This window comes from Bombina bombina, chromosome 4 (genome assembly GCF_027579735.1).
Source record: "Bombina bombina isolate aBomBom1 chromosome 4, aBomBom1.pri, whole genome shotgun sequence".
NCBI lineage: Eukaryota > Metazoa > Chordata > Amphibia > Anura > Bombinatoridae > Bombina > Bombina bombina.
The window spans coordinates 1137118816-1137262994 of NC_069502.1; positions in this window are offsets into that span (position 1 = coordinate 1137118816).

Sequence of the window (144179 nt, forward strand, 5' to 3'; positions counted from 1 at the left end):
CTGTCTCTGTCGGTGTTTCCTTGGGTGTATGTGCAAGTTTGAGTTTGTGTGTGTGTGTGTGTCCATTGTCTGTTCCTTTTTAGGACATTTTGCCCTTACTATTGATTATTCATATCTTTCTGCAGACTTTGAGACTAATGAGACCTTTCCGGAAGTCACCAATCCATCATTTAACCTATAAATTATTGTTTAGGCAGTTCGGGGCCCTTCCTTTCACCCACTGTATGCTGTTTTCATCATTTAGTTGGCATCTTCCTTTACAAAAATATAATCAGATCTCCATATTTTGTTTTCTAAACCTCCTTTTTTTTTTTTTTACAAAACTTTAGTCTACCTCATTACTTGTCAGGTCAATGTAAACAAGTGCTGAGTGTCTGTTTGGGTGTCTGTGTCTGAGTGTGTTTCTTTGCGTGTCTGCTAGAGTGTCTATATGTGAATCCTTATGTGTGAGTGTGTGTGTGTTTCAGTGTATGAGTGTGTCTGTGTTTGTATGTTACTACCTTTACAACATTTCCAAGTTTAAATAGACACTTAAGAATAAAGTGCATATACGTTTTAGTCACTTGGTCAAAAATTGCACATGTCAATGGGGGGGCCTGATCAATGGTTAAGTCAGGGGCCCCAAAACTCCTAGTGGTGGCCCTGAAAACCAAATCACACATATGCATGAAAGCACCATAGAGCAGAAGTCATGCAGGACATTGCACAGAACTGGTTTGCAAATCAAAGAAAACAATGAAAAAACAATGAAAAAACCCCAGGGATAGAATAATAGTACTTGATAAGCTGTAAATACCTTAAGTTGATTGCTGCCGGCAGGTGGTTGTCATAGCAACCATATCAACAATACTACGGCCCCCAAACAGGGGCGAGGTATATGCAAGCCAATCAAATGTTCAAGGACATGGACGAGCAACCAACCCCCCAAAAAAAAGATATAGTGGCCAGCACTGGAAGTGAACATAAACATAAAAATCATAAGCATAAAAATAAATATAAATGTAAAGCATAAAAATAATATGTATACAGCATATGTTTATGTTTATATTTGTATGCTTATTATTATTATATTTATATTTACATTTATATTAGTTTTATATTTATTTTTCTGCTTTATATTTTATACATATTATTTTTATCTGGCCTTACCGCAAAACGACTTACGTAAACTTCGTAAAGTCTTTTTTCTATGGGACTTCCATAGCGCCGGTATTACGAGTCTGCCCTGGCAGGCCAAAAAGTGAGCGGTACACCCTACCCTGTCAAGAGTCCTAACGCATTTAAAAATCAGTAGTTAACAGTTTTATGGTACAACGCTGTAACATAAAACTTATAACTAAAGTGCTAAAAAGTACACTAACACCCATAAACTACCTATTAACCCCTAAACCAAGGTCCTCCCACATAGCAAACACTATAATAAAAATTTTAACCCCTAATCTGCCGCTCTGGACACCGCCGTCACCTACATTATATGTATTAACCCCTAATCTGCTGCCCCCAACATCGCCGACACCTACATACTATTTATTAACCCCTAATCTGCCGCCCCCAATGTCGCCACAACCTACCTACACTTATTAACCCCTAACCTGCCGCCCCCAACGTCACCTCCACTATAATAAACATATTAACCCCTAAACCGCCGCACTCCCGCCTCGCAAACATTAGTTAAATATTATTAACCCCTAATCTGCCATCCTTAACATCGCCGCCCCCTACCTACATTTATTAACCCCTAATCTGCTGCCCCCAATGTCGCCGCCACTATATTAAAGTTATTAACCCCTAAACCTAACACCCACTAACTTAAATATAATTAAAATAAATCTAAATAAATATTACTATCATTAACTAAATTATTCCTATTTAAAACTAAATACTTACCTATAAAATAAACCCTAAGCTAGCTACAATATAACTAATAGTTACATTGTAGCTAGCTTAGGGTTTATTTTTATTTTACAGTCTGTATTTATTTTAACTAGGTAGAATAGTTATTAAATAGTTATTAACTATTTAATAACTACCTAGCTAAAATAAATACAAAAGTATCTGTAAAATAAAATGTAACCTAAGTTACACTAACACCTAATACTACACTATAATTAAATACAGTGGGGCAAAAAAGTCAGCCACCAATTGTGCAAGTTCTCCCACTTAAGAAGATGAGAGAGGCCTGTAATTTTCATCATAGGTATACCTCAACTATGAGAGACAAAATGTGGAAACAAATCCAGACAATCACATTGTGTGATTTGGAAAGAATTTATTTGCATATTATGGTGGAAATAAGTATTTGGTCACCTACAAACAAGCAAGATTTCTGGCTCTCACAGACCTGTATCTTCTTCTTTAAGAGCAGTCACACTCCAAACTCCACAATGGTGAAGACCAAAGAGCTGTCGAAGGACACCAGAAACAAAATTGTAGACTTGCGCCAGGCTTGGAAGACTGAATCTGCAATAGGCAAGCAGCTTGATGTGAAGAAATCAACTGTGTGGGAGCAATAATTAGAAAATGGAAGACATACAAGACCACTGATAATCTCCCTCGATCTGGGGCTCCACGCAAGATCTCACCCGTGGGGTCAAAATGATCACAAGAACGGTGAGCAAACATCCCAGAACCACACGAGGGGACCTATTGAATGACCTGCAGAGAGCTGGGACCAACGTAACAAAGGCTACCATCAGTAACACACTACGCCGCCAGTGACTCAGATCCTGCAGTGCCAGACGTGTCCCCCTGCTTAAACCAGTACATGTCCGGGCCCATCTGAAGTATGCTAGAGAGCATTTGGATGATCCAGAAGCAGATTGGGAGAATGTCATATTGTCAGATGAAACCAAAGTAGAACTGTTTGGTAGAAATACAACTCGTCGTGTTTGGAGGAGAGAGAATGCTGAGTTGCAACCAAAGAACACCATACCTACTGAAAGGTAAAGGGATGACAACATCATGCTTTGGGGCTGTTTCTCTGCAAAGGGAACATGATGACTGATCCGTGTACATGAAAGAATGAATGGGGCCATGTATTGTGAGATTTTGAGTGCAAACCTCCTTCCATCAGCAAGGGCATTGAAGATGAAATGTGGCTGGGTCTTTCAGCATGATAATCATCCCAAATACACCACCCGGGCAACGAAGGAGTGGCTTCGTAAGAAGCATTTCAAGGTCCTGGAGTGGCCTAACCAGTCTCCAGATCTCAACCCCATAGAAAATCCTTTGGAGGGAGTTGAAAGTCTGTGTTGCCCAGCGACAGCAACAAAACATCACTGCTCTAGAGGAGATCTGCATGCAGGAATGGGCCAACATACCAGCAACAGTGTGTGACAACCTTGTGAAGACTTACAGAAAACGTTTGACCTCTGTCATTGCCAACAAAGGATATATAACAAAGTATTGAGATAATTTGCAAATACATTCTTTCCAAATCAGACAATGTGATTGTCTGGATTTGTTTCCCCATTTTGTCTCTCATAATTGAGGTATACCTATGATGAAAATTACAGGCCTCTCTCATCTTCTTAAGTGGGAGAACTTGCACAATTGGTGGCTGACTAAATACTTTTTTGCCCCACTGTAATTTAACTAAATTAAATACAATTAAATAAATTAAATGAAATTAGTTAAAGTACAAAAAATGACAAACACTAAATTACAGTAAATAATAAACAAATTACAGAAATTTTAACTAATTACACCTAATCTAATAGCCCTATTAAAATAAAAAAGCCCCCCAAAATAGAAAAAACCTTAGTCTAAACTAAACTACCAATAGCCTTAAAAGGGCCTTTTGCGGGGCATTGCCCCAAAGTAATCAGCTCTTTTACCTGTAAAAAAAAAAAAATACAAACCCCCCCAACAGTAAAACCACCCACCTACACAACCAACCCGGGAGACGTCTTCATCCAAGCTGGGTTAAGTGGTCCTCCAGACGAGCAGAAGTCTTCATCCAAGCCGGACAGAAGTGGTCCTCCAGACGGGCAGAAGTCTTCATCCAGACGGCATCTTCTATCTTCATCCATCCGGCGCGGAGCGGCTCCATCTTCAAGACATCCGACGCGGAGCATCCTTTTCTTCCAACAACTAAAACATAATGAAGGTACCTTTAAGTGACGTCATCCAAGATGGCGTCCCTGATATTCCGATTCTATCAGCCAATCGGAATTAAGGTAGAAAAAATCCTATTGGCTGATGCAATCAGCCAATAAGATTGAAGTTCAATCCTATTAGCTGATCCAATCAGTCAATAGGATTGAGCTCACATTCTATTGGCTGATTGGAACAATCCTCGTCAGAAGAAGAGGATGCTCTGCGTCGGATGTCTTGAAGATGGAGCAGCTCCGTGCTGACATTGGGTGCGGTAGATTAGGGGTTAATAAGTGAAGGTAGGTGGCAGCGACATTGGGGGTGGCAGATTAGGGGTTATTAAATATATTTAATTATTTCAGCTATTGGTTCCCTGGGGGAGAGGTTGGGAGAATGGGTTGATGCACAGCTTCAGCCTATTGTTCAGTCCTTACCTGGTTTTCTTAGGAATACCAAACATTTACTTAGACTTGTGCAAAATTTTCAGTGGAAAGAAGGTTATAGTTTTGCTACTATTGATGCAGTATCACTGTACTCGTGTATCCCGCATGAGTTAGGGATCAGTTCTGTCAAAAGAATGTTGGAGAGATATCCAGGATATGATACTAAACTTGTGGAATTTATTTTACAGGCCATCACATTTTTGTTAAATCATAATTATTTTATTTTCAATGGAGAATTTTTCATGCAGCTCAGAGGGACAGCGATGGGGCAAAATTTGTCCCCTCGTACGCTAATTTATTTCTTGCTGATTTTGAAATTTCGAAAATCTTTGGAGATGAGAATAGCTTTAAGAATGACATCAAACTATATACTAGATATATAGATGATATTCTCATTGTGTGGGGGGGGGCACTGATAGTGAACTGATCACTTTTGTCAATTATTTAAATGACAATGCCGTTAACCTTAGTTTCACTTTTAGTGCCTCTACAAACAATATACCTTATTTGGATGTTCTATTAAATCATACTGACCAGGCAATAGTCACTGAAGTATTTAGAAAAGAAATTTCTGGCAATACCATATTAAGAGCCGACTCTTTACACCCAAATCATCTCAAGAAAGGTATAACTAAGGGCCAGTATATCAGGTTGAGACATAATCGTACCAATGTGAATGATTATTGGAAACATGCTAATGATTTAACTTTACGTCTCATAGACAGAAGCTATGACCAGCGTGAATTAAATCGTTTTTCCACCCTAGTGTCAGGCTTTGATAGGGACACACTACTTAAAGATAAGGCTCATAATACTTATAGAAAGAATGTAGAACACAAAGGTCTAAATTTTATTACTAGATATAGTAGGCAGTATATATATACAGGTGCTAGGGGTGGAGATAGATATCAAGCTCTCAGCAAGAGAGACATTTATTGGATCTACACTCTCAAAACTGGCTCTCCTCTAGGGATGAACAAGATTAGTGATATCAAATTATATATTGACAGTGGTTAGCTGTTAATATTTAGTGCATTATGTTTATTTGATATTTTTGTCTTGTTTGCCCCAGAGTTATATGAGATTCGGTATAGTGTGTTTTTCCGATCTATGAACAGTGACACTATACTGGTCCATAACCGTCCTGTGTTTATATATAAGAAGTAGTGACTTTTTACTACATTACAAGTTATTTCAATGGTATATAGTACTCTGCTTTATCTGAGATTTGTAAAGCTTTGAATTGTTTTTTGCAAGAGCTTATTTTGTCTATTAATTGCATTTAACTTTTATACTAAAATAGCTACATTTTGCAATAAGCGTTTTCAACTCAGATAATTACATTGTTGCAATTTTTTTCTGTGGTTTCCCTTATAATTTAATTTCTATTTCAATTTCATTTGAACTTTTAATGTTTGTGTCTTTTTTAATTGAGTGGCTTTCTTGAATTTTGTTACATTAATAAGATAAGAAACTGTATATGTTGGTCTTGGGGTTAAGCAACCTAATGGTTAATTTACCTGAGTGTTATTTTTACTGTGATAGGTCAATGTGATTGCTTACCCCTGATTTAACAGCTGTTAGAAACACTGAATCCTTAGCTCTAATGAACTGCCCGTGAGGAAGGAAACGCGTCAGCCGTGGTGTCTGTCCTCTGTTACATGCTACATGCTACTTGGAATATATTATATTGAGTTATGACCTGGTGATTTCCGCTATTGTGAGATTCCTGTTTGGAGTTGCTTTCACCAGGGAAACATTTATATTCATTTTTATATGATATTTACACTGATATAAACCTCTGAAAAATTATTGGATACAATTTACTGTTATTAAATATAATGTAGGTGGCGCCAATGTTGGGGGCAGCAGATTAGGGGTTAATACATATAATGTAGGTGGCGGCGGTGTCCGGAGCGGCAGATTAGGGGTTAATAATATAATACAGGTGTCGGCGATGTTGGGGGCGCCATATTAGGGGTTAATAAGTGTAAGATTAGGGGTGTTTAGACTCTGGGTTCATGTTAGGGTGTTAGGTGTAAACATAACTTTTATTTCCTCATAGGAATCAATGGGGCGCGTTAATGAGTTTTACGCTGTTTTTTTGCAGGTGTTAGACTTTTTTTCAGCCGGTTTCCCCGTTGATTCCTATGGGGAAATCGTGCACAAGCACGTACGATCAGCTCACCGCTGACTTAAGCAGCGCTGGTATTGGAATGCGGTAATGAGCAAAATGTTGCTCAACGCTCACTTCTTGTCTTTTAACGACGGGTTTCTGAAAATTCGAAATACCAGCGCTGCAGGTACAGTAAGTGAGCAGTGAGGGAAAACTGCTCATTAGCACCGCACAGCCTCTAACGCAAAACTTGTAATCTAGATGATAGTTACAAAAAAAAAAAAGAACTAAGTTAGACAAAATAAAAAACATTAACGGCTAGATTTAAAGTTCTGCGGCCAAAGGGGTGCGTTAGCTACGCGTGCTTTTTTCCCCCCACACCTTTTAAACAACGCTGGTATTTAGAGTTGTCTGAAGGGCTGCGTTAGGCTCCAAAAAGGGAGCGTAAAGGCATATTTACCGCCACTGCAACTCTAAATACCAGCAGTGCTTACGGACACGGCCAGCTTCCAAAACGTGCTCGTGCACGATTCCCCCATAGGAAACAATGGGGCAGTTTGAGCTGAAAAAAAACCTAACACCTGCAAAAAAGCAGCGTTCAGCTCCTAATGCAGCCCCATTGTTTCCTATAGGGAAACACTTCCTATGTCTGCACCTAACACCCTAACATGCACCCCGAGTCTAAACACCCCTAACCTTACACTTATTAACCCCTAATCTGCCGCCCCCGCTATCGCTGACCCCTGCATATTATTTTTAACCCCTAATCTGCCGATCCGTACACCGCCGCAACCTACGTTATCCCTATGTACCCCTAATCTGCTGCCCCTAACACCGCCGACCCCTATATTAGATTTATTAACCCCTAATCTGCCGCCCCCAACGTCGTTGCCACCTACCTACAATTATTAACCCCTAATCTGCCGACCGGACCTCACCGCTACTATAATAAATGTATTAACCCCTAAAGCTAAGTCTAACCCTAACACTAACACCCCCCTAAGTTAAATATAATTTTATTCTAACAAAATAAAATAATTCTTATTAAATAAATTATTCCTATTTAAAGCTAAATACCGACGCGGATCCATCCTCTTCTAACGACGTCCTAAGTCCGAATGAAGGTTTCTTTAAGGGACGTCATCCAAGATGGCGTCCCTCGAATTCCGATTGGCTGATAGGATTCTATCAGCCAATCGGAATTAAGGTAGGAAAAATCTGATTGGCGGATTGAACTTGAATCTGATTGGCTGATTCAATTAGATTTTTCCTACCTTAATTCCGATTGGCTGATATAATCCTATCAGCCAATCGGAATTCGAGGGACGCCATCTTGGATGACGTCCCTTAAAGGAACCTTCATTCGGACTTAGGACGTCGTTAGAAGAGGGTGGATCCGCGTCGGCTGCTTCAAGATGGTCCCGCTCCACGCCGGATGGAAGAAGATAGAAGATGCCGCTTGGATGAAGATGTTAGCCGGTCCGGATGTCCTCTTCTTGCTGGATAGGAGGAAGACTTTGGACCCTCTTCTGGACCTCTTCTTGCCGGATAGGAGGAAGACTTCAGAGCCTCTTCTGGATGGATCAGTGATACCCGGCGTGGTGAAGTCAAGGTAGGAAGATCTTCAGGGGCTTAGTGTAAGGTTTTTTAAGGGGTGTTTGGGTTAGATTAGGGGTATGTGGGTGGTGGGTTGTAATTTTGGGGGGGTATTGTATGTTTATTTAAATGCAAAAGAGCTGTTTTCTTTGGGGCATGCCCCGCAAAAGGCCCTTTTAAGGGCTGGTAAGGTAAAAGAGCTTTACAATTTTTATTTTAGAATAGGGTAGGGCATTTTTTTATTTTGGGGGGCTTTGTTATTTTTTTAGGGGGCTAGAGTACGTGTAATTAGTTTAAAATTCTTGTAATCTTTTTTATTTTTTGTAATTTAGTGTTTGTTTGTTTTTGTAATTTAGTGTTTGTTTGTTTTTTGTAATTTAGTTTAGTTGATTTAATTGTAGATAATTGTAGGTAGTTTATTTAATTTATTTATTGATAGTGTAGTTAATTGTAACTTAGGTTAGGATTTATTTTACAGGTAATTCTGTAATTATTTTAACTAGGTAACTATTAAATAGTTATTAACTATTTAATAGCTATTGTACCTGGTTAAAATAAATACAAAGTTGCCTGTAAAATAAATATAAATCCTAAAATAGCTACAATATAATTATTATTTATATTGTAGCTATATTAGGGTTTATTTTACAGGTAAGTATTTAGCTTTAAATAGGAATAATTTATTTAATAAGAATTATTTTATTTTGTTAGAATAAAATTATATTTAACTTAGGGGGGTGTTAGTGTTAGGGTTAGACTTAGCTTTAGGGGTTAATACATTTATTATAGTAGCGGTGAGGTCCGGTCGACAGATTAGGGGTTAATAATTGTAGGTAGGTAGCGGCGACGTTGGGGGGGCAGATTAGGGGTTAATAAATATTATGTAGGGGTCGGCAATGTTAGGGGCAGCAGATTAGGGGTACATAGGGATAATGTAGGTTGCAGTGGTGTACGGTCGGCAGATTAGGGGTTAAAAAAATTTAATAGAGTGGCGGCGATGTGGGGGGCCTTGGTTTAGGGGTGCATAGGTAGTTTATGGGTGTTAGTGTACTTTAGAACACAGTAGTTAAGAGCTTTATGAACCGGCGTTAGCCCAGAAAGCTCTTAACTCCTGGCTTTTTCCTCCGGCTGGAGTCTTGTCGTTAGATTTCTAACGCTCACTTCAGCCAAGACTCTAAATACCGGCGTTAGAAAGATCCCATTGAAAAGATAGGATACGCAATTGGCGTAGGGGGATCTGCGGTATGGAAAAGTCGCGGCTGGAAAGTGAGCGTTAGACCCTTTCCTGACTGACTCTAAATACCAGCGGGCGGTAAAAACCAGCGTTAGGACCCCCTAACCCTGCTTTTGACGGCTAACGCAGAACTCTAAATCTAGGCGTAAGTTACTCAAAATAAAAAACACTAAGTTACACAAAATAAAAAATAAATGATCAAATATTTAAACTAATTACACCTAATCTAATAGCCCTATCAAAATAAAAAAGCCCCCCAAAATAAAAATCTAAAAAACCTAAGCTCCCCATTGCCCTGAAAATGGCATTTGTATGGGTATTGCCCTTAAAGGGCATTTAGATCTATTTCAGCCCAAAGTCCCTAACCTAAAATTAAAACCCACCCAATAAACCCTTAAAAAAACCTAACACTAACCACTGAAGATCCACTTTACAGTTTTCGAAGACCGGACATCCATCCTCATCCAAGCATCAGAAGTCCTCAGCGAAGTCAGCCGAAGTCTTCATCCAAGTGGGTAGAAGTCTTCATCCAGACGGCATCTTCTATCTTCATCCATCCAGTGCGGAGCGGCTCCATCTTCGAGACATCCGGCACGGAGCATCCTATTCTTACAACGTCTCTTGAAGAATGAAGTTTCCTTTAAATGACGTCATCCAAGATGGCGTCTCTTACATTCCGATTGGCTGATAGGATTGAAATTGCATTCTATTGGCTATTCCAATCAGCCAATAGAATGCAAGCTCAATCCTATTGGCTGATTGGATCAGCCAATAGGATGAAAGCTCAATCCTATTGGCTGATTGCAACAGCCAATACAATTGTTTCCCCTTTAATTCCGATTGGCTGATAGAATTCTATCAGCCAATTGGAATGCAAGAGATGCCATCTTTTAAAGGAAACTTCATTCTTCAAGAGATGTCGTAAGAAGAGGATGCTCCATGCCGGATGTCTTGAAGATGGAGATGCTCCGCACTGGATGGATGAGGATAGAAGACGCCGTCTGGATGAAGACTTCTGCCCGCTTGGATGAAGACTTTGGCCCGCTTGGATGAAGACTTCTGCCGGCTTCGATGAGGACTTCTGCCGCTTGGATGAGGATGGATGTCCAGTCTTCGAAAACTGTAAGTGGATCTTCGGGGGTTAGTGTTAGTTTTTTTTAAGGGTTTATTGGGTGGTTTTTAATTTTAGGTTAGGAACTTTGGACATTAAAAGAGCTGAATGCCCATTTAAGGACAATGCCCATACAAATGCCCTTTACAGGGCAATGGGGAGCTTAGTTTTTTTTAGATTTTTGGGGGGTTGGTTGTGTGGGTGGTGGGTTTTACTGTTGGGGGGTATTTGTATTTTTTTTAACAGGTAAAAGAGCTGATATCTTTGGGGCAATGCCCCGCAAAAGGCTCTTTTAAGGGGCATTGGTAGTTTAGTGTAGGCTAGGGTTTTTTATTTTGGGGGGCTTTTTTATTTTGATAGGGCTATTAGATTAGGTGTAATTAGTTTAAATATTTGATAATTCATTTTTTATTTTGTGCAACAGTGTTTTTTATTTTGTGTAACTTAGTGTTTTTTATTTTGTTTAACTTAGTTGTTATTTTTTTGTAACTTAGTAATTTTTAATAGTATATTTAAATAACTTGAGTAGGGTTAGGTTTTTAAATATGTAATATAGTTAATTTAATTGTTAGTTTAATGTAATTTTAGTATAATAGTTATGGTAGGTTAATTAATAGTCTAATATAGTTTATTTTAATTCTAAAGGTAAGTTTAAATTTATTAATTATTATAAGATAGGGATGAGTTAATATTTAATGTAAAGTTAGTGGTTTGTTAGGTTTAGGGGTTAATAGCTTAATTTAGTTTATGGCCATGTGGGGGGCTGACGGTTTAGGGGTTAATAGTTTTAGTAAGTGGTAGTGATGTGGGAAGTCAGGGGTTTAGGGGTTAATACATTTATTTAGTTGTGACGGGGTCCGGGAGTGGCAGGAGAGGGGTTAATACATTTTATTAGTTGTGGCGGTCTCAGGAGCGGCAGGATAGGGGTTAATAACATTATGTAGGTGGCAGTGATGTCGGGGTGTTTAGACTCGGGGCTTATGTTAGGGTGTTAGGTGTAAACGTAATTTGTTTTCTACCATAGAAATCAATGGGATATCTGGCAGCATCGAACATAAGCTTTTGCTGCTTTCAGACTCCCATTGATTCCTTAGGCATCCGCGGCCTCCAGGGTGGCGGATTGAAAACCAGGTACGCTGGACTGGAATAGTGGCGAGCGTACCTGTTAGAAATTTGATAACTTGCAAAAGTTGTCAGATAGTGCCGAATTTGTATTCGGAACATCTGTAATGACGTAAGCATCGATCTGTGTCAGATTGAGACCAGCGGATCGTATGTTACGTCACAAATTTCAACTTTTGCCGGTCTGTAGGCTTTGATAAATGGGTCGAATTAGGCTCGCCACAATTACGCTGCGGAATTCCAGCGTATTTGTGGTTGACGGCTTGATAAATATCCCTCATACTTTCAACCTAAATATATGAGAGAAGAACGTATTAAGCACAAAAAGGTTAAATACAAATATAAATAACAGAGAATATGCAGAATTGCAGAATAAAAAAGAAAAAAGAACTAGAGAAATCAGAAATCAGAATTCCTAACATACTGAGTAACAAGAATAATTAGAATCTCGGTCATCTGAGGTAAACAATTTGGTAGTCTAAAAAACATGTTGAGGGCTTCTAAGGGGACAAGAAATTTAATACTGGGAAAAAAAGTGAAAACAAAGAACAGGACAAAGTACAGAAATGGAAACTAATGTCCAAAAAAAGATAAATTAAAGTAAGCTATTTTTAGAAGTAACTAAAAGAAGACATCCTGGGAAAAAGATATGAAAATATAAATGAATCATGGGAAAACAATATAACAAAAGCAGCCAGCCATCTTGTTAACACAATCTCAAAGCAAACTGAATAATAGCACAGATTATACTTAGCTCACAAAACATAATAGCTGTTCTATAAATCCAAAAGAGTATGAAGGAATGAATGAGCAAATGAATGAATGATAGATTGATAAAAGATCTGCCAAATGTGACGTCTCTGTTGTGATATATATATATATTTATAAAGATAAGGTAATACAATAAAGTCCTGCGCTATGAAGAACCTAAGAGCTCACAAAAACCTACTATAAGAAGGAAATGAAGTAAAATAAAATAAAATGCAATGCATATTGGTAAGGCAATAAAAAACAACACAATATCTAAGTAAAACAAACAAGAAAATATAAGTAATAAGTTGTTAATAATGTATCGAATCCAGAAATACTCAAAAGTCCATATAAACTTATTAAAAGTCCATTTCATATATTGAATGTGACAAATTTGATAAAAGTATTCCCCCACAATATTTCGTATGCCCAAAATACTCACAAGAAAGACCCTCAATCGTATGAGGTAAGGCTGTAACGTCAGAGGTAGAGGAAATCCTTTCCACAAACAGCAGAGAACTCCACTCCACAGATCGCTCGACCAACAGGAACTTAAAGGCTCAGTAATTTCTTAACCCACCGTACACGGGATCAATATCCACAGGTTATAGAGAAAAGAAGAGAAACACCAACATAGTGCTTACTGTTTTATTGGTAAGTATAAAATATGTGTATAACAAATTACATCACACTCACATGTGATAACCTCAATTGATATGAGGTATCAATTAGATATATCAAATTCACAATAAAATCCCAAAAAATTGAGTAAAGTCTTCATAAACATAAAAATGTATATATGTGCTCAACCGCATACAAACAAAAGAGCAAATATATTTATAAAAAGATGCTGGTATAAAAGCTCATCAACCGCCAGGTAACTCCACTCTAACCTTACGCGTTTCAAAGTTACAAACTTCTTCGTCAGAGCTCTTAGGTTCTTCAGAGCGCAGGACTTTATTGTATCCCCTTGTCTTTTCATTTTATATTAAAGGAATTCAAGAGGTTGTCTTCCTTTATTTTTTACTTATTAGTCCAGCTGCTTGCTAAACTGTGGGTATAGCGCTACTCGGGGGGGGGGGGGCATTTGAAACCAGTTTTTACTGGCGTATTATTGCCCTCTTTACATTTCTTGTTTATATATATATATATATATATATATATATATATATATATATATATATATATATATATATTAGCCTCAGATAATTGCTTTTGCCAGCGAGGATTCTCATTTGCCCTCCTGTTATATAAAATCGCTGACCAGAAATCAAGTTTGGCCTTACAGAAAATCTGCCCTTTAAAACCAAATATTGCAGTATTTTGTTTTATTTTATATATTTAGTTATCAGATGAGAGATAACAATTAGAAAAAGGTGCCAAATAAAATGCATGGCTTCAGGAATATAATATAATTTAATAATTGAGGGTGAATGCCCTTTACTACCAGCTAGCTTGATTAGGTTCCAATAAAACCACCATTATTCTCCATTCTTTTGAAAAATGAAGACTTAGTTGGAAGAAAACCCTCATTCTCTAGGGCAGAGCTTCCGAAACTTCTCATGTTGGTGACACACTTTTTAGACCTACATCGCTTCGCGACACAGTAATTCAGTTGTACTGGCAAACAGGAGGTTAAACTAACTTGTTTTAAGAGATATGGACACATACATCAATTATATAATAACAATATATATATATATATATATATATTTTTTATTTTTTTTTATATATATTTGTACCAGTGGTCATTCAGTGTCAGATCTCCATTATATTATCATTGTTGTAGTATATAAGTGTGTGGTACTAATCAAGTTGTTCTACTATCATGGGTTTCTAACCTTAATCTTTGAAATAAGGTGATGATCATAGTTCTATTAATCTAATATGTATATATAATTAGTTGTAAGAGGGCTATAGTGTAGGATTTGGAATAATGTTTATTTGACTGACAGCTCTAACTATGTGCTTAACTTTAGTATAAATGTCGATTTTATTGACAACTTTAAGGTATGGGTATAGAATATAGCACATGATGTTTATATATTTAGCAAATCTATGAAGAAAACGTCTGCAATACATTTTAGATATCAAGATGAAGTTTATTTAATCGTTATATAAATTTATACTGATGAACTAAGTAGGGTGTTGGATGGCAGACAGTGGTGTTTAGTTGCTCTGTGTGTAAGCTTAACTAGTAAGGGTGTGATTCATGTTAGCACTGCCTATAGCTCAAAGTTACTGCATATATATTGATTGCTGTATCGTTTTATGTATATTTGGTCACTATTTTTCACTTTGCTTTTTTAGTTTGTCCCCGTTGGCTCTCCCTATTTCCGGGTGCGCAGAGCGCAGTTCCGCAACACGGACGCTGGGAGACTGATGGTGGCATCTCACGGTGGGGGTAAGTAGGTGTATAAATTGTTGCACTACTAGTTTGATGTAAGTGGTCTGAGGATGGGGGAGACCCCGAAAACGTTTACCAATAAACGGAATTACAAACGGAGAGTGCCTTCCTTGCTACTTTGGATATATGATTGTTTAGAAGCGCACCCCGGCAGCTGAAATTCTATAGTGTGCTGGTTCCCTGCTTGTTTAATTTTATATATATATATATATATATATATATATATATATATAAAAGTAACATTATGTATGTGCAAGAATTTTAAAAAAAAAGCTTAACACTAATAGCTACTTACAATTTTAATGGGGTGTATGAGGTTGATGGGATGAACACAGTTTATGAATATTTGGTGGAATATAAGATAAAGACACTCGCATTTTATCATCAAGCATTTTTAAGCTTCCACTTCCTATCCATATATCAAGAGCAGCAATGCACTACTAGGAGCTAGCTGCAAAAAAAAAATACACACTTTGACTTCTGACTTCAGCTCAGCGTTTAAGCTGCTGCCCTCGGTGCTCTGTGAGTCCGACTGACTACTGCCCACGCTGCAAACACACTGCTGTCCCACTCACTGACTACATATGCAGTCACGAATCGATTGAGGAGACTACACGTGCAGTCAGGAGCCAATGTGCCACCAAAGCCACCAATGGGAATAGTTTCAGTTCTCACTGAGTTGCACCAATAGGTTAAGATGATCTGTGACCCACTAAGTATCAATCACGTGTCAACCATATGATATGCGTAGCAGTCGGAAACCAAAAAAAATTTAAATTATAAGAATTTAGTGCTGAAGCAGGGACACACCTACACACTGCCGCCGACACACTAATGTGTCACAACACACAGTTTGGAAAGCACTGCTCTAGGGTCACAATCTATTAGAGAGACATTACATTCTCTAGGTTCCTCTAGAACTGCACAAAGATATGGGAACATTTAATTATCATATACATTACTATGGGCTAGATTACAAGTTGTGCGCTAACTGTTGAGCACAAACTAAAAGTGGGTTATCACGTTGGAAGTAGCATGCGTATTACAGGTTGAAATTAAACTTGTTTGCTTGAGCGCAATTTAATTTAAAGCGCGTTGGGATAGCGCAACTTCAGAGCTCTGGTTAACTGTTCTGCGAGTGAAAACAGTTGCACAAAGCAAATCAAAAATACATTGCACAGTACAGTTATCCCCAAAATAACACTGTCTAATAGAATTATAACAAACAATTATTGCATTAAAAAGTTATAAGTCTCAGGTGTTTTGCAAGGGGCTTTTATACAGAGATACATGTGTCTAAATATGTATATTTATGTATATGTATATATGTGTATACATATTGTAATGCTTGTGGGATATTCTGCTATCAGACCAAACTTGGCCAGTAGTCTTCTTATCCCGGCGTCAAGTGGAATGATAGGAAATATCCCAGAGCAGAGAGATTGTGAAATGAGGTAAGCAGTACTTACAGCAGGCAGGTCAGTCCTCAGCAGCAACAGGAAGACAATCCGGCAGTATAGCAGTTTAGGGATAAACCAATAGAAGAACCAGGAACAGGCAGGAGTCAGCAACAAAAGGATATCCAGTAGTATAACAGTTCAGAGGTAACCCAATAGAATGGTCAGACAAGCAGCGTTCAGCAACAGCATGGCAATCCAGTAGTTCAGGGGTTAAGCAGGCAGAGTAGACAGACAAGCAGAGTTCAGCAACAGTATAGCAATCCAGTAGTTCAGGGGTTAAGCAGGCAGAGTGGTCAGACAAGCAGAGTTCAGCAACAGAATAGCAATCCAGTAGTTCGGGGTTAAGCAGGCAGAGTGGTCAGACAAGCAGAGTTCAGCAACAAAATAGCAATCCAGTAGTTCAGGGGTTAAGCAGGCAGAGTGGTCAGACAAGCAGAGCTCAGCAACAAAATAGCAATCCAGTAGTTCAGGGGTTAAGCAGGTAGAGTGGTGAGACAAGCAGAGTTCAGCAACAGTATAGCAATCCAGAATACAGAAATACAACAACCAGGAGAACACTAAGAAACACATATACTTGGGCAGAGAATGTAAGGGAAGCAAGTACTTACATAGCTGCCGATTCGCGCCAAGAGCTAAAGGACCTGTCATCGCCGCACACTCAGAGGAACCGCCAGAGTGTCCTAGACAACAAGCAGAGAGGAAGCATTGCGTCCCTGGCAACAGCCGGGGCGGCATGACACATATGAATTTATATGTGTATATATGTATGACCTTAACAGCAATATTATTAGAATTGGCAGTTTAGGGTTTAAAAGAGTAGTGGGGTATTTTACGATGTGGGGGTGTGGTGGTTTAAGGGTTAATAGATTAGAGGGGACTTTGCAGTGAGCTATGCAGCAGGTTATGGACTAATAAAGTAGAGGGGACTGTGTGGTGGGCTATAAGGCGGGTTAGGGCTTAATAGAGTAGAGGGGACTTTGCGATGGGCTATGCAGCAGATTAGAGGTTTATAGTGAAGTGGGGAATTTGCATTGGGCTATGCTGTGGGTTAGGGGCTAATAATGTAGTGGGGACTTTGCAATGGGCTATGTTGCGGTTTAGTGGTTATTAGAGTAGGGGGGTTATGGCGATTCAAGTTAGTGCGCAAGTATTAATGTTAGTTTTTTTCCAACTTATCTCTCTCCATTGAAGTCTATGGGAAAGTACATTAACACGGTCGTGATATTCTAACTTCTGCTCTTTGCGCATCAGATTAGGCCGCAAGCGAAAAATAATTACTTTCAACTTGTAATACACACAATACCCGATGCTCGTAGAGTGCAGAAGTCGAGCAGAGTTAGTTTGTGAGCAGGAGCAGTAAATACATTTTGGGCTAGATTATAAGTGGAGCGCTAATTTGCCCATTTGCAGGTGCACAATAAATAACCAGCCATTACAAATGCACTTAACAGTTTTTTTTTGTTTTTGTTTTTTTTAAATATATTTTTTTATTGAGGTAAAGAATAACAGTAATACAACATAAAATATGCCCCAGAAACGGAGCAAAAGTGATAAGAGTAGTTATACAATTCGCATACATCCAATAAGCTTGAAATAGAACCCTAAGGTATCAATTTGTCATTCATAATCATTGTCGAACTAGCAACAGTGTCATATGCATATAAACGTTGGTTGTAATTATTCAACATAGAAGGCTCAATAGTAAGAGAATAGTCGCTGATATGGGTTATGTCATTATTTCTAGAGTTGTGATTGGAAGATATAAACTAGTTTGCGGTAATTATAAGTAACTAGGGCATATAACAGTGAAACCTCTTTTTTTATATATATATCACGTATCTAATGGTCCCTATATTAACAAAAATCTAGTGATGGTGACTGATAGGGAGTTAGCTTTTGACTGGCCACACGTGGGCCAAATTATGTAGGGGGGGAGTTCAGCGGACAAGAGCCGCTTAATATGGGAAGAGAGGGGAGGAGGGAAAGGAGGGGGGCGTGTCCTGTTAGATCAGATACAAGTATCCTTCTCGGCAGAAACTGGTAAGTGTTGGTCTAAAGCATATAAGTATTCTGGGTGTTGGTCTAGTTAACGTATATGTACCAGCTTGTGTTGAAATCATGATAGAATATTATATGGCTTATTAGTAGGTATGCATAAGATAAATATGAGGATGAGTCAACAATTTATCAATGGGAATATGCTAATTACGGGGTATGGGCATAGAGATATGAGCATAGACACATATGGAGGAGGTAGTATTCTTGCCTGTTTAATGTATGGTAAGTAGATGACATTTAAATGTCAATACTTAAAGCTCTATATAGTATATACATCTGCGTCATGGAGGCCTAAACATAAGAATAAACATAGATCAGTGTAACCTATGAGTAATACAAGTTATGAGGAACCTAACTACCTGTCCAAATTGTTACTTTACATGTACAAGCTATAAACCATGAGATGTAAGTATAAGATACTGTTCTAGAGTCTAGATAGGTAAACTACTTATCTGTCTAGCTAGTAGTTAGCTAGCACTTAATATGATAGCTTGAGTGTTTTCCGCAACGCTATTATTTATATTCCACAAATTTTGCTTTGAGAATGACTTAATGGCTTAACACATATTGACATGGGATTATAGTTAAGTAGTCAGCAGACAGACAGCGCTTTTGATAATGTAGCACCAATAAACAGCAATGATAGTGGTTATAACACTGAGCAAAAATCTAAAGTATGACACTAATGATAATAGTAGAATATATAATAGTTGTAATGCCTTATGCTGTGATGCTATTAAAACTGCATGTGTAACATGCCAACTATATACTGAACCAAAGAAGGAGCAATGGAACTGTGAGGAGGATTTAGAAATAAATTCGGCCGATGACTGTGTGCCTCTAATCTCTCAGGAGGTCTCGGTGGTGTTAGACAGTTGGCTCAAACAAATTATGCACTAAGTTTGTAGAGCTAAGTGTTCCTGAACAGAAGACTTATTGGGGAAACCCAGAGGGTATATTTTGCTTTTAGAAACTCTAGTGAATTATACAGATTATAGATCTTTTGTGAGTTAAATCAGGAGGGGTTACTTAATAAGTCAGGCATCCTTTAGCTATTATTCAGTGCTGTAAAAATTAACAATATGGTTTCTGATTGGGCTAGGGAATATGTTAAGATATGGCGGGGGTATTAAGAATAGTTATCTAGGGAGGGGCAGTACAGGGCTATTAAAATATTGACATGTAATCATGGAGGGGTGGATGGAAAAGGAGGGATATCTATAGTGCATATTTCCAAAAGAGGATGGGGGGGGACAGAGAAAGATCTGGTAGGTATGTTGTTTGAAACACATATGCATTTAGTGTTGCGCACAATTGGCTATGAATATAGTACAAGTTTAAACATAGACATAAGACAGGGTGTCTCTTATGCAATATCAACAATAGCTAGGCAGTGAGATCCCCCAAAAGGTGAGGGGAACATGCACAAAATCAACTCTACCTTGTAACCCATCCCTACTGTATAACAACATATGTCCCCACAATGAACTAAACAGGAGAGAGCTAGTGAAATCTGTATGAGGAATTATGAAAAGTGTAACTGGAGAGCGTCCGCGTGTGTAATAAACTAGCTGCAGCCGGCTTGGTAGTGCAGTGTCACGTAGATATATATAAATAAGGCCACAAAGGCAGATGAGGTCTAAAAACATATAGGCATAAATCAGTAGGGATAATAGAGGAAAGGCAAGGGGCAGAAATGGGTCTTAAAATAGAACAGGAATATCCACAACTATGTTTAGGGAAGGAAGTCTATATCTTTGATTACCCCATGCCTCTCTTAGGTAGTCTGTCTGTGTCGTGCCAGCAACTGATAAGAGGGTCAGACCTTGCGCAAAATGGCCATGGTTTCAGCAACCCCTCAATGTTGGATCGTCGCTTGTTACTCAGCTGCATATAAAAATGATCCCTGGGGTTGTGGAGCTGCCCCATGAATCAGGCAGATCTTTCCAGGCATCGGTGAGGGAGAGGACAATGGTCTGTGCCGACCGGATAGCTTGGGTGCAGGGGGCCGCTCTGGTATAAAAGATGGCCTCAATGACGTTCGTATGTCGGGTGCTCTCCGGTTTCCTCCTGCCGCTATTGCACTGTGGGGCCCTGTTACTTCGGGTAAGAGAGGATGGACTGGCTTTGTTCCGGTATTCTGAGCACTCCCGTGTAGGAATGTCCACCCACTGGGCTGCTTGCTCCCTTGTTACCAAGCTAGGTTTGGGGTCGCATATGGGTTCTGATGATATGCGCTGCCTTCTTAGGTGAGGTGTCTCCTGGTGGGTAGCGTCATCCGTCGCTTTAGATTTTGCAGCTGGCTCGTGAGTTGCCTTCCCCATGGCTGCATATAAGGTGCTGTGTAGGTCCTCAAAGTTGCGGAGCATCTGTAATTCCAGCTCCCTAAGGGCCGCCTGTATCTGTAAATTTACACCCCTCTCCATATCAGGATGTTGTGTTGTTGTGAATGATTGCAAACTTCACTAGCATGGAACTTCTTTACCCGGCTGCTAGCAAACCGGGGGGGGGGGGTGGAAGTAGTTGAATGCAAAAAAAAGTATAAGGCCCCGGTCGTCGCTCTCTGGAGACTCAAGTTGTACCTTTCAGCCGATGTGAACAGGGCTATATTCGGTATTAAAGTGATCCTCGTCTGCTGCTCTTGTAATTTCAAAGTTTTATGCATAAGAATAGCTAGTTGGAGCGGAGATGACCAGAGTTTTCTAAAATTATAGAGAGAGCTTCTCCATTTTGCGACTCCTCATGGCTGTGGCTAGGACACGCCCCGCACTTAACAGTTTTTGAGGGCTAATGTTGTCAGGTGTGGGGTGTTAGAAATAAAACAGCACTGAAAGGTGCCTTTATATTGCGGTTTATGAGGACTGTGTGTTCCCTGTAAATATATATGTATATGCTTATAAAGATATATATTTATGTGTTAATATGTGTATATTCACATATTAACATATAAATATATATGTATATAATCATATACATACAGTATACATTTACTGCCCATCACTGCATGACTTATCCCCTTTGCTGTGCTTGTTCTCACGGCATGAGAATGAGGCTCCCATTGGAGCCTATAAAAGCGCTCTCTTGTGAGCCAAACCTTCCATGCAATGCCAATGCTTGTATTACTAAGTTCAGCACAAATATTGTTTTCAAAGAGGCGATATTTTGCACTCAACTTGTAATCTGGCCCTTTATAAGTATAGTATTAAGGTTATTCCCCCCACATCCATCTAGGCATGATTACCGCCATGTTGAAATCTATTTTTCACTACATTCCAGTGCTGAGCTGTTTGCAGATGTTCAGCAACTCTCCTTCAGATACTTACAGTATAACCTAGGTTTCATAATGGCAGCACCCATGATTAAAGGGAGGTGCATGAAATGTATTTAGTGTTTATTGTCCCTTTAAATTTACAGTGAAACTAGTACAGTATTGTCAGTTGTGTATGTCCTCATAATGCTCATTGGGTGATAAGTACTTCCTGCTAATTCTCATTGGCTGATATATACTTCTTGCTCTTGGTCATCAGCTGATAGATACTTCCTGGCAATCTCCATGTTTAAATGTAACCATTTCATATCAATGGTATATTTGTTTTTAATTACAGTGTTCCTTTCATATTTAAAGGTGATGAATTACTTTGGAAACTTGCAAGATAACTCTCTTCATTTTACTAGTAAGCATTTCTCTTGTCTCTTGCAGTTCTCAAGATGAGTACATTAAATTGTCAACAAAATGACAGAAAATGCTAACATGACAATAAAATGTGTATTTCATCAACATGTTGAAACAATAAAGCGAATAAAGAATGGTGATAATGTGGCACATTTGTTTCTCAAAATCCAAATAATGCATCTTCCAGCAAAAAACTATTCATTAAATCTTAGAAGACCTAAAATAGGATTTTTTTTTAAAGGATTAGCAAATGCTAATTTAATATGAAGTTTTCTTTTTAATGAGGCAATAAGATTTTCTGACAATAAATGCATGCCAGTTACATTTTTGAATACTGTACACACGCAAATAAATTCCATTTACAACACACTAGAACATATGCTAAGTGCATATACTATTTCTTTACTAGTGAACTATTGTCAGCTTTAAAATACAGAAATGTTTTCTTTGCTTTAGAAACTAATTTGCAGCTTTAGATTGTTACTAGCATATTAATAAGATTTGTATTCTTATTATTAAAAGGGACACTAAATTGAAAATGAAAATGTCATGATTCAGACAAAGTTTGACATTTTAAAAGAACTTTCAAATTTACATTAACAAAAAAAAGTGCATAGACTGAATATGTGCAGGAGTTCATAGTATATATGCATATGTGTTTGAGATTGGCTGATGGCTGTCATATGATACAGTTGCAGGGGGAAATGACATTTCCAGAAATTTGCCAGAACAAAAAAAAAAAATCTACTACTGATTTGAGATTCAAAATAAGAGCATGTAATGGTCCTTTCATCTTATTATTAACAACATTAATCATGTATAATTTAACAAAATTAAATAATTATATAAATCAATCAATAACAATAAATAGTGAAACAATAAAAAGTGACTAGAACCTTAACACAATATATATATATATAATCAAACACTACAATTTTCAGGTGAATTCAAGTCCTTTTTAATTTAGAGTGGATGGATAACAACAATTTTGACAGAAATCTTCAGGTTGGTTCCTCAAAACGAGAAAAGGAAAACCATAGCGTGACCTATAAAATGTAATGATATACAGCTAAGCAATCCTACTCCCATGTTACAGAGCTTCGATAGCTCTAAGAATGGCGCTTTATAAAGGAAACCCTTAAGGGAAACTACAGTGTATCCTGCATTAACATAGGTTTACCTGTATTGCTGTATATCATTGAATTTTACAGTTCAAGCTATGGTTTTACTTTTCTCTTTCTGTCAAAGTTGCTGTTATCCATCCACTCTAAATTAAAAAGGACTTACATTCATCTGAACATTGTAGTGAATTGATGTGGTTTGTATATATTTATTGAGGTAAGGTTTTTGCGTGTGTCGAGTAGCACTCGTATTACAAGTTAAAAGTAAACATTTTCGATTGCACGCTAATCCGATGCACGCAAAATGTGTATGGGATCACATTAACGTATTCCCCCATAGAAGTCAAGGAAGCAAAAAAAGTGGAAAAAATCCTATCAACCTACTCTCACAGAATCCTGATTGCATATTCTCAAGTGCTCTAACCTGACATCGAAATATTAATATTTTACATTCCAATGTTCTTCACATAGCAGAAAATGTTCTATTTATTCATTAATACATATTTCTACAGATATCTGGTGGTATTTTGGTACAATCTCTCTCTCTCTCTCTCTCTCTCTCTCTCTCTCTCTCTCTCTCTCTCTCTATATATATATATATATATATATATATATATATATATAGGTTTCTTCAATCAAGGACTGCACTCACTGGATTTAGATATATATCTAAAGCCAGTGAGTGCAGTCCTTGATTGAAGAAACCTATATATATATATATATATATATATATATATATATATATAGAAGAAACCTATGGATATTTTGACTTAAGGGACCTGAAACCCCAAAATTTTCTTTCATGATTCAGATAGAGAATTCAATTTTTCAACAACTCTCTAATTTACTTCTATTATCTGATTTGTTTCATTCTCGTTGTATCATTTGTTGAAGGAACAGCAATCCACTACTGGTTTCTAACTGAACACATGGGTGAGCCAATGGCAATCAGTATCTATATGCAGCCACCAATCAGCAGCTAGAACCTAGATTATTTGCTGCTCCTGAGCTTGCCTAGATAATTCTTTCAGCAAAGGTTAACAAGAGAAAGATGCAAATTAAATAATAGAAGTAAATTGGGAAGTTGTTTAAAATTGCATCATGAAAGACAATTTTTGCATTTCATGTCCCTTTAAAGGGACATAATACTCATATGCTAAATCACTTGAAACTGATGCAGTATAACTGTAAAAAGCTGACAGGAAAATATCACCTGAGCATCTCTATGTAAAAAAGGAAGATATTTTACCTCACAACTTCCTCAGCTCAGCATAGTAAGTTCTGTGTAAAAAGTTATACTCAGCTGCTGCTCAGCTGCAGGTTAAAAAAAAAAAAAATTAAGAAATAAACAGCAGCCAATCAGCATCAGCAGTGCTGAGGTCATGAACTCTTTTACTGTAATCTCATGAGATTTGACTTAACTCTCATGAGATTTCATAGTAAACTTCCTTTAAACTGAATTGGTAAATAACATGAGAGTGCACGAGCCTCAACCCCTTAGTTGTCCCGGGACAGACATACTGATTTGCTGCCTAGAAGTCCTTTACAATGGGATGTGGCTACTGAGGAACTTTTGAGGTAAAATATCTTTCTTTTTTACATAGAGATGTTCAGGTGATATTTTCTAGTCAGCTTTTACTGCTATGCTGCATCACTTTCAAGTGTTTCAACATTTGGGTATTATGGCCCTTTAAGTAAAATGACATATTCTGCAGAATATTTTCAGTAAGAGTGAGAGGTTTTTAACATTGTGATGCTTGGGACTTAAAGGGACACAGAATCCCATTTTTTTCTTTTGTGATTCATATAGAGCATGCAATTTTAAACAACTTTGTAATTTACTCGTATTATCAAATTTTCTTCGTTCTCTTGCTATCTTTATTTGAAAAAGAAGGCATCTAAGCTAAGGAGCCAGCCAATTTGTGGTTCAGAACCATGGACAGCACTTGTTTATTGGTGCTGTCCAATCATCAAGGACAAACCAGGTTGTTCACCAAAAATGGGCCGGCATCTAACCTTACATTCTTGCTTTTCAAATAAAAATACCAAGAGAATGAAGAAAATGTGATAATAGGAGTAAATTAGAAAGTTGCTTAAAATGGCATGCTCTATCTGAATCACAAAAGAAAGACTTGATTGAATTGTGAGTGCAGATACACATGAGAGATTTATATATATATATATATATATATATACAGAGAGAAGTGCACTCACAGGAACGAACAACTGGCTCAATACCATTGTTAGCCTGTTCTATGGCGATTTACCACCTGGGTGCAGCTTTTTAGCCCAGTAATGCTTTTCACAGAGAAGAAATTTCCTGTAGTATATCAGTCTGATCCCGCCTATTACGGTCAGTCCAGCGCCGAAATACCAGGCAATTCCTCTCTGAACAAGGAACACAGCAACCCCAGACGATCGTTTCGGCCTTCATTGGGCCTCGTCAGTGAGGTGTAGCTATATTCCTCTAAGCACACTGAGCAAGGAGTCCACGTCTGGTTGCCCCTTTTTCCCATAGGGAGACTAAATACATACAGAGAGAAGTGCACTCACAGGAACGAACAACTGGCTCAATACCATTGTTAGCCTGTTCTATGGCGATTTACCACCTGGGTGCAGCTTTTTAGCCCAGTAATGCTTTTCACAGAGAAGAAATTTCCTGTAGTATATCAGTCTGATCCCGCCTATTACGGTCAGTCCAGCGCCGAAATACCAGGCAATTCCTCTCTGAACAAGGAACACAGCAACCCCAGACAATCGTTTCGGCCTTCATTGGGCCTCGTCAGTGAGGTGTAGCTATATTCCTCTAAGCACACTGAGCAAGGAGTCCACGTCTGGTTGCCCCTTTTTCCCATAGGGAGACTAAATACATACAGAGAGAAGTGCACTCACAGGAACGAACAACTGGCTCAATACCATTGTTAGCCTGTTCTATGGCGATTTACCACCTGGGTGCAGCTTTTTAGCCCAGTAATGCTTTTCACAGAGAAGAAATTTCCTGTAGTATATCAGTCTGATCCCGCCTATTACGGTCAGTCCAGCGCCGAAATACCAGGCAATTCCTCTCTGAACAAGGAACACAGCAACCCCAGACGATCGTTTCGGCCTTCATTGGGCCTCGTCAGTGAGGTGTAGCTATATTCCTCTAAGCACACTGAGCAAGGAGTCCACGTCTGGTTGCCCCTTTTTCCCATAGGGAGACTAAATACATACAGAGAGAAGTGCACTCACAGGAACGAACAACTGGCTCAATACCATTGTTAGCCTGTTCTATGGCGATTTACCACCTGGGTGCAGCTTTTTAGCCCAGTAATGCTTTTCACAGAGAAGAAATTTCCTGTAGTATATCAGTCTGATCCCGCCTATTACGGTCAGTCCAGCGCCGAAATACCAGGCAATTCCTCTCTGAACAAGGAACACAGCAACCCCAGACGATCGTTTCGGCCTTCATTGGGCCTCGTCAGTGAGGTGTAGCTATATTCCTCTAAGCACACTGAGCAAGGAGTCCACGTCTGGTTGCCCCTTTTTCCCATAGGGAGACTAAATACATACAGAGAGAAGTGCACTCACAGGAACGAACAACTGGCTCAATACCATTGTTAGCCTGTTCTATGGCGATTTACCACCTGGGTGCAGCTTTTTAGCCCAGTAATGCTTTTCACAGAGAAGAAATTTCCTGTAGTATATCAGTCTGATCCCGCCTATTACGGTCAGTCCAGCGCCGAAATACCAGGCAATTCCTCTCTGAACAAGGAACACAGCAACCCCAGACGATCGTTTCGGCCTTCATTGGGCCTCGTCAGTGAGGTGTAGCTATATTCCTCTAAGCACACTGAGCAAGGAGTCCACGTCTGGTTGCCCCTTTTTCCCATAGGGAGACTAAATACATACAGAGAGAAGTGCACTCACAGGAACGAACAACTGGCTCAATACCATTGTTAGCCTGTTCTATGGCGATTTACCACCTGGGTGCAGCTTTTTAGCCCAGTAATGCTTTTCACAGAGAAGAAATTTCCTGTAGTATATCAGTCTGATCCCGCCTATTACGGTCAGTCCAGCGCCGAAATACCAGGCAATTCCTCTCTGAACAAGGAACACAGCAACCCCAGACGATCGTTTCGGCCTTCATTGGGCCTCGTCAGTGAGGTGTAGCTATATTCCTCTAAGCACACTGAGCAAGGAGTCCACGTCTGGTTGCCCCTTTTTCCCATAGGGAGACTAAATACATACAGAGAGAAGTGCACTCACAGGAACGAACAACTGGCTCAATACCATTGTTAGCCTGTTCTATGGCGATTTACCACCTGGGTGCAGCTTTTCGTTCGTTCCTGTGAGTGCATTTCTCTCTGTGTGTATTTAGTCTCCCTATGGGAAAAAGGGGAAACCAGACGTGGACTCCTTGCTCAGTGTGCTTAGAGGAATACTGCTACACCTCACTGACGAGGCCCAATGAAGGCCGAAACGATCGTCTGGGGTTGCTTTGTTCCTTGTTCAGAGAGGAATTGCCTGGTATTTCGGCGCTGGACTGACCGTAATAGGCGGGATCAGACTGATATACTACAGGAAAGTTCTACTCTGTGAAAAGCATTGCTGGGCTAAAAGAAGTTGCACCCAGGTGGTAAATCGCCATAGAACAGGCTAACAATGGTATTGAGCTGGTTGTTCGTTCCTGTGAGTGCATTTCTCTCTGTGTGTATTTAGTCTCCCTATGGGAAAAAGGGGAAACCAGACGTGACTCCTTGCTCAGTGTGCTTAGAGGAATACTGCTACACCTCACTGACGAGGCCCAATGAAGGCCGAAACGATCGTCTGGGGTTGCTTTGTTCCTTGTTCAGAGAGGAATTGCCTGGTATTTCGGCGCTGGACTGACCGTAATAGGCGGGATCAGACTGATATACTACAGGAAAGTTCTACTCTGTGAAAAGCATTGCTGGGCTAAAAGAAGTTGCACCCAGGTGGTAAATCGCCATAGAACAGGCTAACAATGGTATTGAGCTGGTTGTTCGTTCCTGTGAGTGCATTTCTCTCTGTGTGTATTTAGTCTCCCTATGGGAAAAAGGGGAAACCAGACGTGGACTCCTTGCTCAGTGTGCTTAGAGGAATACTGCTACACCTCACTGACGAGGCCCAATGAAGGCCGAAACGATCGTCTGGGGTTGCTTTGTTCCTTGTTCAGAGAGGAATTGCCTGGTATTTCGGCGCTGGGACTGACCGTAATAGGCGGGATCAGACTGATATACTACAGGAAAGTTCTACTCTGTGAAAAGCATTGCTGGGCTAAAAGAAGTTGCACCCAGGTGGTAAATCGCCATAGAACAGGCTAACAATGGTATTGAGCTGGTTGTTCGTTCCTGTGAGTGCATTTCTCTCTGTGTGTATTTAGTCTCCCTATGGGAAAAAGGGGGAAACCAGACGTGGACTCCTTGCTCAGTGTGCTTAGAGGAATACTGCTACACCTCACTGACGAGGCCCAATGAAGGCCGAAACGATCGTCTGGGGTTGCTTTGTTCCTTGTTCAGAGAGGAATTGCCTGGTATTTCGGCGCTGGACTGACCGTAATAGGCGGGATCAGACTGATATACTACAGGAAAGTTCTACTCTGTGAAAAGCATTGCTGGGCTAAAAGAAGTTGCACCCAGGTGGTAAATCGCCATAGAACAGGCTAACAATGGTATTGAGCTGGTTGTTCGTTCCTGTGAGTGCATTTCTCTCTGTGTGTATTTAGTCTCCCTATGGGAAAAAGGGGAAACCAGACGTGGACTCCTTGCTCAGTGTGCTTAGAGGAATACTGCTACACCTCACTGACGAGGCCCAATGAAGGCCGAAACGATCGTCTGGGGTTGCTTTGTTCCTTGTTCAGAGAGGAATTGCCTGGTATTTCGGCGCTGGACTGACCGTAATAGGCGGGATCAGACTGATATACTACAGGAAAGTTCTACTCTGTGAAAAGCATTGCTGGGCTAAAAGAAGTTGCACCCAGGTGGTAAATCGCCATAGAACAGGCTAACAATGGTATTGAGCTGGTTGTTCGTTCCTGTGAGTGCATTTCTCTCTGTGTGTATTTAGTCTCCCTATGGGAAAAGGGGAAACCAGACGTGGACTCCTTGCTCAGTGTGCTTAGAGGAATACTGCTACACCTCACTGACGAGGCCCAATGAAGGCCGAAACGATCGTCTGGGGTTGCTTTGTTCCTTGTTCAGAGAGGAATTGCCTGGTATTTCGGCGCTGGACTGACCGTAATAGGCGGGGATCAGACTGATATACTACAGGAAAGTTCTACTCTGTGAAAAGCATTGCTGGGCTAAAAGAAGTTGCACCCAGGTGGTAAATCGCCATAGAACAGGCTAACAATGGTATTGAGCTGGTTGTTCGTTCCTGTGAGTGCATTTCTCTCTGTGTGTATATATATATATATATATATATATATATATATATATATATATATATATATATATAATAATATGTACAGTAGTTATAGATATATACAAATATATATAGGAATATCTATTTAAAAATACATAGAACATATTCCCCTATTTGAAGAACACTAGAATATAGAATATTTAAAGTAAATACATAAACACTTTATTAAATATGAATATTACATAAATATGATTTTACATGTTTTCATCTATTTGACTGCAAAGGGCTCCAATGTAAATTGTGTAATTTATATTTACATTTTTTTATTACAATGGGCTCGATTACAAGTGCCGCGGTATATCAAAATATTTCACTAGTGAAAACACTGCTAGAATTATGATTTTTGCGCTTCTCGGGATCCGCTTGTATTACAAGTTGAAAAAAATAATTATTTTGTGCTAGCGATAGTCTGAGAAGCACAAAAATTGCTAGCGGAGTTTTCGAGTGTGTGTGTGTGTGTGCATGTGTTCCTCCATAGAAATCAATGGAGAAAAAAAAAAGTAGAGAAAAAACCCTCCCTATTCGCGAAAATGACAAAAACAAAATTAAAAATCTAACACCCTACCATAAGCCCCTAGCCTAACAAACCCTAATCCGCCATCCCTCCACATTGCCAACCCTAAATATAATCTAAATAAACTATTAAACCATAAACCGCCATCCCCCCACATCGCCAAACACTAAAATGTTTCTTGTGTACATTTCATAGTATCTTCCACATGTGCAGCATAATATAATGTTTCCAAATAGTCTTGGAAAAGGCCATTTCAGTCTTTATCAAGTGCCTTGAGTTGTTCAATTTGAAAAGGCAAAACTGGTCTCTTGAAAATAAATTGTGATTTTGCGAATGAATTGTAAATTGCCAAGAACTTTTCATCTTCATATTAAAAAAAAAAAATGTTTTCTGTTAGCTGAAAACGCGTTATCATGGGTGTGGAAAATAGCCAAAAACACACTATGGTGACCGTATCAGGTCAGCTGATAGATTCTGATCGACTCCAATAACAGAAAATAAAGGAAACTGAATTAGGTAATATTGCAGAGGTTTTTTTTTAGTTTTACAGTATAATGTCCCGCTCTTCTCTTCCCCAGTTGGCAGCTTATTTGCCAGTAGCAAAAATTAAAGTAATTGTCATCCAAACAGAATAAAATATGTTTGCATTTGATTCTCCTAGACTTTTTATTCTTACCTGAAAAAAATATAACTACACCATTTGTCTGTCTTCACCAAATAATATTCTTTTTCTTCACAAGGTTCCATGATGCATTCCTTTTCCATGTGTCTATGTCTGCAACAATCAGAGTCACATACAGCATTTAATATCATGTCATCACTCCGATCATAGAAGCCACTATGTCTGACTACACAGCAGCCCTAATTGAGTGAATAAAGTGGGTCGTACTACTGGAAGACAAAGAACAAAAGGTCATAAAATATCAAAACCAAAATAAATGGTATTTGAAAAATGATTTGGCTCATACTGCTTGTATGCTCCATATAACACCTTTTTATATAGACATCAAACAAAGAATCTATGATGCATATGAGAGTTTATTTAAACATTTAGGGCCAGATTACAAGTGGAGCGCTAAATATCACTTTCGTGAAATAACGCTTTTCATTGTGTAATACCAGTGCACGTTTATGTGTTGTCAGCAATGTGAACCTGAGCTTGTGTTCGCATTGCTGGGAAGCATTGTGCTCATGAGACGGCACCAGAACCTAAGCGCAGCGAAGGGGGTAAGTAGCGCTGCGATGGCAGCAAATATAAATATATATGAATATACACATATATTTACTGGGAACACACAGTTCCCATAGACCACAATGTAAAGGCACCCACTCCTGCAAACTTTACCCCCAAAATACTGCCTAGGGCAGTTATTTAAAAAAAAAAATAAAGATAATGCTATCTTTATTTTTTAATAAAATACACTTCACTTTATTTTTGGGGAGTTTAGGGCACATTTATAAATTAACCAGAGATCTGATCTCTAGTTAATTTTATAAGTGCTAATTGCTACCACGAGCTTGTGGTAGCAATAACCAACCACTTAATGGCTGGATATCGCAAATTCACCGTTTGCGGGCGCTAGATAAATTAGCACACCACTTGTAATTTATCCCTTATTTAATTGCATACAAAAATAATATTAACACTGTTCACTTTGATTTTGAAACAGAGAACATATGTTAGTGCAACACTCATCAGTAGGAGAGAAGTCCATTGGCTGATAAGGAAAACTCCTACAGCTATTTTGATGGATAGTGACACAACCCATAGTCATAAAAACAAAAAGGGCCAGATTACAATTGGAGCGCATATGTTTGTGCGCAAGCGATAAGGGATTTATCGCAGAGGCTTGCACTAGTTGGGCTTAATGCTCATATTACAAGTTGAAAATAAATGCAATTGCTTGAGCACAATCGCTTGATTACCGTGACTTCAGAGCTCTGGTTAACTGTTTCGCAAAACTTAAAAGTGTCATAAAATACATTAGAAAGTATAGTTGCACTCATAATAACACTATGTAATAAGAATATTTAAAGGGACAGTCTAGTCAAAATTAAACTTTTATGTTTTAGATAGGGCATGCAATTTTAAACAAATTTCCTATTTACTTTTATCATCATTTCTTTATTGAAAGCTAAACCTAGGTAGGCTCATATGCTAATTTCTAAGCCCCTGAAGGCCTCCTCTTATCCCAGTGCAATTTGACAGTTTTCCACAGCTAGACAGTGCTAGTTCATGTGTGTCATTTAGATAACATTGTGCTCACTCCATTGGATTTATCTAGGAATCAGTACTGATTGGCTAAAATGCAAGTCTGTCAAAAGAACTGAAATAAGGGAACAGTCTGCAGTTGCTTAGATACAAGCTAATCACAGAGGTAAAAACTTGTATTAATATAACCATGTTCTCTGTGCAAAACTGGGAAATGGGTAATAAAGGGATTAGCTTTCTTTTTAAACAGTAACATTCTGGAGTAAATGTCCTTTTTAAAAAAAATGCAAAAAGTTATAAGGGTTTAAAGATATGAGATCTAAGGAGTTAGAAAAAAAATGACAAAGGACTTTAACATAGACATGCATACATATACATGTGTAAAGATGTATTTATATGTATTTGTGTATTTTATATGTGTATGTATGTATTTACAGACTTATATACACATATAAAAACATAAATACATATGTACACATATATAAACATATACAGTATACTAGGCGATAAGCCTGCCAGAAGGCAGTCAATGTTTAAAACCTTACAAACCCCCAAAGGTTGATATTACAAAAATAAAAAAATGTACAATTACAGAAAAAAAACAAAGCTATCCAAAATAAAAAAGTTTAAACCTAAACTAATACCCCTATAAAAATAAAAACTTCCCCCTAATCTACTCAATAAACTACCAATAGCCCTTTAAAAGGGCCTTTTGTAGGGCATTGCCCTAAAAAACCCCAGGTCTTTTACATGAAAAAAATCACAAAGTACCACCTAACAGTAAAAACCCCCCACTCAACCAACCCCCCAAAATAAAAAAACTAAGTCTAAAAAAACCTAAGCTACCCATTGACCCTATAGCAGCATTTGTATGGGCATTGCCTTTAAATGGGTCAATCAGCTCTTTTACAGCCCTAAAAACCCTAATCTGAAAAAAACACCCCATAAAATAAAAAAAGCCTAAGACTAAGCCACAAATAGGTACTCATCATTCCTGAAGTCCGGCAGTAAAGGTTTTCTTCCAAGCTGCTCCATCATCTTCTATCTTTATCAGGAGCGAAGGCGGCAAGGAGCTGTCTTCCCTGATGAGCGGATCCTCAGTGGAGGTTCTCAGCGATGAGCTTCAGCAACTGCAATCCTCAGCGGCGTGGAGGCTCCCTCTTCATCCAATCTCCGGCATACACTGAAAATTGAATGCAAGGTAACGCATTCAATTTGGGGTACCTTACATTCCTATTGGCCGAAATGTTTAAATCAGCCATAAGATTTAAGTAGCTCTCATCCTATTGGCTGATTTAAAAATCCAGCCAATAGGAATACAAGGTATCCCAATAACTATGGAGTACATTGCATTTAATCTTCAGTGTGCGGCGGACGATCGCATGAAGAGGAGCCTCCACACCGTTTTGGACCACCGCCTCTGAGGACCGCTGATGAGAACTGCCGCTGAGGATCCTTTGCATCGGGGAAGCCAAGCTCCGTACCTTGCTCAGCGCTGCCTTCCCTCCGGATGAAGACAGAAGATGATGGAGCCGACTGAAGAAGACCTTCTCCACCGGACTTCAGGAAACAGTGAGTACCTTTTTGGGGGTTAGACATAGGATTTTTTTTTATTTTTAGAGGTTTTTTATTTTTAAGATTAGGGATTTAATGGTCTTGTAAACGAGCTCAATGCCCTTTTAAGGAAGTAAAAAGGCTGGAATGTCCTTTTAAGGGCAAAGCCCATACAAATGCCCCTTTAGGGGCAATGGGTAGTTTAGGTTTTTTTAGTGTTAGGTTTTTTTTATTTTGGGGGGTTTGTTGGTTGGGTGGGGTTTACTGTTAGGGGGACTTAGTATTTTTTAAACGTAAAAGAGCTGTTTAACTTAGGGCAATGCCCTACAAAAGGCCCCTTTTAAGGGCTATTGGTAGTTTAGTTTAGATTAGGGGGTGATTTTATTTTGGAGGGGCTTTTTTATTTTCATAGGGATTATGTTTAATTTTTTTATTTTTGATAATTTTTGTTTATTTTTTTCTGTAATGTTAGACTTTTTTTATTTTTTGTAATGTGAGATGAATTTTTTGTAATTTAATGTTAGGAGGTTTTTATTTTAATTGTAATTTTAGTAGTAATTGGGGTTAATTTAGGGGGGTGTTAGGTTAGGGGGCTTAGTAATTAAATTAGTTATTTGCATTGTTGGGCGTTGGAGCGTTTAGGAGTTAATAGGTTAATTAGGTTTATTGCGATGTGGCGGTTTGGCGGTTTAAGGGGTTAATAGGTTAAATTAGGTTTATTGCGATGTGGGGGTTTGTCAGTTTTTGGGTTAATACTAGTATAATTAGTTAGTTGGCGTTGTAGGTTTTGGTGGTTTAAGGGTTAATATTATAATTGTATTTATTTGGCATTGTGGGGGTTTTGGGGTTTAAAGGGACATGAAACCCAAAACATTTCTTTCATAGGTTTAGAAAGAGCATGTAATTTTAAAACAACTTCTAATTTACCTTCTATTATCTAATTTGCTTAGTTGAAAGCATATCTAGAAAGGCTCAGTTGCTGCTGAATTGGTGGCTCTGCCCATAATTGCCTCGTGTGATTGGCTCACACCATGTTCATTGCTATTTTTTCAACAAACAAAATCTAAAGAACAAAGCAAATTAGATAATAGAAGTAAATTGGAAAGTTGTTTTTAAAATTGTATTAATCTATCTGAGTCATGAAAGAAATATTTTGGGTTTAGTGTCCCTTAAGGGTTACGTAGTTTGTATTGTGGAGGGTTGGCGGTTTAAGGGTTAGGTTTTTTTTTTGGTAATACTTTGTGCGGGTGGTTAGGTTTATTTTTTCTTAATACTTTGTGGCGGGCGGTTCGTTGTTTTTTTTATTATTTCTTGAGGGCGGTTACGTGTTTTTTCGTTATTTGTGCAGGCGGTTGCCCTACGCTACATCCAGGAGGATTCCGAAAATGGCAGGGTGGTGAAAGGTGGATTCTTTCACCACCCTGCCATTTTCGGAATCCACCTGGATGCAGCTTTTCATTCTTTTGGCTGCCTCGTGCAGCCAACATTCCTTTGAGGATGCGTGCGCAAATGGCGACACCGACGGACACTTGCAAACGCGAATATAGTATAGAAAAGTGCATTGGAGCCCTTTGCAGTTTTGTAGATGAAAACATGTAGAAGCATATTTATGCAATATTCATTTTAAAATGAAGGTTTTAACAATGTATTTACTGTAAATATTTTACATGACAATGTTCTGCAGATAGCAGAATATGTTCTAAGTATTTATAAATAGATATTCCTATATATCTATATATGCCTATACCAATATGTAATCATGTACTGTATATTTCTAGGTATTGATATACAGTATATTGTACAAAAAACTCTATCAGAAATACATAGAAATATGTGTTTATAAATAAATAAGCAAAAATAAAGAGGATGAGTCCCAAGAGCACTATGTTTAAATAAAACGTAGATTTATTGAATGCATTAAAAAAGATCGTAGCAGGGCTCTGAGTCAGCGTACAACCAGAATAAAAAGTAAGGTAAATGAGCATAGCACCAATGGCTTACATGTTTCGGCTGAATAAATAGAAACATATTCTGATTTGTTAATAACATTGGAATGTGAAATATTCATATTTTATTTCATGTCTAGTTAGCGCACAAGAGATATACGATCAGTTTTGTGTGTGAGTAGGGGTGCTAGGTTTTTTTCCAGTTTTTTTTTTTTTTCTCCATGAATTCTACGGGTGGAATACATGAACGTGTACGCAATATTAAAATTTGGCTTTTTGCATTTATTGTGTTAGTGCACAACCGAAAACATTTTACTTTCAACTCATAATTCGAGCTCAAAAAGCTTACTTGTAGCAGAGTTCATGCTCTGGCGGGAGCTTTAAATAGCGCTCCACTTGTAATCTGGCTGAACGTGTTTTATTATTATTATTATTACTATTATTATTATTTTCTCAATACAAGCCATTTTGTTAGAAAACAACAACAAAAATATAATATACTTCAAAACATAATTACTTGCCCGTTAAGTAAAAAGTCTAATGTAGCTATTTTGTTGCAGTGGGTACACGTTAGACATGTGCGATTCGTTTCGGCCTGAATCGAAATTCAGACGAATTTGTTTGAATTCTGAGATTCGGATCGATTCGAATTTCCGAATTGCGGTAGTTCCGAATCTACCGAATAAATCCGAATCGATTCGAAATTTATTCGGTAGATTCGGATGGATTCGGATGGCTGTGTATTACACTAGTATACTAGGGTAATACACAGCACATCCCACTTTACAGTGACCGAATTTCCGAAAATCCGAATGGATTCAAACCGAATCGAACCGAACCGAAACGAATGTGAACCGAATTTCTTCGAATCCGAAAGAATCCAAAACAAATTAATTTGATTTCTTCCGAATTCGAATCGATCTGAACCGAAATTCGAATCGGTCCGAATCAATCCGAACCGAATTTTTCGCGGCTGCACATGTCTAGTACACGTGTATTCAAAATATCCCTTAATCAGTAACTAAAAGCATATTTTTTTTATAACAGATTTTGTTTTATTTAGTAGTTAAAACAAACAACTTCTAATACATAATGAACATATCTTATGAAGTGAGCAATAAATGCCCTGACGTGAGTAACATAAAAGAACAAATAAGAACAAATAAAAAAATAAAAAAGAACAAAGACATTTTGGCAAAAAACAAGACTTGCCATTCATGAAGTTCAATTTAAGTATTGGAATTTACACTGGCAAATGAAAGCCATAAAAAAAAGACAAAATGAACTGGAACGTAATCAGAAAAAGCCATAACTTTCTCATTTTCTTACAATAATAAAGTAACAATGAAATTATGTTTACGTTAAATTTTATCATTACTGTATAGTTCAAAGTGTGTGTTTGTTTTTTCACGTATGTTGAACAATGAACACAGGACAAATTACAAAACTATTTGTGCTAATCTAGCAAACAATCTGAGCACACAAGTTTAAGAGTTATGCAGTAAATTATGTGAGCCCATAGCAATGATTCTTTTTGCCAAGGAATTTTAGAAGAAATGTTACATAAAACAGACATAAATAATTCAATATGATATTTTCAGCTACCCACTTCTCTATAAACTGTATTTATTTGATATTTGGCTGCCTGCAATAATTTGTATCATTAATTGTTTTAAAAAGGTTAGTGTATGCTTTATTGCCTAATCTTATATGATAATGCAAAATTTTTAGTGCTATAGTTTGGTCAAGGCATGTAAACTAACCTCTGGTGGTGTATACAGTGAAACGCAACCAGATCAGGGCAATTATTAGAGCACTAGGCTATTTATAATTATCCTAACTACATTTTGTTTAAAATACAAATTTAAGTGAAATTGTTTCTAGTTTAACCCAATATTCAGGAATGGAAAAATATGACAATAGTTTATTAGTCAGAGTGTTAAAAGTTACTTTTTCACTCAATGTTAAAGATAAGAAATATTATTTTTTATAATTTGTGCTCTGCAATTTGTTATTCACCCGGAAAGCAGTGGACTAGTAGAAAGTCCTGCCAATAAGGAATTCTAGGAATAAAAAAAAAAAAATGTGAATGGATTCCTGAGGGGCAGGGGATAAATTAATAAGTAAAGTTATTTGGTAATTTTCCTATTAGAAGCATAATGTAATTTTATCCCCTAAAATTTAAACTACATAGGGCTCCATGTACGAAGCAGCGTAAGCTGTTCTGGAGCCCTTGTGGGGCCGTTTGCAACATGCAAGCCTGCTTCTCACAATGTAAGAAGCAGTGGGCTCGCTCTCAGTGATTGATAGTCCTTCTCTCGCGTGATTGGTTACACACTCAGCAGAGTGTGTAATGATGCATACGGGCCAGCGGATGAAAAGATCCGCTGCCTGTATGCAGCAAAGGCGAGTGGACAGCTTCTCAATTTGAGAAACTGTCTGCACGTCATTTAATACATTTAATACATAGGGGTAGATTAACCAAGCAGCAGATGCTGCAATCTATCCCCGAATGTTTCCGGATCGACGGGAACAAGAGTTAAGAAGCATCAGTCATAAGACCGCTGCTTCTTAACTCGTCCGCCAACCTCTGAGGTGGCGGACCGCAATCATCCCGATCAGATACGATCAGGATGATTGACACCCCCTGCTAGCGGCCGATTGGCCGCGAATGTGCAGGGGGGTAGCTTACACAAGCATTTTACCAGAAATGCTTGTGCAATGTTAAATGCCGACAGCGTATGCTGTCGGCATTTAGCGATGGATGGGCAGAAATGATTTGCTGCAACAAATTATGTCCGTCCAGCATTTGATAAATCGGCCCCATAATCTATATCTATATCAGTTTGCTTTCAGGATTTTTATTAAACAAATGTTAAATTGTATGACTCATATTATACAAAAATTAATGTTTTAAAAAACAGATTAAATTATGTTTATTTCCACTGAAACAGGCATGCTTTTATAATGAATCTCAGAATAATTAATACTGTTTACATATTTTTATGCACCCAATGGATCTCTGGCACAAAACAAGTAGACATGTGCAATTCGATTCGAGTCCGAATCGAAATTCGTACGAATTTGTCGAATTTGGAGATTCGGATCGATTCGAATTTCCAAATTGCCGGTAGTGCCGAATCTACCAAATAAATCTGAATCGATTCGAATTTATTCGGTAGATTCAGATGGATTCGGATGGCCGTGTATTACACTAGTAATTGTACAGTATACTAGTGTAATACACAAGCACATCCCACTTAACACTGGACCGAAATTCCGAATTGATTCGAACCGAATCAAACTGAATTTCCCACGAATCCGAAAGAATCCGAATGAATCCGAAACGAATTCATTCGATTTCTTACGGAATTCGAATTGGTCCGAACCGAAATTCGAATCGGTCCGAATCGATCCGAACCGAACCAAATTTTTTGCAGCTGCACAAGTCTAAAAACAAGTAATACATCTGCAAAAAAGGAGTAGATACAAATGAAGGACAGAGGTAGAGGAATACAATATTATAGTGCTGATAACAATATCAGCTTGTTAACAACAGTAAATAAGCCTTTTTCTGACGTTGACATGATCATTTTAAGAAATTTTCATTGTTTATCAGCTCGATGAAAATGACCCTATTCTTAACATTTGCCAGTTGTGTTTAGCTGATCAGAATACACATTCTCAATACTCAACACGTTTACAGGGCCATTTTTCACTTTTCTACAGGTACAAGGATAAACCCCTGGAAAAAAAAATACCAAATACAAATGCTACCCACATAGTCAATCAAAGATAAAAAGTTAGTCATAACGACTTTTACTGTGGGTAAAAACTAGCAAAATTGACACCACCCTCCTACTATACCACTAATGCCCTATACAATCCTCTCTAAATGAGACATACACACATATCAGTATGATTTTTGGAGCACAACAGCTAGATTTAGAGTTTGGCATTTGCCGTCAAAACCAGTGTTAGAGGCTCCTAATGCTGGTTTTGGGCTACCGCTGGTATTTAGAGTCTGGTAGGTAAGGGTCTAACCGCTCACCTTTGCAGCCGCGACTTTTCCATACCCGCAGATCCCCCTACGCCATTTGCGTATCCTATCTTTTCAATGGGATCTTTCTAACGCCGGTATTTAGAGTCTTGGCTGAAGTGAGCGTTAGAAATCTAACGACAAAACTCCAGCCGCAGAAAAAAGTCAGTAGTTAAGAGCTTTCTGTGCTAACGCCGGTTCATAAAGCTCTTAACTACTGTGCTCTAAAGTACACTAACACCCATAAACTACCTATGTACCCGTAAACCGAGGCCCCCCCACATCGCCGTCACTCTATTAAACATTTTTAACCCCTAATCTGCCGACCGCACACCGTCGCCAGCTACGTTATCCCTATGTACCCCTAATCTGCTGCCCCTAACACCGCCGACCCCTATATTATATTATTAACCCCTAATCTGCCGCCCCCAACGTCGCCTCCACCTACCTACAATTATTAACCCCTAATCGGCTGACCGGACCTCACCGCCACTATAATAAATGTATTAACCCCTAATCCGCCTCACTCCTGCCTCAATAACCCTATAATAAATAGAATTAACCCCTAATCTGCCCTCCCTAACATCGCCGACACCTAACTTCAAGTATTAACCCCCTAATCTGCCGACCGGACCTCACCGCTACTCTAATAAATTTTTTAACCCCTAAAGCTAATTCTAACCCTAACACCCCCCCCTAAATTAAATATAATTTAAATCTAACGAAATAAATTAACTCTTATTAAATAAATTATTCTTATATAATTATATTGTAGCTATTTTAGGATTAATATTTATTTTACAGGCAACTTTGTAATTATTTTAACCAGGTACAATAGCTATTAAATAGTTAATAACTATTTAATAGCTACCTAGTTAAAATAATTACAAAATTACCTGTAAAATAAATCCTAACCTAAGTTACAATTAACACTACACTATCAATAAATTAATTAAACTACCTACAATTATCTACAATTAAACCTAACACTACACTATCAATAAATTAATTAAATACAATACCTACAAATAAATACAATTAAATAAACTAACTAAAGTACAAAAAATAAAAAAGAACTAAGTTACAAAAAATAAAAAAATATTTACAAACATTAGAAAAATATTACAACAATTTTAAACTAATTACACCTACTCTAAGCCCCCTAATAAAATAACAAAGCCCCCCAATGCCCCAAAGAATTCAGCTCTTTTGCCTGTAAAAAAAAAACATACAATACCCCCCCCCCAACATTACAACCCACCACCCACATACCCCTAATCTAACCCAAACCCCCCTTAAATAAACCTAACACTAAGCCCCTGAAGATCTCCCTACCTTGTCTTCACCACACCGGGTCCCGATCGGTTCCAGAAGAGCCTCCGAAGTCTTCATCCAAGCCCAAGCGGGGGCTGAAGAGTGACGTCCATCCTCCGGCTGAAGTCTTGATCCAAGCGGCGGCTAAAGAATTCCATCTTCGAATTCCATCCGATCAGCCAATCAGATTGAGCTTGCATTCTATTGGCTGATCGGAACAGCCAATAGAATGCAAGCTCAATCTGATTGGCTGATCGGATCAGCCAATTGGATTGAACTTGAATCTGATTGGCTGTTTCCATCAGCCAATCAGAATTTTCCTACCTTAATTCCGATTGGCTGATAGAATCCTATCAGCCAATCGGAATTCGAGGGACGCCATCTTGGATGACGTCCCTTAAAGGAACCTTCATTTGTCGTCTAGTCGTCGGAAGAAGAGGATGGATCCACGCCGGAGGTCTTCAAGATGGAGCCGCTCGTCATCGGATGGAAGAACATAGAAGATGCGGCTTGGATGAAGATGTTTGCCGGTCCGGATCTACTCTTCTGCCCGGATAGGATGAAGACTTCTGCCCAAAGATGGAATTCTTTAGCGGCCACTTGGATCAAGACTTCAGCCGGAGGATGGAGGTCACTCTTCAGCCCCCGCTTGGGCTTGGATGAAGACTTCGGAGGCTCTTCTGGACCGATCGGGACCCGGTGTGGTGAAGACAAGGTAGGGAGATCTTCAGGGGCTTAGTGTTAGGTTTATTTAAGGGGGGTTTGGGTTAGATTAGGGGTATATGGGTGGTGGGTTGTAATGTTGGGGGGGTATTGTATGTTTTTTTTTTTTACAGGCAAAAGAGCTGAATTCTTTGGGGCATGCCCCGCAAAGGGCCCTTTTAAGGGCTGGTAAGGTAAAAGAGGTTTTCTATTTTAATTTTAGAATAGGGTAGGGCATTTTTTTATTTTGGGGGGCTTTGTTATTTTATTAGGGGGCTTAGAGTAGGTGTAATTAGTTTAAAATTGTTGTAATATTTTTCTAATGTTTGTAAATATTTTTTTATTTTTTGTAACTTAGTTCTTTTTTATTTTTTTGTACTTTAGTTAGTTTATTTAATTGTATTTATTTGTAGGTATTTGTATGTAATTAATTTATTGATAGTGTAGTGTTAGGTTTAATTGTAGATAATTGTAGGTAGTTTAATTAATTTATTGATAGTGTAGTGTTAGGTTTAATTGTAACTTAGGTTAGGATTTATTTTACAGGTAATTTTGTAATTATTTTAACTAGGTAGCCATTAAATAGTTATTAACTATTTTTTTATTTTAAAATTTTTTATTAAGACAATAGTAGAGCAAAACATAAACATGAACATACGTAACGTTATACATTACATTATTATCTGCACTTACAGACATTTAAAGAGTTTGAGGAAAATTTAGTACAGTGCGAGTTAATTAAGACAATTATGTTATAGTATCTGAGTCTACATTCTCTTTCATCTACATCGATTACGCATGTTTCGGTGATGAAAATGATGTCTTATTTTTCTATGACGAGAGATAGAGAGGATGTATTTTTAATAATATCTACACCATCAAGACCAGGGAGTCCAAGAGTAGTATTTAGAAAAAGGCGACTGAAGTGTCTAAAATCCAGGGGGGTAATTCCTGGTCACGTCTGTAATGCCGGCCCAAGGGTGGAGGGTCAGAAAGGAGGAGTGGGATTGGGGTTAAGGTAGAGAGGGTGGTTTTGGTGAGAGGGGGTAAGCAAGGAGTAAAATAGCTACCCCTCTGGAATTTGATTCAAAAGAGGCCTCAATTACCACGGGAAACCTTTTAGATGTACGGGATAGGGGAGAGTCTTGTATCCAATGAGTCTCCTATATGCAAGCTATATCTATTTTGTGTTTTTGTAAGTGATTGGATAGTAGGCTGCGTTTAGTTGGAGAATTAAGCCCCTGTACATTCAGAGATAGGCATCTAAGACCTTCCATTCCTAAGTTTCAGTTGTGGGGGAGAATAGATACCAGAAATGTAGGCTATATGAACGAAAGGGTAAGGGAAGAGGTGGGTCAGGGGGCTAGTTATTCACACCCTTGGGCTCGGCGGTGAAGGACTATTCACAAAAAATTCTGGAGCTGGTCAGGTTATAGACATTAGCCTGGTGGTGTAATTGTGATTTGTAGAAAGAAGAGGGGGCAAAGAATTACAGCGGACAAGAGCCGCTTAGGTTTGAAAAAGAGGAAAAGATAAGAGAGGGGATTAAAGAATTAAGGCAGAGGGCCTTAAAAGAGAGGTGAAAGAGTTAATAAGGGATATGGGGGGAAGAGAGAGGGGCGGAGCCAGAGAAAGAAGCAGAGATTAGTTTATGGTATCAATAAGCAAGCAAAGTACGGAGTTTTGTTGGGGGTATGAGTAAGGTGGTCCGGTCAAGTACTGTTAAGGTTAAGTGAGGGTGAGCTCGGTTGGTGAGGTTAGAGTACCCCTCTAGATAGGGTGATGATTTGGTAGTGGTGGAAGTGAAGAGTATGTGGAGTGTGAGTTATATGTAGTAAGGCAAGATACAAAACATACAACAAAGTGAACATGTCTAATAACCTTATGGCAAAACATAAACATAATCAAACTTGATCTTACTCAATAGCCAGTTTAAACACATAGGTTTAGATAGACATGTAAAACATCATAAACCCCACCATTAGAAAAGCTTGTATATAGAAAATATTATCATGGAATGTATAACCATGTCTAAGTTGTAAGCTCAGATTAATACATTATTCAGGTGTAAGACATGGGAGCATAAAATCTTAGAGAAATTCCCTATTGCAAGTATCATGTTACATAAATACAATAATTAGGGATCTCTTCCTAATACGTAAAAAATAATCTGCATTTTAACAGCCTATGTAATACTTAACGGCCCTTATCGCACCTAGGTACATAGGACAGAGGCTAAATATATATCATAAGGTATATTAAAGATATTCTATTATCTTTTTTTTTTTTTTTTTTTTTTTTTTTTTTAGGTTATATAGTTACATTGATCAATCCAACGTACTCCATAAGATGATATAGTAAACATAGAAATGACCCTTAACATATGAGCTAATGCAGAGCAACAAGACAAAAAAAATAACTTTTAACCTAAGCTGAGACTGACTATATCTGGCGTAGGAAGGTGGTGTTATAGCGCTCCCTTCTGCCATCTCTAATGCTAAGCGTATATCATAGGGGTTAAATATCCAGATTCAAACACTCTAATTCACATTAATCAAACAAATCTTAACAAGAAAAGGTATTTGCATAACATATCTTGTACACTTAAGTTCTATTTAGACAGTGAAACCTGTAAAGTTCCATAAGCCCTGAGTGTCCCTCAATTTCTAAAATAACATTAAGTGTGTAGCCAGTGTTGATAGCTTGTGCGAACATTCAGTCTTGTCGGCTGCGTCTCAGTGAGTGCAATTAACTATGCACTTAGAACCGGGAGTACACATGTAATATCAAGTACACATTTAAGACTCTCTCCACTTCTGTAGTTTCTAACATAACCAACTTTATAAGGACAAAGTCATAGTTCACCTTTTCTCCTTCCCTCTGCTCCATGTTCACTAGGCCACTCAAATGACAGTACAAAGTTCAGTAGCTAAGTCCCAGTGCAAGGTGATTCTATAACGGTTTCAGGTCAGACCCAAGGCATTAGGAGGGAGGTCTGTGATAATTTGCAAGGAGCCCCTCTAACCCACTCCAACTCTAGCAGTGCTCTCTTCTGGGTAATTCTCTTCAGTGGGTTGGATTGACAGCAAAGGGAAGCCACACGGAGTAAGCTGTTTCTGAAGCCAAGACTGTTTCGCTATCCAAGCCTCTCTCAGTAAAGTGGTGTGTACCTTAAGTAGCAGATATAAGTGCTCTGCTGATTGCTCTCTGTAGTCTCCTGCAACGCCTGGTGCCTTAAGATCGGTAGGTATTGATGCCCTAAGCAGGCTTAGATGAGGACACCGCGCAGCCTTGTTCTGGATAGATCCCGCTGGTCTCGATACAGCAGTAGCCATGTGGGGCGGATCAGCTGTGCTTGTTTGCGCCGGGTCCCTACTTGAAGACTCAGGTAAAGTGCGGATTATTCCCAATCTGGACTGCCTTGCTTGCGGTCGGTCTGCAGAGTGTCGAGTAGGCAGTGAATCTTCAGTCCGATCCGCCTCATAGGTGTCTGAGCTAGGTAGAGAGGAGACGCCATCTTGAGTGCGTAGCTCTATAAAGATAGCCTGCAAGCTGTGATAATGACTGTCAGCTTTCTCAAACAGGCCTTCCAGTAGAAGAGTAAGGTGTGTGGAAGAGACCTCCATGCCAGGAACGAGATAGGGAAGATGTATAGACTCTTAGAACTCCATAAATCAAAGTTTTAGCTATTCGTTATTAACTATTTAATAGCTATTGTACCTGGTTAAAATAATTAAATTACAAAGTTGCCTGTAAAATAAATATTAATCCTAAAATAGCTACAAAATAATTATAATTTATATTGTAGCTATATTAGGGTTTATTTTACAGGTAAGTATTTAGCTTTAAATAGGAATAATTTATTTAATAAGAGTTAATTTATTTCGTTAGATTTAAATTATATTTAACTTAGGGGGGTGTTAGTGTTAGGGTTAGACTTAGCTTTAGGGGTTAATACATTTATTAGAGTAGCGGTGAGGTCCGGTCGGCAGATTAGGGGTTAATACTTGAAGTTAGGTGTCGGCGATGTTAGGGAGGGCAGATTAGGGGTTAATACTATTTATTATAGGGTTATTGAGGCGGGAGTGAGGAGGATTAGGGGTTAATACATTTATTATAGTAGCGGTGAGGTCCGGTCAGCAGATTAGGGGTTAATAGTTGTAGGTAGGTGGAGGCGACGTTGTGGGGGGCAGATTAGGGGTTAATAAATATAATATAGGGGTCGGCGGTGTTATGGGCAGCAGATTAGGGGTACATAGGTATAATGTAGGTTGCGGCGGTGTACGGAGCGGCAGATTAGGGGTTAATAATAATATGCAGGGGTCAGCGATAGCGGGGGCGGCAGATTAGGGGTTAATAAGTGTAAGGTTAGGGGTGTTTAGACTCGGGGTACATGTTAGGGTGTTAGGTGCAGACATAGGAAGTGTTTCCCCATAGGGAACAATGGGGCTGCGTTAGGAGCTGAAGGCTGCTTTTTTGCAGGTGTTAGGTTTTTTTTCAGCTCAAAATGCCCCATTGTTTCCTATGGGGGAATCGTGCACGAGCACGTTTTTGAAGCTGGCCGCGTCCGTAAGCTCCGCTGGTATTGAGAGTTGCAATGGCGGTAAATTATGCTCTACGCTCCCTTTTTGGAGCCTAACGCAGCCCTTCTGTGAACTCTAAATACCAGCGGTATTTAAAAGGTGCGGGGAAAAAAAAGCCAGTGTTAGCTACGCGGGTCGTTACCGACAATACTCTAAATCTAGGCATTAGTGAATTACACACATGATCAAACAACACATAGACCCTTCAACCTGTGATGCTAAATTTCTGTCTTGTTTGTCCTTAATACTGCACATCAGGAGATTAATGACAACGGTAATTCTGTGTTGTTATTGGCGTAAATATTTTAAACTTTAGGGATATTAAAGGGAGAGGAGAGACAGAGAGAGAGAGATTTAATTAGTGCACTTTCATATGCATGGTAGAATTTGTTAAGGCGAATGCCCCTTTAATACCCATTTCTGAACAAAGCATTCCTATGGACAGGTTGTTCACTGGCTGATATGGACAACACCCACAACTCTTTTTTAAACTGTAATATATCTCAGTATACTGTTTTTAGATGCAAAAAAAAACCTTAAATGTCCCTAAAAGGGGATAATTCTCAGCTGGGGCTTAATAATCAAAGGCTCATGTGTGCACCATGATTTCATCAAATCAGTCTTACTGATCTCATAATATTTTGCTTTGGCATAATTCTTAAAGAAAATAGTGTGTCCCTCATCACTAAGGTAATATGCAAAGTGTTTTCCATTATTAAATAAGGTTTTGCAAGCTTAGTATTTTGATATATTTAAAATTGACAGCAAATCTCTGCATGCTATGAACACGTATATTTGTGTTGTAAATTGTATTGCATATTTTTAACTTAAAAGTGTTTTATTACTCGCCATGCTGAAAGTAATTTACTGACTCTTAAAGGGACAGTCTAGTCAAAATTAAACTTTCATTATTCAGATAGGGCATGCAATTTAAACAACTTTCCAATTTACTTTTATCATCAAATTGTCTTTGTTCTCTTAGGTAGGCTCAAACTGACAGTTTTTCACAGTTAGACAGTGCTAGTTTATATATGTCATATATATAACATTGTGCTCACTCCCGTGGAGTTATTTAGAAGTCAGCACTGATTGGCTGAAATGCATGTCTGTCAAAAGAACTGAAATAAGAGGACAGTCTGCAGAGGGTTAGATACAAGGTAATGACAGAGGTAAAAAGTATATTAATTTGACCGTGTTGGTTGTGCAAAACTGGGGAAAAGGTAATAAAAGGGATTATCTATCTTTTAAAAAAATACAAATTCTTGAGTAGACTGTCCCTTTAATTTCATTAAATTTGAGAATTATTTTAAAGCAATATGAAACCCAATGGTTCTTTTGTGATTCAGACAGAGCATACCATTTTAAAAAAGTTTCCAATTTACTTCTATTATCAAGATAATATGTGTTAAAGAGATACATAGGTAGGTATCTGGAGCTCTTGCAAAAAGAAAACATTCTTGCAAAACAGCTGCCATAAAGTGCTCCAGAAATAGACCGGTTCCTCAGCATAGGTCCCTGTTTTTCAACAAAAGATACCAAGAGAGAAGATCCCTTCATGTACATATATCTTCCCGCATTTGTAGGAAGGTGCCTTTCTTACTTAAGTTAGCGCATCCTTGTATGAAGTGTCCCTTCATGTTGTACACCGTCAACTGCTTTCCAAAGTTACATAGCTAACATAGTCCAATATGGCGTCAGCCACTTTGCTAACCCCACAGGCCACCAAGCTTGTTGCAATCCTCGCGATTCTCTGCTGTGATATTAAATGGCAAAATTGTTCTTGGACCTTACCTCTTCCACTGTGTAAACTCCATTAATAATTTCCATACTCCATCTGACACAGAGCTCTGTTAAAGTACAGCCAGGCTCCGCTCCATATACAACTATTTAAACACAACTCTTAGGTTATATAATTCAAACAATGAAAAGAACATATCTTTCAACATTAACAGAAAATACAACACGCTAATTAAATTTGAGTCAATGACTAGCACCCAGGTGCACAAAAGTCCCACAACTGCACATTTAAATAGCTCTAGTCAATGTGATGAACAATGTCTGAGCTTCTTCTAGTCTCCCACCTTCCTACACAAGGTTAGAGCTTGAATGGACAAGCTGGTATTAATAAAATCCAACATTTAGTGCCGGACTGGCGATCTCAAACATTGATCATTAATAATACTATGGCTTGACTGGGCAGGGGAAGATGGACACATGAATGGTACAACAATATACCTTTTCCCCCCATTCATTTTTGGGGCAAACGGTATGAATGAATGAAAAAATCAATTGAGTCATGCAATTATTCATCCTTCTGTGTGTTTCATCAAATAATCTATTAGAGTGCACTAGTACTGGATGACTCAATAAATCAGTCACAATTTTTAAGGATTTGCACTGATCTGAAGCCTGAATGCACAACTCTAATATTTAATATTAATTTAAGTAAAATATATATATACATAGTAAAAGATACATTTTAAGAGCCTTACCTGAATAGCTATGTGTATTCCAGGGACACCACAATCAATATTTCTGGTGCTTAGGTTTCTTACGACACTTTCAGAAAATGAAACACGATAATTGTGCAACTATTGTCAATTTTATTCATTTTTATTATAAATTACTATTTTTTGTCTGGAGCTTTTATCATAATTCTCCTTCTTTATCATATGTTTGGGCATTGATTCCTAGGGGCCAATTTACCAAAGTCTGGCGTACATGATACTCTGTAGCTTAAGTTATCATGTCAGCCAGACATCGCTGAATGCCGACAGCATACGCTGTCGGCATTTAACATTGCACAAGCAGTTCTGGTAAACTGCTTGTGCAATGCCGTTCCCTGCAGATTCGTGGCCAATTGGCCGCTAGCAGGGGTGTCAATCAACCCGATCATATAGGAACGGGCGGATTGATGTCTGCAGCCTCAGAGGCAATGGACCAGTTAAGGAGCTGCAGTCTTAAGACCGCTGCTTCATTACTGCTGTTTCCGGAAAGCCTGAAGGCTCGTGCAGAAGCAGGGGCATCAGGGGCCATTCGGCCCTTGATAAATTGGCCCCCAAGTACCAAAATCTTATTTAAATGGATATTAAAGGCTAAAGAAATGCTAGATATAAGTATGTATAGATTAGCCTGAGAATAGTATAAAAATATATGTTTAAAATGATATCAGAGATCCTCTGATGAAACAGGAAAAAGTACAGCCTTTGCAACACATAAGGACTATTTATTTAGGCCTAGATTTAGAGTTGGGCGGTAGCCGTCAAAACCAGCGTTCGAGGCTCCTAACGCTGGTTTTTACCGCCCTCTGGTATTTAGAGTCAGTCAGGAAAGGGTCTAACGCTCACTTTCCAGCCGCGACTTTTCCATACCGCAGATCCCCTTACATCAATTGCGTATCCTATCTTTTCAATGGGATCTTTGTAACGCCGGTATTTAGAGTTGTGGCTGAAGTGAGCGTTAGAAATCTAACGACAAAACTCCAGCCGCAGAAAAAAGTCAGTAGTCAAGAGCTTTATGGGCTAACGCCGGTTTATAAAGCTCTTAACTACTGTGCTCTAAAGGACACTAACACCCATAAACTACCTATGTACCCCTAAACCGAGGTCCCCCCACATCGCCGCCACTATATTTAAATTTTTTAACCCCTAATCTGCCGCTCGATACACCGCCGCCAACTATGTTATCCCTATGTACCCCTAATCTGCTGCCCCTAACACCGCCGACCCCTATATTATATTTATTAACCCCTAATCTGCCCCCCACAACGTCGCCGCCAGCTACCTACAATAATTAACCCCTAATCTGCCGACCGGAGCTCACCGCTAGTATAATAAATGTATTAACCCCTAATCTGCCTAACTCCCGCCTTAATAACCCTATAATAAATAGTATTAACCCCTAATCTGCCCTCCCTAACATCGCCAACAGCTAACTTCAAGTATTAACCCCTAATCTGCCGATCGGAGCTCACTGCTACTCTAATAAATTGTTTAACCCCTTAAGCTAATTCTAACCCTAACACTAACACCCCCCTAAGTTAAATATAATTTTTATCTAACGAAATAAATGAAGTCTTATTAAATAAATTATTCCTATTTAAATCTAAATACTTACCTGTAAAATAAATCCTAATATAGCTACAATATAAATTATAATTATATCTTAGCTATTTTAGGATTAATATTTATTTTACAGGCAACTTTGTAATTATTTTAACCAGGTACAATAGCTATTAAATAGTTAAGAACTATTTAATAGCTACCTAGTTAAAATAATTACAAAATTACCTGTAAAATAAATCCTAACCTAAGTTACAATTAAACCTAACACTAAACTATCAATAAATAAATTAAATACAATTCCTACAAATAAATACAATTAAATAAACTAACTAAAGTACAAAAAATAAAAAAGAACTAAGTTACAAAAAATAAAAAAATATTTACAAACATTAGAAAAAAATTACAACAATTTTAAACTAATTACACCTACTCTAAGCCCCCTAATAAAATAACAAAGACCCCCAAAATAAAAAAATGCCCTACCCTATTATAAATTACAAAAGTTCAAAGCTCTTTTACCTTACCAGCCCTTAAAAGGGCCCTTTGCGGGGCATGCCCCAAAGAATTCAGCTCTTTTGCCTGTAAAAAAAAAAACATACAATACCCCCCCCCAACATTACAACCCACCACCCACATACCCCTAATCTAACCCAAACCCCCCTTAAATAAACCTAACACTAAGCCCCTGAAGATCTTCCTACCTTGTCTTCACCATGCCAGGTATCACCGATCATTCCAGGCTCCGAAATCTTCATCCAAGCCCAAGCGGGGACTAGACATCCATCATCCGGCTGAAGTCTTCTATCAAGCGACGGCTGAAGAAGTCCAGAAGAGGCTCCAAAGTCTTCATCCTATCCGGGAAGAAGAGTAGATCCAGACCGGCAACCATCTTCTTCCAAGCGGCATCTTCTATCTTCATCCGATGACGACCGGCTCCATCTTGAAGACCTCCACCGCGGACCCATCTTCTTCTTCCGACGACTTCCCGACGAATGACGGTTCCTTTAAGGGACGTCATCCAAGATGGCGTCCCTCGAATTCCGATTGGCTGATAGGATTCTATCAGCCAATCGGAATTAAGGTAGGAAAATTCTGATTGGCTGATGGAATCAGCCAATTAGAATCAAGTTCAATCCGATTGGCTGATTCAATCAGCCAATCAGATTGAGCTCGCAATTCTATTGGCTGTTCCGATCAGCCAATAGAATGCAAGCTCAATCTGATTGGCTGATCGGATCAGCCAATCGGATTGAACTTGATTCTGATTGGCTGATTCCATCAGCCAATCAGAATTTTCCTACCTTAATTCCGATTGGCTGATAGAATCCTATCAGCCAATCGGAATTCGAGGGACACCATCTTGGATGATGTCCCTTAAAGGAACCGTCATTTGTCGGGAAGTCGTCGTCGGAAGAAGATGGGTCCGCGGTGGAGGAGCCGGTCGTCATCGGATGAAGATATAAGATGCCACTTGGAAGAAGATGGTTGCCGGTCCGGATCTACTCTTCTTCCCGGATAGGATGAAGACTTTGGAGCCTCTTCTGGACTTCTTCAGCCGTCGCTTGATAGAAGACTTCAGCCGGATGATGGATGTCTAGCCCCCGCTTGAGCTTGGATGAAGATTTCGGAGCCTGGAACGATCGGTGATACCTGGCATGGTGAAAACAAGGTAGGAAGATCTTCAGGGGCTTAGTGTTAGGTTTATTTAAGGGGGGTTTGGGTTAGATTAGGGGTATGTGGGTGGTGGGTTGTAATGTTGGGGGGGTATTGTATGTTTTTTTTTACAGGCAAAAGAGCTGATTTCTTTGGGGCATGCCCCACAAAGGGCCCTTTTAAGGGCTGGTAAGGTAAAAGAGCTTTGAACTTTTGTAATTTAGAATAGGGTAGGGCATTTTTTTATTTTGGGGGTCTTTGTTATTTTATTAGGGGGCTTAGAGTAGGTGTAATTAGTTTAAAATTGTTGTAATTTTTTTCTAATGTTTGTAAATATTTTTTTTATTTTTTGTAACTTAGTTCTTTTTTATTTTTTGTACTTTAGTTAGTTTATTTAATTGTATTTATTTGTAGGAATTGTATTTAATTTATTTATTGATAGTGTAGTGTTAGGTTTAATTGTAGATAATTGTAGGTAGTTTATTTAATTTATTTATTGATAGTGTAGTGTTAGGTTTAATTGTAACATAGGTTAGGATTTATTTTACAGGTAATTTTGTAATTATTTTAACTAGGTAGCTATTAAATAGTTATTAACTATTTAATAGCTATTGTACCTGGTTAAAATAAATACAAAGTTGCCTGTAAAATAAATATTAATCCTAAAATAGCTACAATATAATTATAATTTATATTGTAGCTATATTAGGGTTTATTTTAGATTTAGATATTTAGATTATTTAGATTTAAATAGGAATAATTTATTTAATAAGAGTTAATTTATTTTGTTAGATAAAAATTATATTTAACTTAGGGGGGTGTTAGTGTTAGGGTTAGACTTAGCTTTAGGGGTTAATACATTTATTATAGTAGCGGTGAGCTCCGATCGGCAGATTAGGGGTTAATTATTGTAGGTAGCTGGCGGCGACGTTGTGGGGGGCAGATTAGGGGTTAATAAATATAATATAGGGGTCGGCGGTGTTAGGGGCAGCAGATTAGGGGTACATAACTATAATGTATGTTGCGGCGGTGTATCGAGCGGCAGATTAGGGGTTAATAATAATATGCAGGTGTCAGCGATAGCGGGGGCGGCAGATTAGGGGTTAATAAGTGTAAGGTTAGGGGTGTTTAAACTCGGGGTACATGTTAGAGTGTTAGGTGCAGACGTAGGAAGTGTTTCCCCATAGAAAACAATGGGGCTGCGTTAAGAGCTGAACGCTGCTTTTTTGCAGGTGTTAGGTTTTTTTTCAGCTCAAACAGCCCCATTGTTTTCTATGGGGATATCGTGCACGAGCACGTTTTTGAAGCTGGCCGCGTCCGTAAGCACCGCTGGTATCTAGAGTTGCAGTGGGGTTAAATTATGCTCTACGCTCCCTTTTTGGAGCCTAACGCACTGAAAACCCAGCCATTCTGTGAACTCTAAATACCAGCGGTATTTAAAAGGTGCGGGAGAAAAAAAGCACGCGTAGCTAACGCACCCCTTTGGCCGCCAAACTCTAAATCTAGCCGTTATTGTTTTATTGTATTGTGTTACACTCAGACTATTTTGTTAAAAAACAGCTTTTGTAGCTTAGCATAAAGAACTTCCCACAGTATTTCTGAGACGATCCCCTGCTGAATCTCCACGGAACGCATTAACCCTGAGACATAATAGGTATATAATATTGCCTATTATATACCTCATATCACTGTTGAGGTTTTATCATGTGAGTGCGGTTTCATGGGGGATACATTCGATTTTATTAAACATTATTACTCTCTGCGGGTTTCTGCTACTCTCTTTATTCACACCTCACACTGGGCATCTATAATCAGAAATACTACCTTACTACTTGAGGACGAAGAACCAGAAAGTGAGGAAAGCTGAAGCACAAGTTCCCACCGGAGGCTATTTCATCTCACGCGGATTGAGGTCACTTCTAGTAAGTGTAATTCCTTATGGGATCTATCTATATTTGCTGATTTTACACAGATTTATCAACATTTGGAACTGTGACTTACGCACTATTTGGGACTTTACAGCTCCAGTGCACCTTTCCTGCTATACTTAAAATTATATTTGTTGTTTAAATATTAAAGATATAAGTGAGAATTTTAGTTTCTATAAAGTAATGGGTCCCGCCATGTTTAAAACAAGGTATTCGGTATCTAATCACTTCAGCTGACAGCTTAAAACAGAAAAAAAAGTCACTAGCATGTGCAAGAATGTTTGTATGTATTGCCAAGACTTTTACTTTACATGATTCAACTTTTTATTTTGTTAAAATATTTTTTATTTACAAATGCATATAAAGTTACATTTGTAAGCAAAATAAACTATGATCGTATCCTCTACATAAAGTTGGTTTGTAAAACAGTGTATATAAAACAACATAACAATAAAAAAATATATAACTATATTAGGAGATTTTCTAAAGAAAACAGTCAAACAAATGTGACCAAAATCATAAATGTTCTCCGAGAATACTATGAAAATCTATATACATCAAGCTAGAGCAAAACAATTAAGTAAGCAATTCTGTTTTTTATTCTTAGGGAGCGGTGTCCGACATAACCAACTCTAAACAACTACTAGTGTTTAAAGGGACATTAAACCCCAAAAAATTATTTTATTATTTAGATAGAGAATACAATTTTTAAAAAATTTCCAATTTATTTCTATTATCAAATTTGCTTTGTTTACTTGAGATACCTAGGTAGGTAGCGTGCACATGCCGGGAGCACTTCATGACAGGAAATAGTGCTCCTGCTGCTACCATATAGTGCTATAGACACGTGCGCACACATGAGCTTACATCCCAGCTTTTCAACAAAGGATAACAAGAAAACTAAGATTTGATAACAGAAGTAAATTGGAAAGTTGTTTAAAATTGTATGTTCTATCTGAATCATGAAAGAAAAAAATTGGGGTTTATGTCCCTTTAACCTCTCCCTTTTCTTGCTGAACATAAAACATGATAGTAAAACTTTGGATAGTAGATTTCCAGTATTTCGCTAAACATAGATGAACTGCAATACAGATTGTCCCAGTTTGCTTAAGATGAGGGCAAATAACCCCTTTCATTTGAAAATGTAGTAGTGGTTTCTGGTGTCAAGTCAATATCCCTCTCCAAAACCATACTTATTAGCTGGGATGCCCTTACCCAGAAGTTACTGATATACCAACAGTCCCACCACATCTGGGAGTAAGTTCCTCTCTCTTAACATCCTCTGTAACACTCTGGTTCTATTTTTTGATCATATGATCGCCTTCTAATTGGAGTGAAATACCACCTATATAAAACCTTAATAAAATTCTCTTGTAAGTTTGCTCCTATAGAAAATGAAGTTCCTCTTTCTATCAAATTAACCTTTTAATGCATTTTTTTAAATATTTTTTTTTTATCAGACAGTATTAATATGAGTGTAAACTGTACTGATGAATTTATTTTTGATGTGTTATGTCCAACTTTTTTGTCTTGCGTAACAGTTAATCAGAGCTCTGAAGTTATGCTAACCCAAAGCGTGTTAAATTTAATTGCGCTCAAGCAAACGTGTTTACTTTTATTCTTTAATACATGCGCTGTATCTGTTGTGCGCAAAAAGCAGAGAAATACACCATATCGCTCGTACTATACAGTTAGTGTGCCACTCGTAATCTAGCCCTTAATTGGCAAAGAAGCAGAAAATTTATTTTATCAAAGTTAATAACAATATTTTTTTCTGTTGATGCTGGTGAATGTACAGCCATTCAAGTAAAATTAATTAATCAAAATAGGTGTATAGTTTGTCCATAATACTTCAGCTGTATTGTGCTTGAATAAATTCTTCATTTAAAATGAAATAAAACTGAATTGTGCAGTATAATTTTATGAGCTCCAAATAGTCAACTTAAATGTAGCTCTTCATAAATGAACATACTTTTTTGGTTTGCAAGGCAAGTATGTAGTTACAATTACTAATTTAATAGTGAGCCACCTGATTATGTAGTGGTTTAACCAAAATAAATAGGGATTATGAAAACCTACATTTAGTTTGAATAAGGGTGTTAATGTGTAGTTTATGTATTTGCAGTCTGAGCATGTTTTCATTTTAATCTCTTAAGCACAGAAGTTAGAGAGTTCTGAATGTATTATGGTTGGAATATCTCCCAATGATGTCATTGCAGGTATCCTTACACAAATTGCTGTAATGATGTCATTTGGAGAAGGTCCAATAACAGAAGCAGTTTTTTTTCACTGTCTGAAAATACAACTCAAACTCAAAGTGGGTTTTGTAAATAAAATCGTATTTTCCCATTTAAACAATATTGTTTAGCTTTGTGTTACACTGTGAACAGACTTTAGATGTGATACTTTAAACTTAGGTGACCTTGATTAATGTGTTTTGATGTTTTTTTTAAATTGTATCAGATCATTTCTGTAACAAATGGGAAAAAATAATTAATTACAATGAATATCCTAAACTTCTATGCTACATGATAGAGAGGAAGAAGCTTCAATGTCCATCCTATAATATAAAAGGCCAAGTGTGTTTGTCCAAAGCTGTTACGCGCAGTAGAGACTGCCGAGGACAGACACACCTGGCCTTCAACAGACTGACCTGAGTGGCATCTGGGGATGACCGGCCATGACGGGGCAGAGACGGGCATGATACGGGTTGGTCTGGGCGGATCAGGACGTGACATGGGCGGGGCCGTGCGGACGTGAGAGAGATTGAGAGCTCAAAAGAGGGGGATAGAGAGAGAGCATAAAAGGGGGGGGGGGTAGAAAGAGCAAAAGAGAGGGAGAGAGACAGCAAAAGAGATGAGGGAGGGAGAGCAAAAGAAAGGGGAGAGAGAGAGAGCAAAAGAGGGGAGATAAAGAGAGGGAGAGAGACAGAAAAAGAAGGGGGGAGAAAGGGGAGAGAGAGCAAAAGAGAGGGGGGGAGAGAGCAAAACAGAGGGGGAGAGAGACAGCAAAAGAGGGGGAAAGAGAGCAAAAGAAAGGGGAGAGAGATCAAAAGAGGGGGGCTAGAGAGAGCAAAAGAGAGGGGAGAGAGAGCAAAAGAGAGGGGGAAGAGAGAGAGAGAGCAAAAGAGAGGGGTAAAGAGAGGGAGAGAGACAGCAAAAGAGAGGGGGATAAATGGGAGAGAGAGCAAAAGAGAGGGGAGAGAGAGCAAAAGAGAGGGGGAGAGCGCAAAAGAGGGGACAGAGAGAGGAAAAGAGAGGGGAGAGAGAGCAAAAGAGAGAGGAGAAAGAGCAACAGAGAGGGGAGAGAGAGCAAAAGAGAGGGGGAGAGAGAGAGCATAAGAGAGGGGGGACAGAGAGAGAAAAAGAGAGGGGGAGAGAAAGAGCAAAAGAGAGGGGGAGAGAGACAGCAAAAGAGAGGGGGAAAAGAGAACAAAAGAAAGGGGAGAGAGAGCAAAAGTGGGGGGATAGGGAGAGCAAAAGAGAGGGGGAGAGAGAGCAAAAGAGGGGGATAGAGAGAGCAAAAGAGAGGGGGAGAGAGAGAGCAAAAGAGAGGGGGGATAGAGAGAGAGCAAGGGTGAAACCACTGTACTGCAAAAAATGGCCCGTGTACACGGGCTTTAGGACTAGTATTTCTATAATTGGAATGATATATATGGCCACTGTTGAAATCAGTAAGTGAACTATTGTATTTTGAATATTGTTTTTTGTTTTATTCCCTGCACTGTTCCATGTTTCTCTGCATAGGATAAAGCCTTTCCAGAAATAGTGAGCATGGGTACATGTAAAATCTACCTGATCTAAATGTATAATTTCTTTCAAAAATCTATTTATTTGGTTTGCTATATGTTTGACAATAGTTGGTTATTATTAATTTCCCCTATTTATAATATTATATATTAAAGTTTCAGTTAAAAATGTACAGGCACAATGAGGCTTCCCATGATAATAGACTTTTCACCCAAGGATGGATATCACTCTTGTGCCCATTTATAACACACTGGCCCGGTCTTTCTTATAGTCTGTATCCTTCTCTACCCCCTCTTATAGCCTGGCCTCTGGGTGATTCATCTTGAATTGAATGCTTTGTCAATGTGATTTGTAGGCTTGTGCAGAAGCAAAACATTTGCTTTGGTCGAATCTTTCAGAACGAATATTCTGAAAAATTAGTTTTAAGACTATACATCTGCTGCACTTTTCCGTATTCATTTAGTTTAAAGAGGGTTACTAAAATTTTCATTTTCAAATGTTCTCTCTGAGAGCCCAATAGTCTAAAGCTCTCCACTCTGTTAATATGATCTAAGTAGTCTTGTCAGAACTTTGAAGTCACTCAAAAACATTTTAGAAAGTGAAATTTTGCATTGTGAACTATTTATCTTTCTATGCAGGATATGAAGGAGAGACATTTACAATACCATATATGCTTAAATGTCTCCATGTCAGCGTGTTTTCGATCATCACATGATTCTGTAAAGCCCCTCTATTCTGGCAAGATTATCAAGAAGTCTCAGTACAGCAAGAACCGTCAAAATTTTTTTTTGCATGAGAGCTATTCATTTTGCTATACAGCAGTCTGGGTGTGAAGGCAGGGTACTTATCGGTCCATAAGTATCAGACTTTGGGGTAAATTTACTCAATGTGATTAGATATACCGAATTATGTCTGCTTGACATCGCTAAATTCCGACAGCATACGCTAAAATGTGGCAAACTGGTTATGACCGCTGCTTCTTAACTTCAGTTTCAGGTGAGTTTGAAACGATGGGACTCCGCTGCTTCATAGCTGGAGCTGTTTGTATCTACACATTAGAATGATTGCTTTAGTGAATAAACCCAAATTAAATTTGAATAAGTTTAAATTGGATAATTACATTTCAAATTAATTTTAAAGTAACTTGTATATTTAAGATTCATTTTTCTTAATTTCATATTAGACTTGTGCAGGTGCAAAAAAATGTGCTTCGTCCGAGTCTTTCAGAATGAATATTTGGAGAAATTAAAGGGACAGTATACACCAATAATCATATAACTGCATGTAATAGACACTCCTATAAAGAAGAATATGCACAGAAACCAGTATAAAAATCCAGTATAAAACCTTTAAAAACTTACTTAGAAGCTCACAGTTTAGTACTGTTGATGAGGTAATGCTGGGACATCCACTGGAAGGGGCTGGGGAAACAGGAACAAACACTCCCCCTTCCCTGCATATGAAAATACAGAATAAACAAATAATAGCAGCTAGAATCTATAGACATCAGTATAAATCTAAAACTTTGGGGCTTTGTTAGGAGTCTAAAAATCAGCACAATGTTATTAAAAAATAAGCAAAACGATACATTGTTATAAAAGCACTTCCAGATGGACTATATAAATGGATCATCTACAAAACATTTATGCAAAGAAAAATCTAGGGTACAATGTCCCTTTAATTTCCCTGAATATTTATTGGCTGCACTATTCGGTATTCATTTAATTTTAAGCAAAACGAATACTGAATATTTGTAAACATTCACATTCATTTTTGTTAAATGAATTTAAATGTTCCAAAGCTACAGGTGAGAAGGTTCACTTGTAGCTTTATTATTACTTTTAGCGCACTGGAGAGCCGCGCTAACACGCTCCTTTTCTTCAGAGATAGGAGGCTTAGCATGGTGGCACCCAGGGCTTGCACTAAAGGACCTTCTCCTTTAGCGCATGCCATGAGAGCCACCGTACTAAGCCTCCTATTAGCGTGATGAAGAGGATCGGGTTAGTGCGGCTCTCCAGTGCTCTACAAGTAAGTATTTAACCCCTTAAAGGTTATTTAAAGAAAAGTAATTAATACTGACAAATTTTGACAGTTTTTTTTCATTTTGTTTCAATTTCAAAGGTGCATTCATTCAAAATTTGTTTTGTGAAAACAAAACGTATATCCGTTTTTTGCTACAAATTTACATTTAAAGGGCCATAATACCCAAATGTTGAAACACTTGAAAGTGATGCAGCATAGCTGTAAAAAACTGACTAGAAAATATCACCTGAGCATCTCTATGTAAAAAGAAAGATATTTTACCTCAAAAGTTCCTCAGTAGCCACCTCCCATTGTAAAGGATTTCTAAGCAGCATTTTAGTGTGTCTGTCCTGGGACATCTGAAAGGATGAGCCTCGTGAACTCTCATATTATTTCACCAATCAGGTAAAGGAAGCTTACTATGAAATCTCATGAGAGTTAAGTCAAATCTCATGAGATCACAGTAAGAGTTCATGACCTCAGCACTGCTGATGCTGATTGGCTGCTGTTCATTTCTTCATTTTTTTTTATTTTTACCTGCAGCTGGGAGCAGGGGAAGTATAACTTTTTACACAGAACTTACTCTGCTGAGCTGAGGAGATTGTGAGGTAAAATATCTTCCTTTTTTACATAGAGATGCTCAGGTGATATTTTCCTGTCAGCTTTTTACAGTTATACTGCATCAGTTTCAAGTGATTTAGCATATGAGTATTATGTACCTTTAACAAAACAAATGCACATCTATATTTTTATATATATATATATATATATATATATATATTTAACTTCTTTTTATAGAGGATATCCAGACATTCAATCTAAAAGAAAAAGCATTTAACCGAATAAGCTTAGTGCAGTCTAGACCACATATTAGCATGTGAGAGTTTATGACAAATGACATCAATTGCAGAAAACTATCATGAATTAGCAAAAACATTACATAGTCATTAAAGTGCAATTAAATTTGGTATATATGCCCAAATGAGATTGATACTTTCATTAACACTCTCACTGTCAGTGCCATCTGAGTTCCTTAAGTTTTTCTAATTTCATAGTGAACATATTAACAAAATACAAACCTACACAACAAAACTGATATTAAACCAGCTTTAAAAGGTAGACAAACAAGAGGGTTACGGCAAATATAAACAGGAGATCATGGAGTCGTAGAATGTATATCAGAGATCCCGCTAGAGAGACAAATTTGAGCTTGAGTATTTTATTTAACGTCAAATATTAATTGACATATTAGGTATGACCCAGCATGTAAAATGGAAGTTGACCCATAAGAAGTGTACATATATTTCATAGGGTTGACCCTAGACATAGGACAGCCTGGTGTATGTGCCTCCTGTTTCTGAAAAAGATGGTAGAATGCGTCTTAGCTGAACATGACAACCAGTATTACAGCAGAAGTAACTTTTATTAGAGATGCTTTTTACCTTAAAGGGGAAACTAAGAACCAACCCCGGCTGTCAGTGGGTATATAAGCTAGATATCAAGCAAAGTACGAAGTTTATTATAGCCTGCTTAACCAACTCCACCTCAAAAGTCATATCTTGCAACTTAAATGGACATAAAACCCAAAACGTTTCTTTCATTATTCAGAAAGAGCATACAATTTTAAACAACGTTCTAATTTACTTCTATTATCAATTTTCTTTGTTTTCTTTTTATCCTTTGATGAAAAGTAGGGATGTAAGCTTAGGAGTGTGCATGTGTCAGCAGCACTATATGACAGACGTTTTCCAACAATGTTATACATTAGCAAGACCACTGGATGGCAGCACTAGTTCCTGTCAGGTAGTGCTTGAGGCATGTGCACACTACCTACCAAGGTATTTCTTCAACAAAGAATAAAATGAGAACGAAGCAATGTGGCAATATTCCTAAATAGAATAAATATAGCTACAGTAAGGTGAGTGAAATTTAAATAGAGATTAGGAGATTCTTTCAATCCTGCAACCATCAGCATTGAAGTTGACAAACAAAATCAGAGATTAGCTGTCTACAACTGGATAACTACACTCACATTATCATGATCATCCGGGAAAAGTGACCAGTTTAAGCCATATTGCCAGTTGGTGGCATCACCATGGAGTAGTGCAATAGCTACAAGAAAGACAAAGCTGCTTTTGATAAAGGCCTATAAAGAGGCCAAAACGCGTTGACAACACATGGTAAGCTTATTTCTGAGTACTTTATATTTACTACTAGCAATATTGCTTTATTCTACTTTTTGTTTGCAGGTAATCAAAGAACACAGCACACACTAACAGAGGAATCATTTTGGACCTACTCTAATAGGACTGATACACCCCGCCACCCTCATTTTTTTTTACCCCAGACTGGGAACTCAATTTTGTGTGTTTAAATACACACATCAAACAATTTCAATTTTTTTTCACCTTTAAAAAAAAAAAATATCAAATTTTTCATTTTTTTTTCTTTTTACTTCCCTTTTTTTCTCTATTTTTCTCTATTTTTATACCTCCATATTTTTATATTTTTCCACATTTTGGGGGGAATCACCACCAAGGATCGACTTCACATCCCATAGCACTACTAAAAGGGAAGCACAGCACTTTTTTCTATCTGGAGTTAATAGACTAATACCATACACGTGACTTTTATCATCCTGTATACAGTTTGCTTTTAGTGCACTACTTGTCATTTATCTGTTTTGCTACATGGATACATGTTTTACTGTTAATTGTATGTTTTATTTTTAATTTTATGTTGAAAACCATAAATAAATGTTAAATTGTATACATTTTTCTATACACTATCTATATTAAATATCACCTTAACCTTCTTTTTAGGCACTCCTTAAAATACTCTGTTAACATTTACTTTCTTTAGGGTAAGCTAGGTACCCTCTTTAAGGAGCTATAGGTGTTTAACACTAAGCGCTGGTGTTATACTGTTTGTTTACAGAGTAGGCAATGTCCTCTCTATAACATCACAAGTACTGTGGACATTCTGCTTCACATATCTTAGTTTCCTATACACATGCTGATCATCTGTATTCAGAGTTGTTAAAGGCGTAGGCTGAACATCCAGTTATACCAAGCAGCCAGGGCCGGTGCTAGAATTTTTGGCTACACAATCAAAGATACATTTTGCCGCCCCCCCCCCCCCACTGAATAAATTATTTACCCTGCCATAATTGTTTCTTACCAAAATGTTCTAGGAATGTGTTAAGCAGTTATATAGCTATAGATCCCTATGTTATCAATAATGATAGAAAAAATATCACATCAAATTCTTGACTGTTAATCTGATTTATTATAAATATAGTAGCTATAATGGTTCATTTCTGCATGGCTTAAAGAACGAAAGTGGCGGCTCTGCAAAACAAAGCAAATCAGTGGTGCTTAATAAACCAAACGGTTGTGACAATATTGCACACGAACATGGAGGCAGGATGATTTATTCTCCTTTGTCAGCATTAAACGTAGACCGATACTAACATGTCTAACAGGAAAATTTGCCAAGCTGCAGTCACACAAGTTCTCAAGCAGAGAACCTGTCCACCTGCAATGTCCGCTTGGAAAAATGTAAGACTGCAGAAGAGCTATTTTGTTTATTCCGGCCCCCTGCTGTTGGGCAACCAATTGCATGAGAGAATGGCCTGTCAATCACCCACAAAAGTGAGTTTGAGGTGATTTAGGATGAGGAGAGATTGCCTCTTAAATTTGTGGTTGCAGACTTACTCTAGCATGCCTGAACTGCAAGTTCTCAGAAGCTGTGGATCACATTAACTTGCACTGGAGTACTGGCAACTTTTAGCCAGGGGACCAATACAACACAATTTATTATAATTATCACTGCATAGTGATGATAATTAACATCTATACAATAGTAAAGGCAACACTCTGCACTATATAATAATGCAAGGCATCTATAAACATGCTGCACTGTATAATCACTGAAGAGTACCTATACACTCATGTTGAGAGTTTATACACTAAAAAAACAGAACAGTGTCTATACACTGATGGTGAGCCATTTGTGCTATATAATGATGGCTATATTTATTTATACACTGAAAATGAACACACTGCACTGTATACTTATAATGCCAATTATCTATACACAGAAACAAGACTTGTCTTGTACTACATCAAAAGTTGTAGGATTGTCAGTGTTCGTCTGAGTGCACATCATCCCTAGTAATACCCATTAGGCTGTTGTTAGAAGTGAGTCCCACTGCTGTCATTGGCTCCACCAACTTTCATGAAGGATGGTAAAGTTTTTCAGAAAGCACATAGGGATGTGAAGTGAGATATTTAAGCCAGCTGCTTCCCGCTGTTCTGGCAGACCTGCACACTCTGTCTCCATATGTTTCATCGGAGTCCCCTCCCATTCTAGCCATTATGCCACCACATATGGCCCCTAATATAAACCCCAAATTAGGCAGCTAAAAATAAATAAACACATTAAATTAAAAAAATTATGCCATGCACCAAATGTGCCCCCTCCTCTAAAGAGGTGCTTTTACATGGATGCCTTTTCTGCCTCTATTGTAGTACCGGCCCTGCAAGCTGCTCAAGAGCTAATCCCTCCATTCTCCACTACCATGTGGGAGTCCTACACTTCTACAGATCACCAGGTGGGCATTGAATAAAGCAGAGAGTCAGCGAGCAACTCCGAGATCGGTACCTCAAGATCATTCCTGCATAGCTCCTTTATGACCATATCAGCCCCAAGGCACTCATCAACTTTCACAGAGCTGAGTCTGGTGAGCTTCTTCAAAAATTCCACAGGGCGGCTACAACTTGAAGTAGATAACACAGCCTCTAGATGTGAATCACGCCTGACTTGGAGGCTAGAGGTAGATAGTTTCAGCTCTATTTCCAGGAAGTCACCGTTGTTAGGCTCAGAAGTGTGTTCCACAGATTGTGTAACTTGCTTAGCTGCTTTTATCTCTTCATTAAGAGTTGAACAAGAGTAAATCATATAAAAGTGGCACGAGTATGGTAGCTAGCATGTTGGTGATAAAACCTGTGCATTCTGACAGATGGGCAACAGAAGGATCTGTCATAATATCACAGAAACTGGGAAATACAACTTCCAGGGTAGAAATGGTGATGATTTCTCTGCTTCAGTTCCCAGGCAATTACACTGCCAAGCAAGATACGGATGGCAAAATATTTCAGTTGCAAACACTTATCCAGTACAAGGATCTCTCAAAGAGTCATCAATTTGCAGCCATCCTGATGTGCTTCCCACCGGAACTCTTTAATGATACATATTTATTTTATAACTAAATTATAATTTTCAGTTTGTTTAATCTTTTCATCTCTTCCTAAGATTATTTTTAATATTTTACAGAAAATAATAAGAAATCTACGTTACATCTATATTCATTTATCAAAAACACATGCTCTTTCTGAAACATACAACTAAATGTGTGAGGTTCATCATTAAAAACAATTCATAAATGGAGTTAAGTTAAAACATATTTCTATACAAAGGTTGGCACAGAAATTTACTATACCAAGTAGAAAAACTATTGGTCTGAACAAGAAGATTTTACATTTTGTCCTGTAGAGAAGGCAATTGCCATGAGGTCTATTATTATCATGAAATAACTTTAACATGAAATCTAAAAAAGAAAAATCATCAAAGAACTTTTACAAATCCCACCTTTGCCATAAGTAAAATTCCTTAGCAAGCTCATGTGGTTTTTAAGACTGCAGCTGTCTATAGCTATAATAATCATAACTATGGTGCCACTGGAATGAATATTTATCAGAATGCAAAGATTACAAAAAGAAATATGCTATCAAATTATAAGAAAAGATAGAGAGTAGACAAATGACCAACAGTTTATTCGGGGGGAAATGCAGCTAGGTATGAATTTACAAAAACAATCTCTGTGCATTATTTAAAGGGGTATGAAACCCAACACTTTTCTTTCAGGAGTCAGACAGAGCTTACAGTTTTAACCCCTTAACTACCAGTAATTTTAGAGGAAAACTGGTTTAAAAGGACACTCAAATCAAAATAAACTTTTATGATTCAGATAGAGCATGCAGTTTTAAGATACTTTCTAATTTACTTCCATTATCACATTTTGCACAGTCTTTTTATGTTCACACTTTCTGGGGAACAAGATTGTACTGAGCATGTGCACAAGCTCACAGGGTATTGGGGTACTGTTGCATTCTAATTGGCTGAAAAATTCAAATCAGCCAATAGGAATGAGAGCTGCTTAAATCCAATAGGATTTAAGCAAATGTAATTCCTATTGGCTGATTCAAATTTTATTTATATCTTTTGTGTATTATTACAAGTTACTAATTTCTTTGTTATACGCTATCTTTTATGACTACTTCACATTTCGCTGTCTTATTTGTGGTACATTCTTTAATAGCTCTCTATACATATATATTGTATATACTTATATTCCATAGGAGTTGATAATACCATTTATTTTAATATAGCATGTGACAAAAATATTTTGAAAAAGCTTATTTCAAATCAGCAGCCTATGTCTACATTGATACCAGCAGACTTGTAAAATCAGAAATTTCAGAGCTATAAAAATGAGGGGGATTCCAAATTAAATTGTCACCTTGAGACTCTTTAAATTGCTGTTGTGGAGAGGGGGTCTTTGTTTTTTTGGGGGGAATATGGGGCTCAGCATCAGTGTCACTTGTTTGCTCGCTGTCTGAATTAGGATGGTATTCTGATTCAGAGGGGTCAATATTAGCCTATCTATCATTAACAATTTTGTATGCCTCCTCAACATCATAAAATATTTTTTTCCATTTTTAATTTGCCAAATAGATAATATATATCTTGCCGCAAAATTTTACAAAAAAAATGACAAAGCTTATTTTTTTTATTTTATATTTTTTGCTTCTCTTAGAGGGACACCCAAATACTGGATGATAACAGGAAACTACACATCAGCAGGATTCCCACTGGTCAGCAAATAATAATAAAAAAACAAATAAATAAAGATTGAGTACAAGAAAGCAATAGGTGGCAAATAAGCCTATAATTGTTTTTTGGATACAATATTTGGTATTATTAATATATATATATATATACAGGATATATATATATATATATATATATATAAAATATATAAATATATATATATATATATATATATATATATATGTGTGTGTGTGTGTTACAAAAAAATAAAATAATAAAATAGCTTTGAAAAAAGTTGTTGAGTTATTGATGCAATCAAAGTGATAATTGGTTGTAAAATAGCTTTCAGAAAATCCTTTCTGCTAGAAAGTAATGGTCCTGCCTGACTGGAAGAAAAATTGCAACTGGGCAGTTGGGAACTCACCAAAACGTCCAACCCCTCTCAATTACTATTGTTTTATATCTATCTATCTATATATATAAAAAAAAAAAAAATATATATATATATATATATATATATATATATATATCCATACACACAGTATATATATATATATATATATATATATATATATATATACATACAGTATATACATACACACACACTGTATTTATATGTATATAATCTAAACACTTGGTTAATGAAAGTAAATTAAATTCAATGAAGGGTTGAATGGTTGCCTTTGGAGAATCCTCCTCTGTTACTGTGTCTCACACACAATAGTCGTATTTCTGCTGAGGGGAGCTAAATTACCCCAGAGCAAGCCACACAGAAATGTAAGCACCATGTGTTACACACAATTCATGATGATAACACAGTAGGACCGCTGACAGTATTATATTTAGTGTATTGTAGGAAGTGTTACTGCCCATTACTAGAGGATCTCACTATCCCTCTAACCAGACTGTGCTCCAGCTCCTCCCACTAGCAGCAGCAGAGTTTACTGAAATGTTCCTTTTCTCTGTCCAGAGGGAACTTAGTTCCTCCTGTAAAAATAGTGCAGGAACTCCGTTCCCATGCGTTCCCGCCCGACTTGACCCCTTAACCCAGAAATTGGCCTTCATATGGTAACGGAGCACCGATCATGCTCAGTTACCATATGAAGACAGATGCCTGCAGCTCAGGAATAGCATCTCTTGGCTGTCACTTGAAAACTGAGACTGCTGGAGCTTCCTGAGGCTGTGACATAGATCTACCTATTGTGGTATGATGGGCTGTGTACTGCATGACGTATATCTACCTAATGTGGTATGATGGGCTGTGTACTGCATGACATATATCTACCTAATGTGGTATGATGGGCTGTGTACTGCATGACGTATATCTACCTTATGTGGTATGATGGGCTGTGTACTGAATGACATATATCTACCTAATGTGGTATGATGGGCTGTGTACTGCATGACATATATCTACCTAATGTGGTATGATGGGCTATGTACTGCATGACGTATATCTACCTAATGCGGTATGATGGGCTGTGTACTGCATGACGTATATCTACCTAATGCGGTATGATGGGCTGTGTACTGCATGACGTATATCTACCTAATGCGGTATGATGGGCTGTGTACTGCATGACGTATATCTACCTAATGTGGTATGATGGGCTATGTACTGCATAACGTATATCTACCAAATGTGGTATGATGGGCTGTGTACTGCATGACGTATATCTACCTAATGCGGTATGATGGGCTATGTACTGCATGACGTATATCTACCTATTGTGGTATGATGGGCTATGTACTGCATGGCGTATATCTACCTAATGCGGTATGATGGGCTGTGTACTGCATGACGTATATCTACCTAATGCGGTATAATGGGCTGTGTACTGCATGACGTATATCTACCTAATGTGGTATGATGGGCTGTGTACTGCATGACGTATATCTACCTAATGCGGTATGATGGGCTGTGTACTGCATGATGTATATCTACCTAATGTGGTATGATGGGCTGTGTACTGCATGACGTATATCTACCTAATGCGGTATGATGGGCTGTGTACTGCATGACGTATATCTACCTAATGCGGTATGATGGGCTGTGTACTGCATGACGTATATCTACCTAATGTGGTATGATGGGCTGTGTACTGCATGACGTATATCTACCTAATGCGGTATGATGGGCTGTGTAATGCATGACGTAGATTTACCTAATGCGGTATGATGGGTTATGTACTGCATGACGTATATCTACCTAATGCGGTATGATGGGATATGTACTGCATGACGCATATTTACCTAATGCGGTATGATGGGCTGTGTACTGCATGACATAGATCTACCTAATGTGGTATGATGGGTTATGTACTGCATGACGTATATCTACCTAATGCGGTATGATTTGATATGTACTGCATGACGCATATTTACCTAATGCTGTATGATAGGCTATGTACTGCATGACGTAGATCTACCTAATGCGGTATGATGGGCTATGTACTGCATGACGTATATCTACCTAATGCGGTATGATGGGCTATGTAATTCATGTAGTAGATCTATGTCACCTTGGCTTAAGGGGTTAGACAACTTTCCACATTACTTCTATTATCAAATTTGCTTCATTATATTAGTGTCCTTTGTTAAAGGAGCAGCATTGCACTACTAGGAACTAGCTGAACACATTGGTTAAACAAATGGCAAAAGGTATATAAGTGCCCCCACCAAACAGCACCTATCTCCCAGTCATGCACTGCTGCTTCTGAGCCTACCTACATATTCTTTCCAAGAAAGGATACTAAGAGAATGAAGCAAATTAGATAACAGTTTTAAATAAGGAAGTTGTTTAAAAGTGCATGCTCTATCTGAATCATGAAAGAAAAAATGTGGGTGTCGTACATGTAAGTATATAATAGTTCTGTTCAGTTTCGATGCACAGTATAATAAGGAAATAAGTCTTCTAGGAACAGACATTTTATATCTCAACAAATGTATCTACACTACAGTTGTGTAATACAAAGGTGAAAGAATGCTCTACTGCCTCTGTATTTAACAAAGGTGCATTGGTTCATTTCAATTTTAAATACAAGCATTTTGGAAATTATACTTCAATTAGCAAAGCTGCTTCTAGGAAAATATATTACTGTTTCTCAGCGGCATATGCAAATATGCTGTGAGGATACGCACCAGTAACACCCCACATGAGAGTCAGCAGTGGCTTGTATGACCCAAATGACATCTTCACAAACATAATACACACCGCTGTCAGCTCTCTGGTGTCTGAATACTGGTGCACACACTCTCACAGTATATGTGCATATGCCACTGAAGAACAGTGTGATCTTTTACTAGAAACATTTTTGCTAATGAAAGTTTATTACAAAAATGCATCTATTTAAATTTGAAATGTACCCATGCAGATTTCAATTTTGAAGTTTCTTTCCCTTTAAGCATTTAAAAGTTCTGTTCAGTTTTGATCGACGTTGATGAAGAGTATAATCATGAAACAGACCTTTAAGGGAGATACAGTTTTTATAGTTACAAAAGAATCCCCAGTTGTGAAGCACACTGGAAAAAGAATGTTCCAATTAAAAAAAACAAATAATACTGAGCACTCTGGGGTGTTCAATAAAAATAAACTTTATTTCTTTAAATTAGAAATACAAACATGATCATGCAGGGATACATGAAGTGAACCATTTGCGAGTTTCACACTATATTAGCGCTTAATCAGAGAATGTTCGATTGTTCCAGGACAGCATGACTTCCCTATGTCTGTTGCTCTATTTATATGTGTATTCCCCCTCCCTGTTTACACAAACATTTTGCCATCTACCTTTGCCAAAATATTCCCTCCCACACACCTTCAAAAACTGCCCCACTGCTGTCGACAAGATAGAATTCCAATTGTACGCTCAGCAAATCCCCTCAATACTACCCAGCACTGGTGCATGTTTTCTATAGGTGATTGGATGTCACTAATAAGTGGACAAGGCTCAGGGCTGGAAGCACTTGACTGAGTCACACTTTTTTGTGTGTGTATATGTCCTGATTTTGTTGTTGTATTTGAATATAGTGATGTCGCGAACCTAAAAATTTGGGTTCGCGAACTGCGAATGCGAACTCCCGCAAAAGTTTGCGAACCCCCAATGACTTCAATGGGCAGGCGAATTTTAAAACCCACAGGGACTCTTTCTGGCCACAATAGTGATGGGAAAGTTGTTTCAAGGGGACTAACACCTGGACTGTGGCATGCTGGAAGGGGATCCATGGCAAAACTCCCACGGAAAATTACATAGTTGATGCAGAGTCTGGTTTTAATTCATAAAGGGCATAAATCACCTAACATTCCTAAATTGTTTGGAATAACGTGCTTTAAAACATCAGGTATGACAAGATATGAGTGGTGACACTGGGCAAGTGGGCACAGTATATGCTGTGAGCCTGGCACACACGATGGCAGACAGGCAACTGCAATTAGATTACACAAGCAGACTGATGTTTCACAGTCCAAAAAGTTTTGTTTTTTTAAATTTACACTACCGTTACACCAGATATGAGTGGGGCCACTGGGCAAGTGGGCACAGTATACACTGTGAGCCTAGCACACACGCTGGCAGGCAGGCAACTGCAATTAGATTATACTAGGAGACTGATGTTTCACAGTCAAAAAAGTTTTTTTTTTTTAAATTTACACTACTGTTACACCAGATATGAGTGGTGGCACTGGGCAAGTGGGCCTGGCACACACGCTGGCAGGAAACTGCAATTAGATTACACTAGAAGACTGATGTTTCACAGTCAAAAAAGTTTTTGTTTTTTTTAAATTTACACTACTGTTACAGCAGATATGAGTGGTGGCACTGGGCAAGTGGGCCTGGCACACACGCTGGCTGGCAGGCAACTGCAATTAGATTACACTAGCAGACTAATGTTTCACAGTCAAAAAAGTTTTTTTTTTTAAATTTACACTACTGTTACACCAGATATGAGTGGTGGCACAATGAAAAAAAATGATGTTCTAGCCCTAAAAAGGGCTTTTTGGGGTGCTGTCCTTACAGCAGAGATCAGATGAGTCCTTCAGGACTGTAGTGGACACTGAATACACTAGCCTAGCAATCAATTTCCCTATTAAATCACCAGCAGCTACACTGTCCCTCCTCTCACTAACAATGCAGCTTCCGAATGAATCTAAAATGGATGCTGTCCAGGAGCTGGGAGGGTCTGGGAGGGAGGGTCTGCTGCTGATTGGCTGGAATGTGTCTGCAGACTGTGAGATACAGGGTCAAAGTTTACTCAATGATGATGAATAGGGGGCGGATTGAACATCGCATATGTTCGCCCGCCGCGGCGAACGCGAACATGCTATGTTCACCGGGAACTATTTCCTGGCGAACTATTCGCGACATCACTATTTGACTACCGTTTATGTATCACTTTTTTGTGCATTGTCTTTTTTTTAATTATTTTTATTATTATCATTTATTTGTATTGCGCTGCAGGATTCAGTTGCACTGAAATTTTATGTATTAAACCCAACTTTAATAACTTTCTATTATGGCTACTGATTAATTTATTAACAAAAATTCAGTAGAGAACTGAAGAGAGGAGTACATTTTTTAGCACTCTGTACGTCATAATATGTTTTATACAGAGGCCCTTTGAAAAAGGCACTGCGGCAAAACCGGTCAGTTGCTCTTCCTCTCTATTGTTTTTAATGTGTAAATGTAACTTTATCTAACAACTTATAATAATTTTAAATTGAGGGGTAATTAAGGTGGGATAATAACTGAGCTGACAGGTCCAAGACTATAAATGGATCAATAATCCTATATAGGACCATACTTCAGTAATTCTAACATATGTTTTGGTTTCTTGTTTAGAGAAAGCCTTTATACACTTTCAGTCTTAATTTGGGTCCCTAGAGGTATATTTGAACCTCTATCAGTGTTACAAGATCCAAACCACCTGATATAACCGTAATAGTCGTCACTGATTAAGATATTGTTTGTGTTTTTAAATATCATTATGTTTTAACCTTCAATTCTAATAATAGTTATTGGTATAAAACATATTATGACGTACAGAGTGCTAAAAAATGTAACTCTTTCTTCAGTTCTCTACTGAATTTTTGTTAATATTGTTTTCAGTACAAGCACCAACCCCCATTTTATGATAACAAATATATCACATATTATATGAGGGAGTTGTCTTATATTAAAGCAGTGCCATTGGTAAACCACTCTTACTGCACTGATTAATTCATGAAACTGAGGTTATTGGTATTTATTATTTATTTCTGGGATAGTTAAGAGTATGTGTGCTCAACCTTGGCACTCCAGAGGTTTTGGAATTTCCCTTGTTGCTCAGCCAGCATTTCCAATAATGTTGAGACACTTTAAGCTAATTAAGCAAGATCGATGAGCATCATGGGAAATATAGTCCCAGAACCTCTGGATTCTAAAGGTTGAGCACACCTGTTTTACAGTCTCTGATGTCCTGTGAGTGTGGGAATTAAACTGTGTGTGGTAAACTTGCTTGCTCCAGAATCTGAAAGGGTTAACACTATCTGGGGAAGTGGGAGTAACTCTGTAAGTAGATGGATATCTCAGAAGTGGTAGGGAGGCCCAGTGTAGCACAGCACATGCTGGCAACACAGTTGAAGTCTGCATTAGTACTCTAAGGTACCTCCTAGTGGACAAAAGATAGAACCCTGAGAGATAGTGGACTGTGGCAACTAGTCTTATGTAACACTCAGCAAAATATCAAAGCTATAACATTATATATCCTTGGATTTAATACCTGCTATAAAATATCCTTTTTGGGCTACCAAGAGATACACTGCAGAACAATTGTTTCTTTATAAAATATTAAAGAGACATTAAAGCGGTGTTTGGAGTGATTCAGATATTTTATTGGCATTGTTGCAATGTGTTTCTGTTTAATTCTGTATGTAAACCTATAGTATATCTGCTTCTTATACAGCAGTGTGTACCTATAAATAAACTGCAAATAAGTTATTCATGAGCACACAAAGAGTTAAAGCTTTACTACAACAGGCAGGAAATTATGTCACCCTATGTACATCTGTTTTTCAAATAATCATTATTAGGAAAGTTCAAAATCCAAAGCAATTTATGAACAACTCTACTGTACTTTAAAAAATAAACTTTCAACAACGTATTTTTATTTTAATTGCATGTCCTGTTATCTTTTTTCTTGTTAACTTATACATCATTAAACATATCCACATTATTTTATGGATGTGTCCTGATTAGTTGACTATAGCACCAAAAACCTTCCAACAACTTTTAGTCTCACAGTTATCTCCAGTTCTTGAAATCAGAATTCTTATCTCTTACATAAAGATGCTGTTCTCATGTATTACATCATTCTTTCTAAAGCACTGTGCAAAAAAATGGAACTGCATGTATTAAATATACCAGCAATTATATAATATGTGTTATCCTAATTTTTCAACTTTTATTTTTCTTTTAAAATGTAGAACTACCCTACCACTACCACACAAAAACAAGTTAAAGGGACATAAAATCCAAATATGTTCTTTCATGATTCAGATAGCGCAAACAATTTTAAACAACTTTCACATTTTCTTCTGTTATCATTTTTTCTTTGTTTTCTTGTTTTCCTTTGTTGAAAAGCAGGGAGGTGAGTTTAGAAGTGTGCACGTCTGCAGCACTATTTCCAGAAGTTTGCAACAAGAGCACTAGATGTACAAATCAAACACTTCCAGGCATCACTAGGCAGTGAGGTTAAAACAGACTTGCAGGAGGGCAAAAAACGTAAAAAAAAGTAACTTTATTGGAGTTGCCAACCTTTTCATGGGTTGGTGGGAGGCCGCCCACACCTATGGAGATAGCAACCCCTCTAAGAGCAACATTGTATACTACGGTCAATACGACGACCTGCTGGTGGTGTGGGATGGTGATGAAATATCAGCACAAAGGTTCATGGATGATTTAAACAAGAACCCAATAAATTTAAAATTCACGGGGGAACAACATGAAACCAATTTCAAATTTTTGGATTTGGAGTTAGTGGCTGACCCACACACAGGTTTAATTAATACTTGTGTATACAGGAAACCCTCAGGAGGGAATACTATCCTTAACTATAAATCTTGTCACCATGTAAATCTTGGCCATGTAAAAAAAGCATTTCCGAAGGGACAATACATCAGAACAAGGAGAATTTGCTCCACTGAAACAACATACAAAGAACAATGTAAAATATTGGGGGACAGACTACAGAATAGAGGCTACCCAGAAAAACTTTTACATAACACTAAAAAGGAGGTAGATCAAATAACAAGAGAAGACCTATTGCAGTACAAAAAAAGAGATGCCGAAAATAAAACAAATATTGATGATGAAGTCATTTTCAGCACCTCCAATAGTTTGGAATATAAAATGGTCTGTAATATAATCAAACAATGCCTTCCCATTTTGGTTGGGGACCCAAGCTTAAAACGTATAGCTATGGGGGGTTGCAAGTTTGTAGCCAAAAAGGGAAAAATCATTGGTAATATCCTAGCTCCATCTGATCTTCCAATTAAAAATGTAAAAACCTGGTTACTCAATAGATTAGGCTGCTACAAATGTAGGGCTAATCGGTGTAAGGCGTGCAGCCATGTCAAGGAGGGGACCCACTTTGTATCCACAGTGACTGAAAAAATCATATGACATTAGGTTCAAATTAAATTGTAAGTCAAATCATGTAATTTATCTCCTTACCTGCAGGGGGTGCCAAATACAATATGTTGGAAAGACTAAACGTCTTTTGAAGGACAGAGCTTTAGAACATGTCGGAGACATAGAACACCCTGAAGTATTTACCCTGTGGCGAGTCACTTCAAAATTGCATACGCAGGAGATGCCACACTTCTCTCTATCCAGGCTATTGCCCTTGTCCCAGTTCATAGAAGAGGAGGGGGCAGAGAATATAAACTAAATTACAAGAAGGCAAAATGGATCTTTCAGCTTAACACTAGACATCCCCAAGGGATAAATATGGAAAGTGATGGTAATCTTTTTATCTAGATAAAAATCCCTATTGAAATCCTCTTGTATACATATATAGGAAAGGGGGAAATATAGGAATGTTAGGCCCTCACCAATCCTGAATAGTCACACATATACATTAATAGGCAAAAATCTAAAAAAAAAAATAATTAATAGTAGTTGGGGTACCGCTTCTCAGAAATTAAACAACCATTAAAACTCAAATAATACATTTTAATACATTTATATACATACACATAAAGAATTGAGAGGATATTGTTGTTTTTTGCACTAAGAGAGGCATCTAGAACTTAACGCACTGGTATACAACATTTCAATACATAGTATAATAGGTAATATCAATCAACCCCAGAAGGTAGAGAAAACGCTTCACTCTCCGGTCTTGGCAAATTTCCTTTATTAGGTATCCAGCATCAATCAAAAAATCCCCCAAACGTTTCGATACCAGTTGGTATCTTTGTCAATGGGCAATCAAAACATATTTATCCCAGAAGAAGGTTCCTAAAACTAACCCAAAACCACTCACCTATAAGTACCTGTAAGGCGTCCCTGTCACTTCCGGTGTATCGGAAGCCGCCCACCACGCGAATGCGTCCAGCCACTCACTAGCCACATGGCTAATTTGCATATTCAATAGCGTAATGACGTTTGTGCTTCAACTGCGCATAACCACTCCTGCAACTGCGCATGTCTGGGTGGCGGAAGTTCCAATAACATCGGACTAACTAATACAAGTACAACTAATGTAATCAACTAAGTGAAAAAACAAACTACCTTAACCATATTAAAAATGTTAAAATTTCACATTACCTGAGGTCTCAAAACAGACCTTGTACCTTGTACCTATATCATCCAAGCTATATTATTCAAACACCTTACACTCTCAGGTACATTACTAAATACCCCATTAATGGCTAAATCAATAATATCATTAGTGTCGAATTTTCTAAATAGATGTAACAAGTTATAATCATCAGTAACTCATATAAATCTTATATGTCTAATGGAGTATAGTAAGAAACATTATTAAGGCCACAGCAATACACTGAACACAGTTCATTCATATATATATATATATATATATATATATATGTGTAGTATGGACAAGTCCATCTTCTTAGATATTGATGACCTAGACCGATTAATCATGGACATCTCATTCAGAGAAAGACATTAAAGTCCATTTGCATATTCAGTCCCTTAGGAGCCACTGTATCCAGACGGTAGATCCAGGAGGTCTCAACCTGTAGTAATTTCGTATTCCTATCACCTCCCCTTCGTAAGGGGGGCACATGGTCAATGAGCATAGTTCTCAAACTAGCCACTGTATGTCCTGCCTGGAGAAAATGTCTGGCAACTGGTTGGTCAGTTGTTTTCTTGTCTATCGCCTGTCTAATCGCATGGCGATGATTAGCCATCCTCTCGCGAAATGTAGTGGAGGTCTTACCCACGTATACTAGCGAGCATGGGCACATTAGTATGTAAACCACGTAGGTACTCATACATGACAATCTGTGCAAAATCTTGTACTTTCTCCCAGTATGTGGGTGGTGAAAAAACATCCCTGTTAGCATACTATTGCACGTCGTGCAATCCCCACATCTATAGCAGCCAACTTTGCTCCTGGTGTCCAGCCATGTGCTTTTTTCGTAGCACTTTACAGGATCATTATGGACCAGGAGATCCTTCAGATTGGGTGCTCTTTTATAAGCCATCCGTGGGGCAGTTGTATGCAAGAATGGTAGTGTTTTGTCAGTACTAATGATGTCCCAATTCTTCTTGACAGACTCAGACAGTATCTTGGATACGGGGTTGAAAGTGGTTACAAAATTAATGATATCACCATTGTTTTCCACCTTGTCAATCGGATCACGTGGTTGTAACAAAGTCATTTGATCATCCTGGGCCAAGTTGGTTTGCACCTGTGTTATCAATTTCCTTGTATATCCTCGCTGCTCCAATTTCATAATCATTTCATCCTCCTGTATTCTTCTCGTCTCTCTTAACGTGTTATTGCGGGCCACCCGCGTGAGTTGAGAGGAGACAACACTCTTTTTCTGATGCTCAGGGTGAAAACTTGTGGATAGCAATAATGAATTTCTATCCATCGGTTTTGAATATAGAGAGGTAGAAAATTTATAACAATCCCCATCTGCATAGACAGATACATTTATATCTAGAAATGGTATGCTCACCCTGTTATGGGCAACCTTAAATCGAATAGTCGACTCAATCTGATTCAGGCTATCAACCCACTGTTCTAGAGATTCCTCCGACCCTCTCCATACCATAAACACATCGTCAATATATCTGACATACAATTTAATGTTATCAATTGCACGAATTCGCATGACCATAGTCTCATACCAGGACATATATAGATTGGCGTATGCGGGAGCCATATTTGAACCCATTGCAGTTCCTGACACCTGTAAGAAGAACTCCTTCTCAAATTTGAAAAAGTTTTTTTCCAAACAAAACTTCAGTAGTTCCAGTAGGAACTCAATGGGTGGTCCCGCATATGCCAATGATTCACTTAACATTGATCTGACTGCCTGTACACCACCATCATGTGGGATGACGGTGTACAGGCTATCAACATCCATTGTAACCAGTAGATCATCTGGACCAAGGTCATTCCAAGCAAGTAACCTACGAATGAGTGAGGGAGAATCAAGTATAATGGAATATGATTCCTTTACAACTGGCTGCAGGTAGTGATCTATGAAAATAGCCACATTAGAGCACAAAGAATCCCGGGCAGACACAATGGGTCTGCCAGGCGGTTTAACCAGAGTCTTGTGTACTTTGGGCAACAGATATAATACCGGAATAACCAGAAATGTAGTAGTCATATATTCAAATTCATTTTCATCAATCATACCTGATTCCAGCCCACATTTCAGTATAAGATCCAATTCCTTCTTAAATGTATTTATTGGATTCCCTCTAAGTTTACAATAGATGCGAGTATCAGTCAGCTGTCTATAGGCTTCCTCTCTATAGTCAGTATAATTTTGAACTACAATGGAACCTCCCTTATCCGCCGCATGAATAATGATCGTGTTATCATTCTTTAAACTGTTAAGGGCCAATTTTTCTCCCTTAGTGAGATTAGGAAAAACATTTTCCACTTTAGCCCGTTCACACGTGCCATTAATCATGCGTGAAAAACTACGGATAGAAGGGTTTAAGTTGATTGGGTCAAACTTACTCTGACTTTTAAACTTACTGACTGTGATTTGTTCACTGTTTTTAAAAAAATCCTTGATCTTAAGCTGTCTTTGAAGTTTTTAAGTTTCAATATTCATTTTAAATTTGTCCACAGCTGGTGTAGGGACAAAGGACAAGCCCTTATTCAGCAAACTTTTCTCATCTATACTTAGAGCTCTATCACTTAAATTGTAGATAATATCTACTTTTTCTTGCTTGTTTTTTTCTTTAAATCCTCCCCTCCTCGTGTGCGGTCTTGCTCGTTTTGTTTTACCGGAAGTGGAGGTTTTTTGGAAGACCTGGTACTTACCCCACCTAAAGGGTGACCAATATTTTCATTTGTGTTTGTTTCATCAGTATCTGCCCCAGATGAATCACCTCCACTACTATCAACGCTATCAGCAATGTTTCTATTGTTAAAACGTCTCCTACGTCTATATTGTGGTCTACTATCCTCTTTCCCATAGAGCCATCTGTAAACTCTTCTCTCCCTGTAATCAGTCTCTACAGTAATCAATTTATTATTTTTAAAAGTTAACAAATCATTTCTATATTTGTTAACTTGCCCTTGTAATTTATTAACCCAGTCTTCACTTGTATCATCCGTTAGGATCTGGTAACTCCTCTGTTTAACCTCATTAATTTCCACTCTGATAAGATGTAACAACCTATTGGATTCCTCAATCACCAATAAAATCAGGTCATATGAGCATTTATTTAAGATTGAGCACCATTTCCTACAAAATTCAGGGTTGGCCCTACCTATCGTGGGTGTGTTCTTAATACGAAAGCCACGTGGTATGTATACTAGGTAGGTAGGAGCTAAACATTTGGTCAATTGTTTTTAATTGATTTTTAATTGTTAGGTAATTGTTTCATGCCTCTTTAAATAGACGTCTCAGCTTAGGCATTAGTTAGCAGTGAGCAAGTGTGGCAGACCCACACAAAGCATGTCTGCATTTTTTTGTCTTTGCTGAAAACTCCTATGTACCGCTGTGAGCTGGAGGCTCACTTTTGTTTTTAGCTGTATCTCCAATAAAGTAAATTTTTTTACATTTTTTGCCCTCCTGAAAGTCTGTTTTATCCTCACCGCCTAGTGATGCCTGGAAGTGTTTGATTTGTATATCGCTACTTTGGCGCTGTGACGTAAGTGCCTGCTTGACTTGGGCTCCTAGGAATTGGGGAGGAGAGAGAAGATCGAGGAGACCGGTGCGTTCGCTGAAGACATGCTGCCCTTAACACATATGCACGGATGCTGGTAAGCACCACTATATTCTTCTTTTTAAGAGCACTAGATGACAGCATTATTTCCTGTCATGTAGTGCTCCAGAAATGTGCATGCTAAATATCTAGATGTCTCTTCAACAACAGAACAAACCAAAACTTGATAACAGAAGTAAATTGGAAAGTTGATTAAAGTTGTATTCTCTATCTGAATCATGAAAGAATATTTTTTGGTTTCATGTCTCTTTAAAATTTGTTTTGAATAGCATTGAAAACTAGGAGTACATCATTCTAAACTATTTGGTGAAACAGTCATGAGATACATATTGGTAAACTGTTTAAAGAGCCTGATGATAAAAGGATCGTCAGAGCTACGAGAATTTGCCTTTTTGGTCTTGTTATCTCGCAATCTGTGGCTCTAGCGATATTTTATAAAAAAAGTGGGCTGATCTTCTGTGTTCTAATGAATGGCAAGTTGTGTTACATAGGAAATAATAGCGATTTGTCAGGGTACCATGAACTAGACAGAGATTTGAAACGCAAAATTAATCACACAAGCCCAAAAGCAAAATAACAAGCCAGGAATCAAAGCCAGAGCAGGTAGTCAGACAAGCTGGGTCAAAAACCAAAGCAAGTAGTCAGGCAGGCCGGGGTCAGGAACACGAAGATCAGTGAAGTCAGGAACTTTCCAGGGATCAGGAACCAGAAAGGATTATGAACAATCCAGGTAATACATGGAGTCAGGAACACACAAACACAGAGAAGTCAGAGACAAAGCAAGAGCAAAGGCAGACTGAACTGAGGCTCTAAATAGTAAGTGATGACATCATCATTCTGGGACTGCAACCTGTCTCTCACCGATGATGTTCTCCAGTTTGGCCATAAGAGGGAGCCTGGATGTAGTGAGCAGCGTTACACACTCTGCTTCAGGCAAGGAGAAAACACAGTTGAGAGACAAGGCAGCCATAACAAAAAGCTGCAAACAACAAGCAAAATCAGATAAAACCCTGACAGGATTGCAGTTTCAGCAAAAACCAGCCAACATTGCCAGTGATATCAGATTTCGGCAGAGGGGTGGCGTGTATTCAAAGTATGTTCACTAAAACAAATAATGGTTTATGTGTAGTAACAGTTCAAATAATATCTACAGTGGGGAAAAAAAGTATTTAGTCAGCCACCAATTGTGCAAGTTCTCCCACTTAAGAAGATGAGAGAGGCCTGTAATTTTCATCATAGGTATTCCTCAACTATGAGAGACAAAATGTGGAAACAAATCCAGACAATCACATTGTCTGATTTGGAAAGAATTTATTTGCAAATTATGGTGGAAAATAAGTATTTGGTCAATATCAAAAGTTCATCTCAATACTTTGTTATATATCCTTTGTTGGCAATGACAGAGGTCAAAGTCTTCACAAGGTTGTCACACACTGTTGCTGGTATGTTGGCCCATTCCTGCATGCATATCTCCTCTAGAGCAGTGCTGTTTTGGGGCTGTCGCTGGGCAACACGGACTTTCAACTCCCTCCAAAGGTTTTCTATGGGGTTGAGATCTGGAGACTGGCTAGGCCACTCCAGGACCTTGAAATGCTTCTTACGAAGCCACTCCTTCGTTGCCCGGGTGGTGTGTTTGGGATCATTGTCATGCTGAAATACCCAGCCACGTTTCATCTTCAATGCCCTTGCTGATGGAAGGAGGTTTGCACTCAAAATCTCACGATACATGGCCCCATTCATTTTTTCATGTACACGGATCAGTCGTCCTGTTCCCTTTGCAGAGAAACAGCCCCAAAGCATGATGTTGCCACCCCCATGCTTCACAGTAGGTATGGTGTTCTCTCTCCTCCAAACACAAGTTGTGTTTCTACCAAACAGTTCTATTTTGGTTTCATCTAACCATGTGACATTCTCCCAATCCGCTTCTTGATCATCCAAATGCTCTCTAGCATACTTCAGATGGGCGCGGACATGTACTGGCTTAAGCAGGGGGACACGTCTGGCACTGCAGGATCTGAGTCTCTGGCAGCGTAGTGTGTTACTGATGGTAGCCTTTGTTACGTTGGTCCAGCTCTCTGCAAGTCATTCACTAGGTCCCCCCCGTGTGGTTCTGGGATGTTTGCTCACCGTTCTTGTGATAATTTTGACCCCACGGGGTGAGATCTTGCGTGGAGCCCCAGATCGAGGGAGATTATCAGTGGTCTTGTATGTCTTCCATTTTCAAATTATTGCTCCCACAGTTGATTTCTTCACACCAAGCTGCTTGCCTATTGCAGATTCAGTCTTCCCAGCCTGGTGCAGGTCTACAATTTTGTTTCTGGTGTCCTTCAACAGCTCTTTGGTCTTCACCATAGTGGAGTTTGGAGTGTGACTGTTTGAGGTTGTGGACAGGTGTCTTTTATACTGATAACAAGTTCAAACAGGTGCCATTAATACAGGTAATGAGTGGAGGACAGAGGAGCCTTTTAAAGAAGAAGACACAGGTCTGTGAGAGCCAGAAATCTTGCTTGTTTGTAGGTGACCAAATACTTATTTTCCACCATAATATGCAAATAAATTCTTTCCAAATCAGACAATGTGATTGTCTGGATTTGTTTCCACATTTTGTCTCTCATAGTTGAGGTATACCTATGATGAAAATTACAGGCCTCTCTCATCTTCTTAAGTGGGAGAACTTGCACAATTGGTGGCTGACTAAATACTTTTTTCCCCCACTGTATGTTAAATTAAGTTTCACTGTAAATTCAGTAGATTTCTTAGAATTGAAAATCTTGCCACTCAAAAGCTGGCAAAATTAATATGGCTGAAAGGTGCATCTAAGATGGAGGATATTCCTTTTAAATTTTGAAACTCACATCAATGTATCCACATTAAAATATAGATTACTCCCATAAAACTCCCATGGAACGCCTATAAATTTGTTATGTCTGTGATCTTTATTGTTAATAAAGAACAAAAACAAAAAACACCTTACTATTCAACCAATAGAAGCTGAGGGGATGTGGTTATATTACACATATGTATACAATGTATTATTTCGATGTATTACATTGTAAAATGCTATAATATGTATTTTAAGTATTGTTGAGATTTTTTTGTTTTTGGCTAGTTTTGTATTTATTTTTTAAGGAGAAGATTTAATGTTTGTGATATTAATATTTTCATTGAAGACAGTAGCCATAGTTTTCTAGTTTTAATAGTGTGTTTTTTTTAAAACATTTTTTTGGAATTAACAGGTTTTTAAATATTCTTTTTTTTATTGTTGATATAAATTGTAACTGTTCTGAATGTGTTTAATAATATTGTGACCGAACTATAAAAAACATGTTCTATATTAATTCAAGCGCACTCACGTTATCCTATATACAGATGCTAGTATGCCTTACACTATCACACGAGCAATAAAGAATAACTTTGGAATGAGCACAAAAGTAGAAATTCTTGTGACTGGTCTCCAGTGATGTTATTGTACAATAGTGCTAATATTTTTGTGCATTGTATTAAAGCCCTTATGGAATTCAATTTTGAGTTTAATGTACCTTTAAAGGGACAGGAAACCCCAAATTTTTCTTTCATGATTTGGATGGAGCATACAAATTAAAACAACTTTCTACTTTACTTCTATTATCAAATTTGCTTCATTATCTTGTTATCCTTTGCTTGAAGGAACAGCACTGCACTACTGGCAGCTACTTGAACGCATCTAGTTAGCCAATCACAAGAGACAAATGTGTGCAGGAACCAATCAGTAACTAGCTCCCACTAGTGTAGAATATGTGCATATTCTTTTTCAGCAAGGGATACAAAGAGGACAAAGTACATTTGAAAATAGAATTTAATTTTAAACTGTTTAAAAATTACAAGCTCTATCTGAATCATGCAAGTTTAAGTTTGACTTTTCTATCCCTTTAATTTTGAATAAATCCGTTCTATATTTAATTGCTGACACTTGCTATCACTAACAGGGTTCAGTCCCTTTTTTATTGTAACTATAGCAACTGCCTCTGCAAGGTCAGCATGCTCACAGCTCAAGCTCTTTTTTTTTTTAATTAAGGGCACGATGAGGACAAACCCGGCACTGTTGATAGAGGAACAAAATGTTAATGGAAGGTATATGATACTTCTGATGTGTAAGGTTACTTCTCTAGAATTAGCTAAAAGAAAAGACAACATAGATTCATTTCAGGGTCAGCTGAGAAAGCAATTCTACATTAAATACTTACAAATGAGAACAACCTTTTAAAGTGAACATAGCTTCGTTTCCAGCATTTGTCATTTAGCAGGGTTTAACATACAGACAGATACTATCACCACTTAAAACATATGGCGTTAACATTTAGAGAGGATACGGTTTAAAGACATGAAAGACGTTTTATGGAGAATTTGAGGGGATTAAGGAGTGTGACCTGTAGAAGTGATTGGGATAAAAAAAATGAAATGAATACTTTAAAGGGAGCAGATGTATTACAACTGTTAGTGAAAGTAAAAGAGAATATAAAGAGCAAAATTAGCAGAGATATAACTAAAACTACCAAACTAGGGGCAGATTACAAGTGGCACGCTATTGTTAGCGTGAGTTGCGATAATTAATATTGCGCCCAGGCTAACTTGCGCGCGTATTACAAGTTGAAAGTAATCGCTTTCGCTCAAGCACAAACTAAATTTGCGCACGTCAGGTTAGTGTGAATGGAGACCGCGCATAAAGAGTAAGTGAGGAACATTGGAATGTAAAATATCCATAACTACCTTCAGATTTAGTGCTGTAGATCCAACGTGGTGTCGGGTTAGTGTTCAGGCGATGTGTTAGTCTTTTTTTTAAAAAGCACTTTCCATTATAGTCTAAGGGGAGAAGACGTTAACACGGTCATGCTATCTGTAGTCTTGAAGTTAGCAAGATTTACTTTCAACTTGTAAAATGCATGCTAACCCGCATGCGTTTAAAGTTTACTTCCAGCTGTGTTTGTGTGAGAGTGAAAGTGCAAAATAGCGTGCCACTGGTAATCTGGCCAATAAAGGGGCATTAAACTCACAAACATGAAAGAGCTAATATTAAATTTTTTAAAAAATATTTAAAAATTACATTTAAAAAGAAATACAATAAGATGCCCAAATATCACCTTAACCCTTTCCACTAATCCAAAACTATCATACAGTAAATGTATCACTGTTCTACAATCAAGCCTGAACCAATCCGTATTGTAACCCTACTGTCTTTAATCTTCACCCAAACTCGACTCTTTTATAAAAATATTAGGCGATAAGCCTGCCCAGAGGGCAGTCTATGTTTAAAAGATTAGAAAACCCCCAAACTAAAGTTACAACAAAATAAAAAAATAAACCTAAACTAATACCCCTATAAAAGTAAAAAATACCCCCCAATAAATACACCCCCTAATACTAAACTACCTATAGCCCTTAAAAATGCCTTTTGTAGGGCATTGCCCTAAGTTAAATAGCTCTTTTACTTAAAAAAATACCAATTACCCGCTAACAGTAAAACCCCCCACCCAACCAACCCCCCCAAAATAAAAAAAATAAGTCTAAAAAAACCTAAGCTACCCATTGCCCCTAAAGGGGCATTTGTATGGGCATTGTCCTTAAAATGGCATTCAGCTGTTTTACTACATTTAAAAGGGCAATCAGTTCTTTTACAGCCCATTAAATCCTTAATCTTAAAAAAAATAACATAAAAATAAAAATCCTAAAACTAAGCCCCAAATAGTGTTAGTTTTTTTTATTTTGGGGGGTTTGGTGGGTGGGGGGGGAGCTGTTTAACTTAGGGCAAAGCCCTACACAAGGCCCTTTTAAGGGTTATTGGTAGTTAAGTTTAGATTAGGGGTGCTTTTATTTGGGGGTGTTTTTATATTTATATGGATTAGGTTTCATTTTTTTATTTTTGTTAATTTTGTTTATTTTTAATTTTTTGTAATTTTAGATAATTTTTTGTAATTTAATGTTAGGTTTTATTATTTTAATTGTAACTTAGTAGTGGGGTTCATTTAGGGGGTGTTAGGTTAGAGGGTTTAGTAATTAAATAAGTTAGTTGCATTGTGGGGGGTTGGCGGTTTAGGAATTAATAGGTTAATTAACCTATTAGGAATTAATAGGTTAATTATTGCGATGTGGGGGTTTGGTGGTTTAGAGGTTAATAAATGACTTAGGTTTATTCCGATGTAGGGGTTTGGCGGTTTAGGGATTAATAGGTTAATAAGGTTTATTGCGATGTGGGGGGTTGGCGGTTTAGGAATTAATAGGTTAATTAGGTTTATTGCAATGTGGGGGTTTGGCATTTTAGGGGTTAATAAGTTAATTATGTTTATTGCAATGTGGGGGTTTGGCATTTTTGGGGTTAATAAGTTAATTAGGTTTATTGCGATGTGGGGGGTTGGTGGTTTATGGGTTAATATTTTAATTATGTTATTTGCAGATTAGGGGTTAATTACTTAATTATTTTGCGATGTGTGGGTTGGCGGTTTAGGTGTTTGTTAATATTTCATGTGGGAGGTTAGGTTTTTTGTTATACTTCGTGTGGGCAGCTAGGTTTTTTTTTATTTTGTGCGGGCGGTTACGTGTTTTTTTTTATTTCTTACGGGCGGTTACATGTTTTTTCATTGTTTCGTGTGGGTGGTTGTGTGTTTTTTTTTTTTAACGCTTGGTTTGCCTACGCTACATCCAGGTGGATTCCTTTGGCTGAACGCACAGCCAACATTCTTTTTGCTGCCTTGAGCAGCCAACATTCCTTTGAGGATGCGTGCGCAACTGGCCACACCGACAAACGGATTATAGTATAGATTATAGTATAGATAACTGTCTCACTAATCTTACTTTGTTTTTTTTACTACAACCACAGCTACATCACACATACAATATTATGCCATGTTAAAGCGAATACACTTTTCATTGCTGTTGCAAAGTAAAATGGTAATTATAATAGTTACTGTAGGTAATCGTAAATTCAGCTCCTTTGCCTGCCTCATAGCTTTTTTACGTTTTAAGCATTATTTTCTCTAAAAAATAAGCAATGTTCGTTTTAGCTGTTGTTAGGCTCTCAAAATTTCACATGGGCTCAAAGATATTAACTTGGAAACTTCACCTCGAAAATTCTTATAGAGATAGAGGCCTCTATTTATCAAGCTGTCAACCGCAAATACGCTGGAATTCCGCAGGGTATTTGTGGCGAGCCTGATTCGCCTTAGTTATCAAACCCAACAAACGGGCAAAAGTAGAATTTAGTGACGTAACATACGATCCGCCGGACTCAGTCCAACACAGATCGATGCTTACATCACTACAGATGTTCCGAACGCAAGTTCGGCACAATCTGACTACTTTTGGAAGTTATCAAAAAACTACCAGGTACGCTCGCCACTATTCCGGCCCAGCATTCCTGGTTTTCAATCCGCCTCCCTGGAGGCGGCGGATGCTATAGGAATCAATGGGAGTCTGACAGCAGCGAAAGCTCATGTTCGCTGCTGCCCGATATCCCATTGATTCCTATGGTAAATGTCTACACCTAACACCTTAACATGTACCCCGAGTCTAAAAACCCCTAATCTGTCCCCCCCTACACCGCCGCAACTAAATAAAGTGTTTAACCCCTAAACCGCCGCTCCCGGAGCCCACCGCAATTCTAATAAAGTGTTTAACCCCTAATCTGCCCCCCCCTACACCGTTGCCACCTACATTATACTTATTAACCCCTAAACCACAGTTCCCAGACCCCGCCGCCACATACATTAAATTTATTAACCGCTAATCTCCTGCCCCCAACGTCGCCGCCACTATATTAAATGTATTAACCCCTAAACCTAAGTCTAACCCTTACCCCCTAACTGAAATATAATTTAAATTAATCTAAATAAACATTAACTAAATTATTCCTATTTAAAACTAAATACTTACCTATAAAATAAACTCTAAGCTAGCTACACTATAACTAACAGTTACATTGTAGCTAGCTTAGGGTTTATTTTTATTATCCCAATAGGATTGAGCTCGCATTCTATTGGCTAATTGGAACAGCCAATAGAATGCGAGCTCAATACTATTGGCTAATTGCATCAGCCAATAGAATTTTTCCTACCTTAATTCCGATTGGCTGATAGAATTCTATCAGCCAATCGGAATTCAAGGGATGCCATCTTAGATGACATCATTTAAAGGAATATTCATTCATCGGGTAGTCGTCGGGTAGTCGTCGGTCTGGATGGATGCTCCGCGTTGGGTGTCTTCAAGATGGAGCCGCTCCTCGCCGGATGGATGAAGATAGAATATGCCGCCTGGATGAAGACTTCTGCCCGTCTGGAGGTCCTCTTCTGCCGGGATCGGATGAAGACTTCTGCCCCTCTGAAGAACCACTTGTGCCCGGCTGGGTGAAGACGTCTCAAGGTAGAGTGATCTTCAAGGGGGTAGTGTTAGGTTTTATTAAGGGGGGATTGGGTGGGTTTTAGAGTAGGGTTGGGTGTGTGGTGGTGGGTTGTAATGTTGGGGGGGCTCTTGTATTTTCTTAGGGGTTAATGTTGGGGGGGCTCTTGTATTTTCTTTTACAGTTAATAGAGCGGATTACTTTGGGGCAATGCCCCACAAAAGGCCCTTTTAAGGGCTATTTGTAATTTAGTATAGGGTAGGGATTTTTTTTATTTTGGTGGGCTTTTTATTTTATTAGGGGGATTAGATTAGGTGTAATTAGTTTAAGAAAATTGTAATTATTTTATTATTTTCTGTAATTTAGTGGGGGGTTTATTGTACTTTAGTTAATTTTATTTAATTTTAATTAATTGTATTTAATTGTAGTTAATTAATTTAATTATAGTGTAGTATTAGGTGTAATTGTAACTTAGGTTAGGATTTATTTTACAGGTAAATTTGTATTTATTTTAGCTAGGTAGTTATTAAATAGTTAATAACTATTTAATAACTATTGTACCTAGTTAAAATAAATAAAAACTTGCCTGTAAAATAAAAATAAACCCTAAGCTAGATACAATGTAACTATTAGTTACATTGTAGCTAGCTTAGGGTTTATTTTACAGGTAAGTATTTAGTTTTAAATAGGAATTATTTAGTTAATGATAGGAATATTTATTTAGATTTATTAAAATTATATTTAAGTTAGGGGGTGTTAGGGTTAGACTTAGATTTAGGGGTTAATATGTTTATTATAGTGGCAGCGGTGTAGGGGGGCAGATTAGGGGTTAATAAATATAATGTAGGTGGCGGTGGGCTCCGGGAGCGGCAGTTTAGGGGTTAAACAATTTATTTAGTTGCGGCGGGGTCCGGGATTGGCAGGATAGGGGTTAATAACTTTATGTAGGTGGCAGTGGTATAGGGGGCAGCAGATTAGGGGTTAATAGGTATAATGTAGGTGGCGGTGGGCTCTATGAGCGGCAGTTTAGGGGTTAATATATTTATTAGAGTTGCGGCGGGGTCCGGGAGCAGCGGTTCAGGGGTTAAACACTTTAATAGAGTTGCGGTAGGCTCCGGGAGCGGCGGTTTAGGGGTTAATAAGTATAATGTAGGTGGCAGCGGTGTAGGGGGGGGCAGATTAGGGGTGTTTAGACTTTTTTTGTACTTTAGTTAATTTTATTTAATTGTAATTAATTTATTTTAATTTAGGTAATTAATTTAATGATAGTGTAGTGTTAGGTGTAATTGTAGGATTTATTTTACAGGTACTTTGTATTTATTTTAGCTAGGTAGTTATTAAATAGTTAATAACTATTTAATAACTATTGTACCTAGTTAAAATAAATACAAAGTTTCCTGTAAAATAAAAATAAACCCTAAGCTAGCTACAATGTAACTATTAGTTATATTGTAGCTAGCTTGGGGTTTATTTTATAGGTAAGAATTTAGTTTTAAAAAGGAATAATTTATTTCATGACAGTAATATTTATTTAGATTAATTTAAATTATATTTAAGTTAGGGGGTGTTAGAGTTAGGGTTAGACTTAGGTTTAGGGGTTTAGTGGTTTAGTGGTGGCGACGTTGGGGGCGGGAGATTAGGGGTTAATAAATTTCATGTAGGTGGCGGCGGTGTAGGGGAGTCAGATTAGGGGTTAATAAATTTAATGTAGGTGGCGGCGGGGTCCGGGAGCGGCGGTTTAGGGGTTAAACATTTTATTTTGTTGCGGCAGTGTCCGGGAGCGGGGGTTTAGGGGTTAATACATATAATGTAGGTGGTGGTGGGCTCCGGGAGCAGCGGTTTAGGTGTTAAACACTTTATTAGAGTTGTGGTGGGCTCCGGGAGTGGCAGTTTAGGGGTTAATAACTTTATTTAGTTGCGGGGGGGTCTGGAAGCGGTGGTATAGCGGGTAAAACAGTATAGTATACTGTGGGTGCTTAGTGACAGGGTAGCAAGAAAGCTGTGAATAAGCCGATGAGCAGCGAGATCGATGACTGTTAGTTAACAACAGTCTGCTGCTCATCACACCATACTTGGTGCGCGGCTTTTTGACAGCTTTCTTGATAATTTTGGCGAACGTATTCAGGTGCGTGACAGCGATCTTAGGCAAGCGTATTGGTGCCGTCAAATGCAAGAAAGTCGACGGCTTGATAAGTAGGGGCCAGAGTCCCTAAAGTTTTTGGGGTTGTCTTTTATAGTAGCCCTCAGACCAAAATACATTCTCACCACTAGATTGTTACAGAAAGTGGAATGTGAAAGTCCTTGCTAGCTGTTAAAAGGTTTCCCAGAAAAAATCAGCATCTTGCAACACCCAGGGCTGCCAAATATATTGTGATGCAGATAGTGCAGCTTAACATGTATATTTTAATTTTTTAATATATTATTTTTCAAACAATTTAGTACATCCATGTAATCTTAGATACATTTGCCAACAAAAAGCTGCAGAAATAAAAAGCTTAAGGACTGAGAGACAGAGAGCTGTGAAACAAAATTCAGATACTAAAAAATGCCCCTGATCAGTGACACTGACGCACATTTTATATAGCATATAATAAATAATCTAGATTATGATTAGTAAATGTCACAATTCCAAACTTTATAGTAAATTAAGTTAGCAAACATGACAGCTTCATTTTAGCATTTTTGTATGTCAGGATCCTACCTCTGGGAGCTCCGGTCCAGCTCCCCTGTCTTATCTCAGCAAACGCACAAAGTGGTTGCTTTGATCTCTGTGTCCCACATGGAGGAACGCTGAGACCCAACTCCTGCAGCCACTGCTATGTTTTCTCCTAGGCGCAAATGGCCATACACTGACAATATTTAAAGGGGCCATGTCCTATTTACCAGAGGACTCAGGTGTGGGAGTTCCTATTAAAAGCTCACTCAGCCCATCACTCTGGACTGAGTTATTGCCTATCCTTCCTTTTTCCTGGTTCCTGAAATCCAAAGCATACTCACCTTCTTCCAGATTTTAAGCATACTTGCCTGATACTTGTGTATGCTCTCCTTGTTCCAAAGTCCAAGCATACTTGCCTGATACCTGTGTATGCTCACCTTATTCCAGAGGCCAAGCATACTTACCTTGCACCTGCGTATACTCACCTGGTACCTGAAAGTCAAGCAGACTTGTGAATGCTCATCTTGTTCCTGAAGCTGTGCTTCTATACCTATCTGGTATTCTATGACAGTCTCACCAACAGTACCCCCTGGGTATCATGTGCCTGCTGAGAATCCTGTGTCTACTATACCAGTGACAGCCTTCCTCAAAACAGCTGTGCTTGCTGTACCTATCTGGTATCCCGTGACAGTCTCACCAACAGTACCCACTGGGTATCCTATACCTTCTGAGAAACCTGTGTCTACCATACCAGTGACAGCCTTCCTCAAATCAGCTGTGTCTATTGTACTTACTTGGTACCCAGTGACAGTCTCACCAACAGTACCCGCTGAGTATCCTGTGCCTGCTGAGAATCCTGTCTCCTCTTACCTCTTACTAGCTGTGCCTGTTGTATCTACCAGGTATTCTGCGACAGCCTCACTCTTACTACACAATTTAAGCACCAGTGTCCATTGGACTTGGTTACGGCAACCTACTTAAATATTCTGACATTTGCATTGGACTTTAGTGTTCTGCATTGGGCCTATGTTCAAACTTGCTACCAACTGTTCTTTTGCTGATCAATCAGTAAAGCTTTCAAAAGACTTTAATTGTTCTGTGTATATGTTCCTGCATTCTGAGTTCCACACATCCTAACCTTCACACAGTTTGACAAATACTAAACACAAATTTTGAGTGCACCTTTCTTTGTTCAGTAGTGGTAAGAGAAGGTAGAAATGTGGGTGCCCCCTGTTGTCACTCGTTATTGCCTGTTGCAGCTCCCTCTACAGGTTGCTTGCATAATATTTACTACAAAACTGCTGCCGACACATGCACACTCCTGAGCAAAGATCAGTATGTTCTCTGTAAAATGGCCCTCTTCCAACTGAGAAAATCAAGACAAAAAGGTAGATTAATAACAGAAGAAAATACGATTTTTTTTTTTTTTTTATTGTACACTCAATCTAAATCATGAAAATTTCATTTTATAAATAACTTCCCTCTTGCAGGCATTAAACACACCGGTACCAAAGGTAAAACAAATCAAATCCTCCAAAGAATTAGAACGTTTTAGTATTGCATTAACATGTCCTTTTAATCGTGAGGAATATCCTGACCTAACGTATCTACCCCGCTATGTGGATGAATGAAAATCTATTCTGAGGTTGTATATTTTAAGTTATGAGAGGTAAAGGGACACTGAACCCACATTTTTTATTTCATGATTCAGATAGAGCATACAATTTTAAGCAACTTTCTAATTTACTCCTTTTATCATTTTTTCTTCTTTCTCTTGGTATCTTTATTTGAAAAAGACGGCATCTAGGCTATTTTTTGGTTCAGTACTCCGGACAGCACTTGTTTATTGGTGGGTGAATTTATCCACCAATCAGCAAGAACAACCCAGGTTGTTCACCAAAAATGGGCCGGCATTTAAACTTACATTCTTGCATTTCAAATAAAGATACCAAGAGAATGAAGAAAATTTGATAATAGGAGTAAATTAGAAAGTTTCTTAAAATTGTATGTTCTATCTGAATCACAAAAGAAAAAAAATTGGGTTCAATGTCCCTTTAAACAATCAGTCAAGGTGTGACCAATATTATATAAGTCCCTACAAGTGTTTGGGTAGTTTTATATACAAATGGCTTAACTGGCAACTATTTTTCAGTGTAGTCTTGTATGTTATCAATGTGGAGCCTGACCAATGATTGTCTTTAGCACATACTGACCTGCAACACATAACTATACCATAAGACTAATTAATACTGGTGAGGATATCACAACCCCCAGTGTATTATTTGTATTATTTAAAGGGAATATGGAAATGCTTGACATCATCTTTTTACATACAGGGTCTGAAACTTGTGTAAGTCTCTAGAAATACACAAAACTTACAATGGCACTAAGTGATGCAAAGGGATTTTAATATAATTCTAGATCCTAACATTTTAGTGTATTTGCACATAAAAATAAATAAAAGATACATAAAACAAGACAATTTAAATTAAACAAAAAAAGATAGTAAACAACCAGTTACGGGGTTATGTGTGGATAGCAAGAGTCTCTTAACAATCAATTGCAATACTTTCTTATCCAATTATAAATGTAATATAATATTAAACTTTTTATCTAATTTAAGAATTTCAGTATTCTCTGATACATTCTTTGAATTTTCACTATAAAATGTGATAACAAATTATATCCCTGGCATATTTGTAAAACATAAAAGTACTACAAAAATCCTGGGTGCTTCAATGTGTGATATAAAAAAATTGTTTATTTTCATTATGGGGTAGGCTAAATTACCAAACAGAGATAAAAAAAAAAAACATTTTAGCACTACAGATTTATTGTACAAATAATACTCATCATTATTATTATCATCATGATAGATATATTGATAGATAGATACAGACAGACAGACATTCAGATAGATATTAGATATATAGGGACCCATTTAACAAGGGCCGAATGGCCCAAAATGTAACTGTTTCCACGTGAGCCTTCAGGCTCGACGGAAACAGGAGTTACGAAGCAGCGGTCTTAAGACCGCTGTTTCTTAACTCATACGCCTCCTCTGAGGCGGCGGACATCAATCTGCCCAATAGCATACGATCGGGTTGATTGACAACCCCTGCTAGCGACCGATTGGCAGCGAATTTGCAGTGGGAGGTATTGCACAAGCAGTTCACTAGAACTGCTTTTGCAATGATAAATGCAGACAGTGTATGCTGTCGGCGTTTATTGATGTGTGGCGGACATGATCCGCTACAGCGGACCATGTCCGCTTGCACTTTGTTAAATCAGCCCCACAGGGCCAGATTACAAGTGGTGTGCTAAATTACATTTTCGCTTTTGCCCTAACTGCTCTCAAAGTAAAAATGTATCCCAGCCGGGTTATTACACATATTACAAGTTGAAAGTAAAAAGCGTGCGAGTGAAAGACCAAAGAACGTTATCTTTAGGACTTTGGATACCGCAACCTCACTAGCTTCCTCTCCCCAAAGACAGACACAGTTTAATGCACTAATAATTTACATTCATTCTCATATTAGTCTAACTTACTTATGCTACTACAGTTAGTGCATATATATATATATATATATATATATATATATATTCAGTTTCACTCACAGTCATTATATTTTCACTACTACATAATAATATAATCGCTGATTAAATATAGTATTCAAAATGATTATATAATATCCCCACCTTGATACTTCTTAAAGTGATATTCTGTATTCTGTATGTTGAGCAATAGTATGTTACAAAATAAATGCAATGTAATATGTAAAAACCATCATTAATATACCTTAGTTCATTCAAGGTATAAACGTATATGTATATTCTGTCCTATTTTCTATCTTCCTGACTCCAAATCATATCGATGATATCCCTTTAAGTGAAATAAAGCAAAATTATGTAGCTCCAGTAATAGGTTAACACAAATGAAATATACATTTCCCTTTGTCAGGACATTTTTATGTACCTGAACAATATATGTTTAATATGCTCAAATCTGCGTTTATACTATCAGTCATATCATAAAAATGTAACATGAATCGTATGCTTCATTGTACATTAGACTTTTAATTGCGATACCTCCAGCCTAGCTATCTATTCGAAAGAATACATGATGCAATTTTATAGTCTAATTGTAGGTTATTACTTTATACCTTCTAGTATTTTTAATCTGAATATATATAAGACAGTGAGATCGCAATAAGTCATGTCTTTTAACATTTCTATTTGACTGATAATACCTATAAAATGTTCAAACGAAATTGAGTGTAAATATACACGACCTCAATGAATATTAATCTTATTCAATAAATGCTTAATATAGCGGACATTCTGAGACAATAAAATATACTGATGTTCATTGTAACTATAATCTAAATAGATATTTTTGTAATAAGTTATTCATAATTTGAATGCCTCCTCTAATCCATCCAACCAATGACTATCCCTCACTGATAACCAATGCCAGGAGAGGGAAGTGAACTGAGAACTGATAAATAGACCAAACGTCCGGCACATATCCCCTCTGAGGAAGCGTGACAGTGAAACACGTGTCAGGGGACCGGATTCTGAGAGCTCTGACTCTCTACTTTTAACTACTTACTTGAACCGCATATGTGAAATTTATATGTGTGAAACACTATATCTGATATTGATCGGCAAGTTTTGGAATCTTTCATATGCATGCTCCTTACGTTTGATAGCTCTCTAGCCAAGGGAAAGATACATTTTAATTCAACTCCCGCTATAGAAGTAGTTTAGTTGAGGATTTACAACAGGGTTATGTGAGTAACTTTGTATTACTAGGTTCGTTCTTTTGGCTTATATATTAGGAGTAATGTGAAATATATTTACGCTACTATAGCGTTGTAACATTATCTTCCTAGCTTTAAAGAGTTTATAAGCATTTTATCTATCAAACAACTGAAATCTTAGCTCGCTCCCATTATCATATGTATAATTAACTCTTGCAGTACTCCTATACTGTATTACATGAATACCTATTTGAGATCATTGTTCTGAATGTATTATATAACATATGGTGTTCTGCTCTGAAACTTATCCTAATAACTGACTCGGACTATAGTTCCAATATGTCTTTAACCCTTGATACACTGTATTTAGCTAGTGAGCCCTTACCTATGATCCTGTTCATTTAATCAGATACCTTAATAAACACACATCACTTCATTGAATTTGCGGTTCAGTTTAAGTGTTTTTAACATTTTTTTTTTCTTAATTCTGTTTAATAAAGTGAGACTTTAAATTGCTATGTTCTTCATATAGAAGAAGCATTTGTTTTTATTTTAAAATATACATTTATATATATTTTTTTAAAAACATACTGTGCATATACCTATATCTTGTATGTATATTCTATATGCAGATATATATACATAATGGTGCCCTTCCCAGTCAAATACTTTGACACATACCATATCCCTTTTAACCCTTTTAAAACATTTTTATTAATATATATTTTTATTAAAAAGTGCATATACTGTATGTGTGTAATACTTTATTTATGTTTAAATCTTTTTATTGACAACATTTTTGTTCAATCAAAACATTACAGGCAATAAATAGGATACAATAACTTTTCCTCTCCCTTTATTTGTATACAGAATTATAACAACCAATAGCAAGGTGAGAGTAAATTGTCAAGTGAAGTTGCAAAATCTCTCACAAAGTACCCCATTTGTAGAGTCTGGAATCCACAAGGACTCTCATATTTCCAGTGAGGAGATTCAGAAAATAAATGTATCTGACACATGAGTAGTGGTCTTCCAAGTACTTATTGTCCCCTTAGTTACATATATTAATCATAAGGTAACTGGAATGTATATCAAAATGAAACAGTAATAAAAGCAACAAAGAAAAAATTAAAGAATAACTGTCTAAGCATAATACAATCGTATTAACCTCAGAGAGAGATGAGAGATAATGAGAGTTCCCTTATAACCCCTATTTTTTGAAGTAAAAGAATTCTATCCCTGAAAGTCATTTAACCTTACGTGTCTAGATTCGCCAATAAAGATTCAATAAAACCAGATCTTCTCAAATTATGCTTGAGTATCTAAAATCTTTGATACTGATTCATACATTCTGTATGTTAAGGACATTTTATTTCTAACCTCAATCCACGGAGGTGCCTTAGTTTTCCAATATTTTGCTATGGATGATCTAACAACCGTGCAGGTTATTCTTATAAATGTATTGATGTGTTTATTAAATTGATGTAGTGGTGCATGTAAAAGAGCCTGGGATATAGATAGCTGTATTTGTTCTTCTAGAATATTGCTAAGAAAGTAGGAAAGGTTACCCCAAATTGGTTTGACCTGATCACAATCCCACCACATATGACGATAAGAGCCTATGGGGGTCAATTTATCAAGCTCCGTATGGATACGCGACATCATATCATGTCTGCTCGCACTTACATAAATATACCCCTATGTCACCACATCCTCTCTAACATAGTCTACTATTAGTTGGGGACATGTGTGAGGTTTTCAGCTGTGTTAGATACCATCTAAATATGGTTCTTATTGTATTTTCTCTTAAGTCTGCACTCAAGAGACCCTTACATGCAGAGTGTAATACTTTATTTTAATGTGGTTTGTATGTGTATTGTGCAACATTTTTTTAACCCTAACAGTTTACTTCTGGTCTGAAGTCACACTAAATATTCTAGCGCAGTTTCGGCTTTTGCTCGAGCACAAGCTATAACATTCAGCTTTGAATACCAGCATAAGTTTGCATGGTCACAATATCTATTTAAAGTATAGGCTCCGTTAAAGAGAAATCGGCTTTACCATGGACTTGTAATATCAACGTTGCATGCTAATGATAATAAGGTCCAGAGATATTGGTGATAGATAGATGATAGATGGATAGATTATAGATAGATAGATAGATAGATAGATAGATAGACATATTATAGATAGATAAATGGATTACAAATGGAAAGTATAGTTTGATAGATGTGTGAAAGATAGATAGATGATAGAAAGATTATAGATTCATGGATAGATATAGATAGATAGATAGATAGATAGATAGATGATAGAAAGATTATAGATTAATTTATAGATAGATAGATAGATAGATAGATAGATGATAGAAAGATTATAGATTCATTGATGATAGATGATAGATAGATAGATAGATGATAGATAGATTAATTGATAGATGGATAGATAGATAGATAGATAGATAGATAGACAGACAGAAAGACATATTATAGATAGATAAATGGATTACAGATGGATGATATATAGATAGATAGATAGATAGATAGATAGATAGATAGATAGATAGATAGATAGATAGATAGCTATATGATAGATAGATAATAGATACATAATAGATAGATAGATAGATAGACAGACAGATCGATAGATAGATAGATAGATGATAGACACAAGATATATAGATAGATAGATAGATAGATAGATAGATAGATAGATAGATAGATAGACATATTATAGATAGATAAATGGATTACAAATGGAGAGTATAGTTTGATAGATAGATAGATAGATAGATAGATAGATGATAGAAAGATTATGGATTCATGTAGATAGATAGATAGATAGATAGATAGATAGATAGATAGATAGATAGATAGATAGATAGATAGATGATAGAACGATTATAGATTCATTGATAGATAGATGATAGAAAGATTATAAATTCATTGATGATAGATAGATTATAGATAGATAGATAGATAGATAGATAGATAGATACATAATAGATAGATAGATAGATAGATAGATAGATAGATAGAAAAATAGATAGATGATAGACAATAGATAGATAGATAGATAGATAGATAGATAGATAGATAGATAGATAGATAGATACTGTAGATACAGGCAAATGCATATCCTGTATTTTTTGACTGTCTGACTGATGAAATAAAATAAATCTGGTTCAAATGTAAATGCTTTCTAATAATATACACGTGGTGTAATGTAGCATTCTTATTAAATCCCATTTGGCCTGCTTTATATCATTCAGAAATAAAAAAGTGAGGCAATGTGCTTATATTAATATACATAAATTCTCAACACTAAGTTAAAATGTTATCTTACCCCAGAACACACACCAAACCCTTCACCTTAAAATGTGCTGCTAATTGCACAACAATTTTCCCATCTTATAAGGACTTTCCATTTACCCCATTCATTTACTTGACATCATTGGTTTAAAATATTGTTTATTTTTATACTAAATCTGCTCGTTGCTCTCTTAACCTCTTTTGTAGAACTATTCTCTCTCTACTACTTACAAACAGTGATTTTATTCTTTCTCCTGCCAATCTCTTTCAACACATATGTCATTTAACCTATTTTAAAGAGAAGTCAAACTCTTTCAGCATGCACACTTCTACTGTATCATAATGCCAGATAAACTGTATGAAGCGCAACGAGTCTTTGATTCATACTTTTACTGCACATACAAGCCAGCTAAGGAAACACTAATCTGTGTATATCACTCAGGTGCTCTAATATGTATCAAATTATTATTTACTAGTCCTAAAGCCCGTTCACACGGGCCATTTTTTACAGTACAGCGGTCCCACCCCTTACTCTCTCCCTCCCCCTCACTTTTGCTCTCTCTCCCCCCTCTCTTTTGCTCTCTCTCTCTCGCCCCTCTCTTTTGCTCTCTCCCCCTCTCTTTTGAGCTCTCTCTCTCCCCCTCTCTTTTGAGCTCTCTCTCTCCCCCCACTCTTTTGCGCTCTCTCTCTCCCCCCTCTCTTTTGCGCCCCTCTCTCCCCCCTCTCTTTTGCGCTCTCTCTCTCCCCCTCTCTTTTGCGCTCTCTCTCTCCCCCTCTCTTTTGCGCTCTCTCTCTCTCTTCCATCTCTTTTGCGCTCTCTCCCCCCTCTCTCTCTCACCTCTCTTTTGTGCTCTCTCTCCCCCTCTCTTTTGCGCTCTCTCTCTCCTCTCTCTTTTGCACTCTCTCCCCCTCTCTTTTGCGCTCTCTCTCTCCCCTCTCTTTTGCGCTCTCTCTCCCCCACTCTCTTTTGTGCTCTCTCCCCTATCTCTTTTGCACTCTCTCTCCCCCTTCTCTTATGCGCTCTCTCCCCCCTCTCTTTTGCGCTCTCTCCCCCCTCTCTTTTGCGTTCTTCCCCCCTCTTTTGCGCTCTCTCTCCCCCCTCTTTTGCGCTCTCTCTCTCCCCCTCTCTTTTGGGCTCTCTCTCTCCCCCTCTCTTTTGCACGCTCTCTCCCCTCTCATCTCTTTTGCGCTCTGTCGCCCCTCTCTCTCTCCCCTCTCTTTTGCGCTCTCTCTCCCCCCTCTTTTGCGCTCTCTTCCCCCCTCTTTTGCGCTCTCTCCCCCTCTCTTTTGCGCTCTCTCTCTCCCCCCTTTTTTTGCGCTCTCTCTGTCCCCCACTCTTTTGCGCTCTCTCTCTCCTCCATCTCTTTTGCGCTCTCTCTCCCCCATCTCTTTTGTGCTCTCTCCCCCTCTCTCTCTCCCCTCTCTTTTGCGCTCTCTCTCTCCCCCTCTCTTTTGCACTCTCTCTCTCTCCCCTCACTTTTGTGCTCTCTCTCTCCCCCACTCTTTTGTGCTCTCTCTCTTTTTCCTCCACCTCTTTTGCGCTCTCTCTCCCCCATCTCTTTTGTGCTCTCTCTCCCCCCTCTCTCCCCTCTCTTTTGCGCTCTCTCTCTCCCCCTCTCTTTTGCGCTCTCTCTCTCCCCTCTCTTTTGCACTCTCTCCCCCCCTCTCTTTTGCGATTTCTCTCCCCCCCTCTCTTTTGCACTCTCTCTCCCCCTCTCTTTTGCGCTTTCTCTCCCCCCTCTCTTTTGCGCTCTCTCCCCCCATCTCTTTTGCGCTCTCCCCCCCATCTCTTTTGCGCTCTCTCTCCCCCCATCTCTTTTGAGCTCTCTCCCCCCCTCTCTTTTGCGCTCTCTCCCCCCCTCTCTTTTGCGCTCTTCCCCCCTCTCTTTTACGCTCTCTCTCCCCCACTTTTGCTCTCTCTCTACCCCCTTCTCTTTTGCACTCTCTCCCCCCTGTCTTTTGCGCTCTCTCTCCCCCATCTCTTTTGCGCTCTCTCTCCCCCCTCTCTTTTGTGTTCTCTCCCCCCTCTCTTTTGTCCTCTCTCTCTCCCCCTCTTTTGCTCTCTCTCTCCCCCCTCTTTTGCCCTCTCTCTCTCTGCCCCTCTCTTTTACGCTCTCTCTCTACCCCTCTTTTACGCTCTCTCTCTCCCCCTCTCTTTTGTGCTCTCTCTCCCCCTCTCTTTTGCGCTCTCTCCCCCCTCTCTTTTGCGCTCTCTCTCTCCCCCTCTCTTTTGCGCTCTCTCTCTCCTCCTCTCTTTTGCGCTCTCTCCCCCCCTCTCTTTTGCTCTCTCTCTCTCCCCCCCCTCGCTCTCCCCCCTCACTATCCCCCACCCCTCTTTCTCCCCATCCCTCTTTCTCCCCCACCCCTCTCTCCCCCCTCTCCCCCCCCCCCTCTCTCTCTCTCTCTCTCTCTCTCTCTCCCCTCTCTCTTCCCCCCTCTCTCTCTCCCCACTCCTCTCTCTTACCCCCTCTCTCTCTCCCCCCTCCTCTCTATCTCTCTCCCCTCTTCTCTCTCTCCCCCCTCTCTCTATCCCCTCTCTATCTCTCTCCCCTCTCTATGTCTCTCCCCTCAGTCTCTATCCCTCTATCGCGCAACCGCATATGACCACGCCCCATTCACGCCCGGCCACGCCCCCTTCACGTCAGCCATGCCTCCGCTCACACCCAGTTACGGCCACTTTTGCCACAGATCAGCTGCTGCTTGGGACTCAAAGGCCAGGTGTGTTTGTCCCCGTGCTGTCTCTACTGCGCATGACAGCTTCGGACAAACACACTTGGCCTTTTATTATATAGGATTTATTTTTGCTGTTATTGCAAACTTGCTTCAGATTTTCTTCCTAATAATGAGAACATTAAAGAGGTTATCTTAGCTACCACTTTACAACTGACTTTAATAGAAGCAGATATTTCTCTAGAAAAACGGTGCTTGAGAGGTAACATGAATAATTTCTGTAAATATATTCATGGTCCATATACAGAGATGTTTATGCCAAGAAAATTGTATGTGACAAGAGGTAATAAAATTGTTGAACTGATTACTAAAGGAGGTAGTGAATGTCAATACCTTAGATACATTTAAAAATGGTTTGGATACATTTCTGGCTAGAAACAGAATTTGGGGATATGATTGCTTATGTTAAATGGGTCACCTTTTTAATGTTATTAAAGGGATAGTAAACACCAAAATGTTATTGTTTAAAAAGATAGATAATCCCTTTATTTACCATTCCCCAGATATGCATAACCAACGCTGTTATAGAAATATACTTTTTACCTCTGTAATTACCTTGTATCTCTGTAATTACCCTGTATCTAAGCTTCTGCTGACTACCTCCTTATTTCAAATCTTTTGACAGACTTGCAATTCAGGCAATTAGTGCTGACTCTTAAATAACTTCACGTGTGTGAGCACAATGTTATTTATATGAAACACATGAACTAACGCAATCTAGCTGTGAAAAACTGTCAAATGCACTCATATAAGAGGCGGCCTTCAAGGGCTTAGAAATTAGCATTTCAACTAAGAATACCAAGAGAACAAAGCAAATTTTATAATACAAGTAAATTAGAAAGTTGTTTAAAATGACATGCCCTATCTGAATCATGAAAGTTTAATTTGGACTTTACTATCCCTTTAATTTAAGCTCAGCTGGAGCTGTTTAGTAAGTATATTAGATTTATATAGGTTGAACTAGATGGACTTCTGTCTTTTTTCAACCTCATCTATTATGTTATCCTGTAAATAGAAATGGCCACCGTCTTTACGTCACTACGATCAGCTATTTCTGAGCCGGCTAACCATCGAGCGGCTGGTGTAGTTTATGACGGTTTATTTGTTTTTACAAACTTTGCCTTGGAGACATAAGGATTCGAGATTATTACATTGCGGACCCTGCAGGACTCCATCTCATATGGGATGAGTGTTTTAGATTGTGGGAGACACCGCTGGGACATTTTCTACTCAGAACTGTGCTGTGAGAATCCATATACCTTATGAGCTCCATTCATACCTCATATTGGTTTGAGGTTGAAAAGTGTGAGTGTTCCACTGTATTTTAATAAAGCCTTGGGGGTTTTTTTATGACTTAAAATTAGAGGAGTTTGCGTCCTTCTATTGTGCTTTTTTTACATGTAAATAGAAATGTTTATAAAAGAGCAAGTGTTAAAAGGGTTGAAAAATTATGAAAGAAAAAACTTGCTCTTCATATAAGAAAAAATAAATAAATGTAGTAGTAGATGGTATTTAGAGAGGGGAGTTTGTTACTGATAATGTGCTAAGAAATAAAACATTGCAAAGACTTTTTCAAAGACTACTAGCCTGCGATGCTCATGGATTATTTGCATTTCAGGTTAAAGGGACATTTTAGGGCAAAAAATAAATTTTCTAATTTGTTAGAGTTTTCATTTTTGCATTAAAGAACTAAAAGGTTAATCCAAATCTTGCAATTCTTTTTCTGAACCTGTTTGGTTTTCTGGTGATCAACTATTTATTTGAATATTCCATTCTGAAGCATCCCCAGAACGGCTTTGTAAAGTGAGGGTGTACTTTATGTATGCATGTATGTACAGTATATATATATATATATATATATATATATATACTATATATATAATATATATATATATATATATACTATATACATATATATATATATATATACTATATACTATATATATATATATATATATATACACACACTATATAATATATATATATATATATATATATATATATATATATACTATATATATATATATATATATATATATATATATATATATATACAGTTGATATAAAAAGTCTACACACCCCTGTTAAAATGTCAGGTTTCTGTGATGTAAAAAAATGAGACAAAGAGAAATCATTTCATAACTTTTTCCACCATGTTTTAGGTAGAGGGAAGAAAAGCCTGAAGGTTTTGTACCAATATTGACTGGTATTTGGAACTGTTCATAATTCCCTCTAGCTTAACTAAGGCCCCAGTTCCAGCTGAAGAAAAACAGCTCCAAAGCATGATGCTGCCACCATCACCATGCTTCACTGTGGGTATGGTGTTCTTTTGGTGATGTGCAGTGTTGTTTTTGCGCCAAACATATCTTTTGGAATTATGGCCAAAAAGTTCAACCTTGGTTTCATCAGACCATAACACCTTTTCCCACATGCTTTTGGGAGACTTCAGATGTGTTTTTGCAAAATGTAGCCTGGCTTGGATGTTTTTCTTCGTAAGAAAAGGCTTCCGTCTTGCCACTCTACCCCATAGGCCAGACATATGAAGAATACGGGAGATTGTTGTCACATGTTCCACACAGCCAGTACTTTCCAGATATTCCTGTAGCTCCTCTTGGTAGCCTCCCAGACCAGTTTTCTTCTCGTGTTTTCATCAATTTTGGAGGTACGTCCACTTGATGATGACTGTCCTCACTGTGTTCCATGGTATATCTAATGCCTTGGAAATTCTTTTGTACCCTTCTCCTGACTGATACCTTTTAACAATGAAAGCTCTCTGCGGACCATGGCTTTTGCTGTAGGATGCCACTAAGAAAAGTTCAGGAAAGACCAACTAGAGCAGCTGAACTTTATTTGGGTTTAATCAAAAGCACTTTAAATGATGGCAGGTGTATGCTGACTCCTATTTAACATGATTTTGAATGTGATTGCTTAATTCTGAACACAGCTACATCCCCAGTTATAAGAGGGTGTGCACACTTATGCAAACACATTATTTTTAGTTTTGTTTGTTTTCTTCCCTCCACCTAAAAGATTTCAGTTTGTTTTTCAATTGAGTTGTACAGTTTATAGGTCACATTAAAGGTGGAAAAAGTTCTGAAATGATTTATCTTTGTCTCATTTTTTTACATCACAGAAACCTGACATTTTAACAAGGGTGTGTAGACTTTTTATATCCACTGTATATATATTCAACCCCCATTGCAAATCAGGTTTAATGTCAAAATTTACAGACTTTCAGCTGTTTGTAATGAATAAATCAAACAAAAGCAAGTGGATTCCCCAAATTCAACTGAAAATGCAACTTTTAATGAATTCTGAAGTCTTTTCTTGATTATATATATATATATATATATATATATATATATATATATATATATATATATATATATATATATATATATCAGAAACAAATGCTCCATGGACCTGATATTGCTTGTGATTGAGGAGGCCAGACACTTATTAACTACGGTTAAAGAAGACATACAAGTTTTCAATACACAGAAAGAGGCGTGTTTACGCACTGATAAAATGGAAAATTGGATTAAAAAACTCACACAAGTCGACCAGTATAAAAATTAATTACTTAATTTCAAAAATAGAAAACTCCAAAGAGTTACTGAAGGTTATCAGGATAAAAGCGTGAATGGATGGGTGACAGGGGTTATAAAGCCAGGCCTCAGAAACCTTGGCATAGGAGATATTACACCAGGAGAACCCTTACGACTGTGGGCAGCAGTTTAGGGTGGGGCAGACTGGCAGTGATAACTTGACCCTTACACCACCTATACAATCTACAAAATAACAACCACAACAGGTTTTTCAAGGGGTTACAACAAGATCTGGAGTGACAAGAAGAAATCAAGGCCACACCCACGGAGGGGTGGATCCAAACAAAAGACCAAGACTCTCTAATATCAGCAACCATTTTCTTACACCACCTAAACTTCAAGTTCTTAACAAAGGATTATCCTTTGTACTTACAACCCACTCTGATGATTTTGAACTTTATATAGATATATTGAAATTTCAATGGACACTTAAACTTCAGGATTATTTCCAATCTCAAGAACAACATACAACAAAGACAAGATTCAAAAAGACGAGCACTTTTTAACCCATAAATACTCATCCAGCATTTGTGCATTCACCAGAATGTTATATTTGAAGATTAAGGAAAATAATACACCTTCCAAAAGAAATAACCTTACTAGGGATTTAAAGGGATACTAAACCCACATTTTCTCTTTCATGATTCAGACAGAGCTTGCAATTTTTAGCAACTTTCTAATTTACTTTATTTTTTTCATAGTTCTCTTGGTATCTTTATTTGAAAAAAGCAGGAATATAAGCTTAGTAGCTGGCCCATTTTTGGTTCAGCCCCCTGGCTAGCGCTTGCTGATTGGTGGCTACATTTAGCCTCCAGTCTTTGCTACCTAGGTGCTGAACCAAAAATGGCCTGACACCTATGCTTACATTCAAATAAAGAGACCAATAGAACAAAGAAAAGTTGATAATAGAGTAAAATAGAAAGTTGCTTAAAATGGCAGGCTCTATCTGAATCATGAAATAAAAAAATTGGGTTTAGTATCCCTTTAAGGTCTTCTATACAAACACTGAAGGATGATGAGTATTGTGATTTGACCTGCTGACAAGGGCGGAGCATTGGTTATTATGGACTATACTAAATACAGTGAAGAGATCTATAGCCAATTAAAACACACTATTTTTTATACAATGCTCCAAATTAAGCCAGTCAATTCATTCCAAATGAAGATTGACACAACACTTTGTAAAGGATTTACATCAGGATACATTAAAAAGGATACTCTTGAATATCTCACAGTTATCTCTCCTATCCTTACACATTACCCAAAGTGCTTTAAAAACCTGATGAATCCACTGGGATGGCCCATTGTGTCAGCCAGGGGGGCCTTGCTCCAACCCATTGCCACTTTTCTAGATGGTATCTTACAATCTTTTGTGACAAATATAAAATCCTATTTAAGGGATTTTACCTAGATGATAAAAGCACTCAAGTCTTATGGCAACATCCAGGAAGAGGTATTAGCAACCCTTAATGTGACTAGCTTATATAACATTATCCCACATAATGAGGGGATTACAGCAGTTGCAAGTACTTTAATGAGGTAGCTGTATGTCGGTCCTCCAGCTTCATTTATACTGGAGCTTTTAGAATTGTGCATATCTTTTAATTCTTTTTGGTTTGAGGAGAAATATTATTTGTAAGTCACTGGAACAGCCATGGGCTCAAATATGGAACCAGCCTATACGAATATCTATATGGAACAATTTGAAAATTCCATTATGCATGCTTTTGAACATCCAAATATTTGATTTTACAAACGCAGATCCACAGATAAACTCACAGAATGGATAAGAACAATCTTAATAATCCAGTCAAATTGAAGTTACAAGTGGATGACCAACAAGTGGATTTCTTAGACCTTAGGATCTACAAAAAAGATGGGAAACTAAAAACAACGTTATTAAGAAAGGAGACAGATAGGAATTCTATCCTATCTGCATAAAGCTTTCAACCGACAAACATGATTAAACCGGTCCCAAAAGGCCAGATGCTACGTGTAATCAGAAATAAAATGGACACTGTATTAAGAGCTCAACAACTTGATGAACTTGAAGTAGGCTTCTTATAAAGATGATATGAACATAAACTCATCAAATACATATGCTGTAGCCTCCAGAATGTGAAAAAAGAAGAATTACTGAGAGAGAGCTTTAAGGAAGAAGACGGATCACGGCTTACATTTTTAATGACAAATGCGGTGGAAACTGCTGCATTACCTGGCAGTATTCATAAGCATTGGGAAATATTGTCCAAAGATCCTTCTTTACCATTTAAACAAACACCAAAGATTGCCTATAAGAGGCTGAACAATCTTAGAGATCTATTGGTAGACACATATCCATTACAGAGCTATAAATGTACGACTTGGATAAAAACAAACTAATTAGGTTGCTTTTGATGTGTCCCGTGCACAAACTGTAAATCGATGATTCTAGGCAATGTATTCCGTCATCCTCATACCAACCAAAAATTTCACATCAGACAGGATCTAACCTGTACTACTAAGTATATTGTTGTTTGCTGAACTGTTCATGTGGAATTTACTATGTAGGAAAAAACGAAAATGACGCTACAACAAGATTTGTCAACCACTGCTCATCAATTAGAACTGCATTAAGGGCAGGCAAAAGTGAACTTCCCATGGCCCCTCACTTTCTTGAAAAGAAACATTCAGTTGGAGATTTAAGATTTAAATTTATAGATCATATTTCACCTCTAAAGAGAGGGGGAGACAGGGGAAATGTATTGCTTCGATGTGAATCTAGATGGATATACCGTCTAAATACTATCCACCCCAAAGGACTCAATGTACATATAGATTGGCACTGCTTCTTATGAGGAATAGTCTATTATAGCTCTATGTGAGGGCTGGCTAATAAACAATAATAATTATAGAAAGTATAATCTATTATCATCCTATTGAGTTTGCCAGCATTTAACGTTTTGTAGTCTTATTCATGATTACATCACTTGTATTATATATTAATGTATATTTAATATGCCAACCTTTACTTCTTTTAAATATATTGGATCTATATAGGTCCTAGGTTCCTTAAATGAGTTTCCACATACCCATCTAATTGGTTTTTATCTAATTTTAGTTTGTTTTATTTTTATTTATATTTAGCGTTGTCTACATTTCATTTTGTGGATTTACTTCACCCTTTTGATGTGAAGCGTTGTATATAATATACACAGACTATATGTTTTTGCTTCTAAACTTTACACATATTGTACACTAAATTTCTGTATAGGCAGACTGGAACTTATTTAAAAAATTGTTAGATGTTAAAACAATCCATATATTTTTACATATCCCTGTGCGCACAATATTAATACACTTGCTCTTTATTGATTGGTCCATTGTGCAATGATATGTCCTGGTGGGGCGATACTAATTTAGGTTATTTTTACACACGTCTTCTTAGCGATATAGCTTGTCACTGTTTTGTCACAGATATACAGTATCTCACAAAAGTGAGTACACCCCTCACATTTTTGTAAATATTTTATTATATCTTTTCATGTGACAACACTGAAGAAATGACACTTTGCCACAATGTAAAATAGTGAGTGTACAGGCTGTATAACAGTGTAAATTTGCTGTCCCCCTCAAAATAACTCAACACACAACTATTAATCTCTAAACTGTTGGCAATAAAAGTGAGTACACCCCTAAGTAGAAATGTCCAAATTGGGCACAAAGTGTCAATATTTTGTGTAGCCACCATTATTTTCCAGCACTGCCTTAACCCTCTTGGGTATGGAGTTCACCAGAGCTTCACAGGTTGCCACTGGAGTCCTCTTCCACTCCTTCATGATGACATCACAGAGCTGGTGGATGTTTGAGACCTTGCGCTCCCCCACCTTCGGTTTTAAGATGCCCCACAGATGCTCAATAGGGTTTAAGTCTGGAGACATGCTTGGCCAGTCCATCACCTTTACCCTCAGCTTCTTTAGCAAGGCAGTGGTCGTCTTGGAGGTGTGTTTGGGGTTGTTATCATGTTGGAATACTGCCCTGTGACCCAGTCTCCGAAGGGAAGGGATCATGCTCTTCTTCAGTATGTCACAGTACATGTTGGCTTTCATGGTTCCCTCAATAAACTGTAGCTCCCCAGTGCCGGCAATACTCATGCAGGCCCAGACCATGACACTCCCACCACCATGCTTGACTGTAGGCAAGACACACTTGTCTTTGTACTCCTCACCTGATTGCCGCCACACACCCTTGACACCATCTGAACTAAATAAGTTTATCTTGGTCTCATCAGACCACAGGACATGGTTCCAGTAATCCATGTCCTTAGTCTGCTTGTCTTCAGCAAACTGTTTGCGGGCTTTCTTGTGTATCATCTTTAGAAGAGGCTTCTTTCTGGGACAACAGCCATGCAGACCAATTTGATGCAGTTTGCAGCGTATGGTCTCAGCACTGACAGGATGACCCCCACCCCTTCAACCTCCACAGCAATGCTGGCAGCACTCATATGTCTATTTCCAATAGATAACCTCTGGATATGATGCTGAGCATGTGCACTCAACTTCTTTGGTCGACCATGGTGAGGCCTGTTCTGAGTGGAACCTGTCCTGTGAAACCGCTGTTTGGTCTTGCCCACCATGCTGCATCAAAGTTTCAGGATCTTGGCAATCTTCTTATAGCCTAGGCCATCTTTATGTAGAGCAACAATTCTTTTTTTTCAGATCCTCAGAGTTATTTGCCATGAGGTGCCATGTTGAACTTCCAGTGACCAGTATGAGAGAGTGTGAGAGTGATAACACCAAATTTAACACAACTGCTCCCCATTCACACCTGAGACCTTGTAACACTAACGAGTCACATGACACCGGGGAGGGAAAATTGCTAATTGGGCCCAATTTGGACATTTCCACTTAGGGGTGCACTCACTTTTGTTGCCAACGGTTTAGACAAATCATTGCTGTGTGTTGAGTTATTTTGACGTTGCCTGCATGTTATATTAACACTGCATTAACTATATATGTTCAAAGAGGTTTTGATACTCACACAGCTGACTAGCTTTTGGACTGGCTTGCTATAACATTTACTTGTCTGCCTTCTTGCCTACCTGACTATTCCTGACACAGCGTGTTAATTATCTGGAAGATGAATTGGACTGCCTGCTGCACACATTTTACGATCTGGCTCCTATCTAATGTTACTGGACTTGCATTTTTAATTTGTCTGAAGAAGGGGAATGTTTGATCCCAGAAACATCACGCACTAAAATATATATTCACTTGATGCAAGTCCAGAGAGTGCAGACCTTTTGTTCTGTGATATCTCATTTGCTCCTGTCACCCTGGCATGCTGATTGAAGGTGATAGTGCAAATCCCTGTGTTATTTTTGTTATTTGTTTATATATATATATATATATATATATATATATATTACTTCCTTTAGCAAAAATGCTTCTAGTAAAGATTATTACTGTTTTTCAGTGGCATATGCACATATGCTGTGAGGGCTCACACACTGTATTCAAACACCACACATTAGAGTCAGCAGTGGCTTGTGTGACACAAATTACATATACAACTCCACTGTCAACTCTCTGGTGTTTGAATAGTGATGCACAAACTCTCACAGTATATGTGCTTATCCTGATGAAAAGCAGTAATAACTTTTACTAAAAGCATTTTGCTAATTAAAGTATATTACAAAAATGCTTCTATTTAAAATTAAATGTACCCATTTGGATTTCAATTTTGACTTTTCTATCCCATTAAGCATTTAAAAGTTCTGTTCAGTTTGATCAGCTATGAACAGTATAATCATGAAACAGGCCTTACATTTTTTCTTTTTTTTGTAATATTCTTTTTATTAATAGACACTAAATTGAACATTGTAGTAAGATCGACATTGCCCTAAAATTGTACAAATGTAATACACAAAGTCATCAGTACAGTACAAAGTTAATTAATATCTTAAAATAGTCTTCATGTTACATAGATCACGTTGATATCTTCCAATATTCTTCTCTCTGTAATTTGAAGTCTTTCATTTTTTAGATGAAAAAACTGTACAGGGTTTCATGTTGCATAGCAATAAAAAGAAAGTCTTTTATTATTTTTGATTACAGCATTAGAGATCACTTAGTAAAAATAGAGTGCTAAACTCACCCTGTCTGTGCCGCAGCTGCTAGCTAAAGTCAGAGCCTCTGGCCACCCACGGCACATCTCTCTTCTCTCAACGAGGTGACGTTTCCACCTCTAAACCAATAGCCGTGCTTGTCATTTGACAGTTTTCTGTATACTAGCACGGCTATTGGTTTAGAGGTGGAAATGTTACCTCATTGGTAAAGAGCGCTGTGCCCTGTGTGGCCGGAGATTCTAGCGAGGCACAGATAGGGTGAGTTTAGCACCCTTTTTTTAATGTGATAACTGAAACTACAGTTTATTTTTAGTGAGGGTAAATCCTAGCTTTTTGTAAATGCTCAGATTTACCATCACTTTTAATGGTGAAGGAAAAATTATCAAATTCTAAATTAACTTACTGGATTGTGCAAATCTGATGTGCATAAAGGAAATGAAAAAAGGGGGGCTTTAATAAAATGATGTATCAGGCTACTTGTACATTTCTTCAGTGCCTACTCATTTTCCCCACACCCTAACAGATTAACAAAATATTATTGTGTATTTCCTTATCCCTCTGAGTGTTTGGGGCACCCCCTCCTCCGCACATAAGACTGTTAACTCACCCCGTATTGAGGCTGAAATCATTATTTTCATTTGTGCAAAAGGTTTAAGAATTTGTATTTGTAGCACGGGGGGGGGTTCAATGAATCTCTGTCATTTTTCTAAGAAAGAATAAAGTCTGCGTCTAGTGTCCAATTTCACATCGAACTACTCAATAGCTGTTTAAATAGTTTACGTTTAAACTGTGCTATTGATGGTGCTTTTTAAGTTATCCAATGACATAAAATACCATATCTTGCAATCATTATTATCAGAAGAAAGCAGATTCTAGCAATATCTATTATTACATCTAATTTGTCTTTATCCGGTATTGTAACTGTATCCAAAAGTGCCTAATCAGTGGGCATTCATCAAAATAATGAAAGAAATCTGAAGCTTCTTTATTACATTTAATGCAATGATTTAGTTGTGAGAGTTATAACTTAGAAAGACACCCTGGAGTTATGTAATCTTTATACAACACTCTAATGTAAGCCTCTCTAAAGGAGACTGCTAAAAAAGCAACTTCAACCCTATCCAAACTATATTTAATATCTGTTTCATAAACATTGAGTTTCCATTTGTTTAACAGAATATTTTGGGTTTTAACTGCTTCCTGCCTTTGGTATAACTCCGATAAAGAGAAATTACCCAATCTAAATGCTATATGTGATATGGCAAAGGTGTCAACACTCCAAAATTCTGGATCATCTCTTTGAAGGCCATCAATCTGGTGCCTCATGGGCAAGTAAGCATAGACATGGGTATCGGGGATATCATACTGTCTGCGCAATTTTTGAAAAGTTGTGTGCGACAACTGATCCAGGACATTCCCAATTTTTTTATACCAATATCCTTCCACTTTGAAAATGGAGCAGATTCCATACCAGCTGAGAATTCCCTATTACCAACCAATGGCGAAGGGTGTTAAGTTTTAAATATTTATTGGTCAGATGCCAGGCTTTTAAGGGATCTCTGTATAGTATAATATTTTTAATATTTATAAGAAATTACCTTAAAAGTTATATATGGCAGATAGGATATATTATAAGGCATTAACATCACATCTTACAGCTTTGAATAAAAGAAGTTAGAGGTGGGGGGAGGAGCCAGCTATGAAGCAAAGCAGACGCAGATGTTGAGAGCTCCTGCTTATAACTTTTTAAAAACATATTTTAGGGCTCTAAAATTCAAGTTTTGAGTAATATCACTGGACTTATATCTCACAGTTATTATGTGAGCATCATCTAGACACTGATATTCTGTTTCTGAGAGGGTAAAGCAGAGCAGGTCCACTGAGTATCGGACCACATACAGGCCCAAGACTAGCCGCTTATTGCGTGACAAGAGGGGAACACATCCTGCAAAGCAGAGGGGACAGTGTAGTCTCTGGGGCCTCATTTTATCTACAGAATCGGTCCATTGTGGAGGCGAGGGATCATCACTTAAGCAATGACACCATACACGCTACGATCCCCTAGAGAGTGAAAGGCCGGCTATCTTCACATTTATTACTGATACAGGTAAAGGCTAGGATCCGTCAGCACCTATAACCTGATCTCTCCCCTCGATATCTATTTATTTGGGGTACATAAGTTGCCTGTCTACTAGGGATGATGGCCTCACAAATCTTGGCTGCACTCGCTGAATTAGAGTGCCGCATGGATACGCAGTTTGCCTCACTTGCGCTATGCCTTGCTCCCGACAGGGAGAATTCACCAGATGCTGCTGGGGATGGTTTTGTTGTGACTACTGGCTTGCAAATAGAAGATTGTCACACGCAACTCTCTTACGAGGATACAGATGAAGCCAGAGGCATTCCGCCTCCCCTCTTCGTGAGTCCCATTGATGTGCACTCTCTGCCCACATCCCTCCAGACCCCTGAGACCATCCCAGACCTAGCTCTGTGTAGTGCAGCTCTGTGCTCTACCACGGACCTGCAGCAGCCAACGGTAATTGAGCTAGAGAAAAGTGGACCGGCTACTAATTACACAGGGAGTACTTTCACATTCCATTTCTGTACGGTGAGTGACGGGGCAAATTCATGGGGAACCACAGGGAGCCTGAAGATTTCTTCATACGCACACCCCGCCATGTTGGTTTTACAGACTGTGTTCACCAGTGCTCCCCATTCCTCCCTCCTCTCGCCTCTATCTTGGAGGTTGAACTGGTTGTCTCGGCTACCGGATCGCATAGAAATCTTAAACAAAATTGGCTCCATATATTGCCCTGGCTTAAGGCAGGGCCCTTTTGATCCGGGCGGTCAGTTTTAAATAGTCATCTGACCGGCTTGAACATCTGTACCTTGGATGGCTTATTGGCTATTATACAGAAGAATATGTACACGGTACTACTTCAATACCCTAATAGTTCTGTTATCATTTATAAGTAATATGACATTAGGCCTGATGCTCCTTCTCATTGTATTTCACTTGGGGCCAGTTTAACACTACAACGCTCTCAAGCTATGTTCTGGTACATCCAGCTTTAGAGAAACTCTACTTCATACCTTTATGACTGACTGCAACTACAGGCATACTCCTAGGGACTGTGTGCACACGTTCTCCTAGGCAAACAGGCATTGATCATACCTTTTCAGTCTGATCCTTGAATATACATGTACATCTCTGGTTAACTGAACTTTAGACCTGTTGAACTGTATTTGTTTATCTCTGTCATGTCAGTCCGAAGTCTATGTTAAAGCAGCTATGTACAGTTTCACATTATATGCTATGTCACTTGCTATTTTATGTTCCTTGTCTGCGTGTACTGTTATTGCAGAGCTTGAAAATTACACATCACGGACGTCCAGTTTACATTACTGTTAATGTACCTATTAGCGTGTGAAGTGTAACATGCTTGTTAGATTAGCTGTATAAATTGTTTTACAGGTATTTGTCGAACACTAACACATTTTATTTCACTTGGAGCTCTATAGTTCATAGGTAGCACTGACGCGTCCTATAGCCAGGTAGCAGGTCTACCTTGGACACAGTTTCTGGATACCCTCATGCTGCTTAAGTTAGACTTAGGCTTTTGTATTTGCCTTTATTATGTTATCAAGTGTAACTCCACTGTGAATTACAGAAGGTTATGTCCTTCACTGTTTTGTGCTCAGAAGCTGAGTTAAGTAATACATCATTTCCTATAGGTAATTAATATCTTCACTACAGTAATTTCTACTCCATAAGGAAATCTCTCATAGTGTTATGTAAGATTATATGAGTGACTATCATCTCTAATTTCTCTATAGCTTGGTCCACACTTGACATGTATAGGAGCTCCCATATAGTGTTTCTATTTTATATCGCTGCCGGTTTATTCTATTACATTTTATATTTATTTAACCACAACATGAGTGATTCTAACTGTTTCATGTCTGTGCGGTGCTGTTGGCGGCCGAGATGGTACCGTATAGACGTGTTATGGGATACTGACCTAGACACCCTGGTATGGCCCTACTTCCTAGATCTTTGGTAGGACACCACGTTGTGCAATGTTTTAAAATAGTTGATCTACATACAAAGTAAATTTTAGGGCAGTCCCATGTCTTGTAATGCTATTGGTTTACGATGTCACTTTAGGGGAACATTGTCTACAGCGGCCCTAGCTTTCTCTACTATAAGTTCCATGTTTTTAAATACCTGGCACGACCTATAGACTTATATAGTCATCTATATAAATATATCTAGTATGCAGGTAATTAGAGGAATGTGTTGTTATAATGATTAGCTAATGTTTTAAGTTAGATGTTCTTCCTCAATTACTGTAGTGGGATTCAATTACACTTTTTTCTTGCTAATATGTGAAACAATACTGTGCCTACAGGGGCTGTGTCTGACTTTTATTGAGCCTATGGACTGTATAGCTACGCAGTATACTAATTTCTTAATATGCCCATCACACTACAGTATATACTTTTCTTTCATGTAATTGGCAAGAGTCCATGAGCTAGTGACATATGGGATATACAATCCTACCAGGAGGGGCAAAGTTTCCCAAACCTCAAAATGCCTATAAATACACCCCTCACCACACCCACAATTCAGTTTTACAAACTTTGCCTCCTATGGAGGTGGTGAAGTAAGTTTGTGCTAAGATTTCTACGTTGATATGCGCTTCTCAGCATTGTTAAAGCCCGATTTCTCTCATAGTACAGCGAATGTCAGAGGGACGTGAAGGGAGTATCACTTATTGAATACAATGATTTCCCTAACGGGGGTCTATTTCATGGGTTCTCTGTTATCGGTCTTAGAGATTCATCTCCTACCTCCCTTTTCAGATCGACGATATACTCTCAAATTACCATTACCTCTACTGATAACTGTTTCTGTACTGGTTTGGCTATCTGCTATATGTGGATGGGTGTCTTTTGGTAAGTATGTTTTTTATTACTTAAGGCACCCCAGCTATGGTTTGGTATTTTATGCATTTATATAAAGTTCTAAATATATGTATTGTACTTATATTTGCCATGAGTCAGGTTCATGTATTTCCTTCTGCAGACTGTCAGTTTCATATTTGGGGAATATAAACATCTTTTAAAAATGAAATTTATTCTTACCTGGGGTTTAGTCTTTTTTTCAATTGACTACTTCTTACAAATTGCGGGCGGTATTAGGCCCGCGGGTGCGACAAATGCTAAACTTTATTGCGTCATTTTTGGGGGCGAAAATTTTTTTGCCGCAAAAAGGTACGTCTATGACACAAGTTCGTCATTTCCGGCGTCATACTTGACACCGAGACCTTTCACACGGTTGCGTCATTAGTGACGCAAGTGTGTCATTTCCGGTTATTTTTTGGCGCCAAAAAAGTTTAGTTACGCCAAACTTTTTCATTATTTCAATACCCCATTGATGTTTGCCTCTTGATTTTTTCTCTATCAGAGGGCTATGCTATTTGCATTTTTTCCCATTCCTGAAACTGTCATATAAGGAAATAGATAATTTTGCTTTATATGTTGTTTTTTCTCTTACATTTTGCAAGATGTCTCACTTTGACCCTGCCTCAGAAGCTTCTGCTGGAACATTGCTGCTTGACATCGGTTCTACAAAAGCTAAGTGCATTTGTTGTAAAGTTGTAGAAATTATGTCGCCGAATGTCATTTGTAATAGTTGTTTTGATAAACTTTTACATTCAGATAATGTAACCATCAGTAATAGTACATTGCCAGTTGCAGTTTCTTCAACTTCTAATGTGCATAATATACCTGTAAATTTTTAAAGAATTTGTTTCTGATTCTATTCTGAAGGCTTTGTCTGCATTTCCACCTTCAAATAAATGTAATAGGTCTTTTAAAAATTCTCATTTAGATGATGACATTTCAAATGACCAACAATATGATAATTTATCCTTTTCTGATGAGGATCTATCTGATTCAGAAGATCCTCCTCAGACATTGACACTAACAAATCTACTTATTTATTTGAAATTGAGTATATGCGTTCTTTATTAAGAAGTGTTAATTACTTTGGATATTGAGGTAACCAGTCCTCTTGACGTTCAGTCTAATAAACGTTTAAATGCTGTTTTTAAACCTCCTGTGGTTTCTCCAGGAGTTTTTTTACTATTTCTGATATGATTCTAAGGAATGGAATAAGCCAGGTACGTCTTTTATTCCTTTTTTAAGGTTTAAAATATTATATCCTTTGCCAGCAATATTTATAGAGTTTTGGGAAAAGATCCCCAAAATTGATGGGGCTATTTCTACTCTTGCTAAACGTACTACTATTCCTATGGTAGATAGTACTTCCTTTAAGGATCCTTTAGATAGAAAGCTTGAATCTTATCTAAGGAAGGCCTATTTATATTCAGGTCATCTTCTCAGACCTGCAATTTCTTTGGCTGATGTTGCGGCTGCATCAACTTTCTGGTTGGAGAATTTAGCGCAACAAGAATTGGATTCTGACGTATCTAGCATTATTTGCTTACTGCAACATGCTAATCATTTTATTTGTGATGTTAGATCCATGTCTTTAGCTATATTAGCTAGAAGAGCTTTGTGGCTTAAATCTTGGAATGCTGATATGACATCTAAATCTAGATTACTCTCTCTTTCTTTTCAAGGTAATAATTTATTTCGTTCTCAGTTGGATTCTATTATTTCAACTGTTACTGGGGGAAAAGGAGTTTTTCTGCCTCAGGATGAAAAAACCTAAGGGTAAATCTAAGGCTTCTAACCATTTTCGTTCCTTTTGTCAGAATAGGGAATGAAAACTCTATCCTCCCCTCAAGGAATCTGCCTCCAATTGGAAACCTTCCTCAAATTGGAATAAATCCAAGCCTTTTAGGAAACCAAAGTCAGCCCCTAAGTCTGCATTAAGGTACAGCCCTCATTCCAGCTCAGCTGGTAGGGGGCAGATTAAGGTTTTTTCAAGGATATTTGGATAAAATCTGTTCAAAATCAATGGATTCAGAGCATTGTCTCTCAAGGGTATCGAATAGGATTCAGAGTAAGACATCCTGTGAGAAGATTTTTTCTCTCACGTATCCCAGTAAAATCCAGTAAAAGCTCAGGCTTTCCTGAAGTGTGTTTTTAAGACCTGGAGTCTTCAGGGGTAATCATGCCAGTTCCTCTTCTGGAACAAGGTTTGGGGTTTTATTCAAATCTATTCATTGTCCCAAAGAAGGAAAATTTATTCAGACCAGTTCTGGATCTGAAAATTTTGAATCGTTATGTTAGAGTACCAATTTTCAAGATGGTGACTATAAGGACTATTCTGCCTTTTGTTCAGCGAGGACATTATATGTCTACAATAGACTTGCAGGATGCATACCTTCATATTCCGATTCATCCAGAACATTTTCAGTTTCTGAGATTCTCTTTTCTAGACAAGCATTACCAATTTGTTGCTCTTCCATTTGGCCTAGCAACCGCTCCAAGAATCTTTTCAAAGGTTCTGGGTGTCCTACTCTCTGTAATCAGAGAACAGGGTATTGCGGTGTTTCCTTATTTGGACGATATCTTGGTACTAGCTCAATCTTTACGTACTGCAGAATCTCACACGAATCAACTAGAATTGTTTCTTCGGAAACATGGTTGGAGGATCAATTTACCAAAAAGTTTCTTGATTCCTCAGACAAAGGTCACCTTTTTAGGCTTCCAGATAGATCCAGTGTCCATGACTCTGTCTCTAACAGACAAGAGACTTTTAAAATTGGTTGCAGCCTGCCGGCACCTTCAGTCTCAGTCATTCCCTTCAGTGGCTATGTGCATGGAAGTTTTAGGTCTCATGACTGCAGCATCGGACGCGATCCCCTTTGCTCATTTTCACATGAGACCTCTTCAGCTTTGTATGCTGAATCAATGGTGCAGGGATTATACAAAGATATCTCAATTTAATATCCTTAAATCCCAATGTACGACACTCTCTGACATGGTGGATAGATCAGCATCATTTAGTTCAAGGGGCTTCTTTTGTTTGGCCAACCTGGACTGTGATCACAACAGATGTGAGTTTTTCAGGTTGGGGAGCTGTTTGAGGATCTCTGACAGCACAAGGGGTTTGGAAATCTCAAGAGGCGAGATTTCCAATACATATTTTAGAACTCCGTGCAATTCTCAGAGCTCTTCAGTTTTGGCCTCTGTTAAAGAGAGAACCGTTCATTTGTTTTCAGACAGACATTATCACAACAGTGGCATATGTCAATCATCAGGGTGGGACTCACAGTCCCCAAGCTATGAAAGAAGTATCTTGAATACTTGTTTGGGCGGAATCCAGCTCCTGTCTAATCTCTGCGGTGCATATCCAAGGTGTAGACAATTGGGAAGCGGATTATCTTAACCGCTAGACTTTACACCCAGGGGAGTGGTTTCTCCATCCAGATGTTTTTTTCTCAGATTGTTCAGATGTGGGGTCCTCCAGAGGTAGATCTAATGGCCTCTCATCTAAACAAGAAACTTCCCAGATACCTGTCCAGGTCCAGGGATGTTCAGGCGGAAGCAGTGGATGCGCTGACACTTCCTTGGCGTTATCATCCTGCTTATATCTTCCCGCCTTTAGTTCTCCTTCCATGAGTGTTTTCCAAAATTAACATGGAACAATCATTTGTGTTGCTGGTAGTGCCAGCATGGCCACACAGGGTTTGGTATGCGGATCTGGTTCAGATGTCCAGTTGCCCGCCTTGGCCACTTCCGTTACGGCCAGTGCAGAATTATTAGGCAAATGAGTATTTTGACCACATCATCCTCTTTATGCATGTTGTCTTACTCCAAGCTGTATAGGCTCGAAAGCCTACTACCAATTAAGCATATTAGGTGATGTGCATCTCTGTAATGAGAAGGGGTGTGGTCTAATGAAATCAACACCCTATATCAGGTGTGCATAATTATTAGGCAACTTCCTTTCCTTTGGCAAAATGGGTCAAAAGAAGGACTTGACAGGCTCAGAAAAGTCAAAAATAGTGAGATATCTTGCAGAGGGATGCAGCACTCTTAAAATTGCATAGCTTCTGAAGCGTGATCATCGAACAATCAAGCGTTTCATTCAAAATAGTCAACAGGGTCACAAGAAGCGTGTGGAAAAACCAAGGCGCAAAATAACTGCCCATGAACTGAGAAAAGTCAAGCGTGCAACTGCCAAGATGCCACTTGCCACCAGTTTGGCCATATTTCAGAGCTGCAACATCACTGGAGTGCCCAAAAGCACAAGGTGTGCAATACTCAGAGACATGGCCAAGGTAAGAAAGGCTGAAAGACGACCACCACTGAACAAGACACACAAGCTGAAATGTCAAGACTGGGCCAAGAAATATCTCAAGACTGATTTTTCTAAGGTTTTATGGACTGATGAAATGAGAGTGAGTCTTGATGGGCCAGATGGATGGGCCCGTGGCTGGATTGGTAAAGGGCAGAGAGCTCCAGTGCGACTAAGACGCCAGCAAGGTGGAGGTGGAGTACTGGTTTGGGCTGGTATCATCAAAGATGAGCTTGTGGGGCCTTTTCGGGTTGAGGATGGAGTCAAGCTCAACTCCCAGTCCTACTGCCAGTTTCTGGAAGACACCTTCTTCAAGCAGTGGTACAGGAAGAAGTCTGCATCCTTCAAGAAAAACATGATTTTCATGCAGGACAATGCTCCATCACACGCGTCCAACTACTCCACAGCGTGGCTGGCAAGAAAGGGTATAAAAGAAGAAAATCTAATGACATGGCCTCCTTGTTCACCTGATCTGAACCCCATTGAGAACCTGTGGTCCATCATCAAATGTGAGATTTACAAGGAGGGAAAACAGTACACCTCTCTGAACAGTGTCTGGGAGGCTGTGGTTGCTGCTGCACGCAATGTTGATGGTGAACAGATCAAAACATTGACAGAATCCATGGATGGCAGGCTTTTGAGTGTCCTTGCAAAGAAAGGTGGCTATATTGGTCACTGATTTGTTTTTGTTTTGTTTTTGAATGTCAGAAATGTATATTTGTGAATGTTGAGATGTTATATTGGTTTCACTGGTAAAAATAAATAATTGAAATGGGTATATATTTGTTTTTTGTTAAGTTGCCTAATAATTATGCACAGTAATAGTCACCTGCACACACAGATATCCCCCTAATATAGCTATAACTAAAAACAAACTAAAAACTACTTCCAAAACTATTCAGCTTTGATATTAATGAGTTTTTTGGGTTCATTGAGAACATGGTTGTTGTTCAATAATAAAATTAATCCTCAAAAATACAACTTGCCTAATAATTCTGCACTCCCTGTACACTGTTTTGTACAGGCTTTAGTTCATATTAAAAGCCTGTCATTAAATCAATTTCTCCTCCTTTGAGTCTTAATTTGGTTCTGAAGGCTTTACAGGCTCCTCCATTTGAGCCTATGCATTCTTTGGACATTAAACTACTTTCTTGGAAAGTGTTGTTCCTTTTGGCTATCTCTTCTGCTAGAAGAGTTTCTGAGCTATCTGCTCTTTCTTGTGAATCTCCTTTTCTGACTTTTCATCAGGATAAGGCGGTTTTGTGGACTTCATTCATTTGAATTTTTCCTTAAGGTTGTGAATTCTAACAACATTAGTAGAGAAATTGTTGTCCCTTCCTTGTGTCCTAATCCTAAGAATCCTTTGGAAAGATCCTTACATTCTTTGGATGTGGTGAGGAGCTTTGAAATATTATGTTGAAACTACTTAAGATTTCAGGAAGACTTCTAGTCTATTTGTTATATTTTCTGGTCCTAGGAAAAGTCAGAAGGCCTCTGCTATTTCCTTGGCCTCTTGGTTAAAGCTTTTGATTCTTCAAGCTTATTTGGAGTAGGGTCAAGCCCCGCCTCAGAGAATTATAGCTCATTCTTTGTGGGCTTTTAAGAATGAAGCTTCAGTTGATTAGATTTGCAAAACAGCGACTTGGTCCTCTTTGCATACATTTACTAAATTCTACCGTTTTTATGTATTTGCTTCTTCGGAAGCAGTTTTTGGTAGAAAAGTTCTTCAGGCAGCTGTTTCAGTTTGATTCTTCGGCTTTTGATTTAAGTTTTTTTCTTTCAAAAATGAAAATAAACTTATTTTTTGGGGTTGTGGATTAATTTTTTCAGCGGTATATGGCTGTTTTTATTTTATTCCCTCCCTCTCTAGTGACTCTTGAGTGGAAGACTCCACATCTTGGGTATTGATATCCCATATGTCACTAGCTCATGGACTCTTGCCAATTACATGAAAGAAAACATAATTTATGTAAGAACTTACCTGATAAATTAATTTCTTTCATATTGGCAAGAGTCCATGAGGCCCACCCTTTTTATGGTGGTTATGATTTTTTTTTGTATAAAGCACAATTATTTCCAAATTTCCTTTATTGATGCTTTCTACTCCTTTCTTTACCTTTCTTTATCACCACACTGCTTGGCTATTCGTTAAACTGAATTGTGGGTGTGGTGAGGGGTGTATTTATAGGCATTTTGAGGTTTGGGAAACTTTGCCCCTCCTGGTAGGATTGTATATCCCATATGTCACTAGCTCATGGACTCTTGCCAATATGAAAGAAATGAATTTATCAGGTAAGTTCTTACATAAATTATGTTTTACTCTACATAGGCAGGGATGAGTTTGGTTGACTTCCCAAAATAGGAACCTAATAACTCTAGTATTATGTTCAGTAGTTATCTAACGGTCGAGGACACCACCTCATACTCAACTATATTATAAGCTCCACCGCCTTGGTCAGAAGGTTCCGCCCCTCCATCTCCCCCTTATATTTGAGCGGCTCTTGCCCGCTGATCTTCCCTCCCCCCATATATACCTCGGCCCAAGAGTGGCCGATACATATGCTAATTCTCCACAGGCTGATACCTTTAACTCAGATAACTTAAAGAGTGTTTTCTATTGCATTGTGGAGATCATCCGTCAATCATATAGCATAAAATGAAGTCCTATTCCATTTCGCCTAAAATCTTGTCTATCACCATGTTCAGATTTGATATGTAATTTTCTTTCTACATGTGCATTTTGTTTTGTCAAGAATATTAGCTTATAGATAATGTATTACTTATTGTGATGTTATATTGGCTCAAGGGTGAATTTTGTTTGTTAATCTTTATTTTAACTTCAATAAAAAATTATTAAAAAAAAAAAAAAAAAAGTTAGAGGTATTAAGTTGCCAGTCAGTTACCAATCACAATAATGCTGCCTAATTATGGTTTAGATTAGAGTGGAGCACTAACTGTTGCACACAAGCAATAAGGGGTATTTTGCTGCTCTTTGCACGCGTCGGAAGTAGTGAGCATATTACGAGTTGAAACTAAATGCTTCTCTTGAGCACAATCAAATTTAACGCACCTCGGGTTAGCATAACTTCCAAGCTTTGGTTAAAGGGACCTAAAACTTAAAACATTTTTTCAAGAAATGACATACAATTTTAAACATCTTACCAATGTACTTGTATTATCTAATTTGTTTTGTTCTCTTGGTATCCTTTGTTGAAAAGTATACCTAGGTAGGCTCAAGAGTAGCAATGTATTACTGGGAGCTAGCTGCTGATTGGTGATTGCACATAGAAGCCTCTAGTGATTGGTTCACCTGATGTGCTTAGCTAACTCTTGCAGCTTCTATAACAGGATACAAAGAGTATGAAAAAAAGTAGATAATAGAAGTCAATTGGAAAGTTGTTTACATTGTATGTTCTATCTGAATCATGAAAAAAACATTTCGGTTACAGAAGACTAAAATGTTGCACCAAAAACATCAAAAATACTTTTAAAAGTACAATTACACACATAATATATATGTGTGTATAGATGTATTTATATATTTATGTGTTTTACTGTATATTTAGTGTACATATTTAACATTCCAATGGTCTTCATATATATATATAGGTATAGATATATATATTTTACATGAACAGTATCATATATATATAGAAATATAAGTTTAATTATAATAAACAATAAACATACTGTAAAATATAGAGATATATTCTAAGGATTATTTACAGTTTGTTTAATATATATTTTTTTAAATATTTAATATTTCAATAACGTGCATAAGATTACATGGGCCTAGATTACGAGTTTTGCGTTAGAGTTAGACTTAGGTTTAGGGGTTAATAACTTTAATATAGTGGCGTCAACATTGGGGGTGGCAGATTAGTGGCTAATAAATGTAGGTAGGTTGCGGTGACATTGGGGGCGGCAGATTAGGGGTTAATAAATAGTATGTAGGTGTCGGCTATGTTGGGTGCAGCAGATTAGGGGTTAATACATATAATGTAGGTGGCGGCGGTGTCCGGAGCGGCAGATTAGATGTTGAAATGTTTATTATAGTGTTTGCGATGCGGGAGAGCCTCGGTTTAGGGGTTAATAGGTAGTTTATGGGTGTTAGTGTACTTTTTAGCACTTTAGTTATGAGTTTTATGCTACGGCGTTGTACCATAAAACTCATAACTACTGACTTTTAAATGCGTTAGGACTCTTGACGGGGTAGGGTGTACCGCTCAATTTTTGGCCTCCCAGGATAGACTCGTAATACCGGCGCTATGGAAGTCTCATAGAAAAAAGACTTTACAGAGTTCACGTAAGTCGTTTTGAGGTAAGGCCAAAGAAGTGTGCGGTGACCCTAAACTTTCAAGACTCGTAATACCAGCGGTAGTAAAAAAGCAGCGTTAGGACCTCTTAATGCTGCTTTTTTATCCTAATGCACAACTCGTAATTTAGGCGTAAGTTTTCATGTTCGCTAACCCAACTGCATTTATATTCTAAATCTCGAAAAGTAATGCACAAAACACATATTTTACATTTACATGTTATTCAAATAGAAAATAATGTGCTTTTTATTATTAAATATATATTTCTATATACATCTGATACTGTTCATGTAAAATGCATATCTATACCTATATATCTATATTAATAGATATATAGGTATAGGTATGTACAGAAATATATCTAAGCTAGGCTAAAAAGAAATGTGGAGAGAGGACAACCCTGAAGAGTGCCTCGTTGGTAAGTGATATATGTCAAAAATAACCCATAAACCAAAATACAGGCGATCGGTGAATAATAGATATTGTGAATTATGTCAAGGAAAGGACCGCTAAAGTTAAAACGTGAATATAACAAGTGATTCCATTCGACCTAATCAAAGTTCTTCTCTGCGTCTAATGACAACAGGAAGGCCCCCAAAAGTCTTAGAGGGTTGAGCACCATCTTGGAAATAGCTATTAAAAAGTTTTGTAAGGGTAGGGGAAACCTGTGCCTAAAGCAACCAATAAAATTCTATAGGCAGGCCATTTGGTCCTGCCGCTTTCCCCGCAGTGACTATATTGTATTATTAAACTCCTCTACTGTTATGGGAGCATTTAGGAGAACTAGTTGGTTTTGTGAAAGTTGAGGTAGATCTAATTACCTCCAGAAAGATGCTTGAGTGTCTGTTAACCATATAGGTTGTTTGGTGTAAAGCTGAGAAAAAATTATGTGCAAAGCAATCTGCAACTTCAAAAGAGGATCTAAAAGTCTTCCCTTGAAAACTTAGGGTGGCTTTATCTTTCTTTGCTGTGCGCATTTTTACCATAGATGCCAAGAGTCTGCCAGGCTGGTTTCAAAATCTGTAAAAAGTACAGGCTGTTTTAAGAAGCCCAGATGCTGCTTGTTGTCTTAAGAAAGCATCTAGTTGTTCCTTAACTGCAATATAAGCGTCATAACTTTACCTAGATCTAGAGGTACCATAAAATTGAAAAGTCTGACCGTGCTTTTGTTGGGGATATTCAGTTTTTATTGCAACAAAAGAATCTCCAGTTGTGGAGTACACTGGAAAAATATTCTCCGCTGTTCCTTTAGTGTTCTTTTTTGTCTTTTTTATACTTGGTCAGAGGAGAGCACATATCTCTCTGAGGATTGAAAGTCCTGCAATGTGACAATATATTGCAAACGGATATGCTGCAATGTTGAACGAGCCAGTGAAATATTCTAAGCTGCCGACATCATTGTTAACAGGCAGCATCGTCGTGAGGCATTTTAGTATACATCTCATTGGGTAGCAACATAACCCACACCGCAAACTAACCCTATACTACTTAACACCTAAACCGTCAATAGCACACCACAATAAATCCTACAATACTTTACCCCTAAACTGTCACAACCCCCCACCAGAAGAAACCCCCTAACCTATTAACCCCATACACCATCACAATCCCCAATGCAAACTACCCCTACACTACTTAACTACCTAACAGCTGACCCCTAACCTAACAACCCCTAAGTTACACAAAATAACAAAAAATACAAAAGCACAATACAAAAAAACACTACAAAAATTAAAACAACCCAGTTATGCCTATACTAAAACTAAAGTCCCCTTAAAAAAAAAGTTCACCCCAAAATAAAAAACCCTATACTAACACTAAAACCTACACTAACGCTTCAGGGATTTTTGTAGGGCATTGCCCTAAAGGGATTGAGCTCTTTTACATTTAAAAAAAAAAATTAAAATAATGATTAAAATAATATGCATTATATATGAAAATGCATATAATTTTAACATAGTATATACATGTAGCGACATAGCTCCTATAGTTATAATAGGGAGGTTTTTTTTTTCTTTTTTTGTCAGGTTAAGCAAAGACATCATGTAGATGTAGGCATTCAGTTAGCTGGGTGTTACAAGTCGTCTACCTTTGCTGATGTGTATCCCCACACACACACACACCTTCAAATACTGTTCTACTGCTCTCGACAAGACAGTATGCCAATTGAACACCCAGAATATGTATATACTATATATATATACACTCACTGGCCACTTTATTAGGTACACCTTGCTAGTACTGGGTTGGACCCCCTTTTGCCTTTAGAACTGCCTTAATTCTTCATGGCATACATTCAACAAGGTGTTGGAAACATTCCTCAGACATTTTAGTCCATATTGGCATGATATCATCACGCAGTTGATGCAGATTTGTTGGCGGCACATCTATGATGTGAATCTCCCATTCCACCACATCCCAATGGTGCTCTATTGGCTTGAGATTTGGCGACTGTGGAAGCCATTGGAGTACAGTGAACTAATTGTCATGTTCAAGATACCAGTTTGAGATGATTTTAGCTTTGTGACATGGTGCATTATTCTGCTGGAAGTAGCCATCAGAAGATGAGTACACTGTAGTCATAAAGGGATGGACATGGTCAGCAACAATACTCAGGTAGGCCGTGGCATTTAAACGATGCTCAGTTGGTACTAAGGGGTCCAAAGTGTACCTAGAAAATATTCCCCACACCATTACACCACCAGCAGCCTGAAAAGTTGATACAAGGCAGGATAGATCCATGCTATCATGTTGTTTATGACTAATTCTGACCCTACCATCTGAATGTTGCAGCTGAAATCGAAACTCACCAGACCAGGCAACACTTTTCCAAACTTCTATTGCCCACCTTTGGTGAGCCTGTGTGAATTGTAGCCTCAGTTTCCTGTTCTTAGCTGACAAGCTAAGCTTCAAGGTTCGACGTGTTGTGCATTCAGAGATAGTATTCTTCAAACCTTGGTTTTAATGAGTGGTTATATGAGTTACTGTTGCCTTTCCATCATCTCAAACCAGTCTGCCTATTCTCCTATGACCTCTGACATCAACAAGGCATTGTCGTCTACACAACTACAGCTCACTGGATATTTTATTTTTTTCAGACCATTCTCTGTAAACCCTGGAGATGGTTGTGCGTGAAAATCCCAGTAGGTATTCTAAAATAACCAGCCCTTCTAGCACCAACAACTATGCCACGTTCAATCCCCTTTATTTCACATTTTGATGCTCGTTTTGAACATCAGCAAGTCGTCTTTACCACATCTAAATACCTAAATGCAAGCAATTGAACAGGTGTACCTAATAAAGTGGCCAGTGAGTGTATGTCTATATATGTGTACATAAGTATTTGTGTTTATATGTGTTTATATGTCTGTAAATACATACGGCTAGATTTAGAGTTTTGTCGGTAAGGACCCGCGTAGCTAACGCTGGCTTTTTTCTGGCCGCACCATAAAAATAACTCTGGTATTGAGAGTCCACATAAAGGCTGCGTTAGGCTCCAAAAAAGGAGCGTAGAGCATATTTAACACAACTGCAACTCTCGATACAAGAGTTGCTTACGGACGGGGCCAGCCTCAAAAACGTGCTCATGCACGATTCCCCCATAGGAAACAATGGGGCTGTTTGAGCTGAAAAAAAACCTAACACCTGCAAAAAAGCCGCGTTCAGCTCCTAACGCAGCACCATTGTTTCCTATGGGGAAACACTTCCTACGTCTGCACCTAACACTCTAACATGTACCCCGAGTCTAAACACCCCTAACCTTACACTTATTAACCCCTATTCTGCCGCCCCCGCTATTGCTGACACCTGCATATTATTATTAACCCCTAATCTGCCGCTCGGTAAACCGCCGCTACTTACATTATCCCTATGTACCCCTAATCTGCTGTCCCTAACACCGCCGACCCCTATATTATATTTATTAACCCCTAATCTGCCCCCCTCAACGTCGCCTCCACCTGCCTACACTTATTAACCCCTAATCTGCCGACCGGACCTGAGCGCTACTATAATAAAGTTATTAACCCCTAATCCGCCTCACTAACCCTATAATAAATAGTATTAACCCCTAATCTGCCCTCCCTAACATCGTCGACACCTAACTTCAATTATTAACCCCTAATCTGCCGACTGGAGCTCACCGCTATTCTAATAAATGTATTAACCCCTAAAGCTAAGTCTAACCCTAACACTAACACCCCCCTAAAATAAATATAATTTTAATCTAACGAAATAAATTAACTCTTATTAAATAAATTATTCCTATTTAAAGATAAATACTTACCTGTAAAATAAACCCTAATATAGCTACAATATAAATTATAATTATATTATAGCTATTTTAGGATTAATATTTATTTTACAGGTAACTTTGTAATTATTTTAACCAGGTACAATAGCTATTAAATAGTTAATAACTATTTAATAGTTACCTAGTTAAAATAATAACAAAATTACCTGTAAAATAAATCCTAACCTAAGTTACAATTAAACCTAACACTACACTATCATTAAATTAATTAAATAAAATATCTACAATTACCTACAATTAAACCTAACACTACACTATCAATACATTAATTAAATACAATACCTAAAAATAACTACAATGAAATAAACTAACTAAAGTACAAAAAATAAAAAAGAACTAAGTTACAAAAAATAATAAATATTTACAAACATAAGAAAAATCTTACAACAATTTTAAACCAATTACACCTACTCTAAGCCCCCTAATAAAATAACAAAGCCCCCCAAAATAAAAAATGCCCTACCCTATTCTAAATTACTAATGTTCAAAGCTCTTTTACCTTACCATCCCTGAACAGGGCCCTTTGCGGGGCATGCCCCAAAGAATTCAGCTCTTTTGCCTGTAAAAAAAAACATACAATACCCCCCCCCAACATTACAACCCACCACCCACATACCCCTAATCTAACCCAAACCCCCCTTAAATAAACCTAACACTAAGCCCCTGAAGATCTTCCTACCTTGTCTTCACCTCACCGGGTATCACACCGATCCGTCCTGGCTCCGATATCTTCATCCAACCCAAGAGGGGGCTAGACATCCATCATCCGATGGCTGAAGAAGTCCAGAAGAGGGTCCAAAGTCTTCATCCTATCAGGGAAGAAGAGTAGATCCGGACCGGCAACCATCTTCTTCCAAGCGGCATCTTCTATCTTCATCCGATGAGGACCGGCTCCATCCTGAAGACCTCCACCGCGGACCCATCTTCATCCGGCGACGTCCAACTGAAGGATGACGGTTCCTTTAAAGGAAAGTCATCCAAGATGGCGTCCCTCGAATTCCGATTGGCTGATAGGATTCTATCAGCCAATCGGAATTAAGGTAGGAATATTCTGATTGGCTGATGGAATCAGCCAATCAGAATCAAGTTCAATCAGATTGAGCTCGCATTCTATTGGCTGTTCCGATCAGCCAATAGAATGCGAGCTCAATCTGATTGGCTGATTGGATCAGCCAATCGGATTGATCTTGATTCTGATTGGCTGATTCCATCAGCCAATCAGAATATTCCTACCTTAATTCCGATTGGCTGATAGAATCCTATCAGCCAATCGGAATTTGAGGGACACCATCTTGGATGACGTCCCTTAAAGGAACCGTCATTCTTCAGTTGGACGTCGCCGGATGAAGATGGGTCCGCGGTGGAGGTCTTCAGGATGGAGCCGGTCCTCATCGGATGAAGATAGAAGATGCCGCTTGGAAGAAGATGGTTGCCGGTCCGGATCTACTCTTCTTCCTGGATAGGATGAAGACTTTGGACCCTCTTCTGGACTTCTTCAGCCATCGAATGATGGATGTCTAGCCCCCTCTTGGGTTGGATGAAGATATCGGAGCCAGGACGGATCGGTGTGATACCCTGTGAGGTGAAGACAAGGTAGGAAGATCTTCAGGGGCTTAGTGTTAGGTTTATTTAAGGGGGGTTTGGGTTAGATTAGGGGTATGTGGGTGGTGGGTTGTAATGTTGGGGGGGGGGTATTGTATGTTTTTTTTTACAGGCAAAAGAGCTGAATTCTTTGGGGCATGCCCCGCAAAGGGCCCTGTTCAGGGCTGGTAAGGTAAAAGAGCTTTGAACTTTAGTAATTTAGAATAGGGTAGGGCATTTTTTATTTTGGGGGGCTTTGTTATTTTATTAGGGGGCTTAGAGCAGGTGTAATTAGTTTAAAATTGTTGTAAGATTTTTCTTATGTTTGTAAATATTTTTTTATTTTTTGTAACTTAGTTCTTTTTATTTTTTGTACTTTAGTTAGTTTATTTCATTGTAGTTATTTTTAGGTATTTTATTTAATTAATGTATTGATAGTGTAGTGCAGTGTTTTTCAACCAGTGTGCCGTGGCACACTAGTGTGCCGTGAGAGATCCTCAGGTGTGCCACGGCAGACTGACAACAGTGTGACATATTTTTTAAACTTTGCTTGTTTTTTACTCCCAGTGCAGGGGTAGTTTGTAGGAGGCATGGCATAACAGCACAATACATACTGTATGTGTGTGTTTGTGTGTATGTGTATATATATATGCTGTATTAGGCTACAATGTGTGATTTTTTTAAAATTTTGGGATGGTGGTGTGCCACAGGATTTTTTAATGTAAAAAAGTGTGCCACGGCAAAAAAAAGGTTAAAAATCACTGGTGTAGTGTTAGGTTTAATTGTAGGTAATTGTAGGTATTTTATTTAATTAATTTAATGATAGTATAGTGTTAGGTTTAATTGTAACTTAGGTTAGGATTTATTTTACAGGTAATTTTGTAATTATTTTAACTATTTTAGCTATTAAATAGCTCTTAACTATTTAATAGCTATTGTACCTGGTTAAAATAAATACAAAGTTACCTGTAAAATAAATATTAATCCTAAAATAGCTATAATATAATTATAATTTATATTGTAGCTATATTCGGATTTATTTTACAGGTAAGTATTTAGCTTTAAATAGGAATAATTTATTTAATAAGAGTTAATTTATTTCGTTAGATTAAAATTATATTTAATTTAGGGGGGTGTTAGTGTTAGGGTTAGACTTAGCTTTAGGGGTTAATACATTTATTAGAATAGCGGTGAGCTCCAGTCGGCAGATTAGGGGTTAATGTTTGAAGTTAGGTGTCGGCGATGTTAGGGAGGGCAGATTAGGGGTTAATACTATTTATTAAAGGGTTAGTGAGGCGGATTAGGGGTTAATAACTTTATTATGATAGCGGTGCGGTCCGCTCGGCAGATTAGGGGTTAATAAGTGTAGGCAGGTGAAGGTGACGTTGTGGGGGGCAGATTAGGGATTAATAAATATAATATAGGGGTCGGCGGTGTTAGGGGCAGCAGATTAGGGGTACATAGCTATAATGTAGGTGGCGGCTCTTTGCGGTCGGCAGATTAGGGGTTAATTATTGTAGGTAGCTGGCTGCGACGTTGTGGGGGGCAGGTTAGGGGTTAATAAATATGATATAGGGGTCGGCGGTGTTAGGGGCAGCAGATTAGGGGTACATAAGGATAACGTAGGTGGCGGTCGGCAGATTAGGGGTTAAAAAATTAAATCGAGTGGCGGCGATGTGGGGGGGCCTCGGTTTAGGGGTACATAGGTAGTTTATGGGTGTTAGTGTACTTTAGAGTACAGTAGTTAAGAGCTTTATAAACCGGCGTTAGCCCAGAAAGCTCTTAACTACTGACTTTTTTCTGCGGCTGGAGTTTTGTCGTTAGAATTCTAACGCTCACTTCAGACACGACTCTAAATACCGGAGTTAGAAAAATCCCATTGAAAAGATAGGATACGCAATTGACGTAAGGGGATCTGCGGTATGGAAAAGTTGCGGCTGAAAAGTTAGCGTTAGACCCTTTTTTGAGTGACTCCAAATACCGGAGGTAGCCTAAAACCAGCGTTAGGAGCCTCTAACGCTGGTTTTCACGGCTACCGCCAAACTCCAAATCTAGGCCATATTCAGTATACACATATAAATACATAAATAGATATGTACACTCATATATATATAAATATATATATATATATATATATACAGTTGCAAGAAAAAGTATGTGAACCCTTTGGAATGATATGGATTTCTGCACAAATTGGTCATAAATTGTGATCTGATCATCATCTAAGTCACAACAATATACAATCACAATCTGCTTAAACTAATAACACACAAAGAATGAAATGTTGCCATGTTTTTATTGAACGCACCATGTACACATTCACAGTGCAGGTGGAAAAAGTATGTGAACCCTTGCATTTAATAACTGGTTGAACCTCCTATGGCAGCAATAACTAAACCAAACGTTTCCTGTAGTTGCAGATCAGACGTGCACAACGGTCAGGAGTAATTCTTGACCATTCCTCTTTACAGAACTGTTTCAGTTCAGCAATATTCTTGGGATGTCTGGTGTGAATCGTTTTCTTGAGGTCATGCCACAGCATCTCAATCGGGTTGAGGTCAGGACTCTGACTGGGCCACTTCATAAGGCATATTTTCTTCTGTTTAAGCCATTCTGTTGTTGATTTACTTCTATGCTTTGGGTCATTGTCCTGTTGCAACACCCATCTTCTGTTGAGCTTCAGCTGGTAGACAGATAGCCTTAAGTTCTCCTGCAAAATGTCTTGATAAACTTGGGAATTCATTTTTCCTTCGATGATAGCAATCCGTCCAGGCCCTGATGCAGCAAAGCAGCCCCAAACCATGATGCCCCCACCACCATACTTCACAGTTGAGATGAGGTTTTGATATTGGTGTGCTGTGCCTCTTTTTCGTCACACATAGTGTTGTGTATTTCTTCCAAACAACTCAACTTTGGTTTCATCTGTCCACAGAATATTTTGCCAGTACTGCTGTGGAACATCCAGGTGCTCTTGTGCAAACTGTAAACAATGTTTTATTTGGACAGCAGTGGCTTCCTCTGTGGTATTCTCCCATGAAATCCATTCTTGTTTAGGGTTTTACGTATTGTAGATTCGCTAACAGGGATGTTAGCATTTGCCAGTGACTTTTGTAAGTCTTTAGCTGACACTCTAGGATTCTTCTTCACCTCATTGAGCAGTCTGCGCTGTGCTCTTGCAGTCATCTTTACAGGACGGCCACTTCTAGGGAGAGTAGCAGCAGTGCTGAACTTTCTCCATTTATAGACAATTTGTCTTACCGTGGACTGATGAACAGCAAGGCTTTTGGAGATACTTTTATAACCCTTTCCAGCTTCATGCAAGTCAACAATTCTTAATTGTAGTTCTTATGAGAGCTCTTTTGTGCGAAGCATCATTCACATCAGGCAATGCTTCTTGTGAAAAGCAAACCCAGAACTGGTGTGTGTTTTTTATAGGGCAGGGCAGCTGTAAACAACACCTCCAATCTTATCTCATTGATTGGACTACAGTTGGCTGAAATCTCACTCCAATTAGCTCTTGGAGATGCAATTAGTCTAGGGGTTCACATACTTTTTCCACCTGCACTGTGAATGTTTACATGGTGTGTTCAATAAAAACATGGCAACATTTCATTCTTTGTGTGTTATTAGTTTAAGCAGACTGTGATTTTTCTATTGTTGTGACTTAGATGATGATCAGATCACATTTTATGACCAATTTGTGCAGAAATCCATATCATTCCAAAGGGTTCACATACTTTTTCTTGCAACTGTATATATATATATATATATATATATATATATATATATAGTGACCATATTGCTGCTTTAAAAAGGGACACCTATGAAAAATACATATGTCAGGGCTGTTTTCAGGGCTGTTTAAAAATATGTATTGTATAAGAACCCTGACATGTATTTTTCATATGTGTCCCTTTTTAAAGTGGCAATATGGTCACCCTATATATACATACATATACATCTTTAGACATGTATATGTATGTATCTCTTTGTTAAAGCCCTTTGCCTGTCCTTTTTTTCTAACACCTGAGATCTCATATCTTTATAACATTTTTGTGCAATAATATTTTTAAATCATTTTTATTAGATGGTGTTATTATGGGTGTAACTGTACTTTGTAATATATTGTTGATGTGTTTTGTGAGACTTATCTGTTTTACAAAACAGTTAACCAGAGCTCTGAGGACGTGCTAACCCGGTGTGCTCAAGAGATCGCATTTACTTTCAAGGACCCACACACACAACCAGGTACAATAAATCCAATATTACTCACATGCAACGATTAGCGTGTCACTGGTAATCTGACTCTAAGTCAGTAAATAGTCATTACTGCTAAACAACATGATCGAACAAAATCTATTTTCCAGTCAATAGTATTCCAAACATGTAGATATGTTATTTCATTTTATTAAGTCTAATATGGCTAGATTTAGAGTTTTGTCGGTAAGGACCCGCGTAGCTAACGCTGGCTTTTTTCTGGCCGCACCTTTAAAATAACTCTGGTATTGAGAGTCCACAGAATGGCTGCGTTAGGCTCCAAAAAAGGAGCGTAGAGCATATTTAACGCAACTTCAACTCACGATACCAGAGTTGCTTACGGACGTGGCCAGCCTCAAAAACGTGCTCGTGCACGATTCCCCCATAGGAAGCAATGGGGCTGTTTGAGCTGAAAAAAAACCTAACACCTGCAAAAAAGCCACGTTCAGCTCCTAACGCAGCCCCATTGTTTGTTATTGGGAAACACTTCCTACGTCTGCACCTAACACCCTAACATGTTCCCCGAGTCTAAACACCCCTAACCTTACACTTATTAACCCCTATTCTGCCGCCCCCGCTATCGCTGACCCCTGCATATTATTCTTAACCCCTAATCTGCCGCTCCGTAAACCGCCGCTACTTACATTATCCCTATGTACCCCTAATCTGCTGCCCATAACACCGCCGACCCCTATATTATATTTATTAACCCCTAATCTGCCCCCCACAACGTCGCCTCCACCTGCCTACACTTATTAACCCCTTATCTGCCGAGCGGACCGCACCGCTATTATTATAAAGTTATTAACCCCTAATCCGCCTCACTAACCCTATAATAAATAGTATTAACCCCTAATCTGCCCTCCCTAACATCGCCGACACCTAACTTCAATTATTAACCCCTAATCTGCCGACTGGAGCTCACCGCTATTCTAATAAATGTATTAACCCCTAACGCTAAGTCTAACCCTAACACTAACACCCCCCTAAATTAAATATAATTTAAATCTAACGAAATTAATTAACTCTTATTAAATAAATTATTCCTATTTAAAGCTAAATACTTACCTGTAAAATAAATCCTAATATAGCTACAATATAAATTATAATTATATTATAGCTATTTTAGGATTAATATTTATTTTACAGGTAACTTTGTATTTATTTTAACCAGGTACAATAGCTATTAAATAGTTAAGAACTATTTAATAGCTAAAATAGTTAAAATAATTACAAATTTACCTGTAAAATAAATACTAACCTAAGTTACAATTAAACCTAACACTACACTATCAATAAATAAATTAAATAAACTACCTACAATTATCTACAATTAAACCTAACACTACACTATCAATAAATAAATTAAATACAATTCCTACAAATAAATACAATGAAATAAACTAACTAAAGTACAAAAAATAAAAAAGAACTAAGTTAAAAAAAATAAAAAAATATTTACAAACATTAGAAAAATATTACAACAATTTTAAACTAATTACACCTACTCTAAGCCCCCTAATAAAATAACAAAGCCCCCCAAAATAAAAAAATGCCCTACCCTATTCTAAATTACTAAAGTTCAAAGCTCTTTTACCTTACTAGCCCTGAACAGGGCCCTTTGCGGGGCATGCCCCAAGAAGTTCAGCTCTTTTGCCTGTAAAAAAAAACATACAATACCCAAGCCCCCCAACATTACAACCCACCACCCACATACCCCTAATCTAACCCAAACCCCCCTTAAATAAACCTAACACTAAGCCCCTGAAGATCTTCCTACCTTATCTTCACCATACCAGGTTTACCGATCGATCCAGAAGAGCTCCTCCGATGTCCTGATCCAAGCCCAAGCGGGGGGCTGAAGAGGTCCATGATCCGGCTGAAGTCATCATCCAAGCGGGAGCTGAAAAGGTCCATGATCCGGCTGAAGTCTTCATCCAAGCAGGAGCTGAAGAGGTCCATGATCCGGATGAAGTCTTCTATCAACGGCATCTTCAATCTTCTTTCTTCGGGAGCCATCATCTTCCATCCGACGCGGAACATCCTCTTCTCCCGACGCCTACTAGCCGAATGATGGTTCCTTTAAATGACGTCATCCAAGATGGCGTCCCTCGAATTCCGATTGGCTGATAGGATTCTATCAGCCAATCGGAATTAAGGTATGAATATTCTGATTGGCTGATGGAATCAGCCAATCAGTATCAAGTTCAATCCGATTGGCTGATTCAATCGGATCAGCCAATCGGATTGAACTTGATTCTGATTGGCTGATTCCATCAGCCAATCAGAATTTTCCTACCTTAATTCCGATTGGCTGATAGAATCCTATCAGCCAATCGGAATTCGAGGGACGCCATCTTGGATGACGTCATTTAAAGGAACCGTCATTCGGCTAGTAGGCGTCGGGAGAAGAGGATGTTCCGCGTCGGATGGAAGATGATGGCTCCCGAAGAAAGAAGATTGAAGATGCCGTTGATAGAAGACTTCATCCGGATCATGGACCTCTTCAGCTCCTGCTTGGGTGAAGACTTCAGCCGGATCATGGACCTTTTCAGCTCCCGCTTGGATGATGACTTCAGCCGGATCATGGACCTCTTCAGCCCCCCGCTTGGGCTTGGATCAGGACATCGGAGGAGCTCTTCTGGATCGATCGGTAAACCTGGTATGGTGAAGATAAGGTAGGAAGATCTTCAGGGGCTTAGTGTTAGGTTTATTTAAGGGGGGTTTGGGTTAGATTAGGGGTATGTGGGTGGTGGGTTGTAATGTTGGGGGGCTTGGGTATTGTATGTTTTTTTTTACAGGCAAAAGAGCTGAACTTCTTGGGGCATGCCCCGCAAAGGGCCCTGTTCAGGGCTGGTAAGGTAAAAGAGCTTTGAACTTTAGTAATTTAGAATAGGGTAGGGCATTTTTTTATTTTGGGGGGCTTTGTTATTTTATTAGGGGGCTTAGAGTAGGTGTAATTAGTTTAAAATTGTTGTAATATTTTTCTTATGTTTGTAAATATTTTTTTATTTTTTGTAACTTAGTTCTTTTTTATTTTTTGTACTTTAGTTAGTTTATTTCATTGTAGTTATTTGTAGGTATTGTATTTAATTAATTTATTGATAGTGTAGTGTTAGGTTTAATTGTAGGTAATTGTAGGTATTTTATTTAATTAATTTATTGATAGTGTAGTGTTAGGTTTAATTGTAACTTAGGTTAAGATTTATTTTACAGGTAATTTTGTAATTATTTTAACTAGGTAGCTATTAAATAGTTCTTAACTATTTAATAGCTATTGTACCTGGTTAAAATAAATACAAAGTTCCCTGTAAAATAAATATAAATCCTAAAATAGCTATAATATAATTATAATTTATATTGTAGCTATATTAGGATTTATTTTACAGGTAAGTATTTAGCTTTAAATAGGAATAATTTATTTAATAAGAGTTCATTTATTTCGTTAGATTTAAATTATATTTAACTTAGGGGGTGTTAGTGTTAGGGTTAGACTTACCTTTAGGGGTTAATACATTTATTAGAATAGCGGTGAGCTCCGGTCGGCAGATTAGGGGTTAATGTTTGAAGTTAGGTGTCGGCGATGTTAGGGAGGGCAGATTAGGGGTTAATACTATTTATTATAGGGTTAGTGAGGTGCATTAGGGGTTAATAACTTTATTATAATAGCGGTGCGGTCCGGTCGGCAGATTAGGGGTTAATAAGTGTAGGCAGGTGGAGGCGACGTTGAGGGCGGCAGATTAGGGGTTAATAAATATAATATAGGGGTCGGCGGTGTTAGGGGCAGCAGATTAGGGGTACATAGCTATAATGTAGGTGACGACGCTTTGCGGTCGGCAGATTAGGGGTTAATTATTGTAGGTAGCTGGCGGCGACGTTGTGGGGGGCAGGTTAGAGGTTAATAAATATAATACAGGGGTCGGCGGTGTTAGGGGCAGCAGATTAGGGGTACATAAGTATAACGTAGGTGGCGGTCGGCAGATTAGGGGTTAAAAAAATTTAATCGAGTGGCTGCGATGTGGGGGGACCTCGGTTTAGGGGTACATAGGTAGTTTATGGGTGTTAGTGTACTTTAGAGCACAGTAGTTAAGAGCTTTATGAACCAGCGTTAGCCCAGAAAGCTCTTAACTACTGACTTTTTTCTGCGGCTGGAGTTTTGTTTTGATTTCTAACGCTCACTGCAGCCACGACTTTAAATACCAGAGTTAGGAAGATCCCATTGAAAAGATAGGATACGCAAATGACGTAAGGGGATCTGCGGTATGGAAAAGTCGCGGCTGAAAAGTGAGCGTTAGACCCTTTTTTGAGTGACTCCAAATACCGGCGGTAGCCTAAAATCAGCGTTAGGAACCTCTAACGCTGGTTTTCACGGCTACCGCCAAACTCCAAATCTAGGCCATAGTTTTTAGCTTTTTAACAGTGCAAATGGATCTGCAACAAGAAGCAGGACATGACCAAAATTATAGATCCTGGGTATATGGTAGACTGCAGGTGGGGCATCCCAGGAAGCTAGACCTAAAGACTACTGAGGATCTGTCAGTTCCTGCAACATCTGGTGGTAAACTACTTTCCTATTGTGTTTTGCACCTTACATAAGTAACTGATGAGGATAATATTGCTAAACAAAAAGATTATAGGGACAGCGCTAAACAGCTGAAGAGAATATAAATCAGTGAATATGTGATAGTAATAGATAGTGTAGATGGTGTAAGAACGTGCATATGTGTAAATAATAAAGAGATCAAATTCTAGGGTGACGTTATAGGATAATTCATAAGCAGCCAAATATATAGATAAATATATACCAACACTTTCTAAAATAACTGCTTATCAGTATAAATATATTTATCAGCTTCTAGCAAGAAAAAGATGCGTGTAAAATGTATCGTCAAAAATAATATTTATAAAGATACTAATGTGAATAGTTGATATAGTGTATAAAACATGAGTATAAAATATTCCAATGAAGTCAAACTAAAGCCTAACTAAAATTAGAGTGGATACTGATAATAAAGACAAGTGAACAAATAATAGATACAGTGTATAAAACAGATTTATACAATAATCCAATACAGTGTAGCTGTTGGTATATATTTATCTGTAATATTTGGCTGCTTATGAATTATCCAATAACGTCACTTTAGAATTAAATCTCTTTATTATTTACACGTATGCACGTTCTTACACCATCTACACTATCTATTACTATCACATATTCACTGATTTATATTCTCTTCAGCTGTTTAGTGCTGTCCCTATAATCTGTTTGTTACTCATATTTTAAGGTGATTTTTGGAGGTTAGGTCACCTTTTTGGGATTAGCCAGTAAGAGATTAGAGTGTAGTATCTTTAAATTACCTCTTTTGAGGTTATCCTCAAGGTATTGCTGCCCAGCAGGAGATCTCTGTCCAGAAAAGCCCAGATTAACAAACATCATTCATCTATGGGCAGCAGACGGAAGGGAACTCTCAGCCAAGGGACTGAAAGATCCCCACTGAAGACCATAACTAGGTACAGGCAGACAGCTGCCAGTACCTAAGATGGCTGCAAATAGGTAAAGGGGGAGGGTTAGAGAGCTGTTTGGGGGGGGGGGGGGTCAGGGAGGTTGGGGGGTACGGGAGGATTCTACACTGAATTAACTATATATAAAAACAAATTAAGAAAAGCCTTTTATTTTAGTACTGGCAGACTTTCTGCCAGTACTTAATACGGGGTGACCTTTGGGGGGTGGGGGGGGGGAAGAGAGCTGTTTGAGAGGGGTCAGGGAGGGATCAGGGGGTAGAATGTGTCAGGTGAGAGGATGATCTCTGCACTAAAGCTAAAATTAACCCTACATGCTACCTAATTAACCCCTTCATGGCTGGGCATAATAAAAGTGTGGTGCACAGCTGCATTTAGCGGCTTTCTAATTACCAAGAAGCAATGCCAAAGCCATATATGTCTGCTATTTCTAACAAAGGGGATCCCAGAGAAACATTTACAACCATTTGCGCCATAATTGCACAAGCTGTTTGTAAATAATTTCAGTAAGAAACCTAAAGTTTGTGAAAAAGTTAACAATTTTTTAATTAGATCGCATTTTGCGGTTAAATGGTGGCATGAAAAATACCAAAATGGGCGTAGATCAATACTTTGGGTCGTTTACTAAAAACAATATATACATGTGAAGGGTTATTCAGGGATTCTTGACAGATATCAGTGTTAAAATGTAACTTTTGCTAATTTTTAAAAAAAAATAGTTTTAAAATAGCAAAGTGCTACTTGTACTGAGCATGCACCTGATGAAACGGTTACCTAAGACCGAGAAACATTGTGCTGTTAAATAAAGTCATTTTCACTTTTAAGACTTTGTTTCCACAAACTTGTTTTTATTCATTTTGTATCACATTTGGAGAGATTTTTTTACACAGTGTGTTACTAACACCCGTATAACTGTGTAATTAAGCCTACCGAGTGAGGCCACCTCCAATACAGGATAAGAGGCTGCCAAAGCCAAGATCTTATTTGCGACCTCTGGTCCTGTTGGGAGAGAAACACAGCCGGTACCCCTAAGAGTGGACTGACCTCTGCGAGAGTGTGAGTCAGCTGGACGACTCAAAAGTTTCCAGAAGGCATTTGTGACACTTCTCAAGTGTCTGGGAGCTTGTAAGTACCAGCTATACCTGCGCATTTGGGGCTTGTTGTTCCACTGACCGTGCACTATGGTGGCGCCTTCTTTTTTATTCCTCATATCTGCAGATTCCTTCCTTTTGGGACACCAACAAAAGTCTTGAAGAAGCTGCTAGCCACCTATTGATGTTAACTGAGAATAGACCCTTCTGATCTATAATTGGTTCGATTGGGGAATACCTACACATCAGTATCAGTTAAGTTACTGAGTTGAAAAAAACTTTTTGGGGACTTCATAACATCATTGTCATTTACTGTAATTTTATCGATGTTCATTATGTATGACTAGCATCTTTGTGAATCATTTCTAACATTGTTTACCATAACATATCTGCTGGTGCACTGTTCTCTTTTTATAAAAACAATATATACATGTGAAGGGTTATTCGGGGATTCTTGACAGATATCAGTGTTAAGATGTAACTTTTGCTAATTTTTAAAAAAAAAATAGTTTTAAAATAGCAAAGTGCTACTTGTACTTATTGCCATATAACTTGCAAAAAAAGGAAAGAACAAGTAAACATTGGGTATTTCTAAACTCAGGACATTTTGAAACTAGCATGGGTGTTTTTTGGTGGTTGTAAATGTGTAACAGATTTTGGGGGTCAAAGTTAGAAAAAGTGTGTTTTTTAAAAAATTGTCATCATATTTTATAATTTTTTATAGTAAATTATAAGATATGATGAAAATAATGGTATCTTTAGAAAGTCCATTTAATGGCGAGAACAACGGTATATAATATGTGTGGGTACAGTAAATGAGTAAGAGGAAAATTACAGCTAAACACAAACACTGCAGAAATGTAAAAATAGCCTTGGTCCCTACGGTAAGAAAATTGAAAAATGGTGTGGTCACTAAGGGGTTAACTAAGCGATTTAATCCTTGGGAAAAGCTTGGAGTTCATATTATTTTTTGGCTAGAGCAGGGAAATATATGCTTCAGTATTTTGTGTATGGATGGCTGTGAGTCTGGGAAAAGGTAACTTGCAATCTTTGCTTATGTTGAACATGGATCCGGCTTACTGACCAAGTATTTAAATCTTTTGTTGGGGCCAGTGCTTGTTTAGTGAATTGATATAAAGAGAGAGACCAGCAGTTGCCTATTTCCAACATTGAAGATGCCTACGTAATTAAAGATCCTAACAATACATGGAAATTGCTGGCTTAAAGGGACATGCAACCCCAAAATTTTCTTTCATGATTCAGATAGAGAATACAATTTTCAACAACTTTCTAATTTACTTCTATTATATAATTTGTTTAATTCTCTTTGTATCATTTGTTGAAGGAGCAGCAATGCACTACTGTTTTCTAACTGAACACATGGGTGAGCCAATTGCAATCGGTATCTATATGCAGCCACCAGAACCTAGATTCTTTGCTGCTGCTGAGCTTGCCTAGATACATCTTTCAGCAAAGGATAACAAGAGAAGGAAGCAAATTAAATAATAGAAATAAATTGGAAAGTTGTTTAAAATTGCATCATGAAAGAAAAATTTTGGGTTTTATGTCCCTTTAAGTAAAATGACATATTCTGCAGAATATTTTCAGTAAGAGTGGGAGGTTTTTAACATTGTGATGCTTGGGACTTAACATTGCAAAACCTACTAAATGCTTGCTGTAAAAACAGTTTGTTTTTTATGATCTTTATATTTTTATTCATACTGGAACTCTTTTTATTGAGAAAAAGATAACTACCAGAGGAACTCTTGGCTAATTAGCCTAATAGGACAGATGATTTGCCCTGCTACTGATTTGGTGGAAAGTATAGGGTTAATGCCTTGTTTGGAAGAATAACTGAAAGTGGTCCAACAAAGAAAGTTGCTAGATAAAATCTGCCTGTTGACTTATTTCTCTTTTATATTTTCAGAGCAAGGAGAATATTTTATTATATCTTGCAAGTTGTTTCTAAAATTGTATCTGAAATATTTGTTCCTATAGCTTTGTGTTTCAAGCCAGAGATAATATATATGTATACGGTATATACTACAATAGTTAAGCTGGACGATGTAA